Here is a 144,179-nt window from a genome sequence, read left to right as displayed (position 1 = left end):
TCTCGTGTGAAGACGGTATTGTGTAAAGACTTGCAAGTCTACCTGTGCAAGTCCACCGAAGCAAGGACACCGAACAAGGCAAACCTGTCTTGTTTTTGTCACCTCATACACAATGTGCAATTACGACATTTCTGAAATTTCAAGGTCACGCAGAAAGCCTCGTTATAAACGCCGATGCAATCGGGGTCACCTCAGGTCTCTGCAGCAAACATCATCTGCAAAGACCTGCTCTGTTGGCTTGTGGAACTGTTGATCTGCAGTTAAAAAGGCCGACTTTATCTGTGGTTATACTAACCACCTCTCCTTGGAGCTCCTTGCTCTCAGACGGGGATTAAACTTGAAAATAGTGCAACCCCAGCTGCGCTTTCCACAAACTACTCATTCTCCCCCACCTCCTGACCATCTGGCCATGGAGGTGGGACTGGCCTGCTAATTTCCAACACATGGAAATTTAATCCACTGCTGCCTTTAAACAACTTTGTCTCCTTTGAATATCATGCCATCTTGGTGACTGCTCCGGTAAAAGCCTACGTGGTCGTCATCTACCGTCCACCAGGACAACTAGGTGACTTCCTACATGAGCTTGACACCCTGCTGTCATCAATTCCTGATTATGAGTGTCCCATGCTCGTCCTGGGTGACATGAACATCCACTTGGACAGTGCGAGCTCGGTTGACTTCCTGTCTTTGGTTCGCTCATTCGACCTAAGACAGGTCCCGACTCCACCGACTCACGAGGCTGGCAAAGAGCTTGATTTCATTCCTGCTCAGAGCTGCACCACAGACAACCTAATGGTCACCCCTCTCCATCTCTCAGACCACTTCTTCATCCGCTTCAATGTTCAGCTTCCAGAACAACCCTCTACCTCCCCACCCATGGTTTCCATCCGCCACAATCTCCGCAACCTGTCTCCCACCCACTTTTCCTCTGTGCTCTCCTCTTCTCTTCTGCCTCACGGCACTTTCTTCTCTCTACAGTTTAATGATGCCACAGATTCTCTCTGCTCTACTTTGAGCTCATGTCTGGAGAGCCTGTGTCCACTATCCACCAGACCTGCTCGATCAACCCAGTCACACCCGTGGCTGAGTGACACCCTCCAGACATCGCGCACTGACCTCCGATCCTCTCTAACCTCCTTCAAGCCATATCACCGACTGTCACCCTGGCAATTACACATTTGATTAATTCTTCACTCACTTCTGGCACATTCCCCTCTGCTTTCAAAGTGCCTAGGGTAGCACCACTGCTCAAAAAACCTTCACTCGATCCCACTCGAGTGGAAGACTATCAGCCGGTCTCACTCCTCCCATTCATTTCCAAAACCATTGAGAGGGCGGTCTCGAGACAGGTTACAGAATTCCTGTCAAGAAACAACTTTCTTGATCCACTTCAATCTGGCTTGAAAAGCGAACAGTCCACTGAAACAGCCCTGTTGTCTGTGACGGAGGCCTTAAAAACTGCTAGAGCTGCTGCCCAATCCGCGCTTCTCATTCTGCTAGACTTATCAGCTGGTTTTGACACTGTCAATCACAGCATTCTCCTGTCCATACTCTCAAGTATGGGCATCTCTGGCAGTGAACATTCCTGGTTTGAATCTTACCTCGTTCGTCGTTCAGTGTGACATGGCAAGGACAGTTGTCTGTGCCTCACCACCTCACCAGAGGGGTGCCCATCCGCTCGCATGGTTTTTCGTATCACTGCTATGCGGATGATACTCAACTCTTTCTGTCTTTCCTGCGTGATGACCCCCCTGATCTCGGATTGCCTCGCTGACATATCCACATGGATGAAGGATTACCATCTTCAACTAAACCTGGCAAAAACGGAACTGTTGGTCTTCCCGGCCAAACAAGGTATTTATCACAACATTGATATCAAAATTGACTCTTTATCTCTTGCTCCTACCAAGGCTGCAAGGAATCTCGGTGTCATTATCGATGACCAACTGACATTCTCAGACTATGTTCTCGGACTATTCAACATCCGAAAGGTCAGGCTGTACCTGACCCAATATGCCACCCAACCGCTGGTACAAACCTTGGTGATTTCCCGCCTCGACTACTGCAACGCTCTCTTAACAGGCTTGCCGGCTTGTGCGGTGAAGCCACTGCAGATGATATAGAATGCGACGGTGCGACTGGTGCTCAACCAGCCAAAGAGGGCAGACGTTACTCCGCTGCTTATCAAGCTCCACTGGTTACCAGTAGCCGCCCGCATCAAGTTCAAGTCTATGATGCTTGCCTACAGAATGATTGTTGGGAATGCTCCCACTTACTTAAATGCTCTTGTAAGAGCACATGTTACCCCCCGGGTGCTGCGTTCGTCAAATGAGCGTCGCCTGGCTCTGCCGGCTGCACATCCACGGCAATCCAGGCTATTCTCATTTGTAGTTCCAGGTTGGTGGAACGAGCTGCCAAAAACCACCAGAGCAGGGGCCACCCAGCTCTTCAGAGATCACCTCCTCTCCTAACTTACAATTACTTAGCACTACTTAGCAGTATTTATTTATTGTTACACTAATCTTACTGTTGCAATGTAGCTTGAATGTTATTCTCCCTTGTAAGTCGCTTTGGATAAAAGCGTTTGCTAAATGGCTAAATGTAAATGTAAATGTAAACCCAACATGGAGCTGGTGCAAAAAACTTGTTCGAAAAGCAACGAAAGGTTCTACCGTGTAATGGCTTGGCAAGCATTGCCTCATTCCATAATCTAAAAAAAAAATAACCACAACAGCCAAGAAAGGCCATGCCAGGGTGCGACCCTGAGGAGACAAAATTATAATAAAATAAATGTCATGACTCAAATAATGAACGTTCTTTTGTGCCGGCTGGAGTTATAAGGGGGAAAAAAAACTGTAAACATCTTGTTCTAAGTATTTTAGGAATTCCTGTGTTTCTACGACACAAGCGGATCAATAAACTACAATATTCTAATAAGTGTGCTGCCATTGATAAATTCAAAATCAGTCAAAATAGATTTCCATAACGTGGCTGAAGAAAACATTACCGGAGGCTCCACATAACTCCAACAATGAGTTTAGCAACTAGAGAGCGTAAGTAAAAATGTGATTCACATACTAAAACATTTTAATATTTAGCGCTCAATGCTATATTCCTATTTTAATGTATTATTTATTTATTTGTATAATTCTTACTTATACCCTTAAAGGTATAATTAATAACTGCAAACAATAAGCCTGAGATGTCAGCAGTCACCAATCTAATAGAATACTAATATTATCAATCAAATAGGAGCCATTCTGGTGTTGATAACATTTGATCAACTATCGATTATCTCATGGTCAATTTACGTAACTCAACTCCTAAAAATTACACACATTATGTGCTAAGCTTTGAACTGCTAGTCTTACCTTTTGGACAAGGAGTATTAAACTACAAGTCCCATCATTCTGCAGTCTGATTAGAGAAAAATTGAGGTTATTTGGCATTCCAATCAAGTTAACACCTTTTTAAAACAAATATATATGTATAACGACAATAACATAGCCAGAATTCAAACTGAGACCATCTAAAAGCTAGAAGGGCTATTAATAACACCCTTTCAATCAATGAAGCAATCACTTCGACCTAAAATCTGTGCCTAATTCTGTTTCTAATTAATTATTGAATTTACAAACTATTCAAAATCTTTTCCTAAAATTTGGGAAAATTATTGAATTTGAATTTGGCAATATTCTTACTAGAATGTAGTTGTTCTGACAGAACATGACATAATCTGTGTACTATCAGTACAGACAGATTGATAAAACAATGGCTGAGAAAACACAGAAGCACTCCTTATGGTAATCACACAGATATCATTTCCAGCAGGACTTCAGGTGGTTAGTCATTCCACAGCTCTCAGTTGGAGAGGAATTTCCAATTGCAGTCATTCAGTTTCATCTTGTCTGATGCAGGGACATCATCGAATCCAGTTCCAAAGGAGCACAGTTGATAAGGCTCCTCACCTGTGCACAACACCTTTTTCAATTGTGCGTTTGCTCTACTTGGAGGCCAAACACTTCATGTTCGTTGGTGGAGGGAAGGATCCGCAGGAGTCACCGCTTGCATTTGATTTTCCATAATAGAAGCTTTATCGTTGTTCAGAAAATGTCCCAAGTTATTCAGCCAAATTGGCCAAACTGGATCTCGTATACAAGGTTTTCACAGACCTTCTCGAAAATTAAGGAGTAGGCAAGTCTCTCAGCAGGATATCAGGCTTTTGGGCTTGTGTGAAAAAACCCTAAGGTGCTTAATGTATTGTTCTCATACATAATCATAAGATGATAGGAAAGGTATAGCACTGTAAGAAGCAATGTCACAGAGATAATCATTCCAGGGTGTTAACACAGTAATCCTTAACTCAGCTTCTGAAGATTGTTTCAACAACTAGACTAGACAACTAGAATGTCCTATTAAAATAAGAACTAATCAATAATTCTTCTGGTTCTATAATGCACTCAATGATATTTGATGCTTTTATAAATTTTAATGATGGAGCTCAATATGGGATATAGAGCTAAATTCAATCAAGGTCTCTAGGTTTATTTACTTGCATTTAATCTAAATAATTCCAACTGAGCCTATTAAATACAGTTAAATACAAATAGTAATAACATCAATAATTTACAAGGACCTTTGAATGCTGGACATGTTATGGCCTTACTCAATTGTAGATCAGTTCTCTTTGATTTGATCTCTTTGTCAGCCCTCCAAGTCTTCCTAATCAGACGCAGTCACACTGGTCAAAACTGCAGTAAGTGGATTCCTGCTTAAAACTGCGGAAATAAAACACTGAATAGATCGGTTGGTTAATCTACCAATACATAATTACAACATTAATTGAATCACATGATAATTTCAAGTTTAAACTTGAAATTTTTGAATGGCCAACGTATTTCACATTTATTTAAGTGTTTCAGTGTTTTTAGTTAGCAGACGTACACAATCCATTACCTCTCTTGTATACAAAACAAAACAATTATTCCTCTTTGTTAAACTACTTGCTAAATTTTTTACTGTATATCAACATCTACCTTATTCAATGTCAAATTGAGATTATTTCTAGAGTAAGACAAAAATAAAAATTAAGAATATTAATAATGTTGTTTGATTATACCTAAACAATCACCAGCCTTACTGAGAAAAACAAAAAGTAATCGGTAAGGATTCAAAACATACAAGCACAGTTGTACATCACACCAAAACTAACAATTTACTCATGCAATATCATGATTTAATGTATAGTGTTTAATCTATACTATTTAGTTACTAGTTAGTATCATATCCTTTGATTTAGAATTACCAATTTACTAATACTCTGTGCCATTCAATTTGTTACTGCTGTAACACTGCAGACTATCCCCCTGTGGGAGAGATAAATTAGACATAAGGTTTATTACAAAAGAACAGCATCAGACCGGACTTGCCATGGACGTCCGGGAGAGAACAAAGCCGGATGTATTCTCTGCCGGATGCAACTAGGGCGGGTGCTTTTATGCTTGTCCAGAGACAACGCTGACCATCTGATTCCCCTACATAGGTCACAGGTCACATTCCACCTCCCTTATCACCGGGACCCCTGGCAATGTGCTCTCTCACTTGGGACCCCTGGCACCGTCTGTTAGTAATTATCTTTTACAATGGGGGCTTTCTTGGGACGCCACACATTCCAGGACACCTCATATTTCCCCCCTCCGAGACTACACAAAGTCTCGACAGAGAGAGAGTAATTGAACTTATGACGTTAATTGGCTTAATAGAAATCACATACTAACAAACAAAATGATTATAATATACCCTTCTGAACATGCTTAGTCGTAGCAATACAATAAATTTGTGGAGTGTGAGAGCGAAAAACCCATCTGGCAGCTTCCTTTCTTAGTTCTTTCATCAAACAATCAAGACAGGAAAATTCTCTCACGGTCCCTCTGCCCCAGGACACCACCTATTGCACTCCAAATCAATTAACCGCAAAGGAGAAGGGTTTAGAAAACTGTACAGGATGTTACATATAAATGCATACATTAAGAACCTCAGAAATAAATCAAAAATTTGTCCAAAGTCAGGCTGGTCGACCCATCGGACCTTCCAGTGAACCTCTCCCTGCCTATCACCAATGTCCCTCAAAACCCGCAAAAAAAGAAAACACCTGAGGTCCCAATGTATTCATTTCACCCTGTTACAGAAAACTTCAAAGAAAACAATACTAAATCAAAGTAATATGTCTTGCTAAAAATATCTACTGTAGAGTACAGAATTTTCATCCATAATACAGGTTACATTGTAATAAACAAACTCCAATATTATAAAAACATGCATAACACATATTTATGTATTGAACTGTTGCTTTTTAACACCATCAATCTTCAATGCTATTTCACTCGACACCCCTGATCGACCCTGATCGACCCTGTCGTCCATTTTTATCCTCCATTTTTGAATGTCCATGTTTGAGTGTTCAAGTCCATTAGGCTGTTAGGATCTCTGGACACAGCCACCCTCTGACTGGTCCTGAAAGAAAAATTCACCAGCCAGTATCTTGCACACACATTAAATACAGTATAATAATTTCACTTTTGCATTACACTTTAACATTATTCCAATATATGATTAACATTTTCTGTTTCCCCCCTTTGTCCATGCATTTTCCCAGTTAAAAATAGGCTTGAGTATATGACGGAATCAGATATTCAAAATGGATATTTCTCTACTCGTTTTAGCTCCTCCTTTTGTTTTTTCCTGTCAGAGACACATGCGTGTATTCTCTTATGCAGTGCAGCCATATCGTTAACATACACTCGCATTTCCTATTCTAAAAGGGCTAGGCTTGGACCCTTTTCCACTTGTGCGCAAACAAGGTGTTGGCATCCGTCTACCCATAGCCGACTCATGGGGGGTCATGCGCAAATCCCGGAGCCCACTTGAACGACACACCATTAATGCCAATGGAAGTGCCTCTACCCAATTCAGTCATGTGTGCTGACAGGTTAAAACAATGCGATTTTTCAGCACATCATTCGTTTTTTCACAAACACCTTGGCTTTGCGGCTTATAAACAGCTCCTAAACGTTGTTGAATTCCAAATTTTTGCAGAATTAATTTTACTGTTTTATCCACAAACTCTTTCCCATTATCTGAAGATATGCGATCTGGAAGTCCCCACCTGCTTATGACCTCACGACACAAGAACTTGGCAACTGACTGAGCATCTTTACGCTTGGTTGGACATGCTTTAGGCCACTGTGAAAATCTATCCACAATGACTAACATGTATCTTTTACCTCGTACTGGTCTTATCATGTCAACAAAATCCACAACCAACTCATGCATGGGACCTGTCAGAGTTGGAATGTGACCAGGTGGACTCTTCACACCCCTCGGAACATTGTTTTTGAGACAGATTGTACATCTGCCTATGATGTAATCAATTTGCTCAAGCAAGTACGGTGCCCAAAAACCATACTCTTTCGGGATTTTTCTCCTTACCTCCCCCCTTGCAACATGGGCTAACCCATGTGCTTCCTGAATCATCAGACCTAGTAGGTCGGGGGTGCTACAATCAGTCCTTCATAATTTCTCCACAGACCAGTAGAATCTTGAGTGGCCCCTTGGTCCAACCATAATTGTTTATCTATGGCTGACGCCGCTTCTTGCATCGAGATCATATCTCTGAGCGTGATTTTATCTTCCAAGTCCACTTTATGGGTGACAAGAAGAACTTTGCCTGCTTTGTTTGCTCCTGTAACTGCTTTTGCAGCCCCGTCAGCCACTTTGTTGCCTTGTGTGACCCTTGACATGGCCATTTTGTGTGCTGCACACTTAGCTACAGCTATTTCCTTTGGTTTCATCATTGCATGCAACAATTTCATTATCTGAGCATGATGCTGTATCGGACAACCATAGGTTTTCTTAAATCATCGATTTTTCCACACTGATCCAAATAAATGACACACATTATGTGCATATGCAGAATCTGTATATATCGTCACTCGCTTTCCTTCGGCCAATAGACAAGCTTCCGTCAGGCACACAATCTCAGTAAGCTGTGCAGAATGGTATTACTTCTGCTTTCTCAACAACAATTTCAGTTCCTTGGGCTTTGACTATTGTATAACCTGCACTCAATTGTCTCCTATTCGATAGCAGGACCCATCAGTCCAATACTCCACATCTGACGCATGCAGTGGGAAAGCTTGCAAGTCTGATCTGAGCTTTGCATATCTCTTTACTTCCTGAACACAATCATGTGGTTCCCCATCTTCTGGTGTTGGCAAATTCTCAGCTGGATTTACTGTGACGCACCTTACTAAGGTGACATCTTCCTGCTCTAAGAGCCTATGATAGTCTCTTAGCCTAGACATGGTCAATGTATATTTACCAAAGTTCAAAAGATTTCTGGACTATAATTGTCACTGGGTAACCCATAGTTACTGATGATGCTTTATCATACATTAGATAAACTCCCACCATTGCTCTGTAGCAGCATGGTAGCCCCAATTCTACTTCGGAATAGGCAGTAGAATAATACAAAACAGGTTGAGGACTTGTCCCTGTACCTGTGGGCTGACAAAGAACTGCGCATGCATATTTGCCCCCAGTGGATGTAGCCACATACAGCAAAAAGTTCTAACAGTTGTCTGGCAGCACGAGCGCTGGAGCTTCTTGTAACCTCTGTTTGATTGTCTCAAATGCCATATGACCTTCCTGCGTCCAGGTGAGGTTACAATGGAGTTGAGCATTCCCAGTCTCTTTTATCATGGCTCTCAAAGGCCCTGTTAGGCAGGCATAATCTTCTACCCAGGTTGAAGAATATCCAGCAATGCCAGAAATGTCATCATCTCTCTGACTGTTCTGGGCATTGGTGCCATTCGAAAGGCTTCCAAATGACTCTCAGGGATGCTTCTGTGTCCATGGATTATGTTTGACTCAAATAAGCTACTTTTTTCTTGAGAATACTGCAGCTTCTTCCATCATTTCTCCTATATGCTTCTGCTCAAATCCTTCAGCCACTGTTAAAGTCATATTTCGCACACTTTTCTCAATGTCATGCTCTTTATCAAGATAATCATCAGTGTTTATCTTCATAGCTGCTCCTTTACTTCCTCATTCCACCACCAAGAATCCTCTTCTTTCAGCTGCTCCCGTTAGAGGGCGCCGCAGTGCATTATCTACCTACAATACCTTCTGTTCTGCACATCTATAAACCTTCTCTTTGGCCTTCTTCTCCTCATTCTTCTTCTCCACCAACTGTGTTTGGTTGAGTTTTCTGAGAGTCTCCTGGTCCTGTTCCTTCCGGTCATGCTCCTTTTTCCCCCGCTTTAGCCAACATCCGTCTGACTGCTGGGTCATTTCCTCCAATAGCTTCGTCTGAATCACTCACAATCTCTTCTCTTATTTCCAGGCTTATGACTTGTTGTCTGCTTCCCAAATGGTTCATTCTCTTGGTACTGTTGGAGTTCGGATACATCGTTATGGTTGTTTTAGCCTTGCCCATCAATATTATTTGCTCATCCTCATCTTTACAGATGCTGTATGTGAGAAGGGTGCCTTAATCATCTCCATCAATTTTTGTGTTTCCTTTTAATTTTTCTTTATTTCTTGTCTACTTTGTTCTCTTTTTTCTTTTGCAGCTTCGAACCATTTCTGTCCCTCCTTTTCAAACAGCTGCAGAATGCCAAGTTCTATTTGTCTTTTCTCCGTGCATCTCTCCTTTTTTTCCCTTTCTTTTGATTTACTTTATATGTGGACACAAGCACCTGCATTGTTTTAATCACATCTGGGATAAGAGTTCCTTCAGCTGGCCAAGGTTGTTCAATGTTAGGCCACCGCTTGCTCCATTTTACTGATATTTTTGCAATATCTTTAATAAGGGGATTATTCTTTCGCACCACATCAATAGGAGTGATTACTTCTGTAATTTTTCTATCCATTTCTTTTATTGTAAATCAAATTGATTGATTTAAAAATTATTTATAAAGCACCATGTAATCACACTCAACCAAAAACAACTGAATTTACCAACCCCAAAGGAGACCAATAGCTTCCCACTTATGAAAGCAACTTTACTTGTTCATCATCTGATGCATCTGATCACACACATTTATCGTAAATGATCAAAATTATATCAATGTTCAATCGCAAAACAGCCTCATTCAAGGTAAACCATACTCAGATAATGAAACCAATATTCACAGCACTCAACCGTATTTAAATCAAATCAGCTTTTCCGCATGTGATCAATCAAATCAATAATACTCCATTAATTAGGCTTGATTAGTCAGTCCGTTGCAAAGTCTCTTACTAACTAATTGCAAACACAATATAAGAAAAATAACTATTGGATGCCTATTTGTGAAAACAAGCAATCATTTATGTTATAACTAAATGTACGCACATAGAGGTAAATGCAGGTGTCTCTTGAAAAGAGTTTGTGGATAAACTGCACTGGCTTGATTCAGAATTTCTATGCGCTGTCATCCGCAAGCTCCTGGTGTCTGTGAAGAAGTGCCAGATGTCTTGTCATCTGTCCCTTGGATGATCCAATTCAGACTCATTCCATCTTCTCTGTCTTTCCCTCAGCTCTCACTCAGCAAAGTAAAAGAGAGGAAGAAAGAAAAAACAAAAAGAACAACAAAAGGGTTCAGTGTCTTAAGACCTCTCTAAATTCTTATACATACTATAATTCAATGAGACATAAATTATCAGCTTTTTTATTTCTCGCGCATTTTAAATAAAGCATTGTTTACTTTTATTCATACAACGCATTTAAAATTCTAAAGAGTATATTAGTCAATCTAATATCACCTCTAATTAATTATTTTTATTCTATTTTCCTATTTAATTTTATTTTATTTTTATTTATTTTATTTTATTTTATCTTAATATTTATTTATTTATTTATTTTCTTCTATCATACTGAGAGAAAAAAAGAGAGAGAGGAGGGGGCTTCTTCTCTGCCCCTCTTGTCAGGGGGAGTCGACTAAATTCCACTCTGTATGAAGCACCACCGCTTGCTCCACCTCTTAAATTTAGGCACAACTTCCGGTTTACACTGGTCGTCAGCTAGTGAACATCCTGTTTTAGCTCCCCATCAGAACAGCCCAGCCCAATGCAGTTACGCACAGAGTCATAAATCAGAGCTGGTTTCTCTCACTCAGCAGCCGAAACACAAAGCCTCTATTCTTGCATCCAAACCAAGCTTTTCCTTCTATTTCAACAAGACTATCTGCTCTTTTAACCAACAGGACTCACAGCAAGCACCATCACACACACACACCAAGCACAAAAAGACAAAGAAAAAACCCCACACACTAATCAAACAATTCACAAATCCAATTCAGAGCAGGAGATTTTCTTTTCTTTTCTGAATGTGTACATGCATGTGTAGGCAGACTGTTTTTGGTGACAAAATGAGCCTTCTCTCGAGAAGGCTCATTTTGTTATTAAATATATAAAGTCCTGTAAAGGTTCATATCCTTTATCAAATGTACAAAAAATCCTTGAAAGAAAAAGGCTCATATATATTTATCAAACATCCTCAAAGAAAGGCTCATAATCTTTATTATCAACTTTACAAAGTCCGTAAACAGGCTCATCACATATGTATACCTATTTAATAACACATATATTCTATATATCATTTATACATATACACGAACAATACAAAAATCTCTTCACACATCTTTAGCCGCGGCACACACACACACACACACACACACACACACACACACACACACACACACACACACACACACACACACACACACACACACACACACACACACACACACACCAAAAGGAAAAAGACATGTCTGTCCAGCAGCACATCTCATTCTCCAGAAACTTCAACAGCGCTTAACCTTATACTTTAACATCGACTCATTTATACTTTTCTAATTTCATCAAGATTTTCACTTTGGCCAGACTTTCAAATTTTTACTTTGGCCAAACTTTTAACAAATTATCTTTTTAATCAGATTCTTTCAGCATGCATGTTCAGTGTGCACTCATTCTCCTAGGCTGGTTCAGCCCTGCTTTTCCCCATTTTTTTCTTAAACTTTATTTCTTATCTTTTAAGCCTTTAACTTGTAACTCTTTTTACTTCACTTTTTTATCTTTTTCATCTTACTTTAGGCTTTTAAATTGTATCTCTTTTTCACTTTCCTTTCATGTTTTTCATCTTCATTCATATCATTTTTTATTTAGCCAATTCCCCTGGCCAGCGTTATTTCCTTTTTGTTTTTCTTACACAGATTTGACTATATTATATTTTCATACGGCCAACTTTCACACAGCATTTAATGTACACGTCTTACCATTTAAGGAGATACGGGCCCTGTCTTCATTAATCTTGCATGGTTATTTAAATAACTTTTGTTCTACTAGTTCTGCCATTCTACAACTACATTTTACTTCAACTTACTCCACATCTTTTAAGCCTTTAACTTTTACTTTTAACGTCATCTTTTATTTCTCTCGTCTGTATTCGCTATTTCAACTTTCTTCGTTTATTATTCTCTTATTCCCCTTATTTACGTCTTTTACAACTTAATAAACCCCAATTTAGACGGAAACTCACTTCACACATCAACACATCATCTCCATCTCCGCACAAACTGCTGTTGTCAGTGCAGCCTATCTGCACAAAACACTACCGCTTAAAGAACCACACACTGCTCAATTTGCGTGACACTCACCCTGAGGTTTTAAAGTGGTAATTCGCTGGAACAGGCAGCATTGGCAGGTGAGGCCCAACAGATCTTGTTCGTGATGCCAATTTGTAGTTTCTTGATGATTTCGATGTGTTGATGAAGAAGGAGTGACCTTGGACGCATACTTGAGTAAAATAATAGGTTTATTACAAAAGAACAGCATCAGACCAGACTTGCCATGGACGTTCGGGAGAGAACAAAGCCGGAAGTATTCTCTGCCGGATGTAACTAGGGCGGGTGCTTTTATGTTTGTCCAGAGACAACATTGACCATCTGATTCCCCTCCATAGGTCACAGGTCACATTCCACCTCCCTTATCACCGGGACCCCTGGCAATGTGCTCTCTCACTTGGGACCCCTGGCACCGTCTGTTAGTAATTATTTTATACAATGGGGGCTTTCTTGGGACGCCACACATGCCAAGACACCTCAAAATCTATTAACTAAGCAAAACTAAACTATTGTTCTTAAAAAAAAAAAACTCACCATACTCCTAACCTTACCAAAGTCGCATTTAATGAACCAAAGACACTTTCCAGCAACTTAAAACCTGCTTCAACTCACCACAACACTATTATCAACATCACAATCATCTCTCTAAACACAATCCAACAGTTCAAAGCGTGCAATATCTATTCATAATACCACAGCATAGACCTCTGTTGTACACCATTTGACTTTTAGTTAAATTATTCAGTTCTGCAGCTTCCTCTGCTGAACCAATATCCTACTAAAATGACTTGTACACGCACTCTTCTTCAAGTTTCATCCTAAACAAAGAATCCCAAATGCATCATGGGCAAACTTTCCCACTTTCATTGTCATTGTCTTTCACATCTCAACTTCCCTAATCCTTTCAGTCTATTATTACCTTTTCAGCTCTCTCTCGCCTTGTTATATATTAAAGAAAATAGATTTAATTTTTTTCCCAAAATTAATTTGAAACCTTACGGTATCCTTTCTAGCAATCCTACCAGATATTTTAGGTTATAATGCTACTTTTACACCACGGACTCATGTGTGAAACTAGTTTGGCATGTTACGCACAGCACACCTGCCACGCTTATCTTGCGTTTATACAATTATTATTATTGTCTTTGATTTCATTTTTATTCCCTTTTTTTTATAATCAATTTTACTCTAGTTATTAATTAATTTTATTGTATTTCTACAACACCAGAAGTTTCTCACCTTCCCTCAACACTTCTGCTAGGAGGAAAGAAGAGAGAGAAACATTCTGACTATATTTATTAATTAATCTAATGTAATCTTGACAATAAAATAAGTTTCTTACCTATTCCCAAGGCTTTGCTGGGAGGGATCAACAATAATCTATAATATTATGTATTCAATAATGTTGAGTTATTATTGAATAAAAAATATATATAAAAAATAAAGATAAACAAACAAAAACCCAAGATCCCCTTGATCAATTATCCACTACTCCTTCCTAGTTGCGCCGCACACAAACATGCCATACGTCTATGTGAGGGGGGGATTTCTGAGTTAACAAAGAAGTTTTACTCAGAGCAATTTCTTACACAATAGCTTTTCCTTCGACCTTCTCTGATCGGTACAATATCTAAGTTAGTCCTCAGCTTAATTTTTTCAAGATCTTGTGTTGTCTCTTCTGGATCTGCCAGTCATTTCCAGACGACTCCGTCTCAGATGTCTTTACGGTCGGTTCCTGCTTGCCGTTTTGCACACAACCAGGTCAAGAATAGGTCCAACAGAGCCAGGCAGAGATCCTGCTGACTACGCCAAAACTGTGGAAGAAATTCTTCTGCAATGATCGCTGAGGTTAATCTGCCCGCTACAAGAAAACAAAAACTGAGAATATTCAAGATTATTTATTCTGCAGAATGAAGAGAAAGATTCAGTACTGCTCCAAAGCAGTGTTCAAGAACATTTCTCTTTTCATAAAGTTTCCTGGGAAAACAGAGACAATGTTTTAAAAAACTCCCCCTCTGAAGGTAGAGGCCTTTGTCCTCATTCAAAATAAATGATCGTAAGCATTTTTCTCTCACAGTCTCCACTCACTACTCGCTTCCGCTTCTGTCTTCTCGCAAGATCACAGCATGCTCCCGTCTTCCCTGACACACTCCATATTTGTAGTTATTTCTTCAGTTGTTTACTTTATCACATTAAATACCTTTAATTTACTTTCTTCCATCCATTGTGTCCATTCCCGTGTTTGTCCTGGCCTACGAGCTGGGTTCTGACAAATTGGAGGATCGTCCGTCTGTCTTTTTCCCATTTGTGCCGCGAATTCTAAGTGCGTTCTCGTGCTTCAGACTGTAGGATTTGGTGCATGTGTGCGTAAAGTTTGGAGCACTCGCGGTGCTTTGTTCCCTTGTTTACCTGTGCTGGTATCTATTGTTTGCTCTTTCGTGAGCGAGTGTTGGTTTGAGGGAAAGGACATTACATTGGGGATGGCTTTGCAGGGCAAATTGAACAATATTTGCTTGGCTTCAGTTTTGGAGAGTTGTTTCTTACCAGGAATTTTTGGAGAGAATTCTAGTTTGTTCTCTCGTTGTTTATGCTGGTATCAGCTGGTCCAGATGACACTCGTGTGTTGCCTCTGCTTAGTTTTGCAACGTGGTGTGGAGTTTTCTATTGTAGGCTGGAGTGACGATCTGATTTTGAGTTTGTTGAGTTGAATTTGAGCATGGCCCTGGTTCCGGGAGGGTTGCTAACATGTTCATTGCTCTCCTGATCCAGTGGTATTAAGTGCATAAAGGAGCCACATGAAGACTAGAGGGGATCTTAGTTAGTGGGATGGGTGTTTAGATACCAGGGGAAACTCCAAACCGTGTTGAGGATAATTGCTTTTTGTGAGCAGAGGTAAACATCGGGTCTGCCTGATCTGGTTGTGTGCGGAAAGTTTGATTAGCTCAGTTGTTTGTCATTGTAAATTTTCTGAAATGAAGACATTCATTGCCGCCCTATCACAGGAGTGACCCCCTTGATATATTCACAGAAAACCAGTTGCTCCTGATTGCGGAGCATTTTTCAGTGGTGGTTGTAGAAGACAAACGCCTCAAGGAAAATATTAAACCGGCCATAAAAACAAAATTTATCAAAGTAAGCCCAACGCCCGGAGATAAAGAAGAGTTGTCTCCTACTTTTTTATCGCTTCACACGCGCAGATTCACTTTTGATTAACAGTCACTTCTGATGCTGCCATGTCAGCTGATGAGTATCTGTTGCTCCACGAGAGCAGTTCCAGAGAGCGCTCTGTGGCTCACGATGTGTTTGGTGGGTGAGGAAATAGTTTGGATGCTGTTTCGTTCGAGATGAAACGTTCAGTGAAAATTGGATTGAGATCTGAATTTAAAGGAGGCGGTAGCTTTGACATTGGTAATGTTTAACTACTGTCATGAGCACAAAACTTTAATTGCTTTTTTTTGTTTGATTCAATTCTGATGGACTATACTGTGGTTCAAACAGGATACTGACTAGTTCTCCTGTAGACTTGTGAACTTCCGCTCTCTCTCTCACATCCCAGCCTGCATCTGCAGGCTTTTGTTTTCACTTTATAATACCTTACACCCAACTGCTCACTCATGCACATTACTATCACTGTTGTTACTGATTGACACACTCCATATTTGTAGTTATTTCTTCAGTTGTTTACTTTATCACATTGAATACCTTCTTAATTTACCGCATTCCATTGGGTCCATTTCCGTATTTGTCATGGCTTAGGAGCCGGGTCACAACAGTTATGCTCACTGACTCAAAACGGGTGTGAAATCATAAAGACAACACAAAAACAATCACGTAAGAAGTCAAAGTCTACAAGGTTTATTCCAAAACACAGGCAGGGGTCGAAACTAGGAGAGGCAAATTTATCCGGCAGGGAACAGGCAGAGGTTCGGACAGAAGGTACCGGAGACAGGTATTAGTGCGGGAAAGCTCAGTGTAATGAAGAGCCAATCTGGCAGAGAACAAATTGAGTTGGACTGGTATTTTATACCGAGGGACAAACGAGGGAATGAGCTGCAGGAGAAGGGAAGAAATTAACAGCGAAGCAAAAGGGAGTGGGTGGATCTGAAATGACATGGAGGTTATTGACATGAATAAGAAAATAACCATATTCATGACAGAACGATCCCAAACTGAAAGAGAGAATTTGACGAAAATAACCTGTGAGTTGAGGAGATTGGGTTTTTTTTAATCGGTTGTCTCAAACTTTTGTCTAAAACAACTGCTTTTCTGAAATATTTTAATCATTTATTTATAAAAAAAAATGTGGAAAATGCATAATTCAAGTTAATGCTTTGAAGTTTAATAAAGTTAAACTAACATGTGCGAGAGAAAAATGATGATCAATGTTAATGAATGATATACTTCTACCACCAAGTGATATGATAAGGCATATGTTTGTTTGATGACGCCCCGACTCTTACATTCCTGTTTACCACTGTCACAAATGTTTTAGTCGTTATCTCTCTTATCTCTTGTCGTTATCTTTTCTAGATTGTAAAAGGACCATTTGTGTAAACACTCAATATGTGCTTACCCGGCACCGAAAGTGTTTTTCTTTGTTAAAACATGTTCTCAGCTGTTACTGAAGACAACAGCGAATCACATGGCTAGTCTCAGAATGGGACACAACCTCTCATGACTATAAAAGCCTCTTCAAGTAAAGTAGAGGTAGACTGATCAGAACATATAACATATTTGTTCTGCAGAATAAATATCTTTAATACTCCCAGTTTTGTTCTGTAGCAGACAGTTTAACCTCACTGACCACGCAAGGAACACATGACCCCTCTATTATTCTATAACTTCTTAACATTCCCATTTCCTGCATTTATTGTTTTATATCAATGATAGTTTTAAGAAGGTGGACCATTTCAGATCGCGCACATGACAACGTATCGCCAGGGGACAATAATTCCCAGAATCAAATAGTGGGGTCCTCCCAGCCATTTGCATTCTGGAAATTGATGTTTTCTGGGAGCACCTCGCTGCCTCCTGCTGCCAGTTCTGCAATATGATCGAGAGCTTCTGCCAATCCACAACAACACAGAGAAGTGACATTTGTTGCTTCTGGTGTTTATTTGTTGTTGTTTCTTTAAAACATTGTTCACAGAAGTGACGTCAGCTCTTTGTGTCTTTTGAGGGAGTGTCAGTGCAACATTTTTTTATTTATCATGCGAAGAAGACACAGTGTAGTCATTTACGATTCAATGCACTTTATTACCTTATTTTTATCAAAACGGTTTCACATTTGGACTTCACATCACTCAGGATATTGAAGCATAGATAGAAAACAACTTGAGGTACATAAATCTGCTATCATCTCATTTTGGACCAAAAAAGGAATTTTTAATGTTTTTCACAGCCAGGCGTGCAGCGCTGCAAAATGCACCTGGATGGGACATGGTGGGTCACATATTTCACTGATCTATTTCACAAAATTAATACTGCAGTAATCTACAATGCTTTTGGCATTAGTGATGGAAGACTCGCAAACGATTCATCCACATTGAACAAAGATTTTTAGGAGTCATTTGTTCTCTACTCCCGAGCAGAAATATTGACTGAGGATTAAATTAATATAGCAAAAAAGGTGAAGGCATTTGGCATCATTTATATTGAATGTCACTTGTTTACACTTTGCATTCCACCTAAATAAATAATTTTGACAGAATGAAATGATTCTTGTGAGAATTCCATTTACAACTCTTGGCCGAACCAACTCTTCTGACTCTCGTTACACCGACTGAACCGAATCAAGCAAACCAAGAGTTGGAAATATTGAGCAATTTTTTTTAACGAATCACTCGAAAAGAGCTGCGTCGCCCAAAAGAGTGGAACTTTTCATCAATATTTGTCACTGTTTTAAAAACACAAAAAGTGCAATAAGGACTAAAAACCCAATTGGATAAAAATCCATTGAAACAATAACAACTAATTTCCTGTTTTTCCAAAATACTCCAAAAATAATTCTAGACTATTTAAAATGCAAATAGGCCTGAATGATAACAGGAAAACATCTAACTAAGAAAAAAAGTGGACGTATGTGCCTCGCAGTCCTCTCTAAATACACTTGGCAGCCCAGTATTGGACCGGGAGCCATCCGTTGAGAACCACTAATCTAAAAGACGCTGGATACTATCAACATATATTTTCCTATAAATTTGCATATGACAAATATGTGGAGATCCAGGGCTGAGGTAGACAAGATCCTACCCCCAACAGAGAACACACACACACACGCACACACACACACACACACACACACACACACACACACACACACACACACACACACACACACACACACACACGCACACACACACACACACACACACACACACTCCCACTCCCACTCCCACTCCCGGAAGAAGAAAATATTTTGAGAGACAGGATGAGTCATGCTCATATTTGGTTTGAATTAAGACTAAATAGAACACCTTCTTCTCTTTCTCTCTCTCTCACTCTCTCTCTTACCATTTCACCAAAGACAATTAATTGATACCAATTAAAAATTAGGTAGATGTGTCATACGGTATTTATTTTCTTGTTACTCATGAAAACAATTTTAAACTGTCATAATCCGGTTAGTTTCAAGAAAACAATGTTGGCTTGTAGCAATTCTGAGTGGCTGATAAAGTCTACAGTAGATAAGACTAAAAAGTTCATTTCAAGGCCCTATTTGGTCATTGCTGGTAAGACAATCAGCGTTTTTCAAAATTCAGCATGTATTATCTTGTACAGTGGTACCTCGACTTACGACTGCATCTACTTACGACTAATCCAAGATACGAGTAGCGATAGTCACAAAAATTTGTATCAACTTGCGACCGATTCATTAAAATTACTGTAATGTATTATAACTGTTATATTTTATTCAAAAAAGGCAGTGCATGTTGCAATGTAATAAACACCAATATTGCAATATCTGCTCAAGAACATACAGTGCACAGTGCACATACACAACATTCATCTGTGTACAAGGTGTACTTTGACACCTGCAATGCTCACAGTCCGTCTTAATGTTTAACTTTGATTTTATTTATAATACAAAAAATATACATTTATTTAAAAAAATGTATTTCATTATTTTATTAAGATTGTTAATTTATTTAAAAAGGTATTCATTCGTCATACATTTTATTTAGACTGGCATACTCTTGAATCTTGAATCTTGAATCTACTACAAAATAATAATAATTTAAAAAAAATATCTGTCTCAATGTATTCCTTTATTTAGTAGCGATAATGACTGGTTGGCTGTACGTTATCCTTCACTATATTGGGCAGACTAAAAAGGAATGGTATAAAATTTCGTGCGTAGCAAATGCAGCTTGTGTGTGAACAGAAAAGTACTTTCTAAATTATTCAGCAAACCATGCTCAGATTCACTCTTAAAAGAGAATATCAGCTTCTCCGCCTGTAAAATGTCACGTGATAAGTGTCCAAGCAGCTTTTTGTTGTTAAACTATATTTAGGGCGACTACCGAATCACCGTCAGTAGGCCTTATTACAGGTGTATGGTGGCGGACTGGGACGCATATCCATCACAGAGCGACATGAAAATACCCACTCGTCACCCACAGCGACAGGCAATTTACCCGCGTGAAAGGGCTCCGAGACAGGATTCCAACTTAGAGTGAGTACCCACTTCTCCATGGTGTGCAAAAGTAGCACAATGACCATATTCAGGAATGATGTTATTGGTTTATATTTCATGTTATTTCATGGCTCTGTGGAATACTTGATTATGTTTGGTCAATAGGGGTAATCAGCGATTGGTTATTTCAAAATAACAACCTCCGGACTAATTGTTATTGCGGACTCTCAGCGGAAGCTCTTGAACTGGACGTATTAGTTATAAAATCATTTCAAATCAATATTCTGTCTCAATCAGTGGCGTAGCTGTTGCCGGTGCAACCAGTTCAGTTGCACCGTGGCCCAGTGACCGCTATGGGCCCCTAGCGGCCGCTGGGGTCGCTAGGGGCCCAGCTAAACTCCGTGCCAGTGCACCCTTGGCGTGCCAGCGATGCGCTCCGTTGTGTGTCCCCTTGCCCCTTTCCTGCAATAGAAAACAAAAACGGTATGTTGTTTTTTATTTTGGATTTAGGATATTTAATTTTACTCTGTTCCTTATTGAACAAAGCAAAAGTTACAGATTACAGAGAGCGGCAAAATGGCTACAGCCTGGCTGAGTGCGGGTGCACGCAGGGAGGGTCGAAAAGATATTTGCACAGGGGGCCATCAGCACCCATCACCATTATGTTACGCCACTGGAGTCAATGTATTATTTTATATAGTATCTAGCCGTGTAATAAGCACGATAATGTGCAGCCATCAATCATTATCGCTAAATATCCCCCTTCAGGGTGATACAGTGCATTACACTGCTGCCTCACAGCAAGAAGGTCCTGGGTTCGATTGCCGCCTGGGGCGCTGTTGGCACCGTGTTCCCAATTAGGGGCCTTTCTGTGTGAAGTTTGCATGTTCTCCCTGTGCTCACATGGGGTTTCCTCCATCTAACAACAATAAGGACCCCCACCAAAAACATGCTCATCGTCTGACCAGCGATGGACCTATGGAACCAGGCCCACGTGCATGTCGTTGAATGATGCCCACTGCTCCTGGCTGCCCCCCAGGAGGAAGGGATGCCAGGATGGGTTAGATGCAGAGGACCCATTTCCCCGGCCACCATTCAAAGCGTGTGTGTGTATGCATGTGATGTGTCGTGTAGCAAATAAAGATTCTTCTTCTTAGCAACATCAATTTAACACTTGTGCCTTGTATAGCACAAGGCACAAGTGTTAACTCTATGGCCCGTGACCCGGATCTGGCCGAGTTGCCACTGTAATTTAATCTGCTTGATCCCAACGATAGTTTAACATAATTCAACCAAAGTGACGAACTTCAACCGATCCGGCCCAAGACATAAATCCAGGTTGACACCACTGCAATAAAGAGTGAGGGAGAGATATTTATTATGGGGGTTGAAGTGTTTCCCCCGAGCCGAGACGAGAGCAGGTAGAGTAGAGAACGGGTGGGAGGAGGGCAGCGTGTAAGCCCCCCAAAAAGTGTTTTCCGAGAAATCCAACACCACAGATTTAACAGATTTTTGGAAGTCTGCTCTACCACTCATGAGCCAGGGAGGAGAAAATGTGGAGAAAAGCAAGAAAGAAGTGTCAAGAATACAATACAATCAATGGGTAATATCCAAGAATAGCTTATTTCTAAAAACAGTGCAGAACTACAGGCTTTGGACCAGCCTTCATGAATAAAAGAAATATGATTAGATATTTGATTTAAAATCCAACCTTTGATGAAGATTCCTAAACGTATTTAGTGCAATATTGTATAGATTAGCGATTACATGCAATAATTAAAAGCACAATAAATTGCTTTTCAGATGTGCAGGAAGGGATCAAATGATTTATCCTTGTTGCGTAATAGTTATAAATAACACTCTTTTTGTTAAAAACAAGTGCCAGCAATGTGATGCGATGTGATGTTTTGCTTAAATGGTTTAGGTCTTCTTTTTTTTTTTTTTTACTTTTATAGAGCGCTATAAAAGGGCAGAGGGGTTTTGTTTGCACGTGCGTGTACGCCTTAGTAAAAATTCAACGTGTGTACACACATTTTACAGTTTCACAACAACAACAACAGATCACCCACTTGGAGTCCACTCCACACATGAACCCACGAAAAAAAAATAAAACAGCAAGTCGGTCAAGAGGCTGGGTGTTCTGTTTTAAAGCAAATGTGGGGGTCAAGGAATTCGGCAGTGCATTGTGTTTAACTCCATCACTAACTCCACAATTCCTGCACCGTGGGGGTTTACTACGTATGATATGATTTACTGCGCGGCGCGTCTAGTCAGAGAGTAAAGTGGAAACACCTGGAACTCTGTCTTTTTGGCGGCAAAAACAGGGCCAACTGGGAGCAATAACATTAAATAGTTGCACATTGCTACAAGGCTTTCCCATCTGTCATATATACCAAACATGTAATGAATTTTTTTTTAATAAAATAAGGCCTTTCCTAAATCTACAGATGTTTAGGTTGACGGACATGAGCTTTTTCAGGATTCAAAGGAGGGAAACAGAAGTTAAATATTCAGTGTTTCCAGAACCCACCGTGTTCCATCCACCCCGGTCTTACACTTTTTCATGGTCATAGTCACAAAAATGAATCTATTGAATTGTGTTCCGGAGCACGATTGTCTTACATGATGAAAGTTTACCACCGCAAGGAGGTGGGGGGGGGCATGGATGTATTAATATTAAAATGCATGGGTTAAAATTTTGTTCTGACTAGCACAAAATAAAAGCGGGAAAATGGTTTTGCTTTTTCTCTGAATGGTTTATTTAATTCAAGATTGGGTGAGAATAGGGATGTAGGGTCATACCATCAATATGAATTTAATTCATAGATAGATAGATTATAAATGTCAGCCTTTTCACGCCTTTGAAATTCGAATGTACTAATCAGATTTCTCAAATCCGTCATAATGGCCAAGATGGACCAGACGATTTGAGAGAGTTCGTGTTGCATCAGGATTAATGGAAAAACCCAAAGAATATCAGGTGAATTCACTCTTATATGCAATGAGATGAGGAGGACTTCACGTTCTTATGCAAAGTTGATTTACAAACTACAAGGCCTTGGATGGAAAAGGTTTATCTGAATGGGGAAGAATGAAGAGAGAACGCCACATTCTACCTGCAATGATGTCAGATTCAAAAGTCGTCAGAAAACTCGATGCTCGATCTGGATTTTGGCAAATGTCGATAACACCAGTCACGATCCCTCACTACCTTCATCACTCCTTTCGCAAGATACCTCTTCAACCACCTTCCCTTTGGCATTTCATCGGCTCCCGAACATTTTTTAAAGAGGGATGTCGCAGATGTTGCAGGGTTTCGAGGGGGTGGTATGTCATGCAGATGATGTGTTAGTGCATGGACGGAGCAGACATGACTAAAGACTACATTGTGTACTACAGAAGATGCAGGACGAAGGCCTCACTCTGTACGAGAACTGCTAGTTCACTAAGGAGCACATAATCGTCGTCGTCGCAAAGTTTCTGCAAGAGGCATCGAGCGAGATCCAAACAAAGTTAAAGCAATACTACAGATTTCAGAGCCGATATGTGTGGATGACATGCAGCGCCTTATGGGCATGGCAAACTATCTGGCCAAGTAACATACATCTCAAGAGGACTGACATACAGAGAAGTTCTACGTGCAGATTGAGAAAGAAGGGATAGCAGTAATGTGGGCTTATGAAAGACTAACTTCTTACCTGCAGGGTTTGCACTTCACACTACTGACAGACCATGAACCCCTGATCCCACTGTTGAGCTCCAGAGGTTTGGATGATCTGCCATCCAGAGTTATGAGGTTCCATCCAAGACTCTAACATACGAGTATGACATTGCCAATGTCACAGGTAAAAATCTCATCACCGCAGACACATTGTCAAGCGTTCCAATGAGTGACTCTCCATCCTCTGACGACCCACAACTAGAAAAATAGGTCCATGTGTCTGTAAATGCTGTTGTTTCTTCATCCCTACAACCGACACATGGTCGACATTGAACAGTGCCAGAGCCCATGAATCAGTACGGTGGCCGGCTATCCCTGCCCAGATCAGAGAGAAAGTAGACAAATGTAAACTATGCCAGAAACACTGAACACAGCACACACAGAGCTGCACAGAGTGGTCAAAGAAAATATATCTGCTTATTCTGGACAATTTTTCATGTTTTTCAAAAGACATGTATGTTAGGGGTTAATACTCAAGTCGGTGCCCCTGACCGAGGCACTGGCAAAAGAGCTGGAGTTGGTACCCAGGCGCTGTACTGCAGCTGCCCATTGCTCCTCGGTATAGGATGGGCCAAATGCAGAAGACGTTTTTTGTTGAATCCTACTTGTACAATGACTATAAAGAGATATTATATTCTATTCTTTTTTTCAAGGTAGCATTGTGGTAGCCGAGCTCAGGGTCACACAGCTGACACTGGTATTCAAGCTGTGGAGGACGCTTACGCTCATCATGGATATCCAGAGATATACAGAGAACAGGCCACAGTTGGCACAAGAGAGCAGCTTCACACACATCATGAGCACGTCCTCGTTACCCATGGCAAGACTGAAAGTGCTGTTAGGATTCTCAGGAGTCTATGGAAAAAAGGCACTGACAAAATCAGTACTACTGGCATACAGAGCCCCAAAGAGGTGGTGTAGTAGTAGAGACTACAGTGCCCATAATGCAATGTAGAAGACATCCTGGAAACTCAATAAAGTGTTCGCCTAACTCCCTGGCCTCCTGTGTCTATTATACAACTAGGATATAGTAGCCTATGCAAGTAAAACGAAATCTCAGAATCAGACTTAGCCTTTATTGGCCAAATATGCTTACACATGTTAGGAATTTGACTGCAGTTTTTAGTGCCTCCCGTAAAACATACATTAAAAAAAAAAGTTGAGGCAAAATTAAGAAAATACATTTACATAAAATACTAGGTAGGATCTGAATAAATAGTATGAAAGAACATTCACAATGTAATGTAATGAATGACATTCATTAAGAGTTGTTTATATACAGAGCGTGGTTCGTACACATGCTACAACAACAAAACAAACAGGAAAATTTGGATGTCACTGTTATTGGGTGAAAGTTCTGAATTGTGTTTTGTTCATCATTTACCTCTTTTTTTCATGTCTTGAAGCAACCCTGATGAAAACCAGTCAGCGTCGACTCAAGGCGATGTGTGAGTTCCGTGCTGAAGGCTACAGGCAGTCGCTGCCCGGACTGTGCAGATTAGAAAAGAGGGATTTCAGGACGGTTGCTTAGTAACCACACACCTACTTGAACACTTGACAAACAGAAGAGGGACGGGGTTATAATTATTATCAAGAAAAATCAGAGGCGCTTCTTCATTGGATTAGCTTGTCGATGTTGAAAAGAAAGTAATATACAACGTAAGGAGTATACTGTATATACTATATATCTGAGTGACTGATTTAAGTGTAGTAACTAGAAGCACCTAACAGTTCTAAAATAATAATAATAATAATAATAATAAGAAGAAGAAGAAGAAGAAGAAGAAGAAGAAGAAGAAGAAGAAATAAAATAATAATAATAATAATAATAATAATAATAATAATAATAATAATAATAATAATAATAATAAAATAATAATAATAAAATAGGAAAAATAAGTAACTGAGTGACATAATTATATATATATATATATATATATATATATATATATATATATATATATATATAAACCATGGTTACAATGTGTCTTCAAACACCTTAATTAGTCATAAGTAAGGGATAATGTACAGCCAGCTGGTCGTTATTGAAAAATAAGCCCCAACAGCGTGATCAGGATCTTCACTCTGATGTGGGTTATTTTTGATCTGATCCAAACAAATTTAGCATAAAAATCACAAAAATGCTGTTGGGACATTGTTGTTGTGATATAACGTTAAGAGAACTAAGTAGGAGTAGTAGTAACGTGATATGTAGAGGTTCATGTGCAGCCATCCGGTCATTATCGCAAAATAACCCCCGATGATCTGTCTGAAGGGGATTATTTTGCGATTATGTCTGGCTGCATTATCTTCCTTAATACACAGCTACTTACTAAACAAAATAAAAATGTTGCCTAGTGTAAGAAAAATAGTCCCACAACGTAGCTAAACACTATGTGAAACAAGGACAAGAGGTTATTCAGAAACAACTGACCACTGATTGCCGCTATTACGCAATCAGAATTGAGTATTCTACAACGCTGTGTAATTATAGGCTGTAAAATAGTTAACAATAAAAGTAAACAAAATTCAACATATTTCGTTTAAAGCCAAAGAAAATTGGTATTTGAAACAGACAGCATGCATGGAAACTGTGTCAGCCTTTAGTTTTAGGTCACTTTAATCTAGACTTACCCCTTTGACAGGGAATAGGAGGACTTTTGGACATATATAGACGCAAAAGCTGTGATATATACATGGTTGAGCCCAACCACATGGCTCCCTTTATATAATGAGGGAAACTTTATTAACTTTATTAACTATTAAAACTTTAGTATTTTAATTCAATTGGGAGCCTTTGCACTGAGTTTATGGGAGGAAGTGGGACAAAGGTCTGATGTTCTAGTTTTGAGGCCTCTGAGAAGTGTCTTACAGTAGACGATCCATGGCAAAATAAGGGTGAATTATTATTTATAAATAATAAATATATATTAAATAAAAATACAATTTTGGGTGTCATTTTGGTGGGAGTGACAATCGAGCCCGGGGTTGTGTTTCTTTTTTTTTTTAGGGACTTGGATAGTGGTCGTCTTAAAGTAAATCCAAAAAACTAAAAATTTCATTCAAGATAATTATAGAGGCAGATTGTTTTAGCAGTACACAGGACAAAATTAATGTCTGAAATAGTGAATATAGAGTAAAGAATATTAAGGTTATTCCATCAAAATGAGAACGTGTTTCACACTTGTCTCTACAGAGAAGATTAAAAGGGTGCTGAATCTACTGTCTGTCTGTGAGTGAATGTGTTGCTTTTGTGTATTTGTTTCTATATATGTGTATATACTATGTATATATATATGTGTGTATGTGTGTCAATATTATGAATGTTTTTTTTCTTTTTTTGAGTGTCATGTGTTGCTGTGGGCAAAGCAAAAGAAAGCAAACCTCTGCAAAAACCTCACTCATGTATATTAAATGACTCTCAAGTGGCTTGTGTAGAAACAGTATATCTGCTACATGTCTGGCCTGTTTTTCACACTTTTTAATGTCTTAAAGGACTTTCTCTCTATTCTATCGATCAACTCCTATCTATTTCTACAAGTCACTAAATACATATTTCACAGCGCCACCGTCCTTCAAATTAGACTATTTCTGCTGTCGTCTAAAGTTGCTCCAAAAACAGACATAATCCAGGGCTATAAAGAAAGAACCCAATAAAGGCTGGGCCAGAGTTCTCATGCAACCATAACAACCAGATCAGACACCTTTAAGCTCACTTGTAATTTTTTTACATTTACATTTATTCATTAAGCAGATGCCTTTTGTCCAAAGCGACTTACTGTACATAAGGCTAGAAACAATCGTACATCGACCATTGGAGCAACCTCAAATTTAAGTGCCTTAGCACCTGTTTCCATAAATTCAACCAGATACAAGATGCAAGATGCTGTAAGGAATCAGGATAAAATAGTGTTGTTAGTATTTTTTAAGTGCAATATAAGTATTCATATGTTACAGCATTATGTCAATAAAACCACAAAAAAATAGTCAACAACACCAACAACTCTTATGTTGTAAGTGCATCATGTCAATACAACAACTTCAAATCTATAGTCAACATCAACAAAAACAAGAATAGAGTCATAGCTATAGATCAGGTGTTCCTCTGCAGAGCATAACAGGCTGGGGAGCTCCTTCCACCGTCCACGCATGAGAAGAGTCTTGATTGAAAGCTCATTCTACGCAGTGGAGGCACCACCAGCCGCTGCTCATTTGCAGACCTCAGAGATATGCAATGTGTGTGGGTGCAGATCCAACTGAAAGTTTATTATGTTGTTATCATTATCATCACTTATTATTATAAGTGATGATACTAAAACTGTCTATGAGCCATACAAAGTCAGCATACATTGCATGCATGTCGGGGAGCTAGTTTTGTAACTTGAAGTTAAGTTACGTCTTTTAAATGTGAAAAACATGAATTATGAGTTTTGTGTAACAGGAACACAGACACAGTTGACATGATTTTTTGGGATACTGTTACCCCATTCTTACCATACTTGTATTATGGGTCCGTTTAAATCTTTTCAGGATATATTATTATCTTTTGAAGAAAATATCAACCTTTAATATTGATGTGTTTATTTATAAATTTTTAATCTTGCGGTCCGTACAGTATGTAAGGTGTTTATCTAATAGTCATAAAAATATGTATTATGTAATATTTATTTTAAAATGTATTCATTTATTTAATATTCATTTAAAACCTATTTAGAATGTAAAAAAATAAAAAAAATAAACAACTAAAAATAATTCTGCTTGGGAACCCGCTGCAATCCTTTAGAGGACCCCTAGGGCGGCCGCGTATCCCAGGTTGGGAACCCCTGTATATGGGAGTATTTGGAAAGTCTTTGAAAAAAGGTAGTTTGTGTCTGTTAGGAAGAAAGTTCATATGCTCAAAGAGATAGAAAGAAAATACAAAGTAATGGCCTTAGCTGATCGGATTTGGGGATGGTGACAGCGCGCTGCCCATGTGCGCGTCACATGTATGCGTTTAGCGCCGTCTAGTGAGGTTACACGCACTCAGGTCCGCATTCTACAAGCGAAAGCGCACGGAATAAACTTGAAAGAATGCAGTTGTGTGGGTAATTTACCAAACCACTAGAACTCTGCACTGTGGTAGTGAGTCCAATGCGTGCGTAAAATTAGATTAACGCGCAAAATGTTCCCAAAATCCAAGTGATGTCGCTTTCTTGTTCTTTATGTGGTACAACTCCTATAATTTAACGCATGTTTGGGTTTCCTGTGTGAAGTGGCCAAAACAACGCATTTTTAAGTCAATTTCGGTTTTCACACTTTTCTGTTGACGCGGAACAGCTCACATTACACTATTCTACACATGGCTTTCTTGCGATAAATGTGATTGTTTTGGTTGAAGAAAGATAAGGTATACAACACATTACAACCTTGTCTTTTTGTTCACTGTTGCCCCCCTTTCAGCCTCGTTCCAGAGCAACATTCACCTGCCTTTGAAATAATAAATGGCACAAGTCACGCTCTCCCTCCCTGTCCGTCTCCCTCTCAAAATGTCTATAACCCCCCCCCCCCCCCCCCCAACCCTTCCCTCTCCCTGTATCTCTGACCCCCCCTCCCCCTCTGAAGTAGAGTTGACTGGAGGTAAATCCCACCATGTGAGTGGGCGGTGCCGCGGTCCTCCGGAGGCGTGTTTTTTCCTTAGTTATTCAAACGCCGCCGGCCCCCGCTACCTATAAAACGCGCGGCGCGTCACGTCAGATAGTTTTCCCTTCTCCGATGAGTGAGACAGGTGAGTGACACGGCCCACGGTACCACCTCCCCACTCACACAAACACGCAGACACACACACACGCACGCACAGCCTCATCCAGCCCGCCCGCATCCCGGGGAGCGGTGATGCTCGGGTCCGGCGGCGCCCGCATGGCTCGGACCCTGAAGCACGCCGCGCTGTGCGTCCTGCTGCTGCCGCGCTTCCTGCTGGCCGCGCTGCTGCTGTGGCTGCTGGACTTCCTGTGCATCCGGCGCAAAGTGCTGCTGGGGATGGGCTCCGAGCGGCAGGAGGAGGGGGACGGCGACAGCGCGGACGACCCGCCCGTGTGCGTGTCCGACTCCAACAAGATGTTCACCGCGGAGTCGCTGCGCGCCGTGTGGTACGGACAGAAACTGGACTTTTTCAAGTCGGCGCACCTCGGCCACGTCGCGCCCAACACGGAGGTGTTCACGGTGCAGGAGCGACGGCGGGTCCGCCTCCTGGACGGCATGCGCGCCCGGAGACCGCTCATCCTCAACTTCGGCAGCTGCTCCTGACCGCCGTTCATGACGCGCCTGGCGGCCTTCCAGCGGGTGGCCCGCCAGTACGCGGACATCGCGGACTCGCTGATCGTGTACATCGAGGAGGCGCACCCGTCGGACGGGTGGGTGAGCACGGACGCACCGCACCAGATCCCCACGCACCGCTGCATCGAGGACCGGCTGCGCGCCGCGCGCCTGCTGCTGTCCGAGGCGCCGGGCAGCAGCGTGGTCGTGGACAACATGGACAACTCGTCCAACGCGGCGTACGGAGCCTACTTCGAGCGGCTGTACGTCCTGCGGGACGAGCGGGTGGTGTACCAGGGCGGCAGGGGCCCCGAGGGCTACCGGATCTCCGAGCTCAGGAACTGGCTCGAGCTCTACCGGAAGGACGTGTTGAGTTCCAAAACGTCAGTGCTCCATGTGTAGGTTTTTTGTTTGTTTGTTTGTTTGTTGGTTTGTTTGTTTTTGGGATTCAGGACCGGGGTGTCAAACCACTGGTCCGGGCCCCACATCACGGCCCCGTCAGAGAACTTGCGGCCCGCCCCGACGCGTGTTTTGTGGGTTGTCGAATCTGGCCCGCAAGTTGTTTTTGAAGTCACATTACTTGATTAATCCACGCGATTCAACTCAAATGTTTCCAGAATATGAAAGAGAAGAAAACATGGGACTAACAAACTTGTTGTTGTTTTTTTTATAAATCCGTGCCTATTACCGATGTACTTCTCCAATTCTACGGAAGACGCTTAGGGACAGGTGGAAAAAAAAAAAGTCAGATTAAACTCTGATAAAAAAAAGTCAGAATTAATTTATTTTTTTTATGGCTATGTGTTTTGTTTCTTTTCATGTGACCCTAATGCTCTTTCTTCATTCATTCACTCATGCACAGACGTGTCATGTCAAAAATCATGTAAGGAGAAAACACCCTGGCCACTGCTGCTGTCATTTGGGTTTGGTGTATAGCTACCCCTGGGTGGACATCTGTGCGGGACATCCCATAATGTTCCGATGCTGCTACTCATTGTTCTAGACTCATAATTTTGATTTGTCTCATCACCCTTCGTGTGTAAAGGAATCAAACAGATACTGGTCGAGCCGTGCTTGTATTTTGACATAATTCTAATTATTTGTATAGAAAAGAGTAATAATTTGTTTAAAATTGTGCAGAATTTTGAATTTCAGAACTTTTAACAGTGAATCAGAATCCATTCATGACCACTTTATTTTTATACAGTATACCCGTCGGTCAGTGTGTGTGGGTGTGGGTGTGTGTGTGTGTGTGTGTGTGCGTGTGCGTGTGCGTGCGTGCGTGTGTGTGTGATGCCTCTCTCCGGTGTTTGTGTGAAGTTCGGTTTTTCAACGGTAGCACCAGAAAACCGATACTGATGTTGATGACACCAGAGTTGGGCGACGTTGCGATCAGTTGCCAAAATGTCCTGTAAACAATGTATTCTTTATTGAACAAATGTTTAGATTATTATTATTATTATTCTTTTTGTAATAAATGTCAGAACACAGAAATACGACTGTAATCGATTGTGGAGCTTGAGCGCACCTCAAATGTCCTCTTTTTTGGAGGTTGATTTTATTTTTAATGTTTGCTTTCTGGGTACTGCTGAAGATCGTCCCACTAAATCACTGATACAGCAAAATTGTTTTCAATTCTGAGAAATGTCCAAATCCCAAAAAGCTCAAATAAAATAAGCCAATGCTGTTCCATAAAATAATGAAAGATCTCAAAAAACACCATTTATTACAGCATTACGAGGTTAAATTCTAATATTTTCCAACTTCAAACTCACTGATTTCCTCTTATACCGTTTAATGAGTGCTTAAGGCATCTTTTTACCAAATTTACCAGTCAAAAAGCACATAGTATAGTTTGATGATGATTATTATTATTATTATTATTATTAGACTTCAATCACTCACTCAGTCAGTCAATCAATCAATCAATCAATCAATCAATATGATGGCATTTATTCACCGTCAAAAGCAATGTAAATTGATGAGACGTTGAGGTGGCTGTATGATGAATCAGGCGTTTTTGGGATCTCATCATGACCTCTTTTTTTTCTTTTACTGCACTAATCCCAAATGTCAAATTTTCTTCAATGGCACAGTGCGGTTGTATAACTTCATTATCACTCTGTATATTTAGACGCTCCATTTTTAGCCCTAGTTTTAACTCATCCTATCTCTCCCCCCACGCCAACCATCGGCATGCTTCTACATGTGCACTTAAACACACACACACACACACACACAAGCACACACACACAATTCCACAAACTATTAGTAACGGCGGCTGACATGATTAGATCCCAGTCAATCTGTCCAGTTAAACGTGTCATTTCTGTAAACTTCAACCTCTAAACTGTTTGTTTTGTCTCGTCGTCCAGAAAATAAAATAGTTGCAAAATCTTTGCTGAGATGAAACGGCCTTAAAATTCTTCTTTTTTTCTTTCCACTGGTAAACACATTCCCTTGTAAACTTAGCTCCTCTTAAGTAATCCAGTCCCGGAGGCACAAACACTCCAAGTAATGATAAAGGTATGACCTGAGGTCGACTGATATGGACAGAACCTGGGATTGAGAGGCAGGAGATACTTAGTATAGTTAGACTTAGAGTACATAGACTTAAAGTACTTAGACTTAGAGTAGATGGACTTAAAGTACTTAGACTTAAAGTAGATAGACAAAAAATACTTAGACTTAAAGTAGATAGACTTAAAGTAGTTGTATTGAGAGTAGTTGTAGCTGTTGTTTTGTCATAAGAAGACCAAAAAGTAAATACATAGATAAAATTTTATTTATTGAGGCCCATATGCATCTTGTACAGATGTACAAACCTGGCACTTAAACTCCCCCCATAAAACTAAAAGTAAAAAAGACAGTTATGCGGAATTCCAATAGAGCATTCTTATTGTGGAATCCCATCAGGAAGTAGAGACTGTCATGAGGTTGGAGGACGTCAGGTGTATGAAAAAGCCACTTGAGCTCTATTCACACTGAAACCAAAAACGTACTTTTGTGTTGTTTTAGCAAAAACAGAGTTTACAGTTCACAATGTCATGACTTACAAATTACATATATTACATTACATATTACATACATATTTTGTCTTTCAGTTTCTCCAAATCCCATGATCCCAGTATATCAATCACAATGTTATTTCTGCAACACCACAACATAAACAATGCATCCTTTTCTACACATATTTAAATACACAATTTCCGCAGACAGTGTGTGTGTGTGTGTGTGTGTGTGTGTGTGTGTGTGTGTGTGTGTGTGTGTGTGTGTGTGTGTGTGGCCGGGCAGGGGGATCAGGTTGACCAGTTGTATAGTAATAGGTATGAATGCATCATTGCTCCAGACAAGACACCCAGTTGGTGTAACCGGGACATCTGTGTGGCAACAGCCGTCAAAACTGCTGCCCCACACATCCACTACCACCATCCACCTCCACCCATTTTGAATACTCCAGATCGCACACATCTCATCAGCCCGCTCCACATGCAATGCAGCATAATAATACAGTAAATTAGATAGATAGATAGATAGATAGATAGACAGACAGACAGAATGACAGACAGACAGACAGACAGACAGACACAGACAGACAGAATGACAGACAGACAGACAGACAGACAGACACAGACAGACAGACAGACAGACAGACAGACAGACAGACAGACAGACAGACAGACAGACAGACAGATAGATAGATAGATAGATAGATAGATAGATAGATAGATAGATAGACAGACAGACAGACAGACATACATACATACATACATACATACATACATACATAGATGGATGGATAGATTAGATAGAACATACATAAAGCAAAAAATAACAATAAACAATGAAATAAAAATAAACTAGAAGAATTAACCTGAAAATAAAAAAATGAGCAGTAAGCATGCGGTCACGCACAATAATAAACAATAAATCAAACGATAAACCATAAATAAAAAACCTTAAAAATCAACCTAAAAAGGAAACAGTGAACAGGTATTGGGAACCTTTTGGGGGACGTGCCACTAAGAAGGAGTGGGACATTTCAGAACAGCACTTAAAAAAAAACAACAAAAAAATAATGTCCATCAAGGTTTTATCTGAAACCAAAGTTGTATCTGTGAGAGCGTCTCAACACCTTGTTGAGGGCGGCGTGGAATCATCTCTCCAGCCCCGTGACTCCCCCTCTAGCTCCCTGGCCCCGGAATCATGTGACGGTGACGACTGTGAGAAACCTAAAATGAAGCAAAACAAGGGCCGCCATTCACCGAACCGTTTCTGTGTCTTACGTTTTGTCCTTGGGAAAGAAAAGAGGCAACAAGCTCTTTTTGACACAGTTAGAATCAAAAGTCCGTTAAGTCTACAAATACTGAGCCGTGGACTGAGATGGACTTCTCAGTGGACGTCCGGAGTGTGGATGCAGCGTTCTGCTGCTTTTTTATTTTGCTTCTGCATCACCTGACTTGTAGAAGTCAGCTCAATGTCTTTGCTCGTGCAAAAGAACAAATCCCAATAAGTCAAAAATATTGCATATCACTTTATTGGTGGAAACGTCCAGAGGTGGAAAGTCCAGGTTCAGATGATAAAACTCCTGTTTCCATGTTTTTACTCCATCCATGCACTGATCCAGCCAATTTCACTCGCTCAGTCATTGCACCTCTCCTCTGGGTGGTTGCTAATCAGCCCAATCCACATTGTTGACCCAAAAATCCTGGAGTGGAGTTTGGCTTTTCGGAACCGAGACTTTGCTCCTACGTCTGGAAACGTCCCTGCTACACTTCAGGAAACCTCATGAGGTCCAAGGTTTGTAACGACAAAAGAGCAAATCTCATTGGAAGAGACATGGTTTACAATCTACATTTTTCCTTTATTTCATTATTTCCTAATTTATTTGAAAATATACTATCTCTAAAAGGACAATAAGACCCAGTCTAAAGGAAGGAAAGTACACAGCAATGGCATTGAGACTGTCCTTATAGCATGGATCGTACTTGGACAACAGGCAGTTCAATAAAGCTAAATCCAGTAGACCAACCTCATCATCATACTCTATTAACATACTGTATGCTCACTGGCCCGAAGCAGGTGAGTGTCTATGCAAATGGGGCAACATGGCTTGGAGTTAGTGCTCCTGAAAATAATTAGACAGCACCAAGTAAATCCAAAGGGACGTCATTCATAGATACAAACAGAGATACAAATGTGTAGATTTGTGTTGGATTTTACGATAACAGATGAAAAAGGTGAAACCAGTCAGATCCACAGCTATCGGATGGATTGAATCACATTAGTGGTTGCGATACATTCAACCTTTTGTGACAAGAAATGGTTGGAAGTTTATTTGTTTTGATAATCCATAATATCAGTGGATACCTGTGGTGCATTTAGGGAAAAGACTTCTTCAAAGGTTTTTTTTGACCAAGGTGCATTTGGGTGTGTCTTGGAAAGAAAGAAAAATAAATCCAAATTGAGCTTATTTTTGCTGCATATTTCCATCTAATTTACCCGGTAAGAAAATATCTAATTTAGCTATTTCAACAAAAAAACATTTTTTTTTTTGATCTCTTCAAAGCGATTGTGTGGCAGGGCTCAGGCTCAGCTCCTTTCCTACCCACTGAAAGTGTCACTCTGCTTGTGTGTGTGTGTGTGTGTCTGGTTGTGTGTGTGTGTGTGTGTGTGTCTGTGTGTGTGTGTGTCTGTGTGTGTGTGTGTGTGTGTGTGTGTGTGTGTGTGGTGTGTGTGTGTGTGTGCAATTTATTCATTTTTTTAGGATACAGCTAAGCATCCCCAGCTTTTTTGGAGCATCTTTTTGGAGAATCAGAGGGTTCATTAACAAACGTGAGCAATCAAATCAAAATGTCAAAATGTGAAGTGAAGCAATAATCACCCTGTCAACGTACACAGCAAACAAATGATCTCCTATCACCCATTGGTGCTGAGACCAAAGTGAGTCACAGTTTGGTACTGAGAGACAAGTCAGTGGCCAAGCGATTTATGTATATATACACCTCTCCTCTAGTTTCCATTATACAGTATATACATATACAAATATATATATATATTTATATATATATATATATATATATATATATATATGTATATACTGTATAATGGAAACTTGATGAAACCTTCACACTTTTCTTCTTTTCAATGGAATAGAAGAAGAAAAAAAGAAATGAAAAAGCCCGTCTGGCAGCCAGTCACTCAACATCTCACCTCAGCGTGGCATCTGTACCCCTGTTACCATGACGATGCGGTTGCTATGGATCAATTTATCTCAGTGCGATCTCGCAGTTGCAGATGTCACAGGGCGCCGTTCCCAATAACAAAGGGGTGGTTTAATTACAGCTGCTTCATTTTTTGGGCGGGTAAAAGCAGGAGAGAAAGGGTTTGTGGTGATGAGTGGAAAAACTTCGGTGGAAACTGAGAATTGAATCTGACGACTACAAAACATAAATTCCCAATCGTGAACGCTCAGTTTTTAGGAGCACGATGTTCCTTCCATGAAATCAGAGGGAGAGAGCGAGCGGGCAAGAGAGAGCGAGAGAGAGCGAGAGAGAGAGAGAGAGAGAGAGAGAGAAAGAGAGAGAGAGAGAGTCTCTCTCTCTTTCTCTCTCTCTCTCTCTCTCTTTCTCCATCCTCCTCACTCCATCCGGGGCTGGACACTACGCTGATGAAACGAAATCTCCTGCGTGACGCATTTTCCTGAAATTTGTGACGTGTGGGTGGCGAACAGAGTGGTAATACCACCCACTGGCCTCCCACTGACCTCCCACTTTCCCTCAAAATCGTTAAGGCCTCTTACTGGCCTAAGAAAATCATAGACCTCTGTATGAAGTCATATGGGAAGAATACACTTGAAGGAGCTTTTGTTGTTGTTGCTTTTTCCCCTGTGAAACTTGACACGTTGGGTTGCCAGCTCAGCCAGCGGAGTTTTGACGACGGTAACCTACCATCATTCATACCTCGCTTGAATCAGCGGGGTCAATTGATTAAAACATTTAATCGCGATTAATAGAATGATTGTCCATAGTTAATTATGATTAATCGCAAATTAATCACACATATTATATCTGTTCAAAATGTTGTTCAAGTGTTTAATACTCATATCATATCAACATAGGAGTGGACAAATATGTTTGTTTTATACAAATGTATGTTTATTGGAAATCAATTAACAATTCAAAAAAAGAATAAATATTGTCCAGAAACCCTCAAAGGATTAGCATTAAAAATATATGCTCAAATCATAACATGGCAAACTCAAGGCCAACAGGCAATAACAGATGGGCATATTGGCCTGCTAAATTAAATTAGTAATATGAGTACTCACACAATGTAATGTGTCCACTGTTACGCTTATAAAGGTTCACTAAAACATCCTGTGTGGTGTGTGATGTGGTGAGGATGTGGCGAGGAAGAACACCCCCCCCTCCCGACGACCAGGTGCTTTGTCTGACCACAGCTGATGTGAAAAAGACACTGCGCAGAGTCAACCTGCGCAAGGCTGCTGGCCCAGACAATATCCCCGGCACTGTGCTCAAAGGGTGTGCAGACCAACTGGCAGATGTTCTCATGGATATCTTCGACATCTCCTTGAGCAGCGCCACCGTCCCAACGTGCTTCAAGACAATGGCAGTAGTACCACTGTCAATGTGCCCAAGAAGTCACCTGTGTCCTGCGTCAATGACTACTCACACTCACACTCACACTGCTCACACCCCCCGCCCCATCATCATGAAGAGCTTGGAGAGGCTGATCCTGAGGCACATAAAGACCCTCCTCCCTCCTGCCCTAGAACCCCTGCAATTCGCGTATCGAGCCAACAGCTCCAGTGATGACACCACCGCCACCGCCACCGCCACCGCCACCGCCCTTCACCTAGCACTCACCCATCTGGAAAAAAAGGACACATACATCTGAATGTTGTTCATAGACTTCAGTTCTGCATTCAGTATGATCATGCCCCAGCACTTGACCAGGAAGCCGAGCCTGCTGGGCCTGAACACCTCCCTCTGCAATTGGATCCTGGACTTTCTGACGGGGAGACCCTGAATGTAGACAAAACAAAAGATATGGTTGTTGATTTTAGGAGAGCACTAAATTCCCCCCGGCGTCCACCTGGAGGAGAACATAACCTGGTCCCTCAACACCGGCTCCACTGTAAAGAAAGCCCAGCAGAGTCTCTGCCTCCTGAGGAAGCCCACCTCCCGCCACCCATTCCTCACCACATTCTACAGAGGGACTGTAGAGAGCATCTTGAGTAGCTGCATCACTGCCTGGTTCGGTAACTGCACCAACCTGGACCGTAAGAGCCTACAGCGAGTAGTGAGGACAGCTGAAAAGATCATCAGAGTCCCTCTCTCCTCCATCTCAGACATCTACACCACACACTGCATCTGCAAAGCAACCGGCATTGCAGAAGACCCCACCCACACCTAATCTTTTCACCCCCTTCCATCTGGCAGAAGGTACCGAAGCATACGGTCCCTCACATCCAGACTAGGCAATAGCTTCTTCCCCCAGGCCATCCCACTCCTCAACGCTTAGTCACTTTAATTTTCTTCAGCCACTAAACCCGCTAGACCAGGGGTGCCCAACACATCGATTGCGATCGACCGGTAGATCACAAAGGTAGATCGCGCGCCATTCAAAGAAAAAAAAAACGTTTTTAAACCGAACTGATGAACATAGAGCTGCAATGAAAAGACAAAACCGTGGTCAACATGATCAGTTCAGTTAATGCTTTCAAACGAAAAATGCAACTTCTGTCCTCAAAGCTGCAGCGCCATGATTTGGGGAACTTTCAAAACCTTGCATCAGAGCTGGAGATCAAAGGGAAGGCATGTGCGCAACTTGACAGTGCGCGCTTCACAGAGCAGATTGAAAATTGTCTGTCAGACTTGTCAGACAAACGGTTTCAAGACTTTACTTTACTCGAGCCAATCGCTACATTGATGTCCTTCCTATTTAGGGAAGATAGTGAGGTTGATTCACTCCAACCCTGTTCCACCTGAACTGGTCTGTAGTGGAGGATGTGATGTTGACACTACAGGCTGACATTCAGCTGAAGTGCAGGGCTCATGGACAGTTTTGGAACTTACTCACAGAGGAAAAGTACCCAAACATGAGGAAATGTGTGACCTCCTTGACTGCATTATTCAGCTCTACTTATTTATGCGAGTCAGCCTTTTCCCACATGAAGATTATTAAATCCAAATACCGTTCCACTGTGACAGATGATCATTTGGAAGGTGCTTGAGGCTGGCTACCAGCAGCCTCAACCCTGTCCGGACTATGCAACTCCATACAGTGCAAGTCATCAGAGTAAGCTAGTATCCATAAATGTATTTAATTGTATTTTAACAGAAGGGTTCATGCAGTGATGCAAGGTACGCCAAAATATATTGTATATATAAAGTATACTCAGTATATTTATCAATAAATATATTTAGAATTTTTTAATGCAGGTAGATCATTTTGACCTGGTCATTTTAAAAGTAGCTCGCAAGCCGACAAAGTGTGGGCACCCCTGCGCTAGACTATATGTAGCATGTCGTCCAACTGTGTTCTATGTTGCACCGAGGTTCTTGGGAAACGTTATCCTATCGTACTGTGTGCTGTGTGTATGGCTGAAATGACAATAAACCCTCTTGAATCTTGAATCTTGAATCCCCCTTTTTTTTAAAGCCTTAACACAAAAAGATAGACCTCTATGCGTCGCAACAACAGACACATTGTACAACAGGTACATTGTTCAGCTAAATTTTCCATCACTCGAAGATCATTCACTGGATCCCTCGCTCTTCTAAAGCAAATTACACAATGTAATTGTGTCCAACCTCACATGGGGAAAATAAAGGCTCACGAAAACATCCCTTTCTACTATGCAGGATCAAAACAGGACGATACAAAATAGACCAAACGATAAACAAAGTAAGCAGGAAACAGTGGAAAGGGAGTATAATATCGAACTAGGATATTGCAGTTTGGCATTTCTTTGTCTTTCTTGCACCTTCCATTTCTTTGCATCGAGCCAGTTGCAAGACTTTACGCTGTCGGACGACAGGGCATCTCACTTCTTCTGAACAATATGCCCAGACAATGACAATAACCTCGCACATGGTACTCTTGTGGCAGGCGTTGCCAAGTACTTCGTGTTTGAACCACCGCTGCTGGGGACACTCCTCCTTGTCAATATCGGACTGTGCCCTGCAGCGCTCCACATGTTTCTGAAAAGAGTCCTCCTCTTCATCAGAGTCAGACTCCGGGGCAGCCATGAGTTGATATTTTCTGAGGTGGCTCAGACGTCGCTGGCTGCTCCGGCTGTGCAGGCCTCTCCTCCCTGAGCAAGGCACTGATCGAACGCCACTTGAAGTCCTTATACCCAGGATCGAGTGCTGTCAAAATCCCCGGCCATGTGATGTTTTGTTTCTCCACGTCTGTGGTAAAGGTCTGCTTGGATTTAACCGTGTGGGTCAGAGTATCCTCACAGATCTCCCTCGCTTGCGATAGATGGCACCAAGCAGGCAGCGCCGCTGAGGCTGAAGTAATGAAACAATTACTCTTTTCTTGTCAATGCACAGAGTACAAGTACTAATTAGTTGAATCGAAACAATGAGAATGATGTCAAAATACGAGCACGGTTCGATCAGCATCTGTTTGAGTCCTTTACGCATGACGCGTGATGAAACAAAACAAAATGATGTCTCTAGAACAATGAGTGGCAGCATCTGAGCATTATGGGATGTCCACCAAGGAGCTTGATTTTCCTCCAACCCGCTTTCTCTCTTGCTCTCCCTCATCCCCCTCTCTCTCCCTCTCACTCTCTCTCTTTTTCTCTCTCTCTCTCTCTCTCTCACACACACACACACGCATGCACGCACGCACACACGTGCGCCCACACACACACTTCTGACAAAGACACACTTTGATGAAGAAACACACATAATAAAAATGAGCGTACCTTTGCACATCTATCTATCTATCTATCTATCTATCTATCTATCTATCTATCTATCTATCTACAGTACCTATCTATCTAGTCAAAAGAAGAGTTGTCTGAAGTTTACTGTATTTACCACAGCGCTCTCCGTACCAAAGATAATTGCTTCTGTTGTGCATTCCATCAGAGGCCACAAAAATGCCAACTACCTTCAAAAACAGGACATTCCTGTTACTTTTTCTTTGAATTAATGTTTAATTGCATTTATTCCAGTATCATACAATATCACAAACAAATAAACTCTTTACTCACCAGATATTTGGCTTCAAACATCATTTTCTGGAGACCTTTGCACAGTACATAACATGTTTAGTTTTTCACACTGGGGTAACGAGGTCCTTCACGTGGGAGCGGTTGACTCTAACTGTCTGCTAATAAGTGGTGACCTTTACAAACACAAAGAAGCCCAGTTTATGTTCCGAGCAACAATTTCCAATTGGTTAAACTGCAGCCCGGTCACGTTCTTATCCTGAAACGCCCCGGTCTGATTTGTTCAGTCAAAGTAGAAATGGTCATTGTGACTGGAGTCAGAAACCCCGAATTATGCCACACAATTATATCCAAGCTGTGGTAAACCAGTATATTAGTCATAAAGCAGTTATTTAAACATTGTCACATTGTAACTGGCATAACAGTAATAACATAGTAATGACTACTCTTTCATTGTTATCCATGGCTATAAATTACATATTTATTCATCCCGTACAGTATATCCATATATCATCTATTTACATTTGTATTTTATACCCACAGCCGTACTAGAACCATTGGGCCACCTTGCCCCAGTTATAACCTTTCAAATAACTTATCAACTGCATAGAATCACATTTCGCTTATTCTGTATATTTTTGTATATTTGGCTATTTCTGTTTTTCATTAGGCAATTTTTGTATATTTGGCTATATTTCCTCCTATTTTTCCGGACAGTTAAGCTCCTTTTGTGAAAATTATCTGTACAGCAAAAAAAATACAAATTCCTTGTATATGAAAATGCACTTGTCCGAATAGTGTTTCAAAGAAAACAAATTATCCTTGATTCTCTCTATCTTAGATTTTTTTTTTTCTTTAGATGACAATTTCATGTATTGTATAAAAGGTTGTGATGTAAGGGGCTGTTACCAGGATGTTACTTAACCAGTGGAGGTCTAAATTAGATCCACCAGTGGAGTAATAAGATCATCTTTTCATGCTCTATCAAAGCTAGGCATCTATAAAAAGATTGAGTATGTGACTAAATGATTTGTACTGCCTGGATCATATCTGCCTTTGCGTTCGGCCGGTTTAATGATCTGGGAAAAATGCTGCTGTGTGTGTTTATTATGATTAGTTGTTTATTATTACTGACTAATGTTCTGGGAAAATCCTCTGAATTTTGAAATCGAAAACAGAAGAACAACAGAAGCTACGAACACAGTTTAAACAGACGCAGTTCAATGCATTTCACACCAAAATATGTCCAACCTGGCTAAAAGCATCTGGAACACAACACTGACAGAAGCTACAAACACGGTTGAGGCGTCATTTAAATGTATGTCACAAGGATCTTGTTTCATCCAAATCAATCCACATACAGAGGAGATATTAGTGAAAAACTGAACAACTTTGACCCCAAATATTAAGCTGGTCCTGATTGACTGACACTGTTCGTAAACAAAATGTTAATTACTCACAGAAATACCACAACGTTTTTGGTACTTCTTGGTAGAGCTGGGTGATAAAACGATCTAGATCATTTTCACCATAAAATCTTCCACCATAAAATCTTCCACGATAACGATGATCACTTTATGAGATTTATTTTCGATACAGTTCCATACAGAGTCCATTTTTCTCTACCTACAGACACAACACAAACAGCCAATCGTACAGAGCAGAGAAACAACCGCGTGACACAAACAGCCAATCGTACAGCAGGAACGCCGGTGCTTCCTCCGCTCTCCGGTCAGCAGCTGGGATGAGGCCCCGGAGCTGATGCTGCAGGTCTTTCTCAAACAACAACTAGAACTTGACTTCGCCCTCCTCCCAACCCGAGCCCGGCGCCACTCCTGCAATAGGAGAGCGATTAAAGAATCAATCAGCGATTTTTCTGTGACGTCTGGTCTGACACGGTCAGAAAGAATCCCCCGGTCCGCTCCAAACGTCCCGGCATATAATCACAGAGCAGAGCAGAGCAGATTCAACAAATTTCCGGACTGTTCTCAGACGACAAAGACGTTAATAATATAATATATATTTTAGGGCTGCAGTAACGAAATTTGAATATAATTCAAATACTCACAAACTAAACTATACAAATGCTGAAAACGTGTATCTTTTAAATAAATAATTGATTCTACATATAAATTGTCTGGCGTAAGCGAATCAATCCACATGTGATGGTCAATAAAGTTAAATAGAAGTTCATTCAACTGCTGCACAGTAAACGCACATTAGAAAGAAATAATCCGGTAACTGTGCAAAATCCGCGTCGCCGTGTGGCTACAAAAGTGGGAAATAAACCCAACCATCATCGACGGAATGTCCTTTAGTGCAAAGGTCCCCAACAAGCGGCTCGCGGACCGTACCGGGGCATTTGCCAGCAGTGAGACCCCCCCTCCCTCCACTACAAAATCTGAGCATAAAAAATTTGAATACATTTGAAATAAAAAGCATACAAATTCGAATGGGATAATAGAGGAAGATCTGCAGCCCTGATATATTTATTTATTTTCTCTTTTTTTAGTTTACAGACATTTTAGTTTATTTATTCAGTATTTAAAGAAAAGCCATGAGACACTTAAAGCTGTAAATTTATCATTATTATTATTACTATTATTATTATTATTATTCGATATGTATCCTGATAATTATCGACATAGATCAATATAAAAATCATATTGTTATAACATTTTCGGCCATATCATCCGGCCCGATTCTTGGAAACTGAACTTATTGAAAATGTAATTCAAATGTGATTTATCGACCCACACAAGACCCAACATCACCTACTGTCACTGAGACTGCACATGGAATTACATACAACAAAGTAACTTATAACAATGACAAGATTTGGTTTGAACTAAAAAAAGAAATGTTTTTTTTTTAAAGAAACGTCATGTATAAACCGTTTCCTACAGCTAAATGGAGAAGATGTCAATGAAAAGACAAAGTGTTAGGTATCCACAAGTTTTCCATAATAATTCTAATGCCAAATTAATGTTAAAATTCCATAAAAGTTGTTTGCATTACAATATAGACAGGTAATCTGTTAGACTGAATTTTCCAATTGTACGTTATTAACAGAAAAAAAATACTTATAAGAACCAACGTTTATCTATTAAATTTATGAAATAAAATGTATTTATTATTATTGTTATGTAAGGTAATTACAAAGTTTGTTTTTGTTATATTCCAGATGCAGAAAAATAGCAGAAAGTCGACGTTGGTGTGTTTGAGAATACATAACAAGTGGTATAAGGATGTAGAATTGACAATGAATGCAATAATCCTCTTTACAAAATTGAAGAAGATCCAAAAACACAAAAAACAATTATGAATCTATGTGCATTAATAATATTGCAAATGCAGATTTAAGTTCAGAAGATGAAAACATTTATGAAACATTAACTGATAAACAACAACATGGAATGTTTATGGAATGTGTTTCCAACCAGTTGACACTGTAAAGGAAGTTTTAGAGCAGCACTTTGATGACATGTTGTCTGTAGCACCAGTCAGCATCAACCCTGTACCATTATTGGCAGATGAAACCGATCAAGTAAAATGTTTCCCGGTTCTTTTCCCAAACAACAATTGGAATTTTCATACGCATGAAACTTTACAAACTCACCGAAAATTGAAGGACTAATTATAATAATAATAGCAGATTTAGATTTTTTGAAATAGTTATATTATCCATTCATAATATACACTGGAATTGAGAGCCTGATTTGAAACTGATTTAGAAAAGACAGAGAGAGAGAGAGAGAGAGAGAGAGATGTTATATAAAAATTGAAAATTTACAATAAACAATAAAAAAATAATGTGAAGAGAAAATGATTAAATCTAACAAAAAGTACTTTTTTTATCGTTTTGTTACCCTTACGTACATATTACACATGATTCCCATTGCTCTATTTGTCACACACACACACACACACACACACACACACACACCGAACCATTCATCCATGCCTGGTCGTGTCCTCTCATCTGAACATCCCTGTCTGCCTGTCTCTCTCTCTGTGTCCGTCTGCCTCTCTGTCTCTCTCTTTCTATGTCTCTCTGTCTCTCTCTCTCTCTCTCTCTCTCTCTCTGTGTGTCCGTCTGTGTCTGCCTGTGTCTCTGTCTCTCTCTGTGTCTGTCTGTCTCTCTATGTCTCTCTCTGTATCCGACTGTCTCTCTGTCTCTGTGTCCGTCTGTGTCTGTCTCTCTCTGTGTCTGTGTTTCTCTGTCTCTCTGTGCCCGTCTGTCTCTCTCTGTCTCTCTGTGTCTCTCTGTCTCTATGTCTCTCTCAGTATCCGTCTGTCTCCCTGTCTCTGTGTCCATCTGTGTCTCTCTGTGTCTCTGTCTCTCTCTGCGTCTCTCTGTCTCTCTCTGTATCCGTCTGTCTCTCTGTCTCTGTGTCCGTCTGTATCTGTCTCTCTCTGTGTCTGTGTTTCTCTGCCTCTCTGTGCCCGTCTGTGTCTGTCTGTCTCTCTCTGTCTCTCTGTGTCTCTCTGTGTCTCTGTCTCTCTCTGTGTCTGTCTGTCTCTCTATGTCTCTCTCTGTATCCGACTGTCTCTGTCTCTGTGTCCGTCTGTGTCTGTCTCTCTCTGTGTCTGTGTTTCTCTGTCTCTCTGTCTCTGTGTCCGTCTGTCTCTCTCTGTGTCTGTGTTTCTCTGTCTCTCTGTGCCCGTCTGTGTCTGTCTGTCTCTCTCTGTCTCTCTGTGTCCCTCTGTCTCTCTATGTCTCTCTCTGTATCCGTCTGTCTCCCTGTCTCTGTGTCCGTCTGTGTTTCTCTGTGCCCGTCTGTGTCTGTCTGTCTCTCTCTGTCTCTCTGTGTCGCTCTCTCGCGTGGCTCTGACCTGCTCTCCAGGATGCAGACGGTCAGGTGAGGCTGATGCTCTGCTTCATCTGCCCCACATACGACCAGACTGTTACAGAACAACAGGGTTGTCCCCGAACGCCCCAGAAATAAGAAGGTAATAAAGGGCTGGCAGGGCGTCTGTGTGTGTGTGTGTGTGTGTGTGTGTGTTGTCCAGAGGAAGTGTCCTGGTATGGCTCTGTCGTGCCAGCTGGATTATTTTCTGGAGAGGTTGCCACACCACGACGGTTTTATCCCCCCCACCCGCGTGTGCACCCACACCCACACACACACACACACCAGAAATCTAAAGTTTGTTTTTAATATTATTAAGTGTACTGACAGCATTGCACACTTACTATTATTCCACATATTATTGTTATCATGCAGGCCGCATGCTTTGTGTTCAAAACAACCATTTGAATTCCAAAACAAAAGGGCATCAGTCTGTTGTGTTGCTTAAAACAGATTAAAGAACCAGGACCGAGCAGGAGATCTGGCTTGGCCCGACCGTTTGGTTTCACGCAACAGCGCGTGGGGTTCCGGCGTCTTTCTCACTAAATATCCTTGAAAAATGTATCAGCAATGAACTTTGTGGACTTTATCGACAAGCAGTGCAGGGAACAATGTGTAGTATCTTATAGATACTGAGCATTTCTGGTCTCCGGCGGGGGGTTCTCAACATGGGGTCTGGGGCTCTGTAGGATGGCTGGCAGATAATATATGACAAGTAATTATATTATTGACTGGAGGTTTGGTAAGTATCATTTCTGGTTCAGCTTCACGGTCTTCACCGTTGCAAGACGTTTGCTTCGATCAAACGGGCAGAAACAGACTCTCCCGTCTCTTTTGTGAAACAATGCTCGACCATCACTGGGCCTGATCGACAAGAGTTATCCCCTCGTCCCTTAACAACAAGCCCCTTTCTTTCACTTTCTTTGTCCAGCCTGAAAGGAAGAAGAATCGCTGCACATTTCCTTAAACTCCACGCTATAAGTCAAGTCAAAACTCAGCCTTCCATTCCCCGGGCGTCAAACCACAAGCCATGCTCGGCCGCACAACTCAAAAAAAAAAAAAAAAAAAAAAAGACACTTTGACACAGTGAGACGTGTTTCAATAGTCGATTTAATGGTCGATATTTGCTTTGCGTCAGAGAGGATTGGAGTATCCCAGACATTAGTTTAGTTCTCGTTCTATTTTTTTTTTTTTATCAAATTTATTTTATCGTATAGAACAGCATAGAAAGACAGGAAACGGGGGTTGTAAGAGAGAGAGAGAGACATGCAGCAAATGACCGCAGGCTGAATTTGACCCCCGGTCGCCGCAGGCGTTTTGCCTACAGTGTATACGGTGCGCGTGCTCAGCCGGTTGAGCCGCCAGGATGCCGTAGTTTAGTTCTGGTGAGGTCAGCAAAGCACGGAGTTCAGGGGAGATATGAAAGTGCAGACGCAGACCAGATAAGGTTGGTCAAATTCGACGCCCGGGGGGACGGGGGGGGAAGATAATAAGTCCCAGTGGGAGCGGAGAGATGTATGCAGAAAAGGAGGGGGGGCTGGGGGGTACGTGATGAAGAGGAAGGCTTATTGTTACTCCTGGTTTTTTTTTTATTTTTTTATCTCGGCGCTCCAGGTACAACTGATGATGAGTCAGACCCAGGGTGGCTCGGTCCCGTCTCAAAACTGCTCATCCACGAGCTGTTGAGGGCAGATGCTGACTCAGAAGGAGGCGGGGCGGCCCCCGTCTCCCAGCATGCACCTCTTCACACACACACACACACACACACACACACACACACACACACACACACACACACACGCACGCACACACGCACCTCTTCACACACAGACACAGACACACACACCAACATTTCAAACCAGTCGGAAAAAAATAAAAAATAAAATCTAATTTGGACATAGCCACACCAGGGTTCGGGTACTCAACCCCCCCCAGCCCTGTTTCCATGGCAATAGGTTCTGACATCTCCTGCTGTCGTGACAAGATGTTCTTTTTGGATACGAGGGACTTGTTTAACGCTGACAGTGAACCGGCGCATTGGCTGTGACTGCAGGCAAGAAGAGTGAACTTAAATGACCTGAGAGAGAGAGAGAGAGAGAGAGAGACAAACCGTTAGAGCTTCTCACTTTCTACTACAAAAAATCCCTTTGACGTATTTTAATGCCGACCGAAGCATCAAACCCCTCCCCGTCCGATGAACACGTTATTTTGGAGATAATTGGGGAGCGGTGCGTCGAGTGAATTGTCCTCGCCGCGCCCATAAGCACGTGCATCACGCAGACGTTTGAAAAAGGCTCTCATCTCAATCCCGGCTGTGACTGATTTGGTGCGAGGGCTCGGCTCGCTCGCTCCTGCAATCCCACTTGTAAACATTATGAACGCCTCAACAACATGACCAACAAAGCAAAGCGTCTTCTGGAGTGAATCACCGCCATCACGTTGGTGGTGGTGATGATGATGACGCATTCAGTTACACTTGAAATAAAAGTGAGAGCCGTGCTACTTGCTGCTCCCTGTCACAGATCATGGATGATCAGTGTTGAGCACAGATTCCAGTGGGGTTGGGGGCAACAGGTGCCACAGCCCTCCGCCTGGCTAATTACACTCCCGAGGCTAACTCCCAATGGCTGGCGGCCGAGCGCCTGGCCTGAGACTGAGCTTCGCCAGGATCGCATTAATGGTAAAGAGGTTTCACGTCGGTGTCGTATCACCTCACACCCATTTATGGTTTGCAGGGAACCTTCCAGGCGAGTGGCTCCACAGCGGCGTTGGGCCAAGCTTTTTTTCCTGACATGGCACACTTTTTACACTGAAATAATCCCACTACACGGCACCACGGTACTTTTCACCACAAAAAAAAGAAACATAGAATCATGCTAATTATGTCCGACTGATAGTTTGTGATGCAAGACTCGTGAACGATTTGTTCGTCGCAAACAAACCTTTTACATGACTCAAAAGAGTGGGCGATTAAGTGAATCTTTTGACTGTTGAGAACTGAAAATAATTACTGGACTAAAAGACAGAGGCAACAGAGCTCTGCACATTGCTTCCCTCTCTTTACCGAGTGACTCATCAATTACAGAATCTCAAAAAAAAAATAAAAAAAAAAAAAAAAGAGTCAAGCCTTAAGTCACGAATAGTTCTGAGTTTTCGTGTGAAACTTGACCTTGCTGTGATGAATTACTACAGCCTGACAACCACTGATATTGCAATACAAGACCGGGTTTCAATTATTTAAGATATAAAAAGAAAATAACGGTCCGGACGACAGATCGGCCTTGTGATACTCGTCTCCCAATGTTCCTGCGTGCTTATTAGCATTACAAAACACTCGTGGGAAGAGGGGGGGGGGAAAGGGCTTTTCTGAGAACGCTAAACCAGTTCACATCACCAGGCAAAGCCCAAAGCAATGAACCAATGTCTTGTATTTAACTGTAAAGGATGTGTTGTGACGCAAATGGGTTGACGGGAGAAAGAACAAAAGGGAAAAAAAAAAAGTTTTGCAGCTGAATTAATTTTGATTCATCACTTACGTTACTTAATTTGATCTGTGTGCAGCAGGTCACATGGGTTTGGTTTCACTGGTGTCAGCGCCAATCTCATAAAACAAACCAGAATATATTAGCTGCAGTTATCTGCTCCAACTATACAAAGCATTTTATTTCAAATTGCAAGGGACACAGTACAAATGAATCCTTTCTTCCCCCAGATTCCAAATTCATCCCATTAGAACGCCGTGCTAATTCCATCCCTTTACCATGTTTCCACGCTGTGTCGTCATACAACTTGCATTCAAGAGGAATACCCAAGCTACCTTTATGATGGCAACATTTATTATGAATGCAGTTAAACTAGAAATGGTCACCTAAGACTAAATTGCATTACCTGAAGTTCAGAAGAAATATGATTTATTAAACGCAACCATAAAAATGAGAAAATACGGCCATCGCATGATTTCCTAAATGCCATTTAAGGTTTTTAATTGTAAATGTCCTTTCATGCTGATGTTAAGGGTTTGTTGAATGTTTCTCTGCAAACCAACACCAAAGATAAAAACTCAGCGAAGTCGACTAGATAAGCTCCGAAGCTTAAAGATGAAATTGCATTATCTGAAATTTAGGCTGAAAGAAATATTAATAAACTTCAGTTTGTTTCGCAAGTTTAGAATACTTAAAAAAAAATAAGAATAAAAAATTGGATATATGACCAATATGCTCGGTACATTCATTTAACATTTTTGGTTTTCTATTGAAAATTGGGACCAAAGTGTAAGAGAAATGTGAGAATCCTGAATCCTTGGTTGACCTCAAATCGTGTTTCTCCAGAACCGTAAAATAAGACGCACGGTTTTTTTTGTTTTTAGGGTGAAAATATAAAACTCACATGTTCTCTTTATTTACTGTATATAGATAGATGTACATCACTGAAGTCTGAAAAAAGCACACGAAAAAAAGCTAACGTATGTTGGATCTCAACACAAAAATAAGAAACAGACAAGATGAAAGATGTCAAAAATTACAAATTGTTGGGAAAAAAAAAAGCCATCCAAAAATCATGAGTTGGATGTCAAATAGTCACGTGTTGAAGCCTGTGCCACACACCAACTGTCTGCAGTCGCTAATAATCTGTATTCTGTACATCAGGTGCTTTGTACAAAAAATGTAATATAGCATTTATTATTATTATTATTCTTAATAATAATAATAATAATAATAGATGAGAACATAAAATAAAAGTACATTATATGTACATATTAGATGAGGCCTTTTAGTACAAGACGTTATACTAAAGGACACTTGCAATACTCGTTCTTTTCAATGAAAAATGTAAGAAGCTTATTTTCAAATGAAAGACCGCTCCAAAGAAGCCATTATTTAAAGCCTTTCCGTGGAGAACGGTCACCGACTGGATGGCGGGAAATACTGAGGGGACGGAGGGAAAATGCACAGAAAATAAACTTTTGGTGAGTAGCGAGTGTCTTTCTTCAAACAAAACAACAGGGGAAACGCAAACAGACAAGAAAAACCGTCAACAGGCATACAAACACAAAGGCAGTATTTACACTTCACACATTCAGCCGAGAAAACACAGATGGAGAAGCGGAGCAGTTCTGGGGGATGAGAAGGAACTAAGAAGAAACGTAATGACCATAAAATTTAAAATAACGACTCACAAGTATCCAGAAGCCATGTTGAGGAATAGCGCAGTAAAAAGTCTTTTTTTTTTGTTTCCATACAGATAGAGCGACAGCATCACGGATAAGGACTCATGACTCTAAATTTTGCGAGTCATGGTTCTGTGATCTTTATCTTCAAGTTTTACCAGGAAGTTCTTCTTCTTCATCTTCTAAGTGGTTTCGACCGCTGATGGAACGAGAAAAGAAAACAAAAAACCAAACAAACAAAAAAAAAACGCGTGCTGTCAAGGTGTGCTCAGAACCCGAAACACCCCACATTTCCAAACAGTTTGTTGCTTATTTTTATTTATTTATTTTTTATTCTGTCTCTGGTTGCTCTCCTCAGCTCGGCGGCTGCCCCCCTGTGTCTCCAGAAGGCACTGTGAACGGAAAGGCTTGTGCTCCGGTCTCACTTGTTACAAGCCGTTCAGAAAGATCAAAATGGAGGGAGATTTTGCAGAGTAGAAAATACTAAAGCGATGGGCGTAAAAGTACCCCTCCCAACAACAACTCTGCTCATCAACCTTGTAGGAGCCTCTATGTCCGCACGTGAGAAAAGAAACAAAACGACAGCGACGTCAAGGGTAGTATTGGACTAATTTGGGGTGGGGGGGGTTTAATCGGATCCGATTCCAGACGCAGTGCGTGGCTCTCGACAACTCTCCTTTTGTGTGGCAGGCGGCAAACGGTGCCTGAGCCAGACCAATAGACCAATCTGGAATAAGAAAACAAACTGGATCCAAACAACTATTAGAGAGATAAGCCTTCAGAGCATTGTTTCACACACACACACACACACACACACCCCCCCTTAAAAAAAAAAAAAAGGATGGACAAAACCCACTAAAAGTTAAAAAGAGTGACGTTAGCATCACATTTCACTTCCACACAGGAACAGAACAGAGGATGGATGGAAGAACCTGGACCGGTAGCTCTGAATTCTGACTGACGCGGCCGCCAAAAGAAAAAGAAGAAGAAAAAAAAAAAAAAAAAAAAAAGCAGTGTTGATTTTCAGTACGAGACGTCAGCGCTCTCTAGTGGCCAGTCCCAAACAACACAAATACCTATGAATAGGAGAGCCTCCGGAAAACAACTGTCCAGCTCGTACGTACAGAGCGCTTACGCTTGTTCAGCTTTCCGCACCAAGGTTGGGAGAAGGATATTAGGATCGTCAACACCATTTGTGGGGCTCCAAATGATTTTAAGAAATGGCTGAATTGGTAATTTTTTGTAATAAGACTAATGAAATCCTCTGGAGAGGTTACACATTGTGGGCTTATATTGACATCTACAAGCACCTGACATCTATAGAGAGGAGGCAAGAGAAAGAAAGACAGAACAGAACACCTGAGAGAAATGACCAGAAGGAGGCAGCAGGGCACGCCTCAAAAACAAAGACAAAATAAAAAAAAAAGTTTAAAAAGAGGGACGAGAAGGAAGGGGAACTATCTTGGGGCATGGACACAGTGTGTGCTCTGGTCATGCAAGAGGAGTCCAGCAGACTACGACTACAGGGAGGTCCGTCCGGGCACAGCACCGTGCGCCCCCCAACAGAAGTTCCAGGGAAACAGAGCTCAAGACTCCCCTCGGCCGGAGACAATCTGGGGGTCTTATCGTTTCCCTCGTTGTGCTGTCCGAGGGCCCCGTGGTTCCTCGGCTCGGTGGATGCTGCTGGTTCTCTGGTGGTCCAGGGGGTGGGGGCGTCTGGTGGTGTGGTGGGCATGGGTTTAGTGTCCGTCGTGTGTGGTCAACATGTCCTCCGCCCGCCGGTGCGTCTCCAGGGCCTTGACAGTGGAGATGTCCTGGGGAAGCTCCGATTTCCTCCGCATCAACGGACGGTCCCGACGCTGGTCCTTCTGGATCTGAGGGAGATCGGGTTAGAGGTCAGTCAGGCACAGGGCTGGAGATTGGGCAGGATCTCACCATTTGATATCGACTCAATCTGATATGGACGAGATGGGTCACGATCAGGATTCTACATTCATTCATAATAAGAATAGATAACAACCAAACATTTCAGCCGTGAAGAACCCCTGAACCAGCCATTTATTATTAACTATTATTTGGACAATTTGCACATTTTTCTACCCCTCTGGTTGTAGAAATAATCATTTTAGAAATAAACACTTTAGAATCTGTGTCGAAGGTTTGGCGTTAATAAGAGATTAAGCGTGAAAAGAATTGGAAAAAAAATGGACATTGCTCCAGCAAACGCCCACACACACCCACCCACACAGCTTCCAGATCAGGAGGCTGCTGGATTATTTGGACACAGTTGTTGGCATTGTTTTTATTCTTATTCTCAAAATAAGCAAAGCAATGTATATTAAGGAGTTATTGCTTTCCGCTCTGTGTGCAAACTGGACAATCAAATCAGACTTTTGAACGTGCAACCAATTGCCAAATTAGAACAACCAGACACACAAAAGAGATGGGGAAAGAGTTAATTAAAACAAACAAAAAAACAAGCGGTAGTTCAGCTGAAACCCAGTTTCACCATCACCTCAAATCTCAGAATTTCATGTTGTAGTGTTGGTAAAGTTTTATCTTAAATCCAACCACAGAGTGTTTCACCATCAATGTTTGATCAATCTCATCTCAATCTCATCAAGGTTGACACCATAAGGCGTCTTCGCACCCAACAGTTGTGGGGACTCCCTGAGGGGACCTAGGAACTGCGGAGGTCACCGGAATAACTTAATACCATCAAGGGATTTTTTTCTGGTTGTATTTGCACTGCACTGGAACTCTTAGGTGACACTGAAGTGATTTCAGCCAATGGGGTTTAACGTGAGTTCCGTGTTGTATTTACTCCGTAACTTTCATTGATTTCAACTTATCAGTCCACTAAAATCGGTTTCTGAACAGATTTGAGGCAAGAAACAAGCTGGATCTACAAGACGCAATTTAAAAGTTTGTTCCGACTTTCGTAAGGCACGGGCTCGCATCAGAACACTGCACAGGGAATTAAGGGACGTTAATTCATTCAGTTAACATTGTAAAATAAAATAAATGAAATAAAGACTTCCACAAAAAAAAATATATTTTTTTATTGGTTATATTTTACGATGTGTACGTAGGCTGGTCCACACCGAGAGCGAAGCGACTCGACCGGACGGTCCTCAGTCCAAGGGACCAGCAAGGGACTTTGGATTCATGTCTGGACCAATCACCGTTCACTTACGTCACTGATGGTTCCTCTTGTGCCGGTTAGTCCCTGCCCTGGAGTTGGAGCTAATAAAGTCCCTCAAGAACAGAGTTCTAAGAACTATGAACATTTGTAGTCCCTGCAGCGCGGACACAAATAAAAAAGGGGACGGTTCCTCCAAAAAGTTCATAGAACTATGAAAAGGTTCCTGCAGAGCAAAAACACCTATTGACACAGAAACTGAAACCATAGGGTTGACACCAACCAAACCCCCCCCCCCAAAAAAAGTATTAATTATTAAATTGTTTTTAGAAGATATAATTCAAAGATTTTTTTGAAAGATACAAGGGAGCCCATTGGAACTGGAATTATCAAGACAAGTATTATTTTCACTTAAAACTACATGAGAGGAACACAGAATACATTGCAAGTTTAAGGTTATAAGTTACACTTGAAATAGTTCGCATAATTTGTACATTTATAGTTTATATTATACCAAAGGAATAAGGAAGGAATCATATATAGTCATAATTTGTTTCCATTCAAACTTGGTTAGAAATATTGTTACTGTATCGAACCATGAACAGATTATATCGTTACAGCCCTAATGCAGAATAAAAAACCAAAAGTGGAATAAAGGCGATGTTGAAGTAGTTGTATTTAAGAACAGTTTCTCACTGTCATCACATTGTTGAAGTTTATTCTTCATACTAGGTCTGTGAGATAAACTCTGCACAGGTGAAAATATAGAAAGGGGAAAAAAATTCAAATAAATGAGGGGAAAAGGTGAACCTGGGCGACCCTTTTAATGTCCTATACTTTCATAATGTTGTACCCAATAACCCCTTACCTGCGTGGCCTCCTCCTCTACAGTTCTCTTTAACATGTGCACATCGTCCAGCAGTGGACAGTCTGTCTCCATGTCCATGGGACTCCCCCGGCCTGTGGGCTCTAAGTATGACAGGAACTGGGAGGGGACAGTGATGAAAGGAGGGACCACGTTATACGGCGTTAAATGTCTAAACTAATCTACGCTAAGTCTTATTTAAACCTGTACTTGTTGACAATCTGGCTGGGTTTAAAAAAAATAAAATAAAATAAAATTTAAAAAAGGCTAATAAAAATAATAATATATAAAAAAATATATATATTTCTTTTAACGGGTAAATTTCAATAAAAACTGGAAAATGTATGTAAGGCGATTGTGAACGCTAGTGTAGTGAATACTGACAGACTGCGGGAACGAGACAGTGATGGGCAATGAGATGCTTGATGCTGAGACGAACACACACACACCACACACCACACACACCTCTCTGAAGGTGTCTTGTGGTATCTGGCACCAAGACCTTAGCAGCAGATCCTTTAAGTCCTGTAAGTTGTGAGGTGGGGCCCCATGGATCAGACTTGTTCCAGCACATCCCACAGATGCTCCATCGCATTGGAATTTGGAGGCCAAGTCAACATCATCAACTATTTGTCATGTTCCTCAAACCATTCCTGAACAGATTTTTCAGTATGCCAGGGTGCGTTACCCTGCTGAAAGAGGCAACTGCAATCAGGGAATACAGTTGCCATGAAGGGGTATACTTGGTCTGCAACAATGTTAAGGTAGGTGGTACATGTGACACTTGGCCAAGGAACTGTACATAAACGCTGCAAACATTGCCATTATAAACTGTACAATAACTTACGTGTCTATGACCTAAACGGAAAATTGTGTATAAACGCCTGTAAATATAGCTACTATAAACTGTAAAATAAGATTGTGTGCCTGTGATTTGGCTCACACTGGGGACTGTAGTACAGCAGCTGCTGCTTAAAAAAGGGGGGGCCGTATGAGCAGGACACACACATTTTTGCCTGACTAGAATCAGAACGAACACATTTTCTTTTCCTCGTCAAAGGATGAGCACACACACGCACACTATTCGGTTTAAGCATGTACACAGAGACGAGTAAAGCGCGAAGCATGGGCAAAGATCACGGCTCAGAAATCTAAAATCTGGGCAAATACTTCCCAAAACGCTTCCTAGAGGCAGGCATTGCATGACTGAATTAAATAGATAGATAGATAGATAGATAGATAGATAGATAGATAGATAGATAGATAGATAGATAGATAGATAGATAGATAGATAGATAGATAGATAGATAGATAGATAGATAAAATAATAGTACTAAAGGGGATATAGATATATACATCTATAAGTAAATAATTGCTAAGGTTAATAAATAGTTAAAAATAAAATAAGGAGCGACAATCCGAGATTCGACAGCCACTGACATATCGAAAGGGTTTGCTTTAAAGGGCAGCAGCAGGTGGACTCCAAATCCACGGCCAGGTATCACCGTCAGTCCCACACGTATGGGTGGGAGGGAATACATTTAAAAAAACGGAATCACTGAGTCAAAAAAAAAACAAAACAATAGGACAGTAATTGTTTTAATTAAACAGGGAAGCTAAACGAGGAACCAGGAAAACTTAGGTCCATATCAAGCAGCGCACGGCAGAGATATGGGTGCGGGCCAAGGGGGCAGCAAAGAGGGGTCGGCGCACGGCAGGGGGAGAGGGTCCCCAGCAGAACTTATCATAAAGCACCATCCGGATCAAAAAAACCAAAATTCTAAACTGCATGAAATAATGGCATGACAGAATCCCACGGTGGCCAAAAGAGGGCACCTTTGATATGGCGTGTTGTAACAAGATGGAGACTTACATAAAACATCACAAAGCCAAAGACACGGGTGACAAAAGGGCTGGGAAAAGAGCTAAAGAAAGGGAAGTGTTAAGTTGGTTCAGACAAGAGGGAAAGCACCACCAACAAATGATGAGAGCAGCAGGAAAAATAATGATGGAGGATAATGAGAAACCATGGAAAGAAAGGAGTCTAAGTTCCATCTGTCTGATACGGGACACTTGAGGCAGGGATTGCCGTCCGGACCAGCAGCCGGTCCGGACGGCATCCCCGGTGTTCGCCGCCGGGTTCAGCCTCCCCCTGGCGCGATACATTGAGATGCATCAAGAGTCACTGACAATCGTAATCGAATTGTGAGGCCAATCAGGACCCACACCTCTACTAATTATGTTTTTGTGACATCGCTTTGCAATAAATTAATAAATTAAAAAAAAAAAAAAAAAAAAAAAAAAAAACTCTTTTGAAGGAAAATGAGATCTTTCCAGATTCGTGTTCCTTTGTGTTTTTTTTTTATCTCAACAAATTTTCAAAACCAGGTTTGATTTATAAATAGAAGAAAAATGTTAAACCGTGGAGTTAAATATTCCCGTTAGATTACATGGGGAAACACAGTTCACTTCCTGAGACGCAGAAAATCGCTGAACAACGCCGATCGATGGTTTCCTTTAAAGCGAGCATCCAGGTAAAGATCATTCGTCCTTCAATGTGAAACTGTTTTGATAGAATTCAACCTTTAAATCATACAACTTTTACACACACGGAGCCACTGTTGCCAAACGGCGAAGAAGAAGATCCCTTTTGTATCACGCACCTACGTCACTTCCGTAAACAGACAGTTAAAGTGCAGCAGGGGGTGTTTCGGTCTCACTTGTCTGTGAAAACGTTCTTCTCCGTATCGTTATGGTCCACGCGAAGCCGGAAGTCCGTTGAGGTTGGTGGTGGATTTTCAGATTTCCGACTCATATTGATAGATTTTGTTGTATTGTCTGTACTTTTAAACTCCAAATTAATTCCACTTTTATAAAACATGTATATTCTTACTAATAAATAAAAACCTTTTTAAAAACAAAATTAGTTATGTTGTTGAGCTGTTTGTGATTGGCCCATTCAGCAGTATGTTAATTAGCCATGAGGCTTTGCCCACCCTGGTGTGGGTAAAACTTTGGAGGTGATTATCTCAGAAACAGTTTGCCACACTCTTGTCATTAACAAGTCATAGCTTTAAAAATATCTGCTTGATTTGCACAAGTGACACCTTGTTTAGAAGCTCTGATTCTCTAACTAACTATTCTGACTAAATATTCTATGGACATTATCCCCTACATATTAAACATTGTGATAATATAATTCTGTTGTTCCACTAGGGTGCACACATTTACTTTAGGTGCTATGCTTTTTAGCATATCTGTTTGGGAATCACAGAATTATTCCATGCACTCCACTTTTAAATCGTGGACCTAGACCAAACAATGTTGTCATGATGTGTGTCTCTCACCCAAGTGTTTAAGCCCAGGTTAAAGCAACCCCACCCGTCCAACTTGAAGGACACTACACGACCAGAGATGTGATCGATAAGGCAGACGGCTACAACTGCCCCCCCCACCACTACGAGGAGACCACCGTACCCCACGCATGGCCAACTCCCCTCGCCTCTGAAACTCCAGTCCACATGGACTACTCCTCCGACCCATCATCCAGCCCCCATCTGATGCCGCCCCTCCAAACAACTCCCCACAGGAGGACTCAGAAACCACAGTAGACCCGTTCTCTGCTTGACCCGCCACAGTGGCAGCTATGTCTTTGGTAGTTTTCTGGTCCCTTCTGGCCAGGATCACACCAGCTGCAGCCATCCTCCCACGTAAAATACATGTCAGGGGGCAACGGCGGAACCAAGGACTGAGGTCCAGCCTCAGAGCTAGGGCTCGCCTCGAGCAACTGGCATTACACAAAGATCAAGTAGCCAGACTCATGCTTGTCAATGATAATCTGGGCCAGCAGATCTCTACCCTAAATCAATCCCAAACTCAGCGGCTGCATAGGGGAACTTTGTAAACCTCACCGCCAATACTTCATCACAGATAACTGGTTTCTTGTGGACCGATTTTATTGAGGTTGTTGTTATCTGAAAGTTGTCATTTGGTAATCTTTTTATGTTTATGCCATGTAAAAGATTGTTTTGCTTATTTTCTCCATCACAAAATATTATCGCATAGATATTTTTTTCTGATAACCAAATATGACCATTCCATTGTTTATACACAACAAACCCCTCACCAGTGTTTCTCACAAACCTCACTGATCCTCACAGGGGCAGTGTATCAAAGTTGTTTTGCTAACAGATTTTGCTACCTATACTCACCACAGTCGTGTTATGATTTTGTTTCTTATACTCACATTTTGGTTTATGCATTTATACTCACATCGATTGTTGCATTTGATAGTTTTGTATGTTCATACAGTAATTTGATTATAAGCTCACTATGCGTGTTTGCCTACATTATATCCTGCATGTCCATTGCTACCATCTACAATCCTTACGTTATCCAACATAACCATTTTATTTCATTAGAATGTGACTGTAGAAGTCACAAAGGGGGGAACGTTGTCGTTTATTTAGTAACCTTTTATGATTAAATCTAGTCATCCCACATGAAAATCCTCATGTTTTATTTTTTTTTACAAAAATCGATGCAAGAACAACCCAATTTAATACCAAACTTAATATGAAACTATCCTTTAAAAATTAATTTGAAAAATAGTACACTCTGTAAACCACCAGATGGAGCCACAGAGGACACCATCTCCCGAGGTCATGTAAGAGACAAGCCCTAAACTGAACAGTCAGCATATATCAGTCTTTGGCACCCTATAGAAAACTACAAATGAACGCCATCGTCAAAAGAAGGAGGGTTGTAGCTATGAAGGCTGTGATTGGCTAGCTGAGAAGCGACATTAGAGAACAGCTAAACGAAGAAACAAGACTACGATTGGCTCAAAATATATTTCTGATTATTTCTTCACATAAAAAGAGGCGAGATATGTAAACGAGCAAACCCCTCGCCACGACTATAAAAGATATGAGAACAAAGGGATAAATCAGTTCTGGTTTCGCAAAACCAACTCCCGAGTTTCGTTGCTGTGTCTGTACTTATGATACACAATAAAACTTGTCCGCATCAGCTTCTGCTTTGTTCCAGTGATTTTTTTCAAGTTTTGAATGTCGCAGAAGATGAGAACATCCTACCTACACTTGGGCATGTGAGCATAAGAACTGGACCATGGCGCAATGGAAGGCGGCATGGTCTGATGAATCAAGAGTTTTCTTCTATATAATGTGACATTTTAAGACATTTCACTGTATATATGTATGAATGTATAAGTATGATGAAAAAACCTCTTGAATATTGGATGGCCGGGGGTTAGGGTCCGAACCGATGGAGCATTTGTGGGATGTGCTGGAACAACGAGGCCGCTCCATAGAGGCCCCACCTCGCAGTTTACAGGACTTAAAGGATCTGCTGCTAACGTCTTGGTGCCAGATACCACAGGACACCTTCAGAGGTCTTGTGGAGTCCATGCCTCAACGGGTCAGAGCTGTTTTGGCAGCATGAGGGGAACTACACAATATTAGTGGTGGTTTTAATGTTATGGCTTATCCCCTATGCACTCATATAATATTATATATGTATATGATATATAAAAACAAATAAAATATAAATAAAAAAATAATGAAATAATTTCCCACTTAAATCAAATGCACTTCTACTCTTAGGTGTCAGTCACCAATGTATTCATTTAAATTCATTTATTTTTATGTTTATTTGAGATACAAGTTGAATTTGTTTGTATGCGATTCTTTTCTTAAATTCAGTTATTTCATTTTTTTAATTTGATTGATTTGTTTTAATAAAAAGTTACACACAATTTCAGTCCAGTGATGTTTAATAAAAAATATTACATTTCTGAATAAGAGTGAATTTGTTCCATTAAATATTTTTGTCACATATACAAGAAACTGAACTACAGTAGTTTTGATTCTCGTTTTGAATAAAATATCGATATAGATCTGTATCGTGAACCTTTTGTACCAGGATGAATCAAGTCTCGGGAGTGATTTGTGGAGAAGAGCTGTGGACACCTGTTTCATTCATTGAACGGATGTTTGAGGCTGGAAGTGAAAAGCTCTGTGCTCACCTGTGGGTTTGACTTTGCGAGATTCTCAATCTTCAACCACGCCTCTTCCCTCTCTTTCCACTTGGCTTTCTCTCTGACAAAATGACAACAGTGAAATAAAAACAATAAACAAAACGACAATAACGCATAATGTAAGTACTTAGAAACAATGAGTTTCCTTTACGTCATGTTTGTTAGGTCTCTCTTTGTATGCTCCAGAAATAGTTATTAAAGAATAACTTTAAGCTTTGATCGTAAGAGGTGGAAAAAAAACAAAACTTGGTGGTTTATAATCAGCTACTGAGTTAATAAAATATGGTACTGACATCATTGCATTGATAAAATCATATCACGCGAACAAATAACTCGGCCCCAACTTCCTGTTCACTTAACATTATTGTCGCATGTGGCGGAATCGTTTTAAGGTTGTGAGTTGAGGAGGGTTCTCTACTTTGAAAAAATACAATTTATAACAAGTGATTGCTGTATGCACTTAATTTGAAATGGCATACTTTTTGGATTGCAGGATAACAAGCACTTGTCCACAACATTCGTAATACTTAGCAATATCTTTGTAACGTCTTTGTAAAGTCTTTTGTATAACGTTTTGTAATTTTAAACGTGACAATAGAAGGAGTAGTGAGGAAATGAAGTGCTGGAGTATACATTTTGGATTAATTTGAGCCATTTTAAGCTTTGTGACACGTCAGGACTTCTATGCTTTATGACATGCCAGGACTTCTTCTCTGTGAGGTAAGTACTGAAGGTAAGTTAAGGTAAGTTTCATTCAGGAGGATTTAAATGTATATTTAATACAACAATTTATTCCATTATAAAATTATAGAACCTAGAATCGCTCGTGGCGCCACCCCTTGAGCCCGCCTGCATGAGCACCCCGTATCGATTATGCACATTTTAGTATTTTTAGAGCTTAGTCTGTAAACAACAGGTTTTATGATATTTCACTGCATATATGTATGACCATATGTATATGTATGTGACAAATAATCTCTTGAACTTGATCTTGTGTGTTCCACCATTTTACAATAAACTAAGCTAATATACAAAGTGAATAAATAGATACCTAAATTAATATAGTATTTGCGGCGTATTCCCACCAATTATTGTACTGATTTGATCATCAGTCCATATTGGCTCTTACTTGCTTATCTCCGCTCTGAACTGCTGCGTGCAGTCGTCAAACAACTTCTGGTTCATCTCCATGAAGAGCTTCAGAGCGTTGTAGATCAGCCCGTGGATTGTCCTAAAATTAAAGAATAAGAACAATGAGAACAATACTAATAATAATGGATTAGAGCTGCAGGCAGCAATACTTACAATTCCAATATTGCCACCAATTACAAATTTTCAAGTTCCCATGAAACGTAGCATCAGTTTGTGCTGTTGCTGGTCTTTACATGAACATTACGTCTAAAACGAGTTTGCATTGAATGCAGCATCGGCTGATGTAATGACGCAGTGATGCAAGTTTTCCAAGCCCTGGTGACATGTAGAATTACTAATAAAAGCTGATACACTTGTGTGTTATTACTTTATCCTAAAAATGAGAAGGCGGTTGTCCACTACCTGTAGTCCACAGAGTCCTGCCTTACGGTGTCCCAACAAAATGGTTCTATTCAAACGGATTAAACACGATTTGGACCCGTTGCTCTGGGGCTGCAAGTGAAATCCATGTGTGAAGACACAAACACGGAATATATTTTTGTGTGTTCTGTGTACAGACATCTGACTCAATGCATCAATCCAGGTTAATGAGGAAATAGTTTTTCCCAGACAATGGTAACCGGTAATCTTTTTCGCCCTTCTTCTTAACCTGGAAGTATAGAGGTCCTGAAGGGTGGGCAGGTCACAGCCAATGATCCTCCCTGCTCTGAGGACCTGTTGAGTCTGGCCTTATCCTGGACGTTGGCAGGCCCATACTTGAAACACAGTTTTATTGAGTTTTAATATACTTTATTGGTGTTTTTTCCATGATTGAGTGCCATGTGTTCCTTGCTGATGTTCTGGAGCGTAAACTTGGGTACAACTTTGATTTACAGACATTTTATGTAGCTTTAAATTGCTGGGGTCAATTTGACCCCAAACAAAAAGGATGTCTGTTCATTTTAACAGAAAAGCTGGGTTAATTTAGGAGGTTAACAGAGGACGCAATAAAAGTGCTAAAGGTCACGTGTTTCCGTCGACCGCGGACATCTATGGGGGACGTCTGCCATATTTGGTCTGTATCTAGGAACTCGTTTTTTTCAGAGTTCCAATGAACGCATCATCACTTCTGAAACAAATTTGTTTTCCAAGTTTCCTAATGAACGCAGATCGCTTACTCACATCATTCATGGATTACTACAACATTTGGCTGCCTGCTACCAAGCCGTGACAACATGATGATGGAGACTTGCGAGCCGAACCAAAGTACCTTTTTGTTTGCCGATCGCGTTTTAGTTCAAGTTTCAGTGAATGAAAGTGAACAGAAACAAGCCATTCTAGTCATCATGTCTCAAGTAAAGTCACAAGTATTTTACTATCAAGTCCAAGTGGTGTCTCAAGTAATTTATTTCCCGTCATGTCAAGTTGCAAAACACTGACTCAAGTCCACATCTCTGGTAATTGTGACTTTTTTGCATTGACACTCCATGTATTTGGAAGTATCCGCAATATAAACAAAGAGTGGAAAGGAATATAAAGGAAGACATAGATTGGACTTAAATAACTTCAGATGACGATGTCAAAGTGGCACGCTCCTGAAACTAATGAAATTACGACGTGTTTTTCACAAGTTTCTGCTCCAAATTTAGATTGATATTGATCAAACTCAAACTACAAGACATCTGAAACGTCCCAATTCTTACGAGACCTCAAGAATGTCTCTGCGTACTGCCGCTGTCATGTTTCAGATACTTTAGGCCCGAAAGACGTGTAGATTAAAAATAAAAAAAAAACACTGGACAATAACAACAAGCCCAGAGAACCCAGAGAGCCTCACTTGTTCCAGTGCGTCTTGGAGTTACGGTAGAGCGCTGGGAACATGATGGGCAGGATCCTGGCGGCATTGTCGCTGATCAGGCTCATGATGTACTCGTTGTTCCAGTAGTAGAGCGCCCGCTCGGCCACCTGGAAGTGCGGGCTGGACACGCACTTGGCGAGTTGCCGGAATAGAGGCTCCATCACCTTGACAAACTCGGACGGCTCGATGACGTCCAAGATCTCCTCCAGCTCATTGAGGAACATCACCTCCTTGGGACTATGCGTCTTGGGCCAGTACTTCAGCAGTGCTATCACCGTCTGCAGCACACACAGCACACCAGAGTTTATACGAAGAGATTTAGACTCTTACTGAGTTACTCCAATGATTTGGGCTGTTAGATGGCATAAAATAAACTCTTAATTATATTTAAAAAATGCACAACTTAAATATTTTAATCAAAATGTAATTTTCACAATTTAAACAACATTCATATTCCACAGACAATATGTTTCCAAATAATTAGTATATCAAGTCATTCTAAAGTTTGCTCAAATATATTTCTCAATTAAACAGATGATTTTTCTATTTGACTTCCTGCTAAGATCCCATCTTCAGATGGATTTCGGCCTGATTGAATAATGATGGAGTCTTACTGGGCATGAGTTATGCAGTTTAGTACCACCTGCTCTCAGGTATTGTGTGCATTTTGAAAGTTCCATTTTAAATGACATGTTGCATAATTCAAATAAATATAATTAGGATTTCAGGCAGTAACAAGCGCCAAGACATCCAAGCGAGTCACAGCTTAAGGTAGAATGTGAAATTTTATGGGCTGAATATCAACATTATACTTGGATGAGATTGGCAACTTTTACAATACTGTTTCAAATTAAACTCACTAGATTTTAATTACTGACCTAATGTTAAAGGCCAAATACATGAAATGTCTCCTAAAAGTAATTCATTTTCCAAAACTTCAAAAACAACTCGTAACAAGTGCCTAACAATGATTGTGGTGAAACTTTAACTTATTTTAACCATATAAGGAATATGACTTTGGGGAATTTGCAATACAAGAAAGATCGGGAAAAAATGTTAAAATGTCAACGCAGTCACCAAGGGCAATATAAATGGTAAATAATGGAAGGTTTCAAACCCTAAATGACACTGATGTCAAACCAGAATTCCTTTTATGACTGGCCTAACGCTAACACATGCTAGTGCATACAAGAGTCAACACTGTATTCATGGAGGAATTAGTTTGCCGCTACTTAAATCTTACCGGTTCTGTAAGAGTGCTATCCTTTTCAAGAAACTGTACCACACAATAGGCGAGCTGGTGGAGAAACAATGGACATGCGTTCATGAATTTTGTTAAATAACAGCGTGTTATTTGATAGATTTAAAGGGTGCTTGGAAATGAAATTAATATTCACCTGTGGGTGATAGACGCTAAGAGACTTGACTTTGTGCAATGGAAGTAGTACTTTCAACAGGAAAATCTTGTGCTCTTCTTTTAGTGGTAATGCAAATCCATTGATTATGCTGCAAGGGACAAAAGGAAAAGGTGGTCATGATGGAAAATACCAGTGCTATTTGGCCAAAGTAGGTCATCTTCGCCATTTTGTTTTTCCATTGTTCCAAATCAGAAGATATGACTGTACTTGGGAAACAATAACTCAATAACATTTCCTAAATTCCTCTGTTGTTTTGTAACTGTAATGCTTCTAAGACAAGATATGAGACACAGAATACAAAAAATGCCTCAGCTCCATTAACGTTCCTGGTGCCTTTTTATAAAGTTCTGCAAGTCAACACTGGCAATGAGCTTAAAGCCTAATTTGGCACTCTGCTTTAAAGTTCAGTTCACAGAATCCAAATTTAAAAGGAAACGTTCAAGTTCAACCTAGACCTTATTAAAATGTTGTTTCCGTTCATAGCACAACCTCTGTGTACGCTGACGCTATTCTGAAACTTACCACTTACCACTCACTTCTCACATAAATGTAGGCAAATGGGGCAAATGTTTAAGCCTGAAATCTCCTCATGATATTGTCAAAGAGCTAGGGATGCCAGGGTGAGGATATTTTCCCACCAGTTAATAAACTCACCATATATTTTACAAAGGGGGGTTGGGTGCCCCATTATGCACGGTTCTGCCTTTTTCGTTTCAGAGGGAAATAAAAAGTAAAATAAAACAAGAGTCAAATAAAATACATCTAAAATAAAAAACACAATGTTCCTAATGTATTATTGAAAGGGATGGAGAAGAGCAGTGGACGGAGATCACGGCAACAAATTACGCATGGAGAGGGAGACCACTCCCAATCTAGAGTGATCTAAGGTCTTCTAGAGCCTCCTTTCTCTCCCCTCCTACTCCCCTCCTCCTTACTGTGTTCTGAAACTGGAGCGGAGAGGGGAAGAGGAGAGAGGGGGCGGAGGCAGTCCCCCTCTCTGCACAGAGCTGTCAAGTAACCACTGGTGATCGGATTTCACTTCCCCGCTCTACAGTCCAGTACAGAGACTTTGAGGGAAAGGAGCAAAAAAAACAAAACCCCAAAAAAAAAAACAAAAAAAAAACAGCGGAGCAGCTGTGACACATCGCAGGTGCGAGTTTCATGAGGAGATCCTCATGAATATATCTTTCCCAGACAATCTGCTTCCTCGATACCCATTCGGGCTTAAAGAAAACAATCCTGATAAAAAGGGCAGCATGGGGTCCATGGGGCAACACCTGGCACGTTGCCACCCAGTGAACAGCGATTGGAATTTGGAAAAATGGCAATGCTATCCTTTAAGAGCAAGAGCAGCGATATGATATGAAATATGTTCCATGCGGTCTTACCTGCCTAATATTTCCAGTAACTCTGCTATTCCATTATGATGTTCAGTCTCATAAATGAATCTGAAAAACAACACCAAACCACAGCAATAATCACATGGATCTGTCAGAGTGACACTTTCATTCAGGAAGGACTCCATTAGTGTTCACAAAAATAGAAAAAGCAAGTGCCGCTAATGCATCGGCCTCATCTGATGACTCACCTATAAAATATGTTGTTGATCTGCTTCCTGATGTACGCTCGCAGGCCCAGGAACTTTCCATAGATGCGGTGGAGAGTGGTTTTTAAAAAGTCTCTTTCCCTGGGGTCCTCGCTGTCAAACAGTTCTAATAGCTGATTCACCCAACAAGAAAGCAAGATAAAAAAAACCAACTAGGTTAATGCCTTTAGCACAATGTAGACTTTTGGGCTGTATGCACATATATTTGATTGTAAAAACACAATAACAAGCAGCTCACCTGCATGACAAATTTCTGGTCAATATACTTTTTGGCTATATTTGGTTGAAAGTCTGGGGACTCCAGAAACCGAAGAAAGAATTCATATACGAGCTGTGGAAAAAGGGAAGAGAATACATTATATAAAGAAACAGAGAAATTGTGGTGATTCTAACTATCAAGCAAGATATATCATTAGTGTAATAAATTAGGCTCTTAGTTATCTGTACCTGTAGGTGCGGCCATGCGGCCTCGAGCGTGGGCTCGTCTTCCTCTGGGTCGAATTCGGCGCCCGTGGGGTTGGACGATGGCGGCAAAGCCCTGAACATGTTGACAGCAAACTGGGGAAGAAGAGAAAGACAGGTCAGTTCAATGGGCAGAATATTCTAGAAATAAGGCTGGAAATTTATCATTGTTCCACCAATTCCCTTTAGTAAAAGCAAATTTGTCTATTAAGAACGTGATTGTTGAATATACCACTGGTGTCTACTGGTAACTGAATGAAAGAAGATGCAGCATATTCTTAAATTAGAGATAAGTCAAGCAAAAAACAAGTCACTTTTTCATCAGAGTTGTAAAATGGTTTGCGTTAGAAAATCATAATATAAAGATCATAAAATGCCATAATTCCAGTGACTGTGACCCAAAGGCAATAATAATAACGTGTATTTTTATATGATGGTAACCACACAGGAGGAGTCATTTGGAAACAGCAATTTTGACCATATATCCATCCAGCAAAAAAATATCACTTCATATTGGAATCTCCATTTGAAGGAGAGGAAGTTGTGATCTTTCAGAGTTGTAGTGTCAAATACAAACAGTGCTTGAAATTGTGCAAATTCCACCCACCCCATGAACAGTATAGTTACATGAACAATCACAAAGATGTTTTCTCTACATCTTTCACGCCAAGCAGCCAGGTAGTTGCATGCATCGCCGCACCATTTATCAGAACATTCTCATCTTACCTAAGAGATTCTCCTAGAGCCCTAGAGGGTGAGAGACAGTTATAAACAAAATGTTTACCTATCGACTAAAAGCAGTTTCCTCCAACCCTGAGAAAAGAGAAGTGTTTTTCTAATATTCAAGAGGTTTCCAATATAAAAAAGGTAGTCATGATTTTTACTAGGGCTGGGCGACATTGACAAAATGAAATATCACAATATTTTTTGCTGAATACCTCAATATTGATAATTTGAGGATATTCTGGGGATGACTATTGGTTCTTTAATAAGAAATACTTGAGCAACAATCATTAGTTACGTGGATATTATGACCAAGCAACTAGAACAGTCTATGAAGTATATAAAATATCATTACTGTACTGTGAAGCAGACTTAACTATATCACGATAACCAAAATCCCAGAAAATATCAGAATCGTCTTTATTGCCAAATAAGTTTAAACATACAAGGAATTTGTCTTTGTGTACGGTGCATACAAGAAACATAAATGTTAAATAAGTAAAATATACAGTATAAGAATGTAAAATAAGGCTGTTTTATTTATTTATTTTTTAAATAAAGCTGTACAGTTTGTGCAGGAATGTGCCAATGTTTCATCTGAAAGTGTAACAGTATGTGCAATGTTCACGGATAAGAATCCAGAAGAATAAGGAATATGCGTTAATGTAAAGCATTGACATACCCATTCAATTTAGGGTGTACAGGACCGTGTAGTGTCTATGGGGGGGGGGGGTCCAATGCCTTGTTGATGAGGCCAGTTGCAGATGGTAAGAAACTGTTCTTGTGGCGAGAGGTTTTGGCCTTGTTGGACTGCAGCCTCCTGCCAGAGGGAAGTGTTTCAAATAGTTTGTGTCTGGGGTGGGAGGGGTCAGCCACAATCTTACCTGCACGCCTCAGGGTCCTGGAGGCGTACAGGTCCTGGAGAGATGGTAGATTGCAGCCCATCACCTTCTCAGCAGAGCAAATGACATGCTGCAGTCTGCCCTTGTCCTTGGTGGTTGCAGCAGCGTACCAGATGGTGATGGAGGAGGCGAGAATGGACTCAATGATGGAGGTGTTGAAGTGCACCGTCATCGTCTCAGGCAGGTTGAACTTCCTCAGCTGCCAGCAGAAGTACGTCCTCTGCTGGGCTTTCTTGACGATGGAGCTGATGTTCAGCTCCCACTTGAGGTCCTGGGAAATGATGGTTCCCAGGAAGCGGCAGGACTCCACAGAGTCGACTGGGGAGTCACACAGGGTGATGGCGGTGAGTAGGGCCGCGTTCTTCCTGAAGTCCACAACCATCTCCACTGTTTTCACAGCACTGAGCTCCAGGTTGTTGTGGCTGCACCAAGTCACCAGATGGTCAAGCTCCAACCTGTAGGCGGACTCATCCCCACCAGAGATGAGCCCAATGAGGGTGGTGTCGTCCGCAAATTTCAGGAGCTTGACAGACTGGTGACTGAAGGTGCAGCTGTAGGTGTACAGGGAGAAGAGCAGAGGAGAAAGAACGCAGCCTTGAGGGGAACCGGTGCTGATGGTCTGGGAGACAGAGAAATGTTTACCCAGCTTCACGTGCTGCTTCCTGTCAGACAGAAAGTCTGAGATCCACCTGCAGGTGGAGTCAGGCACGCTCAGCTGACAGAGCTTGTCCTGCAGAAGAGCTAGGATTATTGTGTTTAAGGCAGAGGTGTTCAGAGTGGTTGGAGAGTCTGGTCTGACTGCTTTTGCAGGGGTTCTGCCCCTTGAAAAGCCTGTTGACGTCCCTCTCCAGGTTTGAAAGAGTCATCAATGTGGTGGGGGAGGGGTGGGGCCTCTAAGGTAAGGAGTTGTGAATATCTATAATAAGTTAATATCTAGTCTCATATCAATACCAATATTGTAACGCCATATTGCCCAGACAAGAATACACCCTTTATACCTTTATTTTAAAAAAGCAATTTGATGTGTCAACCTCTGCACTTTGAAGATCAAAGCCGTCCGCAGACATCAGAGTGCTTGTCGCTAAGTGGTCAGAAGCGATGAGGGAGTTTATTTGAATGCTGATGCGGCGGCACCCATGCATTTTCTCCTGCGCTGATCAAACGAGGACAAGAATGGGGAGAAATTTGCACCTTGTTCAGCTGCAACGAACCATGTGGCATTGATGCAGGGCTTTGATAAACATCAAAAGGGTTTTTTAATTTGGGGGAGTGAACGCAAACATGGCAGCGTCCATATTACATCTAGGCCTCGACCTAAATGACACCAATTTCAATAAAATACTGATAAATACGCGGTTTAACCAAGGCTGCAGATAGAGCAGTCACGAATCACGATCATGACATTTTAGTTGATTTCATGCCATGTAATAGCGGCATGAAAACTTATAAAAGTGTAACATGTCTTGGCTGGCAACCTACTGCAGAAGGGACATTTATTGGCATTGCAAATTAAAACGTAAAATTCAGGTAGACTGTAGACTTCATTCATGGCAAACATTGGCTTATTCATATGAAAGCCTGATTGTGGAATAGAACGATTTTACAAAAAGTGCGACCCACGCAAATAATTGCAATCAGGCGATTTGTGACAGCTCTAACCAGACTTGCAAAGAAAAAAAAACAAAAAAACAAAAAAAAAACAAGCAGCGGAATTAAAAAATATATACGATTAGGCAGAGTTGCTATGGATGAAAAAATGTTACATACGCTTGTATTTATTTTTCAATTTTAATAAACTTCATAAATTGTACCTTTATCCAAAACGGCAGAAAGGCCTCTGTAACATGAGACCGACATGACAATTGGTATGTCAAAAACAGAAACATACTGTCAATCGTTAGGTTGAAACCGGGGCCATTTCTACATGCGAGTCTCCTGTGACTGTCACAAGCAAAAATGAGACTAACCCCTGGGCCACACTGGAAGCGACATCGTCAGTGACACGCCATCAACGCCAAAGAGGCGCCGTCATTTGACGATTTGTTTATTTCTTCTAGGTCCGTCTTCATCCGTCTAAGACCCGCTAGTCTAAGCAGCATTCGAGACTTTAAACTTCAAATTGTGAAGTTTCTCAACTTTCAATAGGTAAGTGAATCTTTGCTTTAATTTCAACCCGTTACTTTTAATTTCATTCGCATTTGGCGTCTGATTATTAACGTAGTTGGATTCATTCACAATACAATGCGTTTTATCGCTGGAATGAGTAATCTACAAATACTTCGTGGCTATTGACCGGAGGAAGGCGGTGCCGCTTCTTATTCGTGGGTCCGAGGGAGAAGGTGGCAGCGCTGGCAGGTTGGCAGGTTCGTCCCATTAATCAGAGGAGGATGCAGGACATTTCCAATACACATGTATTTATTGAGCTGTTTCTGAAATAAAGTTATCTAATTATTTTTTTAGTTATTTGTGATTTGATTATTAAATGAAGAAAACATGCAATGGATATATACTTGTACATATACACTCACGGCTACTTTATTAGGTACAGCATGCTAGTACCGGGTTGGACCCCCATTAGCCTTCAGAACTGCCTTAATTCTTCATGGCATAGATTCAACAAGGTGTTGGAAATATTCCTCAGAGATTTTGGTCTATATTGACATGATAACATCACGCAGTTGCTGCAGATTTGTCGGCTGCACATCCATGATGCCAATCTCCCATTCCACCGCATCCTAAAAGTGCTCTATTGGATTGAGATCTGGTGACTGTGGAGGCCATTGGAGTACAGTGAACTCATTGTCATGTTCAAGAAACCAGATGATTGAGATGATTTGAGCTTTGTGACATGATGCATTATCCTGCTGGAAGTAGCCATCAGAAGATGGCTGCACTGTGCTCATAAAGGGATGGACATGGTCAGCAACAATACTCAGGTATGCTGTGGTGTTTTAACGATGCTCAATTGGTACTAAGGGGCCCAAAGTGAGCCAAGAAAATATCCCCCACACCATTATACCACCACCACCAGCCTGAAACGTTGATACAAGGCAGGATGGATCCATGCTTTCATGTTTACACCAAATTCTGACCCTACCATTTGAATGTCGCAGCTGAAATAGAGACTCAGACCAGGCAACGTTTTTTTTTTTTGTTTGTTTTTTCAATCTTCTATTGTTTATTTTTGGTGAGCCTGTGCCAATTGTAGCCTCAGTTTCCTGTTCTTAGCTGACAGGAGTGGCACCCGGTGTGGTCTTCTGCTGCTGTAGCCCATCTGCTTCAAGGTTCCACGTGTTGTGCGTTCAGAGATGGTATTCTGCACACCTTGGTTGTAATGGGTGGTTATTTGAGTTACTGTTGCCTTTCTATCGTCTCTCATCAGTCTGCCCATTCTCCTCTGACCTCTGACATTAACAAGGCATTTTCGTCCACACAACTGCCGCTCACTGGGTATTTTCTCTTTTTCGGACCATTCTCTGTAAACCCTTGAGATGGTTGTGCGTGAAAATCCCAGTAGGTCAGCAGTTTCTAAAATACTGAGACCAGCCCGTCTGGCACCAACAACCATGCCACGTTCAAAGTCACTAAAATCCCCTTTGTTCCCCATTCTGATGCTCGGTTTGAACCTCAGCAAGTCATCCTCAGCATGTCTACATGCCTAAATGCAATGAGTTGCTGCCATGTGATTGGCTAATTAGCTATTTGTGTTAAGAAGCAATTGAACAGGTGTACCTAAGTAAGTGGCCAGTGAGTGTATACTTTTACTTGTAAAGTCTATTACATCTGATAAAACATTAATAGCTTAATAATGCCTTATAAATAAACTGACAGATTTCTCTACGGCAAATCTATTGCTTGACAAGTCAGTTTGACAAGAGCCCACACGACTCCAAGCAGCAAGGCCACCACGCCCCTTCCAATGTCCTCCATGTTGCCGACAGGTACGGTATGCCAAACCAATAACATTAATACGACTACTTCCCAAGTCGAAGTAAAATTTAAAGTCTATTCCTGGGTGTGATATTTGTTTTGCTGTTGGAGTGAGGTTAATTTGTTTTGGGAGGAAATGTATTACTTGATCATTTTAAATGTATAACTCAGTAATCCACTTTAGGAACGCGCATCAACGATTTTATGTGTGGTTGATGCATATCAGGCTTGGTAATTAAATATTTTCACTGAATACATCTTTTGAATGGACTTCAATAGGAATTTACACTCCAGTTTACGCTTTGCACCCGGAAAAATAGAGCCGAGGCATAAAAAAACACAAGGGGTTGAGGAGCCACGCGGCATGGGGCTTTTGCTTCTGCTTGGTGTGAACTTTCCATATTGATTAAAATGGCAGCATATCTAAAGCTCTTTTCCAATGCTAACGTGTCGCTTCTGGTGTGGCCCAGGGTTCAAGCTAGTATTATACATGCCCCAAGTGTGAGGGCGTGTGATGCAAATTATGTCTCAGGGGTGGTGCCATGCTGAGTGGGGACCTCCAAGATTTTGTGACTTAGCACGGGAGGCGTTTCCTGGAAACGCATTAGAAGCGTCTTGCTCTTTTATTTATCATATGCCGCAAAATTTTCATTTGAGTGGAAGCTAAGATCTCTTTGGCTATACTTTGGTAATGAACACAAGCAAGTATCCTAGCGTTGTAGTAAACCAGTTTCTTCTATCACCGGCTGCCATGGTGATGCTAATGTTACGCTGTTTTTTCTTTGGATGCAAACTAGAGGTGGGAAAAGCAGAATGGGAAATTGGCCGGAGGTGGCCTTTAATGGTGGCTAGAAGATGTTATTTTCTGAAGACCATCTCACAAAGTAAAAAACGACTACAGTGTTCCCCATAGGATGGAGTTGTAGCAGTGAAATGTATTTTTTGCGCGTGTGATGACATTACTTTAAAGGAATCCCATCGAAATTAGTTTTTGTTCCAAAGTAAAAAAAAAAAAAAAAAAAAAGAAGGAAGAAGATGATAAGAAGGAGAGAGTGGGCGGGTGAGGGAATCTGTCAGTTGTCTTTGAGATTGACAGCTTTCACAAGTCACTGTGGCCCTCCTTCAGGAGGAAGAATGTGGAATACCTACTATCTTTAGGAATACTTTTACAGAAACAAATCAAGAGAATTCTTCCAAAAATTGTTTATGTCACAGATATATCCTTCCTTGCGTATTCCTATCAAATTGCATTTGCTGTAACGCTACTGTGCGATACTCGTGAAATTGCAGGACTCCTGAATCCGTGATCAGCATTGCTTGCTTCATTGTTGACATCTACCCGGTAATTGTGGTTATAATCATTGTGCTGACATTATAAGGCACGCGCAAAGTTTTTCCGTTTATATGCTTTACTCACAGGTGTGTGAATTGAGCTGGATATGAAGCGGCCATAGGGAAAAATAATATAACATAACATAATGATTCCAGCAGGGGCGGTCATATAGGTGCCTATAGGGGAAACATTTTACAACTATGGGACATTATTTTGATATCATGGTGCCAAAATAAGCCCGGTAACGATAAAATCGATGTCTATCTTCTTGTTCTGTATACAGCTGACCGTTATGTTTTTCCAGATTCAATGAAATGATAATCTTTTTGTTATGGAAGAGGTTTAGTATGTAATAACGCTGCCATTCAATTCACAGATTCAACCTTAACCCCAACATAGAACAAAGAAGAGATTACTGCAATCTAAAAACGATAAAAAAAAGGTATTAATCTAGTTGCAGCCAAGTCCAAGAGCTGCACAATAGAAAACATATATCCTGTAAATTGTGATACTGTGCTTAAGGTCGAATGAACACGAACAATGTTTTCATTACAAGAACACTGGAGCTAAAACGCAATACAATGTCGTCATTTTAGTGGATAATATGTTTGATCCATAACCAGAACTCCATTTCAACAACCTAGAAGTGATTTATTTGTTTATTATTATTTTTCTTCTGTGCTCCAACATCCCTTCCCCTCTTCCTTAAAACTACTTGGGCAATTTGTCAGTCCAATCGACATAAAAATACTAAATATTGGGTCTTTTAGGATTATTTCAAGGTTATTTGTATGTTTATTGCATATTGCTGATTTTTTTGTGGTATATTGCCAGATCATTCCTGTCCAGGTTTATTTTAGATTCAAGAGGTTTATTCATCACATACATACTTTCATACATGCAGTGAAATGTTTTATAGTGGTTTTGTGGATTTTGTTTATATTTATTGGTTATCATTAGGCTCATATGTTTGCCACATTTTGTTGTTTGTTCAGGTTTACTATATCTTGCAAATGTTTTTGTCATTTATTGTTTATTTTATTGCTTTTTGGAACTGTTTGTTTATATTTGTTGTTTATCATTAGGTTATTGTAGATTGCAATAGATTTCATTTTTCATTGTTAACATTATTTTTAGATTATTTTTCAGCTAATTCTTGGGTTTATTGCATGTCGTCATTATTTTTCTTTTCTATTCTTAGCATTATTCTGTTTTTTTTATGTGAGCTGCTGTGACACTGCAATTCCCCTCTGGGGATGAATAAAGTATCGATCAATCCATCTATCTTCATGAATCCGATATTTAGTCCATCGATGTCAAACATCAACAGAGCTTAATATGGCTGGATCATCAGGTTTCGTAACGCACATGTCTGGATGTCAGGTCACTCACCACGTGCACCACCTCGGGGTAGATGGGCTCGGTGATGACGTTTCTGTTGTGGGTGATGTATTCCACCATCTCGCTCAGCGCCGCCCGCTTCACCTCCTTCCATTTCAGGTCACTCAGTGGGTCCGAGACGAAGTCGAAGAGGACGCAGCACTGCCGCAGCTTCTGGATGAAGAGTTTCTCCTGCTCCGCGGGGGGGACATCTAGATAGATAGGAAGATGGACAGATAAGATACCTTATTTGTCATCAAAAATAGGCAAAAATAAAGTAATACTTGAAATCTGCATTGACAATATTCACCGATCAGCCACAACATTAAAACCGCCACCAATAACCACTACTGTTGTGTAGCTCTCCCTCGTGCCACCAAAACAGCTCTGACCCGTAGAGGCATGGACTCTACAAGACCTCTAAAGGTGTCCTGTAGTTTCTGGCACCAAGACGTTAGCAGCAGATCCTTTAAGTCCTGGAAGTTGCAAGGTCGGGCCCCCATGGATTGGGTTGTTTTTCCGAGCACAACACACAAATGCTCCATCCGATCGGACCCTAACCCTGGCCATCCACATGATGTAGAAGAAAACATGATTCATCAGACCAGGCCACCCTTCTTCCATTGCTCCATGGTCCAGTTCTGCCGCTCATATGCCCACTGTAGGCGCTTTTTGCAGGGGACAGGGGTCAGTATGGGCACTCTTACTGGTCTGCAGCTACGCAGCCACATACACAGCAAGCTGCAATGCACTGTGTGTTCTGACACCTTTCTATCATAGCAGCATTAACTTTTCTGGAATTTGTGCTACAGTAGCTCTTCTCTGGGATCGGACCAGACAGGCTAGCCTTCGCTCCCAACACGCATAAATGAGCCTTGGGCGCCCCTGGTTCAGCGGTTGTCCTTCCTTGGACAACATTTGGTCGGTACTAACCACTGCTGACGGGAACACCCCACAAGACCTGCTGTTTTGGAGATGCTCTGACCCAGTCGTCTAGCCATCACAATTTGGTCCTTGTCAAAGTCACTCAGATCCTTACTCTTGCCCATTGTTCCTGCTTCCAACACATCAACTTCAAGAACTGACAGTTCACTTGCTGCCTAATATATCCCACCCCTTGACAGGTGCCATGGAACGAGACGAGCAATGTTATTCACTTCCACTGTTAGTGGTTTTAATGTTGTGACTGATCAGCAAATCTCAAATTTAACAATAAACCAAAAAAATTTAATATGAGCTAAACAATAAATACAAACCCCAAAATGAATAAAAACAATAAAATAAACCTACAAATAAACAATACACCGCAAGAAATAAATTGGGAGCATACATAAAAAATAAATAATAATAAACAATACACAATACAATACACAATACACCTCTGTATAAACAATTCACATTCTTGCAGACTACACATCTGCAAGAAGTTGGGAAATCACGAGAGAAGATGGATGCAAAACTTGCTGTCAAACACTGAGGGTTTGGTTTTTCAGGAGAAGGAGAATGGATGGCGGAGAAGAAGGTTTCTAGCCAAACGTTGATCCCATTTAAAGGGGACCTATTATAATACTAACACACAAACTGTGAAATAAGACAACCCAGTCAGTTTTATGTAGGCTGCCTCAGTCAGAAAACTTGTGATTCAACAAGCCATTCAGATTTTCAGCGCCTTCCTACGTAAAGTGGGGCTTGATTCGAATTAGAACCAGCCTTCATCTCCACACATGGCCGGAGAATAACAAGCACCGCTGAGAACTGCCCTGTTATTTCAGACCAGCACAAATCTTTCAAAAGAAAGGGGAATATTTACCAACTATCCACGAAGAAACTGTAGACAAGGGAAATGTAAGTATTTTAAAAATAATTCTGCTGTCTTTCTTTAAAACAAAACAAACAAAAAAAAAATAAAAAAAAAAAAAAATAATTGTGTGTTGTATGTATTAAGTAGGCGGAAGATAAGACCGTAGTCTGCACTGTGCGACTCACTGTGCATTTCTCCAAACAAAAGCAATAAAAATAGTGTGTTTTTATAGTAGTTGTCTTCATTTTATTTTCTGTTGTTTACATGAAACAAAATCCGCACATCCGGTGTCCCGGTGCGATGTTCCCCACAAGCTTGAAGCATGGCAACGAAAGTTGGAACAAACTTTTAAATGAGGACATGTAGATCTAATATGAGCGAAGATTCAGCAACTGGATTGCTTATTTCGCCTCAAATTTGTTCAGAAACAGTTTTTGGTCGACTGATGAGGTAAAATCAGTGAAAGACTAAATACAATGGAACCAGGATGTCAAGCTCAAACCCAGTAGCTCATACCCGGAACTCGTGCTCAAACCGCATTTGCTCACAGAACTAGGGGCCTCAGGAGCTCATCAGAAAAAGTGCATTTATGCCCCATTTCAGCCTGTTAAAAGATAGTAAAACTATATTATGGCATGTGCAATAAGGGAAAAAGCGCTGTTAAATGACCATTGCTGTAATGTGAGATTCCCGTTGTTAGATTCTTGCTCCAATTCAATTAACTGTGCAACTCTGCATTCATGTTGTCTTCATTATCACAATAATTTATAACATTGTTCCTAATATTCACATTGCTAAAAGACCTACGCATACAATATATCATTTGTCTTTAAAAACGGTGATGTTGGATGAATAGCAGCAAATTTTGATGAAGTCTGCATTTTTGCCAAATCGACTTACAGCACTTGTTTTCAACATTTCTGAAAGAACAGAAAATCTCAGCTTCCTATCGCCCTGCACACGGTCTAACAGAGCTAATGCAAGCTACAGAGGAAATCTACACACAGTTTCCCGGCAGCAGCACAGCTGCTTATATATTGGCTCGATTCACCATCTGTCGATTGAGGGTGTCTCAAAATGTCACGTATCATACCAGCGAGGCTGATCAAGCAATTGACCTATATTAATTTACTGCCAGTAGCTCCACATTGCCAGGACCTCTGCCCGCAATGTAGTGTTCTAAATAGCACAATTTGGTCATTATAAATGTACCCTCACAGTCTGTACATAACTAACTGTCTGTATGCCGAGCCAAGCCAAAGCTCATGTCAACTCCTTTATCAACCCTCAAGCCTAAAATCTACAGTCCATCTTCCCACTGCCATAGAGGGGAAACCTGAACCTGTGTTATCTTTTTCCTGTGGACACTCAAGACATTTTGGATAGTTTCCAGTTGATTCTCTGAGCTACCAACTGCCGTCAAAAGTGAGAGATCAGAAGAAAAAAAAAATTTAATAGGAAGAAACTCCACCTCAGTTGTCACAAGAAATGTATCCCATTAATTAGCTAACCTGTTTCCCCAGCATGTTATTCAATCCCAAATACATTGTGAAAAGGCCATGAAAACTTTTTTGTCTCTTTCCACCTCAGAAAGAGATAGAAACTCTTTAGCAATAGCAGAAGCGTGTTACGACACCAATAAGTACGGCCCGCAATAAGTACTACAAAACCAAAACTCATGTCTAATCTGCCAAACAAAGACATAAGGGGTAGTTGCAGCTTCTCAAAAACATTTTTTGTGAACATGTTTCCTTGTTATCTTACTACTTGGTGCCAGTGTTTAAATTTAAACACTGCTTAAGTCACCCATGATGAGTAATGAAATTGAATCAACCCGTTGGAAAATCTGATCACAAGTGATCATACACTCAACATTGCACATTAAAAATGCTGACAAAACACTGTGCTTGACCAAGAAATTATACATTTTCTTTGCTAAATGCTATTGTTGCAGATGAGGGGTCGTGGTTAAACTGGGGTCTCCGGGCTACAGTGCGGGCTTCGTCCCGTACCGGCGCAGCTGTTCTGACTCGGCCCAACAGCTTGTTGCCGCTGATTGGTCGGAGTTGGCTGAAAGAGTTTTCTTACGTGCAGTGAGCATGGTGCAGGAGACCATCCGGACCAGATCGCGACCAAAAAGGACTCTAAACAATTATTTAATACTTTTTGTTCACGTTTTGGCCAGCGAGCCTTTTTATTTGAGTGTTTTATAATAAAATTCCAGCCGTGTCGGCACCTCACTGCCACTCAGTCTCTGTCTCCCTCCCTGAACCTGTGTAGGTGGACGCATTTATCAGTAACACAGTTAAGATGGAGAAAGTATGAATTTGTTGCGTTGCATGTCGATTTCAGTGCTGCCATTTCTTTAGGGGGACGATCCCAGGCCCTCCTCCCAGGGATAAGAGGGGAACGAACGATGGATAACGATGTGAGTATCGCACAGTGACGTTAAAGCAAATGTAATAATTTGATAGGAATACGCAAGAAAACACATCTGTGAAATAAACAATATTTGGAAGATCCATCTTGATACGTTTCAGTAAAAGTATCCCTAAAGATAGTATGAATTCCACATGCACTGATTCTTCTTCCTGGAGGCGGGCCTTACTATGCACAAAGGCCACTGCGCATAGTAATCACGCGCACAAATATATTTTCCACATTTTGCTTCACCTCCGCTGCTACAACTCCATCCTAAGGTTAACACTGGAGCATATCAACAAGTCAAACTCTCACAATATACAACTGTATAATTTAGTACACAATATTCAATAGTATAAAACCCAGCAGACTATATGCCGGAGTACATTTGCACTTGCTAATGTTGAGGACATCAACATTCAGGTAATTACATTCTAGGAGTTAATGTTAAATTTAGGTTTCACAAGAAGTTTTATATAGACCAGGATTAGTTTGGAGGCATGGGGGCTGGATGGGCCAAAACAAACTGCTATATATATATATATATATATATATAATCAATTGCAAACAAAAATGAATGTGATGGAAGAAAAACTATTGAAATTTGTTCCCAACATAACACAAAAGCATAACAACAACAAAGCAAACAGCACTTAGAATATAATAACAGCACAACACTGAGGACATATCCACAGAGAAAGTCAGGTGGTGTTATTTATATTTTGTTGAGGGCATTAATGGCTGGATGACTAAAGTCTTGCCAAAGTTTTTGTATTTCATAGTCTTGTATTTTCGGAAGGATAGGAGGACAGTAAAACAGTCTCTACACTCCCTTTATAGCAGCATCTACAATATATCAAACTATTGCCATCATAATTGCAGGTTTGACCCAGATGTTCTACTGGCCAGGAAGGTTTCTTGTATAATACTTGTATTGACAGGTAGGGACTGATTCAGGTCACTTTAGATTCTGTCATGGCATCTATGTAGGACACATCAGGGACTAAGCTGGATTGTTGCAAATCAAACCAAACAACTCGTCAGGGGCAACATTTTCCAGTACTTCTCATGTGCAGCATCACACCACCACTCTTCTGGGTCACATGCCTTTTACTTACGAGTCTGGGCACGTGTCCACCTCTTTTCTAGTGGCGCGAGCGTTCATTTATCTCTGTTCACCTAGATATCCACCTATAAAAGCCTGTTCCAGTTACACAACAGCACTAGGGTTTCTGAAGAGAACTAAAATATTAAGGAACGTGCTGTGCAAAACTCTGACTTCACACACAGGCCTCGCTGCATGGCTGTGCCTGTGACCTTTCGTCTCCAACAGGCTCCAGCTTGTAGTCAGGTAATAGAGGAGTCTACAGGCCAAGCTCCTTCAGGCAAAGAAAGGGCCTTCATAGACGTGTAGGGAAAATGTGCACAATTACTATTCTATGTGGTAGGAGATCAGTAAAGAAAAACATATATACAACTATGTCAATGTACCCATCAAAGTCACCATAAGCATAATAGTCCTGTTCTTGCAGCAAGAGTCTGGGAATGCATCTTGGATGTTTAAATTCCAGAGGCCACATGTTAAAGCAACAGTTGGAGAGTAGCGACAAGTGATTTTGAGCAGATAGTTTAATACAGTGTGAGAATGTAACAAAAATAAACAAACTGTCTGCCCTAACTAGGGCTGTCAAATGATGGTTCCATATTCAAATGCTATTCGAATTGTAAAAAATAAAAAATAAATGTGATAAAAATGTTGCACGCACACGTCCACATACTGTTTGTGTGCGCAAGTGTGCAATATATATATATTTTTTTTTTAACCACCAGCTGAGCAGGTGCAGGGACAGCTTTATGCTCATTAACTATAAAAAAAAGTAACAAAAAAACACAGCATTCTGGGAGAGGCTTCGTCCAGACTCTACAGGTGTTCAGGGCTCTGCCAGCAGCACACACAGCGCACCGGGAAGGAGCACCGGGTCTCACCGGGGCAGCGCAGGTTCGGTTAAAACAATCGGTTAATTAGGATTTTTTTTTCCCCCCCCTTTCATTTTTTGGGGCCACATTCTCTAATCTTGCCACAAAGGATAAAGGGCGGAGGAGCAAAATAAAAGGACCAAATCGTGTAATTATCTCGGAGAAAGGAGCCGTCCCACCCCCCCGGTCTGGGTCTCTGCTCCCCGGAGGGGGAGGACGAGAAGGGAGGCTGGGGAATTGAATGATTGAAATTTTGCACAATCGCCCAAGCCCAACTCACAATAACACAACTTGATCAAATTATAATATTTTAAAATTGTAATGGATATTCCAATATATTCAGACTTAGGTATTTTTTCAGATGGAATATTAAAACGTGATTTTTGGCCAATGTTGACAGTGCTAGCTCTAACACATTAAATTATGGAAGTACTGTATAGGAACAGCCAATATCCACCCAGATTTTGACTGTATAATTAAAAAGCGACACATATGAAGTACTCAACATGGGGTCAACCCATGATAGCAATTGATCCATAAATCTATAACACACGTTCATACGTAAAACAAGATGCTCAGGCTGACAACAGGATTTTCTGACCTCACTTCCTTTGACATCAGCAGTGTTTGGGGTGGGGGATGGGTGACAGAGGGCTGTAAAACTAGCTCTCTTCCCTCCAACTCTCTCTCTGCCTCGCTAATTTACCAAGTTATGCAGAACACAGCAAATGCCGTTCCTTAGCATACAATCAATCCCCAGTTTCCTCTAAAATTTAATGTTCATTAGAAAAGTAATTTAATGTTGTCCTTTTATCTACAAAATTACATCTTTCAGCAAGCTACAGTTTGTTAATGGCAACAACATTTTTCACCACTTCCCTTCGACACACACAGATTCAGCAGCAAAAGAGGTAGCTCTTATCCTCACCTCTAAAATGCATAAGGGCCATGGATTGGAAAGGCCCGTTGGAGTTGGGTGCGTCCAGAACCATCCCGCCAGTTGCTCTAGTGCATGCCAACATCAGTGAGCTGAGGCAGCAGGGAGGGAAGTGGAGAGCAGTCCAAGCTAAGCCGAGGAGCCAGTCTCCATTTTAGCACAAACACTGAGCAGAAAATGAAGCTCCCCTGCTGCTGGAGGGAACCAGCTAGTTAGTGATGTCATTGCCCACACCAGCCGCCTGGTTGGCCGGCTTTGGTCACACGGGCTGACTGTCAGAATAAATAAACACAGCAGGACGGGATTGGCTGCTAGACCGAGGGGGGGAGGAACGGGACTTCCACTTTGATTGGTGCAGGGATAGGTCTGCCTTTCAGGATTTAAAGCATGCTTCAGTTTACAGACTCGAAACCCATGGAGCCATTCCCCAAAGACTGAACAGTAAACAATAGTTAGGCCATGATAAAGATCAAACTGCATGATGACGGATACCAATCAAAGAGGAAAGATGACACTTTGACAGGCAGAAATCTCAACTCATCAAGAAATCTCACAACTTTAATAACCCCAACCATACCTAATGTAAAGTCTAACCCTAAACAGGTATAAAACTAAATAGGGTTATACACAGAAAGATCATAATCACGGCACCTGCAAGCTACTCGCCAAACAGACATTATGCAAAACATAATATTTACTACAACCTGTAACCTGCAAGCGACAATTAACTGAAGTGTTGTCAAATAACTCTAGTGGGTTATTTGAGACTCTATTGTCAATTATTAGCCTAAATAAGAGTAAGAAGAGTAGGAGTGTGTGTCAAGGTATCAGATGGATCTGCAGTAGGACAGCCCATCCCAGGTGTACTGTATGTGGCAGAGAAACAGGAAGACTGTTGCTACCAACACCGGATGTGTTGCTGCAACAAGTAACAGAAAGGTGCACTGCTCACCCATCTTGAAACAAAACCTTTGCAGAGGGAGTCTTTATAGAAATGAAAGCATTTAGCACGCAATAGGGTGACGCCGAATAACATCTTGTCAACAAGTTATCAGTTCCAAGCAGGTGCACACCTCAAAATGTCAGAGTAGCTGACAAAACTCCTTTCCCAGCGCCTAACCCTTGTAGTCAAACATGTCCACAAATGTTATAATTAACTAACAAATAAATTAATTTGTTCATTAGTTGTTCAAGACATAATGATTATTATGAATGCTTTGATTTTATTCCACAAAAAATAGATTTTCCCATTATATAGGGTTGCATCCCTTGATATTTTCAGTGTTGTCAAATCAAATATTTTTCTGAAAACTTGTATTAAAACTTTCCAAAACAAGGAACCAACAGGAATATAAAGGTTTTCTTTTATGATAGATTGGTGCACGCATTTTAAGTCACAATAAAAAAAAAGGGCATACACAGTAAAGACTGGTCATTGACCAATGAACATGTCATGCACGGATGCAGAAATATTCACTGTTTGTGCAAATTAACTTCACACTGTATGCTTGTAGTTTACATTTGGGTTTCTGGGATGAGGTACCACCGAGCAATATTTCACCTGATTAGACAAGAATTGAGGGTAAATATTGACTTTCTTTCAGGATTACTGCTATCTAAACTCCAGATCTTTGGGTTGCCCATAGTCAGCGTGACTTGGCTCCCTGAAAAGCAAACACAACAGGAACAGAACATCTATTCAGCATTCTCCTATTGAAAAAATAAATAAATAAATATTGTAGTGAAGTTAAGTTGTAGAGATGGATGATCAAGTCAAGGGGAAAAACCCATCAGATGGTCCGGTGTTGACAAAACACAGGCTACACCAAACACGCTCACTAATCATAATTATCCTTTTTGGAACATGCAACCAGAGCAGTAGGATGGGATACAACTTGTGAGGCATCATGAGTCCGGATCTGATGGAATGGAGAGTTTGTTCGTTTCGGGTTGTTACGCAGTAATTGAGTGTTGATGACAGCAGTAAATCGGCCTATAAATAAACGCTTGAATGTTTCATTCCTGGGTCTACTGCTGCTTCCTTCACAATGCCTGGACATGCTGTAAGAAGCGCTTATGGCACTAGTCTATTTGAAGAAACAGACCTATCAACCTAGTTTGGAACACTGGGCCCCTTTTAGACAGTAGCCAATCTTAACTTCCTGCTTAGAGGGCTTCCAAGAAAAAACAGCTAACTTAATCTGGGGTCCAGCTAAACAGGTAGTAAATCACACAACAAATGTTTGCATTTGTTAAGCAATACATGAACTTGATTAATCTGTTTTTTGAATGCAAATAATATGAAAATACTGCAAAGCAGTCATTAAGAAAAAGCATATCTTGCAACATCACAACATAAAAATATAAGACCATCAATGGAGCCTTCAAAGTGCATAGCCAATTTGGAAGGAAACTTTGCATCACATACATACTCGATTATGTATGCATGAAATTAGTTTGTTTTCATAAAACTTGGTAACGTGAGCTTCATTTATTGCACCAATATTACTGAGTCCTTAAAAACTCACCAGCAGGTGGCGCCAAGCTGTTTGGGTCTTCTAGTTGAGTCCAACTAATTGTACAGTTCTGTATCACAGTTACAGTCTCAATTCCTCTTACAAGCTTACATTCTAAGGAGGTCTTGCATCAACTCCTTACTCTAACCGTGAAAAAAAAAAAAAACCCAAATGGAAGAGGAAGAAAACACAAGAGGGATCCAATGTTCTAGGATACCCAGGGAACAGACAACTATTTTTCTGTACCCGTTAACAAGCAACTCTTGAATTGCTAACTTAATAAAATAATAGAACAAAATATAAATTTGTGTGTATAAATTCATATAGGAATAAACAATAATTGTGGTATCTTTGCAGGCTTGTCACATTACCAGTGCTACATTGAGTTGAAATCTTCACTTCAGCAACAACAAGTACAGTCAATTTCTGAGTGAGTCCCTTGTGGTCAAGGTTCTGGTCTTGTTACTTTTATAACTCTCCAGGAAGGGAAAGAATGCCTGGAATGAAAACATCACTAGCTAGGTGCCTATTTGGACAGGACAAACTGATAAAAATCGACCACACTGCAGTTGGGACAATATTTAAACAGAATGTTATCAAAGCTGTCAGATTGCTGGGAGAGAACAGCCTTTATCAGAAATAGGTTGGACTTGTCTTTTATTCTGACACAACTTCCACAGCAAGCCAAGATAAATGACACACGGGTAAAGATCATTGTGGGAATTATTCCCAGAATAGTAAGCTGTTAGCTGAAGCTAACAACACACCGTGGGTTTCAAGGCTCTTGTCACTCAAAATTGAAAATGTCTCAATTTTTTCCCCATTGGACTTAGTTTCAAAAGAGAAATTCAGAATTAATGTCAAATATGTCTTAAAACTTTCAGGACTTTAAACAACAGATTACAACATTATAACACTTATAAGAAGATAAGAACATCAACATGGATGGTTCATGAAACCTCCACTGCTGAGTGCTTGGGGCTGGGCAGCCAACACCAAGCCAGAATACACAGAATAGCAGGTGGTCAAAAAAAATCACTGTGGTGGAGAGAATTGAAAGGTACATGTGCAAAAATGAGAATTCTCCTGAGTGTGAAATCATTAACAAAGAGAAAGTTGTGGACAAGAGAATAGCTGTTAGACACAACCAGCAGCATCCTGCAATGCAAGGACCATGGTATTAAAGCCTTATCTGTGGATTACCCCTAAATATAGATGCTTGGGTTAAACCCAGAGCAAAGTCCATACCATGTACGTCCTCGGTTTCCATGTCTTGGGTAACACTACCTTCAGTTCTCAGATTTACTTAACATGATGCAGCTGGATGTGTGCAGAGAACATTAAATGCAGAGGGAAAACAAGGAAGAACGTGTGCTTGGAAGTGATCACCACTATGTGCACCACTTTCTACTGTACATTAGACATTTCCTGACAGCCTAAAAAGCAGGGCTGGACCAGGCTGAATGTTTTCAGTCCAATCGGATTGGGCTGTCCAATGTGAATATTCGACTGTTAGTCGGGGGGAGCACAGAAGAATGGGGCACAAGCGATCAGGGTTGGGTACCTAGACCCAGTATTAAATGGGCCCTGGGGCTAAATTATTAAAGACAGTAGTATCGATAACCGCCAATGTTACCAGCACTGTTAATGCTGTTGGAGCAATAAAGAAAATTTATTTTCTATTTATTTAGGCTATATAACTTGTTTGTAACTTGCAATAAGATTGAGATATTCGTTTAAGAAGCAGAAGAGACATCTCTCCACTCCCCATGGTCGGAGATAGGGAGATATGCACAAGGGGGCGGGGCCAGCTCCCTCTGCCTGGCTCTTAAACACCCACGAGGAGACCCTGCTCTGAGTAAGTGACAATGGCACGGCGAGCGCAGAATGCGCCCTGATCGCCCCCTCTCCACGTGTAATGCACAGAAAATAAAGCAGTGTAGTCTGCTCTTAATTTGTTTTAGTTTTTCTCTTCAAAAATAATAAAAATAACCAATAAGAGTACCCTTAAAGGCATTGGTAAGAGAAGTAGTAGCATTAAAATATTAACAATACCCTTCCCTACTTGTGCCCTGTTCATCCGTGCCACGGTGGAACTGGGCACGGATGAACCTAAGGTATTGGCCTAAGGTATTCCTGTGCATTTTTTGTAAGCTTCTATGTGTTTCATCCTGTTACTGTAATGCACACAGTGAAAGGAAAACAAATCTTTACATATACTTCCTGATGAGGTGCAAGAACCTGCCATTCAGGCTTCCAAGCGGTTTTCATTGACAATATTTCTTGAATTAATGTAACTTTCCACCGCTGTGCCTGCAACGGTCCAACAAAAATAAAAACAAACAACAACCAAGCCTAAAAGCCCTGACCCACATTCTTACTCCACTTTAATAATAACAAAACTGCCCACGTGACAAAGACACTTTAAAACCAGTCTTCTGAACCGCCGCTTCACGCCGTAACTTGATTAGGTCAAATCAGGATTTTGAGCCGTCCGGGTAATTAAGTACCTTTAAAGGCCGCCAGCTTCTGTAGTTCCCTGTTGTTGCTCAGGCTGAAGCGGGAGGAGCTCTGCCTCTTGTCCTTTTTGACAGGAGTCTGGGAGCAGGGCTGCTTCCCCTTCAGCAGCTGAGTGGTGGGGGGGGCGCTGTTGCTTCCTTTCTTGTTGGAGCCCATCTGAGAGAAATATGAGAGAGAGAGAGAGAGAGAGAGAGAGAGAGAGAGAGAGAGAGAGAGAGTCCATATTAATGATTCTTAAAATTAAATGGAGCGAGACATCAGTTTGGACCACACACACATTGATTATCCAAATGTCACACGTGGCATGGATTAAAAAAAATAAACCCGAAAAATCCACTTGGATTGGCTTTACAGGGAACCTACATCCCAAACTCATAATAGGCTCGTTTTGACCCTATGCAAGAAGGGATGCACACACACACCCCCCCCCCCCCCCCTCCCTTTTGGGTGAAATTTATGAAAAATGTAAAAAGTTCACACTACAGTGATATTATATCATGAAAGTAGGGCATTTAAGCAGAAGCATGCAATGGTAATTTCCTTATGTCAAACAATTGATTGAAACAAAAGCCAACAACAGTGGTGGGTTTACCACAACAAAAAATGTCAAGGTCTCAATAACTTGTCATCTGCCCTTGAGCATCAATTACAGCTTGACAACAACGTCTCATGCTGTTCACAAGTCGACTTATTGTCTGCTGAGGCATGGCCCCCCACTCTTCTTGAAGGGCGGCCCTCAGGTCATTGAGGTTTTGGGGTAAAGAGTTACGAGCCGCTACACAGCGACTCAGCTGATCCCATAGATTTTCTATGGGATTCAGGTCTGGAGAAAGTGCAGGCCACTCCATTTGAGGTGCCCCAGTCTCCAGCAGCCATTCCCTAATGATGCGACCTCCATGAGCTGGAGCATTGTCATCCATGAAGATGAAATGAGGCCTGTGTTGTTCATGCAGGGGCACAATGACTGGATTAATGATGTTATTCAGGTAGTATGGGCTTGTCACTGTACCATTCACAAAGTGTAGGGCAGTTCTGTATTGACTAGACACACCTGCCCACACTGTAACACCACCACCACCACCACCACCACCACCAAAGGCTCGTCTGGTGACAACAGTGGCTGATGCATGGCGCTCTCCTTGACGTCTCCAACATCGTTGGCGGCCATCATTTCTGCTCAACGTGAATCGACTTTCATCATAGAACAGCACTGAGGCCACTGGTCTCTCGTCCAGCGTCAATGCTCCCTGGCCCGTGCAAGATGATGATGCCTGTGCCTGGTGGGTGGTCAGGTACCCTTGCAGGTCGTCTAGCACGCGTCCCACGCTGATGTAAATGGTTTTGAATGGTCTGACGTGACACTTGGATGCCTCTCACCTCCCTTAAATGTGCCTGGAGTTAAGTGGCATTCATCACCCGGTTCCTCAGGGCACTGTTCACAATGAAGCGCTCATCAGTGTGGGATGTGGCCAAAGGACGTCCACTTCTATGCCTTTCTGTGACTCTTCCAGTCTCTCTGTATCTCTGTTGCAACCTGCTGATGACACTCTGTGACACTCTAAGCTCAGTGGCCACTTCCCTCTGAGAACATCCTGTTTGAAGCCTCACAATGGCGAGGTACTGTTGATCAATTGTTAGGTGTCATCTTGGTCTCATGATGTCAAAATGTGAACAGCATGATGAAGAGGACTGTTTAAATACCAATTCTAATTGAACCAGGAAATGTATTGGTCGATTCATGGATCAAACACCTGTTGTGAATTTTGCCGTTCAGCTCCTTGTTAGAGAACAGCAAGTTGTGCAAAAAGTACTGAAACACTGAACAGTTGGACATGTGCATTCAAAAGTTTAGAGAAGGTCAAATTAAATTCACCTGTAAAGGTTATAGTGCATTTTAGGTTCATCCTGAAATTTCACCGGAAAGCCGAATATCCCTAACTTTTTGTGAGTAGTGTGCGCACACACTATTTTTCTATGACTATGACTGATAAATGCGGTCTTTTCTTTCATTTTGCGTTATGACTTTTCATAATCAATTTATCAGTCTTGTAATTCTGCTACATTTAGAAGAAAAGTGTGCATTTGTGTGTCAATTTTATTTTTACATGAACGATTTTGGGAAAATACCGCAATATAATTTACTTGACAGATATTGCGCTTCAACCTTCAGTTCAATATTTACTGTGCAATAGATTTAAAAGATGTGATGAGCATTACCACATGAGATAGTTAAGCTGTTAAACGATGGTTCGATATTCAAATGCTATTTGAATTGAAAAAAATATATAAAAATCTGAAAATTTATATTTGGTGTAAAAAAAAAAAAAAAAAAAAAGCAGTATTTCAGCAGAAATTATTTTTTATAAAAATGTTGCAGGCATACATCCTCATATATCCTCTTTGTGCGTGCAAGTGAATGAGCTTTGTCCGTGCGCTCAAATATATATATATTTTTTAATCCACCAGCTGAGCAGGTGCAGGGACAGCTTTATGCTCAAATTAAAAGAGGGTCAAATAAAAAACCAAACAGACGCAGCGTTCTGCTAGAAGAGACTCTGTCCAGACTCTGCAGGTGTTCTGGGCTCTGCCAGGAGCACACACCCAGCACAGTGCTCTGTGGCATGGGGTGGCGCACTGGCTCCAACTGGGGAGCAGCGCGGAGGTTTAGTTAAAGCTGGAGCCCGAACGACGCCAGATTTTTGAGTCCGATGCCGATCATGATTTTTCAGAGTCCTAGAGAGCATACCAATTATGATGTTTTGACCAATATTGTAAAAAAGTGCAAATTTTTAACTTTTCAGCACACAAAAAAAAAATAAAGAGTTCAAATGAACGCATAACTTATGAAACAAATAACTTTTCCAAGTTCCCCATGAACGCAGCATCGATTTCTGTTTGGAAAGCCATGTCCATGTCTAATTCTGGGATGCCAACTTGCATTAAGAATGTGCGGGAGGGAATCGTATATGTTATATCCAGCATTCAAAGTTCAGAGCTCTGCTACAAACCCATGTTTGTAGCAGTGTTAATAGACAACGTCTGTAGCGAGGTAGAGGAATATGGCGTTCGTTATCTCACGGTTTGTGAGCCCTTTTCATAAGGAGTAACAAATCTCGCAAATAACTCTGAAATGGTAATTTGTTTACTAGACTTGGCTAGAGCATCACTATTTTCACATGACTTTTTGGTCGTACACTCGGCCTGTGGTGCTTTTTCAAGTGTCGATATAGGTTTGTGGTGTTGCCTCGTGATGTCGCGACTATTACATGACAGGCCTTGCACTACCATACAATACCTTCTTTTGTTGCACATCGGTCATCAAAAAAACCCTAAATACTCCCATACCACTGAAGTGCTGCTTTTCTTCAGGACTCAAGGTCCAATTGTCCACTGTTGCTTCTGGCACAGCACAGTCCATTTTTCCACACCACGAATGTAAAGTTTTCCATGGGTTTCATGTGTTTGTTGTTGGTGGGCGTATACGGACATATTGCAGTTGCCTTGGGTCACTTCTGATTGGGTAGCATGACACAGGATGCAACGGTACACAGTCTGTCATCGAACCATTCGAACCGTGGTATGCCGGTAGAAGTCTACCAGACGCATTGGCGCAGAGTACGGGCATGGCACGCAGTTACGGCTTCTTATTGAATCCACTGCTGCAGCTCCACCGGCAACGTCAGTCGTGCGGGGTCCGCCCACCCTTTTCAATAGTAACACGAGATAAAAGTACGTAGAAATGTTTTTATAAAGAGTGCAATCAATCAAACTGTCCGGTCCGGAGAATAACCCACCCTCCACCGTCCGTCTCCCTCTTCAATACTAACTTGTCTTGAAAGTCTTTAAGTTAGATTAAGTTGCCATCTCTTGCTCCTGTTTCCCCCTCTATGTAACACATAGCCTATGCTCATCCCTCACAAGGAGGTGCCCTGGCTGAAAAGGAGTGCACTCACTGTACCATAATGTTCACAAAGTTCACAAATGCACTGGTCTGACTGAGGTTTTATTTCAAGTTATTTTAGTATTATTTGTGTGTGAAAAATACTGTTCATACATGTTCCAGACAAAAATAACTAATATAGTACTGGTTTTATTTATTTTTTATTGTTTAACTTTTTTTTTTTTTTAAATATGTGACCCACTATCTCGCGCATTTCTAAAATCGCCAGGAGCAGCCAAATAAGCTGAAAAAAAAAAACCTTTCCTGAAGGAAAATTTGATTTTTCCAGATTTGTGTTCCTTTGAGTTTTTTTTTTTTTTTTTAATCTCAGCGTATTTTCAAAACAGTGTTTGATTTATAAATAGTAGAAAAATGTTAAACCGTCGAGTTCAATATTCCCGTTAGCTTACATGGTGAAACGCAGTTCACTTACCGAGACGCTGAACAGCGCTGAACAACAACGACCAATCATTTCCTTTAAGGCGACCATCCAGGAGAAGATCATTCCTCCATATTCCATGTGATATGAAGTCACAATGTGAAACTGTTTTGATAGAATTCAACCTTTAAGTCGTACTACTTTTACACACAAACTGAGACATCATTGTGGAGGGGGCATGTACCAACATGTACCATCGAAGAAGAAGTGCTGACATCAATTACGTAAACAAGACGAGCCTCCTTCGGTTTAACTTGTCTGAGAAAACTTTAATCTCCGTGTTGTTATGGATTATGAGAAGCGGGTGGAGGAAGATCTAAATCATATCGTGGACCTAAATCTGACCAGTGCGATAGATCCAAGTCCGTGTTAGCAGCGCGTACTGAACTTCATTTTCCGTGATGATAGTCAGTTCACCAACGGCGACGCGGAATCTGATATCATCCTGGACTTGGAGAACATTTCAAACAGCGTATTTCAACCTGAACGTGACAATGAAACTGAATATTTTCAAGAACCACCGGAGGAGACAGACGATACGCCCGGAAGAAGTTGATGATGTGATAAAGTCCGTTGAGGTTGGTTATTGGCAGATTATGAACAAGTTGTAATGCACAGTTGCAAGATTCTCAAGTTTACCTGCAAATTAAAAGAAAATGAAAAGAGGCCCCAACCAGGCTCTCAGAGTGTAGCTGGGGTAGGGGTTAGCCAAAATAATAACTCCAAGAACTTAAGAAGATATTTGGCATACGCACATTTTTATATTAATGACACACCGAGGATCATTTTCAGAGACTCATATTATTGATAGACTCTACATTTTCTGGTGTTGTCCGGTGTTGTTTTAAACACCTAAATAATTCCACTTTTGTATATTCTTACTGTTAAATAAAAGCTTTTATAAAAACAAAATATGTTGTGTGTCGACGACGCTGTTCAACATTCCCTCAAAACACAAGAACAATGCAAAGATTGCCCCATTCAGCAGGGTGTCAAGTCCCCATTCAGCAGGGTGTTAAGTAGCCATGTGACAACTAGCTTAGGCTCTGTTGGTCCTCTAACTATTTACTTTCTGGGAGCTGGCTGAATGAAGCCAAGTGTGGGGAAAACTTTTGCACAAGTGACATCTTGTTTTGAAGCTCTGATTCTTCACTTTCAAATGATGCGGGGGGGAAGGAAGAAAAAAAAAAAAAGACCCTAAAGTACGCGGTGGGTCACATATTACACACATTACACACATTACACACACACACACACACACACACACACACACACACACACACACACACACACACACACACACACACACACACACACACACACACACACACACACACACACACACACACACACACACACCACTTTACGACTGAGTGACGTTCCTCAGACCAGGTCGTTAAGTGAATTGGTCGATAAGCGAGGACCTGTGTTAGTTCACTGTAAGGGGGCGTGACCATTGGGAACTCTAGGGTAGTGAATACTGACAGACAGCGGGAACGAGACTGAGAACAGGGATGACATGCCTGACAGACGGCGCGCACGCAGCACGCATGTAGCGGCATTGTACGCAGAGTACAATACAGACTGGTCAGAGAGCTGGTAAGTCTGAACAGTCGTTCAACAGGGAGGTCTTTAAGTGATGAGTACCTGTATAAATAAATAATTTACGGAAATTCATATTTTAATTATCCACTGTCCTGGACACCTCTCCTTCATTCAGATGAACTTATGCAAACTATAACAACCCATTAATGAACTTGAATCCTCATCTACCCCCTCAGTCATACACAGAGCGTTACACTAGTTATTTGTGGCAAATTCTTTACACCTTTTAACTTGAAAGAAAAAAAAAAAATCTTAGATATAAAGATGCCAAAACCGTACAGTTACCATGGCCCCAAAACCTTATAACATACCGAACCGTGAGCGCACTGTACCGCTGCATCTCTTGTGCGCATGACTGTCACATGTGGAGGACGGCACTTCTGATTGGTGAGTCTGACTGGTACACGACAGGAGAAGGACAGCATGACGCGCCAGTTAAAACACGCTGCATATCGCAGCTTTTGCAATATGCTAATCGCGTTGTTTCCATTTTCACTATTACCAGAAGAGACATCCCTCCTCTCTCTCGCCATCGCTGGAGATATGTGCGAGGGGGCGGGGCCGGCTCCCTCTGCCTCACACACAGATGAAGGGACGAGAGCGCACATTGCATCCCGATCGCCCCCTCTCCATGCATAATGCGCAGAAAATAAAACACTGCTAATTCTGTTCTTTTTTTTTGTTCTTCTCTTAAAGAATAAAACAAAGAAGTGATAGGAGTACCATTAAAGTACCGAATCAATAAGCAGTATCTGTAAGAGTAGCGGTACCATCTTACAATACTCATCCCTACGAGCCGCGCCGTCCCCACGCTGTTTTTAGTTGTTTTATTTGGAGGAACAGGGCACTGCGATCGGAAAGCACGGAGAGCTGTGGCCAGGGCTGGACGTGGATGATTCATACACAGAAAAATATATTTACGATTCCCCTTATTTATAATTCCTCATTGAAATGTTATCCCTGTGGATTTTGCAAGCTTCTATCTGTTTTATCCTGTAATTGTAATGCACACTGACTGACAAAAAATAAAAGACTGCTAGAGTTGAAGAATCTCAGTTGACTGACAGGTTCCACTCATTGACTTTCAGGGGGCCGCCCTACTGGAAACCCTCATCAGACCAAGAATCCCCATGTAACAATGAGCTCAAAATAAAGAATCAGACCCCTTCATACCGCTTTTGTCTAACGTGGTAGTAGCAGGGGTTTTAGGGCTTTGTCAAAAGTAATTAAAAATTTCACTGAAGGCTCTGCGGTCATGAAGTCATCCTTATTCTTCTCACAGGCCACCAGTTCAGCAAGAAAATATTTGAGAGAACTTGATCTCATCCCGAAATCCATAATTTCACCAGCCAAACGGACTCCTACAGCCTCTGAACAGCGTTGTCCCACTGTGGAATCTAGAGAATGCAAGAAGCACCAGGTCCCCGGTCCCACAACTCTCACCTGCACACTAAAATTCACTCAACCATGTGACAGACAGGACCCTGGACTTATTTCACCAACTTAGTTTTGCTCACAGGGAAAAAGTAACTTCCAACTCAATTTAAATTGATTTTATTCTGTAAAAGTACAGCCCAGAGTTTCCGTTAGAAAAAAAAATTAGTGCCAGTCCATGTATCTTGGAAGACTTCAATGTCCCGGACAAATGGGAGAGATTCCGGTCAAATACGATTTGTGTTTATTGAGCTTAAAAACAATTGATAAGCAGGCTATACAGAGAATGAATTCATGAAGGCATGTAGATTTCATATTTATGATTGAATATTCCAAATAAAAGAAGTCCCTTCAGTTAACGGCGTTTTATAAATAAATATTACGCATATTACAATTTGAAATCAATTCCGTTTGTGAACAATAATGAACAAGTGCAGCTGCTTTAATCAAAATATCACTTAAATACAATTTTGATAAAAATCAAAAACAATATGGCAAGTAGGTCTAAATAAATAAAAGTTTGTGGTGTTGCACGTCCGATTTGGGTCGGAAATTAAATATCCAAAGAAAACGCGAAACTGTGGATGTATGTGTCCCTGTTGTCAACAATACATCGCCTTTCTGTTTCTCCTCAAGAGTTCTGGACGCTGTGCTCTCTCTGCTCTTTGAGTGCGTGTCTGTGTTTACAAGTGCAACATGCCCACAAGGGAGGGGGCGGGTCTTATTTCTATATCGACAAATGTGATTGATTAGAGGTGAAAGGTCAGCATTACATCGTCCAAGGTGATTGGCCAAACTTGGCCAAACTTGCCGAAAGCAGAAATTAACAGAACTGAGGATTTTTTTTTTTTATCTACATGATCGAGTCTATTTTATTTCGACAGAGGAAAAAAAATATGGTGATAATTATTGGATAACAGAAACACTGGTAGAGACCTAAACATTTTAGTAACAAACTAACAAAGAAATATTAATTATAAAGTATTATAGTTTGAAATGCTCTGTTGCCTCTCAAAAAACTTGCGCGAGGACCTCGTGTCTAGTATGCACATTTTTGTATTTTTAGAGCTTATAGAGCTCATTGTGCGTAATCACCGGGTGTCATGACATTGCACTGCATGTACAGTGGGCAAAAAAGTATTTAGTCAGCCACCAATGTGCAAGTTCTCCCGCTTAAAAAGATGAGAGGCCTGTTATTTTCATCATAGGTATACCTCAACTATGAGAGACAAAATGAGAAGAAAAAAAAAATCCAGAAAATCACATTGTCTGATTTTTAAAGAATTTATTTGCAAATTATGGTGGAAAATAAGTATTTGGTCAATAACAAAAGTTCATCTCAATACTTTGTTATATACCCTTTGTTTGCAATGACAGAGGTCAAACATATTCTGTCAGTCTTCACAAGGTTTTCACACACTGTTGCTGGTTTTTGGCCCATTCCTCCTTGCAGATCTCCTCTAGAGCAGTGATGTTTTGGGGCTGTCGCTGGGCAACACGGACTTTCAACTCCCTCCAAAGATTTTCTATGGGGTTGAGATCTGGAGACTGGCTAGGCCACTCCAGGACCTTGAAATGCTTCTTACGAAGCCACTCCTTCGTTGCCCGGGAGGTGTGTTTGGGATCATTGTCATGCTGAAAGACCCAGCCACGTTTCATCTTCAATGCCCTTGCTGATGGAAGGAGGTTTTTACTCAAAATCTCACGATACATGGCCCCATTCATTCTTTCCTTTACACGGATCAGTCGTCCTGGTCCCTTTGCAGAAAAACCGCCCCAAAGCATGATGTTTCCACCCCCATGCTTCACAGTAGGTATGGTGTTCTTTGGATGCAACTCAGCTTTCTTTCTCCTCCAACACACGACAAGTTGAGTTTTTACCAAAAAGTTCTATTTTGGTTTCATCTGACCATATGACATTCTCCCAATCCTCTTCTGGATCATCCAAATGCTCTCTAGCAAACTTCAGACGGGCCTGGACATGTACTGGCTTAAGCAGGGGGACACGTCTGGCACTGCAGGATTTGAGTCCCTGGCGGCGTAGTGTGTTACTGATGGTAGCCTTTGTTACTTTGGTCCCAGCTCTCTGCAGGTCATTCACTAGGTCCCCCCGTGTGGTTCTGGGATGTTTGCTCACCGCTCTTGTGATCATTTTGACCCCACGGGGTGAGATCTTGCGTGGAGCCCCAGATCGAGGGAGATTATCAGTGGTCTTGTATGTCTTCCATTTTCTAATAATTGCTCCCACAGTTGATTTCTTCACAACAAGCTGCTTACCTATTGCAGATTCAGTCTTCCCAGCCTGGTGCAGGTCTACAATTTTGTTTCTGGTGTCCTTTGACAGCTCTTTGGTCTTGGCCTTAGTGGAGTTTGGAGTGTGACTGTTTGAGGTTGTGGACAGGTGTCTTTTATACTGATAACGAGTTCAAACAGGTGCCATTAATACAGGTAAGGAGTGGAGGACAGAGGAGCCTCTTAAAGAAAAAGTTACAGGTCTGTGAAAGCCAGAAATCTTGCTTGTTTGTAGGTGACCAAATACTTATTTTACCGAGGAATTTACCAATTAATTCATTAAAAATCCTACAATGTTTTTTCCTGGATTTTCCCCCCCATTCTGTCTCTCATAGTTGAAGTGTACCTATGATGAAAATTACAGGCCTCTCTCATCTTTTTAAGTGGGAGAACTTGCACAATTGGTGGCTGACTAAATACTTTTTTGCCCCACTGTATGTATGACCGTATGTATATGTGTGTGACAAATAATCTCTTGAACTTGAACAGTGGGTGACCCACACACTAATGGATAATGTGAGAACAATGATGGGCGGTGCTCTTAATTGTCAGTCCATTGGTGTGTCGCTATTTTATTAAATTAAATAAATGCGTAGGCTATCATGTTAAACATTCTACCATGACAGCCATCTTATGCATTAAAAAGTGAGCATGAAAAATGATGTTGCGCTCTTCTTGCTGAATACAAAGTGATTGAAGCAACTTATTTTAGTGCTTCTTATCTCGGGAAAACCAAAAAATGCTTATTGGACTTGCTGTGATATCACCGCACCCCTTGCGAAATTATGAAGAGGTGTGGTTATTGACTAATTTGTCACCGTCAGTGTTTCCGCCAATCCCATAAATAGATGAAGAAGAAAAAATGAAATCTGTGGCGGAATTTGAGGCGAGAAATTAGCAATCCAGTTGCTGAATCTTCACTCATATAAGATCTACAAGACCTAATTTTAAATTTTGTTCCGACTGGTTGGTGTGCTCCAGTATTGGATGGAGTAGATGACCATATAAAGAACTCCGTGACAAGCTGACGTTAGCTTGTGCAGAGTAGAAAAAAAACCTTTGAAAACCGATGTTCAGAGTGGTCAGAAGCGTGTTTTGTTCACAGCGATTACTTTGTCATTCATTTATCTTGTTATGTGACACATTGGCCACATCAAATATGAACATCCCACATTGTAATATTATAAATATGCAGAAGATAAGGAAAAGCATAATAAGCCCTCCGTTAAACTCTTATAGACCGAAGGTTTCTGAAAATTACATGACAATCCCTCTAAAATAAATGTCCCATGAACTTACAGCAGATTTCCGATTGAGGAAGCATGAAGAGGGAAATGTCCCTCTCATCATAGAAAAGGAAACCCTTCCCAGGTAGCCACATAACAAATTTCTTCCAGACTACAAAAAGTGAATGAAAATGTATCAACCCGACCAACCCAGATTATTACAGTACAAAATTAACAGTATAAACTATTTCCTAAATCTGATAGTATAGCAGAGAGGCTGGTTGGGGTGGAGCTTAGAGAAGGTAATTCGGTAACAGCTTGGTGCCGAGGAATTTCAATTTGACACTAGCTTGCCGCATTAGCAGATGTGCTAGCACAGAAGAGGGATCAAACATCAAGGATTACAACAGAGAGATAGAGGTTGGGGTAAAAGATAAATTAATACGGCCTGAACAAAGAGCCTCACTGAATGCTGCAATGAAGTGAATGGAAACTGAATGCTGCAATGAAATAAATGGTTTTGGAAGAACATAAAGCCAGGCCAACAACTAAACCAATATTTTCAAATCCATATTGTGTTCAGACTGGCCAATTGATCCGCTGGACATAGAAAGCTGCCAAGCCAAACTGGCAGTACACATTCAAAGTTTACAGTGTTGTGGTGGAAACAACTGTCGGGCCCAGGGCGACGTGGTCCAACATGACGGGAGAGGGTGTTTTCAGTCGGCCTTACCTCATGCTCTGAATTCTCCTGGCCGCCACATTTGCCCACTTTTCCCGACTTAGAAGCTTCCTGAAAAAAAGTCATGGAGATGCACAGTGTGAAACAATGCAGACAGACCAGCCCAGGCATAGCAAGCCTGATCACACAATAATACACAAACACATTGTTAAGTCCGCTACTTGCTGCATATGATAACACACAAGGTAGCTTTGCCTTTGTTTACTTAAGATCTCTGCAACAAGTCTTCAAGGCAGACAGTAATTTCCATATATGCATGCTTGAAAATATTCTTGATTAATACTGATCAATACATTATAGTGTACCTTTGTAACCATTGTTTTCCACACCATATTTTATATATTTATGCAAACTTGCACAATTGACTATTTTTTGATAGAGAAATGTCATTGTTCATTTTAAGGCGTAGTGTTTATTATTAGCATATTGCAAAACGGTTTTTTTGGGGTTCATTGTATATTGCCAATTTCGTTCCATTTTTTGTTGTTATTGCTTCATTCTTATCGCCTATTGTTCGCACGTGAGGTGCTGTAACACTGCAATTTCCCTCCAGGGATTAATACATTAAGGATAAATCTATCCATCCATCCATCCCTCTATCCATCCGTCCATCCGTCCGTCCGCCCGTCCATCCATCCATCAGATTCACTCTAAGTGGGGCTAGCCCGTTAGCATACTTTGTGCTATTCTAGCTTGTGATTGATGCTCTTTGCTAGGTAATGGGACACTGGGCTAATTTGCCTCGTGTACGGTCTCCGCGTTTACACACATACACTAACACACACTTTTTTGGTTAACTTCATCCAACATAGCAACAACCCTCTCTGCTGTATTCCCTCACCTTCTCTTTCTTCGTTTTATTCGGCATTGCAGATGTCGCCGCCGGGCCTCCTCCTCGGCTGTTCCACAACTAAGCACGGCCAGTGCGGCTCTGCCGGGCAGCTGGGCGGCACACCCCGCCTCCTCTCCGCGCTGATTGCCTGATGCCAGTCAGCTGACACCCAGCGTCAGCGGTGGACGTTCGGCGTCTTATAAAGCGACGAGCGCTCCCTGGCGGCGGGAGGACTTACAGCAGGTGGAAGAAGTGGAGGCGCCTGCGATCTTTCCGTAAGACGTCCCGAACTTTCAGAATATAGACTCAAGAACAATTTGGGTTGACTTTGGAACACAACGACCACAGCAACAATTCTTGTTTTCGTGAGATTGTACACTAATTGTTGATACAGAATGCGGCTGGGGCTCAACCAGCCAAAGAGGGCACACGTTACACGTTAGCCATCCAGGCTGTTCTCACTTGTAGTTCCACGTTGGTGGAACGAGCTGCCAAAAGCCACCAGAGCAGGGGCCTCCCTCCCTGTCTTTAAGAAGCACTTGAAGACCCAGCTCTTCAGGGAGCACCTCCTCTCCTAGCTCACAATTACACAGCACTACTTAGCAGTATTGATTTATTGTTACACTAATGTTTCTGTTGCAATGTAGCTTGAATGTTCTTCTCCCTCGTAAGCCGCTTTGGATAAAAGCGTCTGCTAAATGACTAAATCTAATTATATAATGTTCCATTTCTGCCATGTTGGTTGCGTAGATTGTCCACACTGCACCTTCACAGGCTGCTTTGAACAGTGACTCCAAAGTGACAATGAAATCTAATTATGCAATTGAAATGTAATGTTATTAATTAACATTCCAGCTGGACAATCCTTGGCAGCAGGTTCAAACTAAAAATATTTTCAGTGACCACCGCTCTATGTATCACTAGTAACTACATTTGAATGCTTGGAATTTTTCTTCCCCACATAAAATCAAAGAGAAACAAACAACCGGTTAAGATGGAAAACTTTATTTCTGGGTACCATCATTCCAAATAACAGTATCAATTTTGATATTTACAGCAAGTGAGAACACACAGAGAATGCTGGAATGTCAATAAATAAAAAATGCATTGGTACAACTCAATTTACAAAAAAGATGACTTCAACAACAAAAAAAAAAAAGAAACTTCTCGGGAATGCATTTTATGAATTTCATAGTCAATGCACTGGGACCTTTAGTGTGATGTGGCGTTCCACATCCACAAACAGTAAACTCTTATAGAACAAAACTGCTAAAAACTAGCAGACACAAAAGTCGGGAAAGCTAATCAACCTCCTCCATCCTGGAGGTGTCATCGTCCCCTTCCAGAGGCGGCATGTCCTCAGCGGGAGCCGGCGCAGGCTCGTCTGCCGTGAGGTCGTCCTCATCGATTCCTGAGGAGAGAGGAGTAAGAAAAAAGGCAAAAAAGGGTGAGTATTTCATGCATCATTTTGCAGTCACTACCAGTGCCAGCAACTACACTGGAATAATTAAGGGCCTACAGACACCCTGACCTATCAAGGTGATAGGTCAGGGTGTCTGTACGTATCCCAGAGCTGGATTTATTACTATTTAAGACCTTTATGACACATGTAAATACAATTTAAGACAGATTTTTGGACAAATAATTTATCTTAAATAAGTATTGCAGTTAAGTAGTATATATTTGGCACAGGTATGTATTTGAAACAGTAGGTTATGAACTAGATGAATCTATGAACTGTTACTAGTTTACTTTAGTTCAGATAATAATAATAATATTATAATAATGTAAAAGATGAGGAACTGGAATTAATATAAACATTCCTTTGGGTTCATCTAGAAGAGGCATTTTCCCCAATAGCTAAGTATGAAGATAAATAGAAGGTTCAAACAGTAGGCTTTGAGGTTTTATAACATCAGAAATGTTGACGCTTAAACAGAAGTTGACAAATGTTTTTTAAAAAATATGGAAAAATACAAATCTGACAAAGTGTTTGTGGAAATTTAGGCCTCAAAAAAAAAATTTAAGACAATTGATGACATTTAAAGGTGCAGTGTTAAGTACTTAGAGAACGACTTGGCAGAAGCCACGTCAAGTATGTTTTAATTTGTGTATAATCCCAAGAAAATAACAATCGCATTTTCGTCACCTCAGAATGAGGCGTTTTTAAACTACATAGGGAGTGCGTACGCTTCCACGGAGGCCGCCATGTTTCTACTGCAGCCCAGAATGGATAAAACCAAACACTGGTTCTAGAGAGGGCCTTTCGTGTTTTTCGCGAGTTTCGGCCACCGTCTCTTCCACGGAGGCTGCCATGTAGCACTGCCATGGCCAGGGATATTCAGTTGGTTGTGATATGCAACCACACCGCTAGATGCCACTAAATTCTACACACTGCACCTTTAAGGCTTAATATTTGTAAAACTTGAATATAAAAGAAATTCAAAATTTAAGACTAAGACATTTCAAGGACCTGCAGACCTCCTGGAGATGGTCGGCAGGGCCAGCTCTAGCCATTTTTCTTGAGGCAAACTGTCGGGTGGGGATTGTTTTGTGCTTGTTTTGTTCCATGAGGAAACGGTAAAATAAAATAACCTACTTCTAAAATAAACACTTTTGGATTGGCACCCGAGCGTCCACCGCGTCATAGGCACCATCGGAGGGAGAAAGGTTCACAAATCACTCCCCAATTGCTCCCCCTGCGCGCCGTGCCCCCCTCGGGACGGCACCCTATGTCGCCTATAGGAAGAGCCGGCCCTTATGGTCGCTGTTAACCTTCTTAGACTCAGCTAGGCCCAGCTTGATTATACTGTAGATACCTTTGGAAACTAATGACCTTATTTGTAACACTGGATATGTAATTAATCCAGTCAATTCTAAGATTTATGACTTTTAAGTCCTAATATTGATAAAACTGAATTGCAGACATTTGAAGGAGCTTTCAAGGAGCTACAGACCCCCTGAAGAAGATCGGTGTTAGGACTCACCCAGGCCCAGCTTGATCATCCTGTAGATGCGGTTGGAGTGCGTTTGAGGGTCGTCCAGGGTGAAACCTGAGGACAGCAGGGCCGTCTCAAACAGCAGGATCACCAGGTCCTTCACCGACTTGTCGTTCTTGTCTGCCTCCGCCTTCTGCCGCAGCGTCTCCACAATGGGGTGGTCGGGGTTGATCTCCAGGTGCTTCTTGGCCGCCATGTAGCCCATGGTGGAGTTGTCCCTCAGAGCCTGGGCCTTCATGATCCTCTCCATGTTGGCCGTCCAGCCATAGGTGCTGGTGACGATGCAGCACGGTGAGGAGACCAGACGGTTGGAGACTGTCACCTGTGGAAAAAAAATTAAGATGAAGTAATTTTCCCTCTGCAATATTATGGCATGACCCAAACGTTTTCTTTTCAAAAATATAATTTTCCTGGACATTTTTCATGACCCGCACATTAATTCATGTGTTTCCCATACACAATCTCTCTTTCTCGTGTTGCAAGTCTGTCAACCAAGACACAGCGAGAATTTATGGCACCATGATCTAATCTGACAAAGGGTGAGTATCGTGAGAGACAAAAATATCATTAAGTCTGATCCCGGCACAAAACACCATAATTTTGCATCCAGTTTTTGGGTTTCTGTGAACCGCAGCATGAGTTACAATTTTCCTAGTTTATATTGAACGCGGCATCGGCTCCTCCGAAGTCTGTCGTCGCGAACAAGCTTAAATAACTAGGTCTACACAGCCCAACTCTCTGAATGCGAATGAGCACCCAGAGAACTGGACTTATATAACATGGGATGATACGTCACAAAGCCGCTCCTCAAACCAATCAAGTCAAGGTGAATGTTTGTCAACTTCAGGTAAATGTGCAATGGTTTTTCCACCAATTTCTGCTCCAAATGTACAGCGATATTGATCAAACTTGAACCACGACATTTCTGAAATGTACCAGTTCCAACGAGACCTCAACCATGACTGTGCGTACTGCGGTTACCGCGTTTGATACTTTTGGCCCGAAAATGCCAAGAAGATTAATAATAAAAATCGGCGCAAAAATAGGTTTCCAGTGCAGCGGATGGAACTCCCTAATAAGATACAATAATTGTGGCTCTATTCATTCATCATCCGTCATTCTGATGATGCATTAAAGGCAAAAATAATATGTTGATCAAAATTGCGTGTGTGTCCTCTGAGGGAGAGATTGGGACGCAACCTGTGCCCGTCTCCCTCTCCATGCGTAAAAGACATTGGAGAGAGAGCGATCAGATAAATAACGCAATTAAAAATATTGTGTTTTTATTTCAGATGTATTTATTTTACATCTGGAAAATATAACAGAGTGTCCCTGTCACCGTATGTAACAGGGACACTCTCTCAGACCCGCCCCCCCGGTCAGCTATCACCACAAATATCAAATTCTGTGGGAGAGGCCTTATATACACAGTATATATTATTCATCTCGTTGTAATCTAGTATTATCGCATTTTTTTTCCAATTACTTTTCAAGCACTTCAGCACAAAGGGGACTGTTTTCAAAGTATTCCACCACTTAAATTTCTGAGGACAAAATTCAAGGACTTCAAGCACCTCAAGGACCTGGTAGGAACCCTGTTGATTGATCCCTGTGAAGAAATTCAGACGTTGCAGCAGCTCATTGGGAGATATGAAGTACAGAAAAATATATACATAAAAAATACTAACATGAAAAGTAATAGCTAGTAAACCCCTCAAAGGGTCATTCATATTAAGACCCTGTCCACTCATGTGTTTTTTTATTTATTTATTAGACCTCTTCTAAGTCTGGTTGTGAACAGGCATATTGTTTCACCCGTTAGAACAGGACTACAGTATACCTTGCTGATGTCTACATTTCTGACCTTAGCTCTGGTTATATGGAATATAAACGGTCACTATTCAATATTGTTGTACAAAAACAAAACTTTTGTTGCATGCTGAATACAACTTTTTTCAGGACAAAGCTTGTTTTCCATGACTTTTCCACTGGAAAACTACATCACAAAATTCCAGGCATTCCAGGACATGCAAGAACCCTGCAAGTAATTACAACTGCATATTGATTTCGGATTTCAGAAAGAAAGAAGGTAAAAACAACCTCTCATCTTTATAGAGGGCTGGTAATGGTAGAGATTAAAATAAGGAAGAATCATGCACACTACACTCAGTGTAGCTCCTTACAGTTATTCTCAATAACCGAAACATTTGTTCGTGAAAATAACTAAGGAGCTAGAGAGTCAGCGGTATCCTCTCGATTTAACATTTCAAGCTCTTATTTTAAGACTGTTTGTGAGCTTTAAGGCTCATTCCTCTCACCTTCTCCACTTTCTTCTCCAGGATGTCCTTCATAATCTTGCATAGGCTCTCAAACTGAGACTTCTTCTCCTCCTGCCTCTTCTTCTCGTCTTCATCTTCAGGCAACTCCAGGCCCTCCTTGGTCACGGAAACCAGGTTCTTGCCCTCAAAGTCCTTCAGCTGCTGGACGCAGTACTCATCGATGGGCTCTATCATGTAGATCACCTCCAGGCCGGCCTTGCGTAGGCGCTCCACGAAGGCGGAGTTGGCCACCTGGTCTTTGGTCTCACCTGGAAAAGGTGGGAGAGCAGGCATTTTATATGGGAACTACAACAAAATGCACACACAGTATCTGCAGGTATCAGATAGTTGAATTTAATACTTGTGAGAACTTTTAAGACAGACTTTAAGACAAATGGACAATAATTTTCCGACAAACCATCTCTCTAACTCAAAAAGGTGTGTCAGCTAAGTATGAAGTGAGAAGGATTATTCTACATTTGGTATGAAGGCAGTATTAGGTTCATCTGTAGGCTTATTAATAATAATAATAATAATAATAATAACTGCAGGCAGCAATACACACAGTTTCTGATCATAAAATACGCAAATTGAGCCCCATAGCGGATTGTGAGATGCCTCACCAGTGATGTAGTAGATGTGTTTCTGGGAGTCCTTCATGCGCGTGACGTAATCCTTCAGGGAAACCATCTCGTCTCCAGAGGCAGAGGTGTAGTAGCGCAGCATCTCAGACAGCTTCTTCCTGTTCTGGGAGTCCTCGTGGATGCCCAGCTGGAGAAAATGGGAATGGGAATATTTAAAAAACTGATTTCCAGTTACTTATAATCAGTGGATCGGGGGCCATCATTGACCGTGTCTATGAACTACAATGATTAGCTTATGATCTTCCAAAGAGACACCAATGTATCTGTAATGTTACTCAATTGCAGAAGCTCGTGCTACAGTATTTTAAATTAATTACAACATCTGATACTGATCTTTATTTCTAAACAGCTGAGACACAACAGAAGGTGGCGGTAAGGAGTGCTTAATAAGGCTCAGAGCAGCTTAGCACCAAGACAACATGGCGAGAGGATCAGACAGGTGGCTGCTGAGAAGGTCACAAGGACAAACGACTAATAAGAAAATGGATGACTGGCTTATGGTAGCCTCGAAGATGGGCACCATTTTGATGGCCAAAAAAATACATATTTATTTTTCAGAAAGTCTAAAACCAACCTTGAGGTTCTTGGAGAACTGCTCATAGTACTTCTTGTAGTTCTCCTTGTCCTCGGACAGCTCTGTGAAGAGCTCCAGGCACTTCTTGACCAGGTTCTTGCGGATGACCTTCAGGATCTTGCTTTGCTGCAGCATCTCTCTGGAGATGTTCAGGGGCAGATCCTCGGAGTCCACCACACCCTTGATGAAGTCTAAGAATGGACAAGAAACCGTTCAGTTGTGTTCTACAGCGTATTCCATGAATGAAACTTGAGCACATTCTTTTAATGTAATTACGCAGGTAGGCATATTCTTTACATAAAATTAAGTTCTTGAAGGGGTTTCAGGAAGACTCACTGAGGTACTCTGGAATGAGCTCGTCACAGTTGTCCATGATGAAGACCCTACGAACGTACAGCTTGATGTTGTTTTTCTTCTTCTTGTTCTCAAAGAGGTCGAAGGGCGCACGGCGAGGCACGAACAGCAGCGCACGGAACTCCAGCTGGCCTTCCACTGAGAAGTGCTGCGGGAAACAAAATGATCCGTTCAGTTTCTATGTTGTCTCTGCACAACTCATCTAAGTAGCGCCTCTGAATATCTAAATCATCAGGGTTCAAGATATAGTCTTGAGTTCGTTTTGAAGGATATGATGTAATTGTGGCTGATATATTATCTGCAGATATTTGATGAATATTTTTAACGTGACTATTCACTGGAAGGACTGAACAGTTTAAGTTATGAATTACCATTTAAAAATGGGCCACTCAGCACTATTGTATAAAATGTCTATCACGTTCTTGTTATTGTACTGATGTAAGCCAGGGATTCCCAAACTGGGGACCGTGGCCCCTTCTGGGTCCTCATGAATTGCAGGGCAACCGTAGCAAAGCTTTATTCAAATCTATTATTTATTATATTAAAAATAGAATTAAAACAATTTATAAATACACTCAACCTCACTAACTATGGGAGGGAACTTGATTGTTGTGAGATTTGCATTTTATTTTCTGTAGTGTTTAACTTCAATGTTAAACCATATAACATATATAAGTGTGTTCTTTTAGTTTTCTGTGGGGGTCTACCAAGGGGATCTTATTGTGAAAAAGTTTGTGGTAAAGGCCAAATTCTGTATCAAAAGATCCACAGGGTTCATTCTGGCATTACAAAATGAAATTCAAGGACTTTCACTTACTTTTGCACCATTTTCAAGGACTTCACCCAAGTCAAAGTTAATTTTAATAATATAATCTTAGTCTCATTTTCTATTTTACATACATACGTATATATAATATACTGAGGACACTCAGTGAAATGACTTCACAAAAGACAAAAAGGGCTATTTTCAAGGTATTCCAGTACTTAACATCCTGAGTATGAAATTCAAGCACTTCAAGGACCTGGTGAGAACCCTGCATTCATATTTGATGAAGTAAGGGCTTCCTCACCTTGATGGCCAGATGGTCCTCCCAGTCATTGGTCAGGCTTTTGTAGAACTCTCCGTACTCCTCATTGGTGATATCATCTGGGTTTCGCGTCCACAGCGGCTTGGTTTTGTTCAGCTCCTCCTGGTCGATATACTTCTCCTTGATCTTCTTCTTCTTCTTTTTGTCCGAGCACTTGTCGTGGTCGTGCTCCTCATCAGAGCCAACATCCTCGATTTCGGGCTTGTCCTCTTGCTCCTCCCCCTCCTCTTCAACTTCCTTCTTCTCCTCCACCTCCTCCTCCTCGTCGTCACTCACCTCCTTGTCACGCTCTTTCTCGACCTAAAACGTACAGAGGAGGCGCACTTTCAAAAGTTTGTCTCTTGCGGCTCCCAAGCATATCTTTTAACTATGAAATATTTTGTTTCCATTTATACCACAAAAAACAAAACATTCAAAAAACATTTATAAAGATTTAATGTGGCTGGACTCAATTAACATTCTCTAAAACAAATTACACATATAATATATTATAATGAAAACAAGGGCGAAAAAATTCCATCCTATTGTTTTAAATTAAATGATATATTCCCAATACATTTCTTGCTCCACCGTCTTCTAATGGAGTGAAGAGCATTTCAGTGGTTCAGTTAGATTCTCACTTAGCTTTGTTCATTGGAGAGATCTGTACCTTTTAATAGTTAGTTTACGAGCCAAGATTGTGTTTAGCGAGGTAGATTTCAGGGGGGGGGGATCCAGGTGATAGGTCCCCCTCAATATTTAGAACAAGTGACATATCCACCATAAATGGATGCAGAAAAAACACAAATTGGTGAATAAAGATTCACGAGAATGCAGGAAATTAAGTGTTTGACGCTCAATGTTTCCTGGGGGAGGACCCCCAGACCCCCGCTTAATGTTATCTCTGTGTATTTTGTAAGCTATCCTGTTATTGTAATACACAATGGCTGACAAAAATAAAGAAATAAAACGACTGCAACTGACAGGTCCCCGACTGGTGATTCGACTCATCGACTTTCAGCTATTTGTTATCTATTTTACAACATGAGGTGAATTATTAGGTGTTTTACATATTTTCTGTTATTTACAATATTACATTATCATTGTTTACATTATTATACTTTAACTTTAAAAATGAGATACACTTACAAAGAGTGTGATGGGGTAGCCAATGAACTGCGAGTGCTTCTTGACAATCTCTTTGATCCTTCGCTCCTCTATGTACTCGGCCTGGTCCTCTTTCAGGTGCAGGACAACCTTTGTACCGCGTCCCATAGGCTCAGCTGTGAGGGAAAGAAAATAGAAAGGCAAAGAAAATATGGGGGAAAAAAGTAATAAATATTTACTCCAGTGTTGGAAACCTTTTTCCTGCCACGGCACACCTTATACAATTAAAATATCCCACAGCCCATAATCCCATTAACCACAAAAAATATGATACGCATGTATTACTGTGCTTATTATTATCGCCTTAAAATAATTCTCACTTTCAGTATGAAACAAGCTTATTGTGAGGAACACAGCTGCTATTCTAGCTGAAAATTATGAATTAGCACAGCCTTGCAACGCAAGAGCCAATTTTTATCCTCTATTTATTATAAATAAAATTAAAAAATAATAAAATCACAGCCCACCTGGTGAGCTCTGAAAGCTGACTAGTGTGCCACGACAAAGCGTTTGGAAAACATTGATTTAACCTCCAATGAAGACATATAATAAATTTGAATCCACTGTTGATAAGGCATCACTTACAGTTGTCTACTTTCACAGTGAATGAGCCTCCGGCGGAAGATTCCCAGGCGTACTGCTCGTCATCCAGGTGCTTGGTGATGACAGTTACCTTATCCGCCACCAGGTAGGCGGAGTAGAAACCCACACCAAACTGACCGATCATGGAGATGTCGGCTCCAGCCTGCAGGGCCTCCATGAAGGCCTTGGTGCCCGACTTGGCAATGGTTCCCAGGTTGTTGATCAGGTCGGCCTTGGTCATGCCGATGCCCGTGTCGATCAGGGTCAGTGTACGCTCCTCCTTGTTCGGGATGATCTCAATCTTCAGGTCCTTGCCAGAGTCCAGCTTAGATGGATCCGTGAGACTCTCATAGCGGATTTTATCCAACGCCTATGAAAAACAAAATAAAGTGTTCATTTCAGGTATTAAGTGAAATGTTTTTGTTTATGCTTATAATTTGTATCCAACCAACATTTACGGACATGAAATGTTTTTAGGTTCAAAAATTCAGTGACGAGAAATCATGAATAATGTAGAGCACAAAAGTCCAATGTTCCCAAGTGTCTAGCTTCTGGTTAACGTTATTTTAGAGCAGGGCTGCAAGAATGAAATTCAAATAGTATTTAATTCCAAAAAATAACACTAGTTGAATGCTGAAATTGCCATTCGATTGTGTATTGTGTGTTTATAAATAAATAATTGATTATATTTATTAGCAATTCTGTGATTTTAGCTAACATTCGCGAATCAATTCACACATTATGAGCAAAAAAGTTCAATATAAGTTCATCCAGTTTGTTGCACAGTGAATGCACATTAGAAAGAAATATACCCAGTAACTATGTGTGAAGTCAGTGTCGGCGAAGACGCACTGTGTGTAAAAGGGAGAGTGCCCTTTTGACCATAATGTCCAGTAATTAAGAGATATGGCAATGAAAGTAGGAAATAAACACCACATCACAGACAGAATGTCCTCTAGTGCAGAGTTTTCTAACCACATTTGCCAACAGGCCCCAAAAATACGGTCTGTAAACGGAAGTAAATGAAATACATCCAGAGTTTTGGCTTTGTTTGGAGAAAAGATCCCCCCAGTACTCTATCTGAGCATTAAAAATGTAAATATATTCAAATATTAAAAATAATAAAGCATAGAAATTTGGATGGGATTATAGAGGAATATCTGCAGCCCTATCTTCTCTTGAGCATGACAACATTAAAACTAGATAAGAGTGAATGTGCCATTTTTACTTTGTGGAGATTAATTAAAGATTAAAGATGCACAGAATTTTTCAAAAGTGTATAGCATATGGAAAATACAAAGGCATATTGTTAACGGTAAGAAAGTATAGTAAAGAATAATTGTTAAGGAATGTGTATCAGAGTCAGGATATTGTATCAAAGTTTTTTAAGTGAATTAATTAAAAAACATTTTTTACAATGAATAAATGTAACAAACATTTGTAAATGTTCTGGGAAGGAATATTGAGATTGTACCACTACTTAGTGAAGCTGCAAGTAGCGGCTGCATCTGTGACGGGTACCCAAATATTAAAATCTTAAAAGATGACATTCATAAAAGCTTGATCAACGTACATCTGAGGAGTTGGAAATGAGCTCCCTCAGGAAGATTTCCTTGTTGGAGTAGAAAGTGTTGATGATCAGAGACATGAGCTGAGCAATCTCAGCCTGGAAAGCAAAGGTCTCGGCCTCCTCCTCCATGGGCTGGTCCTGGGGTTCAGGCATCTGAACAGAGGAATGAGTACAAGGGAATTAAAGAAAACAATTATAAACTGTTGACATTTGATCTACTATTTTGGTTAAATAGAGAAATGGTATACGGTGTTTGTTTGCTTTAGGAAGGCAATATGTCCACCAATTACTGCTTCTTCAGATAAACCTAAGTAGCCCTATTGATGATTTGATTCAACTCAAAGACAGACAACTATAACTTACAGAATTGGTCTGTCAAAAGATATTGACAGAGCTACTAATTTGTATTCATACCTACTCAACATTTCCAGAACATTTTTTTTAGATGATTTGTGATAATTAAAAGTTGATATAACTGAAAAGAAACGGATCAATATCATCTTGGATGAATGAAGTCTATACTCAAATTGGTCTGATCCATATCCCTGTTTAGATTGAAATGTAACTGATGGATAAGTGCACTTCAGTAATCATGTGTTCATGACAACAGGCTTATGGTTATTCAGCCATGTGCCTGTCCTGATTGCTGCAGCACTTCCTGTAATCCACCTAGAACCAGGGGAAAAAAAAAAAACACCACACCACAGACTTTCGACTTTAACTCCACTACATTTCAGAGCAAATATCTGTTATTTTGATTCTACTACACTTCTCTCAAAGTCAGGTTACCTCATCTTGGTTTTTTTTAATTTTTATCCAATCAGATTTATATCCTAATATAGCCAAAGAAAGAGGGGGAATAGCAGGCTGTATCTTTCATATTGCTCATCAATTATTACTATTCATGAGTTCCATGTCCTTCAAAATGATGATGACACGATCTATACTATTTTTGTAAATCGTAATCAGGATCTGCATCAGCACCCAGAAAAAAAGCCATTAGTCTTGATATAAGACTTGTAATATTCTACGTACGTTCAAGAGTAGGTACTTGTATACTTTTACCTAGGTATAAATGTGCATGTGGTACTTTTGACAACTTGGTGTCGGGGCATTTAAATAACTCCAGCGGAAAGGTCTGAGCACATGGTCGGCGCTGCCTCGCAGGATCAGCCCAGAAGAGCTCCCCCTGCCGGCTGGACTGGAGAACAGCGGGATTCTAGAAACTACCAGGACCTCCAGCAGAGCGCTGAGACAACACGAGCAGATGCTCATTGAGCTTATTAAATCTAGTATTAGTGCTCTTCCCCTCTGGCCACTTCTGTTCACTCCAATTAAATCAGGTTCAATGCTTCACCGCGCGGTGCGTGTACCATCTCTCTAGTTGTGTTATTAATGTATATATTAAAAAAGAAACGGATAACAAAACTCCACCACAAACGTGACCAAATACTGAAGTCAAAAGTTTAAGGAGGTCAGCGTACATGCAATCCCAATTTACCTGCTGTACATTGCTAAAACCGTTACGTGAAGACATAACAGGAGACGCTTCATCCAATTTGTGCCACAGAATCGCCCCCAAAAGAACACCCTTCTGACGTCATTACACGTATTAAAACAAGTCACCTTCGGGAGGTAGCTAACGCGGGATGAGCGAGCGTTGGCCTATCTTTACAGGATTAGGGAATAAATCGGGATAGACACCTAATTAAAGCAAGAAAACCAAACAAACGATGACAAATAACGACTGTGTTGACTGTGTAACACAGCCCTACGAGCGTCACGCCTGTTCACCTTTAATCCCGGAACGTATTGGAAATTCCTCGGTGATGAGCGGCCGTTGCACTGGCTGCGGCGGTGCGGCGGGACCGGCGGGTGGAGTGGGGATGCTGGGGCGCCGGGCAGCTTTTGTACTCCCACCCCCGCCGACTCTTCCAGAATCGTCTGGAAGCTTCCTCGCCGGGGGCTTTGGTGCCGGGCGGCGATTGGCGCAGCGGGCCGTCAATCGCCCGGATTGGCCCGTTTGGGTCGCGCCCAGCTAGCGTTGAACTGCATGGGGAGGGCGGGGCCGGCGGGGCACGGCTGCGCGATGTGCGTCGAGTCGCAGCGGGAATGGGGAAGCGATTGTGACCGTGGAGGGGTTCTCGGTCTTTCTACGCGAACGCGCGCTGACCCACAGAAAGACCCAGAACAGACATGTATTGAAATATGTATTCATAGAAATAAATGAAAAAAAAAACAAAAAACTACGAGTTGGAATATGTGATTTGTTTTAATCCTTCCAAAAAATGGTTTGTCGGGAAAAATAAATGGTAACGTCCAAAATACAACCCTGCATTACGCTGGGAAAGAAGAAAATAAATTGTAGACCATATTTCCAAATACAATTTTATTAAAAATCTGCATTTCTTTAAATAAAAAACATGTAACAGTTAGAAAAAAACAGATAAGTCAAAATCCTGTTGACTTGTCATTGCTTTTGGATAGTTGTGTTTTTAATTGGATTTGAATAAGATGAATCACATCTGAAATACAATCATGCTGGGATGTAATAATAATAATAGTGTATAATAATAATAATAATAATAATAATAATAATAATAATAATAATAAAAATAATGAATTGATGAAATACTGAGCTTTACCTTGAAAGCCTACTGCTTTCAAGAAATATTACAGTTGTGTGGAATTGAAAACTATTGGGAAGAACAATAACTTCATCATAATAATAATTTTTTAAAAAAAGGTTAAAGCAAGAGGCATGTCATATTAGTTTGTTGGGAATAACTTAGTCAACTTCTTCCATCCTTGATGTGTCATCCTCTCCTTCCAAAACTGGCATATCGTCTTCACTGGGCTGAATGAGGTCCTCTGCTGCTGAGTCATCGTCATCAATGCCTGGGAATCAAAATATTTCCAACATTTTCAACACTTCCCTTGATATTTATTTTTATACGAAACCGATCATGGCTGGCTTCTCTTATCGAAATAATCTCTATTAATTAACATGAGTGAGGGGCTACTCACCCAGACCCAGTTTGATCATTCTGTAGATACGGTTGGCATGTGTCTGAGGGTCCTCCAGTGTGAATCCCGAAGATAGCAGGGCGGTCTCGAACAGAAGGATCACCAGGTCCTTCACAGCTTTGTCGTTCTTGTCGGCCTCCGCCTTCTCTCTCAGGGTCTCAACAATCGGATGCTGAGGGTTGATCTCCAGATGCTTCTTGGCTGTCATATAACCCATGGTGGAGTTGTCCCTGAGTGCTTGAGACTTCATGATCCTCTCCATGTTAGCCGTCCAGCCGTAGGTGCTGGTGACAATGCAGCACGGTGAGGAGACCAGACGGTTGGAGATGGTCACCTGTTGACGATGAATTGTTTGTAATTGTCAAGATTGAAATAGAGAATGGTCTCATATGTATGGATTTGAGACAGTATTTTCAATGATTGAGATATTTTCAACGAGAGTATTACCTTTTCAATCTTCTTGTCCAGGATGTCCTTCATGATCTTGCACAAATTTTCAAACTTAGTTTTCAGCTCCTCCTGCCTATTCTTCTCGTCCTCATCTTCAGGCAACTCCAGGCCCTCCTTGGTCACCGAAACCAGGTTCTTGCCATCATACTCCTTCAGCTGCTGGACACAGTACTCATCGATGGGCTCAATCATGTAGATGACTTCCAGGCCAGCCTTACGAAGGCGCTCCACAAAAGCAGAGTTGGCCACCTGTTCCTTGGTCTCGCCTATGAAATAAAAGTAGTGAATGAATGCAATCACATTCTAAAAAATGTAAAAAGAAATCAGAAAAGTTTGGAGAAATTGAACGGAACAACGAACCAGTGATGTAATAGATGTGTTTTTGGTTGTCCTTCATACGGGAAACGTAGTCCTTCAGGGAAACCATGTCATCGGCTGAGTTTGATGTGTAGTAACGCAGCATCTCAGAAAGCTTCTTCCTGTTCTGAGAGTCCTCGTGGATGCCAAGCTATCAGAGCACAAGGCATTGATTAAAGTCAATCCACTTTCAATTGAAAAGTATAATCCATTTTAAATGAAGGAAATTCGAACAATTTCAGATGTATTGGCTTACCTTGATGTTCTTGGAGAACTGCTCATAGTACTTCTTGTAGTTCTCCTTGTCCTCGGACAGCTCTGTGAAGAGCTCCAGGCACTTCTTGACCAGGTTCTTGCGGATGACCTTCAGGATCTTGCTCTGCTGCAGCATCTCTCTGGAGATGTTCAGGGGCAGATCCTCAGAGTCCACCACACCCTTGATGAAGTCTAATGTGGAGAGACATGGACAAATTCATCAGCCATGCATTCCTGTTGATTTCTCGAAAGTAAGTCGATATATAGAAGGCTTAAAAACATTTAATATGGTTTATTGTGCTTTCATAATTAATGCAATACTCACTGAGGTACTCTGGCATGAGCTCATCACAATTGTCCATGATGAAGACTCTACGCACATACAGCTTGATGTTATTCTTCTTCTTCTTGTTCTCAAAGAGGTCAAACGAAGCCCTTCTGGGCACGAAGAGAAGGGCACGGAATTCAAGTTGGCCTTCCACTGAAAAGTGCTGTAGAAATCAAGAATGAATTAAATCACATAATGCTCATTCTTTTGCCGTTATCATTTTGTTTTACCTATCGACAAACCTACCTTGACAGCCAGGTGGTCCTCCCAGTCGTTGGTGAGGCTCTTGTAGAATTCTCCGTACTCCTCGTTGGTGATGTCATCTGGGTTACGGGTCCAGATAGGCTTGGTCTTGTTCAGCTCCTGAGCATCCATGTACTTTTCCTTGACCTTCTTTTTCCTCTTGTTCTTGCCGTCCTTGGTGTCTTCATCCTCATCAGAGCCGACATCCTCAATTTTGGGTTTGTCCTTGTCCACAGCGGCATCCTTCTCAACCTCCTCTACTGTCTCTCCCTCTTCAAGGTCAACTTCTTTCTCTCTGGACTTCTCAACCTTAAAATATAACAAGGCATAGTGATTTATGACTATTATTTGTTATTTTTGTAAAGACTTGAGGTGTTTTCAGTCTGTTTTTGACTTAAAGCCGCCATGGCCTATTAATGGAACTTACATAAAGAGTGATGGGATAACCAATGAACTGTGAGTGCTTCTTCACGACTTCCTTGATACGCTTTTCCTCACAATATTCAGACTGGTCCTCCTTGAGGTGGAGGATAACCTTGGTGCCACGGCCAATAGACTCACCTTTAAATAACAAATATAACAAAGAGTGAGAACAGTGCAACGCCATGTGTCAAATTAGGCTTATGATGTAAAAAGTTTATCATGATGAATCCTATGAAGAAAATGCCATCTTACCACTATCTATTTTTACTGTGAAAGAGCCTCCTGCTGAAGACTCCCAAATATACTGCTCGTCATCGTTGTGCTTGGTGATGACGGTCACCTTCTCCGCCACCAGGTAGGCGGAGTAGAAACCCACACCAAACTGACCGATCATGGAGATGTCGGCTCCAGCCTGCAGGGCCTCCATGAAGGCCTTGGTGCCCGACTTGGCGATGGTTCCCAGGTTGTTGATCAGGTCGGCCTTGGTCATGCCGATGCCTGTGTCGATCAAGGTCAGGGTGCGAGCGTGCAGGTCAGGGTGGATTTCCATCTTCAGGTCCTTGCAGGACTCCAGTCTGCTGGGGTCTGTCAGGCTTTCGTATCTGATTTTGTCCAAAGCCTGTCGGAAAGGAAAATAAATGTCATAGAATGTTGTTTGGTATCAAAAAATAGAGAATATAGATGGCCTTTTACGTCATTGTTTTATTATAGATACTTAAAGAAATTTGGTGCTTCACTTACATCTGAAGAGTTGGAGATGAGCTCTCTAAGGAAGATCTCTTTGTTGGAATAGAAAGTATTGATGATCAGAGACATCAGCTGAGCAATCTCAGCCTGAAAGGCAAAGGTCTCCATGTCCTCCTCCATTGCATGAGCGACTTTCTCTGGCATCTGTATGAGGACAAATAATGAAAATGTTGCACACGATAGTTTGTTACTGCATCGCTTCAATTTTCCTCAATTTGAGAATCAAGGTTAACAGTCACAGCCATCTAAACATTCTCAAGGAATACAAAGCATTATTTACATAAAATAAATGTGCAGATAGTTTCAGACAGTTTGATGTTAAAAATCTGCGACTGTTGGGAGGACAGCTATGGGCCACTGCTTAAAGAAGATCAGACCCTCCTATGCACATGTTCCATCTGCCACTCAAATTTGCCATTTTGCAAGAGGGCGGAGCCTAATTGTGTCCCCCCCCCACCCCAACAGCTGCAACATGCGTCATATAACATTTATTTGAAAGAGAGATCTAAAGTGATCCATTTCTGGCCAGAAGGAAAGATATTGAGAAATCCGTTAATGTAATGTCTACCAGGAAAACTAAATAACGTAATAATTTGTTGTATAGCCATTAGACTACATAAAATGTGGCCATCAAATTCAAAATGGATAAAAATGTATAATATTGACTTTACTTCTTGGAATTGTCTTCATTGATCATTTTCTCTGTTTTAAGTTCTCTTTGTGCCAAGGAGCTTTTCTGCTCACCCGCCATTGCTCCCTCTTAGGGTCACACTCCAGGCCATGTGGTCCTTAGACAGTTTCAGACAGGCCTCACATTTCAAAGTAGACTGACTATTTTAAATGCAAATCGACCAACTAATCAACTTGATGCAGTATTTCTTTCCAAAGGGTGTATGTGGTAAAGTGTCATGCATTTTCCCAGACTCTTTAAAACACAACTTGCCATAACCTTGTCTGTCCCAGATAACTCAGCAAGCAAAAAATATGCAACTCACTTTGCAAACTCTTACCTTGAATGAAATCCCTCTTAATTTTTTTCTTGGAGATGGTACAGGATAAATTACTGGGCTTGTCTAGGTTACTGTAGATCTCCAATATCTGTGTTTCTCCGCTGCTCCTGTGGGCTGTGAGTCTCTATGTGAATGTCTTCTCCTTCTAGCATGCCTCAGTCTATTTATACTGGAGGGGGGGCTTCTCGAAGCCCCCATTAAGAAGGTTCCAGAAGAACTGTCCACTACAGTATTAGTCTTGGGGGTGGGGGGTGGGGGTGGGGGGGGTGAGGAAACTCTGGAGCCCTAAATTTCATGTTTCCTTATAGGGCCACAGAGTCACAAGGGGTGCTGTCACTCAGGCAGACGGCTTTCATGATAGCCTGTCGTAGGTCTGGCCCACCCGACACCTCCATACCCCCTGTCAGCGTCACAGCTGTGCACGGCCTGTTCAATCACCTGCTGCATGGCGTGGCCCACGCTGGCCAGACACTGCTAGAAAGCTTCTAGAAGATAGCAGGCCCAAAGCCTATTTTTGGCGCTTGGAAGTTAGTTGATTTCACACATTTCACATGTTTGAAGAAGGTGAAATGTAAATCACATCCTGAGTTGAGGTGCTCATGCTACATTTGTCCTTGGCTTGCTGTGGTGCATTTCAAGACTTTAAATCAGATAGAAAAATAAATACCAGAAAGTAACAACTCTGGAAGTCCTACATCCAGGATTCTACTTAACTAAAGGCCATAAAATACTTGATAAAGTAAAGTATTTTTTCATAAAGTACTTGTTCAGCATCATGACTGCATAGGTGTGAAGATTGTATTGCTCTTATGAAAAAACATATATTGAAAATGTAATACTTGTGTTATAAAGGTTCAATAAATGTGATAATTGCTTTGAAATTTAAATTATTAAATATTGCGTTTCCCGGGTAGAATTACTCAATTAAAGCAGAAAAAGCTCATAAGTAATGTATTTGAGAAAAATAAGTTGCTTTTCACCCTTGCATCCAAAAAGGTATCATTCAAACTCATTGTGCATATGAATAATACCATGAGTCAGAAGCAGTGGCTCACTATTATTCTATGACTACATAACTTTTTAGTAAATCATTGGTTTGTCAGCCTGGATGTTCATGACTTGGTCTGACCAGTGGATGGCAGTGGGTTTTTTTCTGCAGTTATATAATCCTACTATTTGCAGTTAGCAGGATGTATTGGAGGGCTGGCTTCATGTCGCAAATGTGGAGAACTGTGGAGACAATCTTTTTAAAGGTGATGGTGTCAAGTGTGACGCAAGCATGGGACATGATCTGCAGTGGTAGTGATGTGTATTGGTATATCTTTATAAATGCTCATTGTATGTTATAGTATGGTGATTTGTGAGGGACCTACTTTTAGCTAAATGTAGTTCTCTAGCACACAATCAAAACCCAAATATTGTAAGTCCCACTGTTATTGCATGGAACACAAGGGATCACTGTGCTCCGATGTTGGGATATCTTCTTCAAAGCCTAATCAATTAGGGGGATTTTAATCCATAAAAAGAAATGTTAGCAGTATCTCGAGCAGTTTACTCCTGAATCAGCTGTATCAGTGACACACAACGTTTTTACATATCAAGGAACCTCGATGTGATGATATTTTGCGTCTACGACCCCTATTCGAGGACATTTTTTATTCTGTGATTTTGTCCAAACATCCATACCTGTCTATAATCAAGTCGGGGAGATAACTGATAAAAACTGTCATTGTTGTACATTCTCTAATTGTGTGTACATCCTGGGAGTGGAATAATGGTGCAGTTTACCTACTAATCATTTTGCAGGGGATCCCCGTCCACTTCTCTTAAAAGGGCCCGTGGGGGTCCCCAGACCCCACATTGAGAACCACTGAACCACATGATAAAGAATAACTGCCGCTTCAGTCACATTTGATAAATTAATCTTATATGCACATAGTGAATGACAAAAAAACGATTAAAAGTTCCAGCGCGTAGCCCATATCTTGTAATAAAAACACATTCACACTATAATGAATTACAGAGGATGGCACATTGCTGCACATTACAGCTTCTCCCATCTCACGTAACTGCATGTCGTGCTGCATTCCTGTGAAGTCGGACGTTTCGATTCCGAGCGCAAAGTGTGCCTGGCTCTGTTCGGTAAACCAAAGACGCCCGCAGCAAATGTGTGTATTTTTTTGTGGAAGCTTTGGAATTATATAAGGATCTGCACATGAGTTAAACTACATAGTAGTTTAGATCGAAGTTTCGATGTGTTGATAAAAACATGCAAAGGGAACTGTGTTCACCGTTCACCAAGTAAATTGCATACGGAATATACGATATGTGCTCTATGCGGCAGATAAAGGTATATTAGAAAAGGCTAAGAGAGTCAGGTCTGTTATCGCGGCAAACTCGGACCGCAGCGATTGGCCCCAAAATTTCGACAAAAACGACCTTTCCTTTGCACTTTCCTCAAGTAGGATATTTGGGTTTTTTTCCCGACTCCAACGGAACGCAGCATAACGCCGGAGCGGCGCTCGCCCGTCAACCCCGGCGCGCATGCGCGGTCGGCAAGATCCGGGTTTTTTTCGGACAGGATGAACGCCAATTTCCAAGATGGCGGCGGAGGGAGGAGGGAAGGAGATGAACGAAATTAAAACTCAGTTCACCACCCGGGAAGGTGTGTACAAACTCCTCGCTCACTCGGAATACAGCCGCCCGAACAGGGTGCCATTCAACTCGCAGGGCTCCAACCCCGTCAGAGTCTCCTTCGTCAATGTGAACGACCAGTCTGGGAACGGCGACAGGATCTGCTTCAATGTGGGCCGGGAGCTCTACTTCTACATCTACAAAGGCGTGAGGAAGGTAAACGGCGTCGTGGTGCTGAGTGTCGGTCTGCGGAGCCCGTCGTGTCCTCCCCGCCGCTGCCCCTACGCCGTCAGTGCGTGTATCCGTTTTAATAAAGTGCGCAGATCGCCAGGACCAGGCCACATAGCCGAGGCAGCTAACTCAGCTAGCACCGTCACAGTTTGTTTTGCTGTGCTCAGGTGTGTGTGTGTGTGTGTGTGTGTGTGTGTGTGTGTGTGTGTGTGTGTGTGTGTGTGTGTGTGTGCGTGCGCGCGCGTGTGCGCGCGCGCTGCACTTTGACATCACGGGGTTTAAATTTGCTGGATCGCAGGTTAGTTAGGTTCATTTATTAGGGAAGGACTATTTTCACACCGAATTGTTGATACAGAGGCTTATTTTATATGTTTTCACGTTTGTGTATTTCCAACTTTCCTATTTATTTTAGTTATTTTTATTACTTTATTATTATTGCCTGTTATTTTGATGTGAGCTGCTGTAATATCTATCCATCTGCTTTAACCTTAGGGGTGACATCGCGGATTCCTGGATCATGTTTTTCTCACATAATCCCTGAAGCCACTGTTAGTCAGCAAATGTCATCTGACATCTCTTTCCTAAAATTGCTTGAACTTTCCACCACTACTGTAGGTCAGTTGTGTGTATTACTCCCCATCCATTCAAGTTGTGTCCATATCATTGAACAACATCAATTTCACAGTTAAAATAGAAATCAAATGTTGTCTCTTAATATCTTTTTAGATATAATAACTTTCGAAGACCAATTGATTGGTTGTACACAGTAGTGATGTCATTGCGGCAAACTGTTTTTGTCCACACTAGCAGTATGTCTTCTGACTGACTACTCACATCAGGGTTGGATTATAAGTTGTGTACTGCTTTAATACAGGCTCCTTACTTACCGGTACTCAAGTCTAATTGAATTGCTTCGTATACATTTTTTTTAAATTTTATTTTTCACAATCAGAAACATACATTTGCATCTACTAGGAATTTGTTCTGGTAAGGTTAGGTGTGTTACGCTGCAGACCATTAGCATAAAAAACTCAACTGTTAGAAAAAACGTAGAAAGGAAATAATAAAATGGAATAAAAAAGTGAAGTTAAAGAAATTACATTGTCAAATATATACAAATGGGCAAAAAAAAATACAAATATAAGAACTTTATTAGGTGCAATGCATAAAATCATGTAGTATGATTGTTTGTGCCAGACGGGCTGGTTTGAGTTGTTCTGTAACTGCTGATCTCCTGGGATTTTAATGCACAGCAGTCTCTAGAGTTAACTCAGAATGGTGCCAAAAACATCCAGTGAGCGGCAGTTCTGTGGACGGAAACGCCTTGTTGATGAGAGAGGTCAACGGAGAATAGCCAGACCAGTCCGAGCTGACAGAAAGGCTTTGGTAACTCAGATAAACACTGTACCATTATGGTGAGAAGAATAGCATCTGAGAATGCAAAACACTTTGAACCCTGAGGTGGATGGGCTCCAACAGCAGAAGACCACGTCTGGTTCCACTTCTGTCAGCCAAAACCAGAAACTTGAGGGTGCAGTGGGCACAGGCTCACCAAAACTGGACAGTTTAAGACTGGAAAAACCTACCCTGGTCTGATGAATCTCGTTTTCTGTTGAGGCACACAGATTGACCACAATTTACACATTTTCTAATGGCTACTTCGAGCGTGATAATGCACCAGGTGACAAAACAAAAGTCGTCTCAAACTGGTTTCAAGAACTTGTGCCCCTTTTCCACTAAGACATTTCGAGGGCCGGTTTGGAGCAGGTGCCTAATCTCAAACCAGTTCTTGTGGTTCTTGTGACCGCCATTTTTGTTACTGCTCAAATTTGGTAGATTTCTCGCAAATATCTGCTCCGTATGTGGATCGATTTAGATGAAACTTCAACCACGAGATATTGTGACATAGCAGTTAAAACAAGATGTCAACCACGTTTGTGTGCTAGGCCGAAGTTGAACTTGGAGGTAGACTTGAAAATTCGGGGAAATTTTCCCGAAACTTTAATAACAGGGCTAATAATAACGTTTTCCTTGTTTTCGGTGCTTACATAGATTTATCATGTTCTGTCTGTCTCATTACCTAACTCAATAAAAAAACAGTCGGCTGACATTAAAAGTTTATATGAAGACCCAAAACAACAATAATAATAATAATTATCATAATTATCATAATAAAAATAAAAAATACAGCATCAGGCAGCAATACAGTGATACAGTCCAGTATCAACACCAACTACAAACTTTCGAGTTCCCATGGAAAGTGGCATCGGTAAAGAGGAGCTACATCAGCATTACTACTTAAATCAGTTTCAATTTTAAGAGTTTCCATTGAACGCAGCATTGGCTGACGTAATGACCCGTGATTTCAGAGTCCTGATGACACGCAGAATTGCTAATAAAGCCAATACACTTGTATTATTTATTTATTTATCCTAAAAATGAGAAGGTGGTTGTCTACTAGTCCACAGAGTCCTGCCTCACAGTGTCTCTGTGGAAGGAAATCACTCTGTATGGAAGTTCCCAACAACACAGTTCCATTCAAACAGATTAAACACTGCATGTCCCTCAGAGACATTCCATCAACTTTTTAAACTTCTGGGACTAAAATCAAACTGACACGATTTGGACCCGTTGCTATAGAGTTGCGAGCGGACTCCATGTGTGAGGACATAAACACGGAATATGTTTTTCAACTCCTACAGTTTGTGTGTTACGACTGGCTTGAATGCTGCAAAATAAGGAGGGACACTGCACCGGGTTTGATGCGTTCAGTATGCGTTCATATTTACAAAAGGGGCAAAATCGATAAAAATATCAAATGAAAAGCCCTGCTGTCACCAGGTAAGGTGATACACATGTGTGCGCACACACACACGCAGTTTGCAACCACTACAGAGTGATGGAGTCTGCACCACGTAGCTCACCTGATGCAAATGTGCTTTCGTAGCCACAACCTGCATAAGGAAATGGATGATGATGTAACAAAGCGTCTTAGACCACAAACTTGGCTCTCTCCACCCCCCAACTGGAAGTTTTAGAATCTTGGTGTGTAGGCGATGCACAAACATTTGGCTACTTCCGGTCAAATTGAATCGGTTTTTCACTAATTGAATGCTGCTCTGAATGTAGATCGATATGGATGAAACTTGAACCACAAGATATCTGTGACATCACTGTTCTAACGTGACTTCAACAGTGTTCGTAGATCCAGCGGTTGTCGGGATCCAGACAACACCGAAAGGGAGAAAGGAGAGGCCAAGGAGAAAAATAATAATAAATAAATAATAATATAAACCCCGTAAATAATAATAAATATCTGAAGGTTTGCAAGTTGAACCAACGGCGAACCAGCACTACTACCAGCCCAAAACAAGAACTATGTTTGAGTCAGTCATCCGATCTGAATCCAAAGAACACCTTTGGGGTGTGATAGAATGGGAGAGTCGCATCATGAATGTGCAGCTGACAAATCTGCAGGAATTGTGTGATTCAATCATGTCAACATGGACCAAAATCTCAAAGGAATGTTTCCAACATCTTGTAATATCCATACCAAGAACATTTGTGGCAGTTTTGAGAGCAAAGGCGCGTGCGCCTGTGTGTGTGTTTCCCTGAAAGTCACTATCAGTCAGACTCGATCGGCCACAACATTATAACTTCCTGTCTAATATTGTGTAGCTCCCCCTCGTGCCGCCAAAACAGCTCTGACCAGTCGAGGCATAGACTCCACAAGACCTCTGAAGGTGTCCTGTGGTATCTGGCACCAAGACGCTAGCAGCAGACTCTTTTGGTCATGTTCCTCAAACCACTCCTGAACAATTTTTGCAGTGTGGCAGGGCACATTTTCCTGCTGAAAGAGGCCACTACCATCACAGAATACCATTGCCATTTAGTGGTGTATTTGGTCTGCAACAAAGTTTAGGTAGGTGGTACGTGTGTCAAAGTAACATCCACATGAATGCCAGGACCTAAGGTTTCCCAGCAGAACATTGCCCAGAGCATCAATCACACTGCCTCCGCCGGCTTGCATTCTTCCCATAGTGAATTCTGGTGCCATCTCTTCCCCAGGTAAACTACGCACACGCATCCCGCCATCCACATGATGTAAAAGAAAATGTGATTCATCAGACCAGGGCACCTTCTTCCATTGCTCCATGGTCCAGTTCTGATGCTAACGCTAATTGCAGGCGCTTTCAGCAGTGGTCTGAGGCTACACAGTCCCATACACAGCAAGCTGCAATGCACTGTGTGTTCTGACACCTTTCTATGATAGCAGCATTATCATTTTCAGCAATTTGTGTTACAGTAGCTCTTCTGTGGGATTGGACCAGATCGGCTAGACTTGGCTCTCTACGCGCATTAATGAGCCTTGGGTGCACATGACCCTGTCACCGGTTCACCGGTTGTTCTTCTTTGGACCATTTTTGGGAGGTATTGACCAGTGTACACCAGAAACACCGCACAAGACCAGATGCTCTAGCCCAGTTGTCTAGCCATCACAATTTGGCCCCTTCATTTGCTGCCTAATACCTCCCACCTCTTGATAGGTGTCATTTGAACAAGATGAGCAATGTTGTTCACTTCACCTGTCAGTGGTTTTAATGATATATATATATATTACTATTACTAGCTTCTTAAAGAATGTACAGTGTTGTTGCACATTTTTTGATTGTTTTTAATGCTAATTGTCTGGAGAGAAACGCACAAGGTGAAAATGTACTCGGTGGAATAAGCTGATTCTGAATATAAACTTCATGGCAACGTAGTTGAAACAAATAGTCTTGTCGGGAATCACTGCTCTGGACGCTGGATTTGATCTGAGTGACGCAGCTGAGCAGAAGAGATCACATCAACCCGTTAAGATGACTGGAAGTTCAGAGGATTCAGGTTTTTAAGGGGGGAAAAAAACAACACCCTGATAGGAATTATCCCGTGATCCAGCTCTCAGATGGAATTTTTATTTATTCATTTCTTTTTCATCAGAGTTGGAAATATTTCTTCGCTGTTTCACAGGCAATGTGGGGTTGGTCGAGGTGAAATTTAATCAAACCGATTCACTTTAATATTCTCTGGCCATGGTGGTCTCCTGGTCTGATTTTGAGTCATGTCAGCAGCAGCAGGTTCCAGGCAAACTTATATTTTAGGAAGAAACTGTCCCAATTAGAGTGTTATAACAGCAAAGATCCAGCTCGGAGAAATGTTTCCTCTGTTATTTTATTATATCAACACAATTATACAAGTCTGTCATTAAGCTTCTGGGTAGAAGATGTGATATGCATGGAATGATAGAAGGGTTCTTGAATTTTTGACAGAAATTAAATTCAGTAGTTATGTATTTTCAGCTGCCTTCATCTGTCACATCCGACAACACAATCTAGTTTGTTCCTATAGGTTTTTTGTTATCCCACTCCACTAACTACTTTCCACTTAATAAAAGATAACAGTGAATAATGAAACAGGTCAATCGTCATGTTAACATCTCTGTCAAAGCCAGGCCTATATCATTATATTTCACATATCTTCTATGGAATGGAGCAATTTCGTTTTCACAAATGGTGTCATTTTATCTCCAGGGTTTGAACAATACATTTTTAAGCAATAATATTGGTTCAGTTTTGGGTAAACGCCAAAGCCTTATAACAAGTATTTAATCTTCTACTGGAAACCATCTTGTTTGTGCTTTGCGTGACAGCAACACACTACAGGCTTAAATCAAGGGAGACTTTGAATGGCAGGTTGACAAATGACTCTTGATTTCTCCGGTTATTCCTGGTATAAATGAAGTACCTTGCCCATAGCCACTGGGACTGCACAGCATGTTTGAGGGAATCATTTTGTGTGTGAATGAGTGTGAGAAATAAAGAAAGAAGAGAAGTGAGTAAGCAGCATTGATGGGACTTCGGTTTCACTTTTCCCATATTGAAAATCTGTAGAGTTGAATTATCCCCGAGGAAAAGCACTGGTGGAGTCAAGTATTACAAGTATTTTCTGCTTCGCCTTGACGCAGAGTGAATCAATAGTGTGACTCACTGGTACTGAGACGATGTATTTTTATAAAAAAAAGAAGAAAATCAATTCAAACCATCCATAAGGGAGACATCTCAGTTTCTATTTCAGATATCAGACGTCTGTGAGAACAAAGTCCAAAATATAAAAGTAAATTAACATACATTTGTCTGTCGCTTCTTTGGAAAAGTCAAGCTTTATGTAAAAATACAAATGTGTTTGTATCCTCATTGCATTTATATGATATTCATTTTAAGGAATAATTGTCCACCCATTGTTTACACTGCTCTTAATTTCTCCTTTTCTACATCTCTGTCTGTCTCTCTTTATACCCTATTTTAGGCAGCGGATCTTAGTAAGCCCATAGACAAGAGGATCTACAAAGGAACGCAACCGACATGTCATGACTTCAACCCACTCACGGCCACAGCTGAGAGCGTCTCGCTGCTTGTGGGGTTTTCAGCCGGACAGGTCCAGCTCATCGACCCCATCAAGAAGGAAACGAGCAAACTGTTCAATGAAGAGGTGCGTTTCTGTCAGACTTTCCCTTCTTTCATAAGTACCGACTCACCACTTTTTTTTGGCAATCAATAACCAACCTCTCCATTTTTTCTTCCTTCTCTCCCTCTACTCCATCAGAGGCTGATCGACAAGTCACGGGTGACATGTGTGCGATGGGTTCCAGGCTCTGAGAGCCTGTTCCTGGTGGCCCACTCCAGCGGGAGCATGTACCTGTACAATGTGGAGCACACGTGCGGCACCACACCGCCGCACTACCAGCTCCTGAAGCAGGGCGACAGCTACGCCGTGCACACTTGCAAGAGCAAGTCAGCCCGCAACCCACTGCTCCGCTGGACAGTGGGCGAGGGCGCGCTCAACGAGTTTGCTTTCTCACCCGATGGCAAGTTTCTTGCATGTGCCAGCCAAGACGGCTTCCTGCGTGTGTTCGGCTTTGACGCGGCCGAGTTGCACGGCACCATGAAGAGCTACTTTGGTGGCCTACTGTGCGTGTGCTGGAGCCCGGACGGACGCTACATTGTGGCGGGCGGCGAGGACGATCTGGTGACCGTCTGGTCCTTCTCGGACTGCAGGGTCATCGCACGCGGCCACGGACACAAGTCATGGGTGAGCGTGGTGGCATTCGACCACTGCACCACCAGCGTGGAGGACGGCGATGCGCCCGCCGAGTTCAGCGGCAGCGATGAGGAGTTCCACGAACAGATCCACTTCTCTGGCGGCGGGCGCGACCGGGCCAACAGCGCCCAGTCGCGGCTCTCCAAGAGGAACTCTACGGACGGGCGGCCCGTCAGCGTGACCTACCGCTTCGGCTCGGTGGGCCAGGACACCCAGCTGTGTCTGTGGGACCTGACCGAGGACATTCTGTTCCCACACCTCCCTCTGTCCCGCACTAGGACTCACACTAATGTTATGAGCGCCACCAGCCCGCCGCCCTCCACCGGCGCGGCTGCTCCCACCACAGTGACCCCTGCCGCCACTAACAACAGCGGCATGAACAGCAACAACAGCGTAAGCAGCAGTAATAACAGTGGCAACCCTGCCAACTCCCTTCCCAGCACGCTGCCACGCTCCAACAGCCTGCCACACTCCTCCAACCCAGCAGGGGGCTCCACGCCCAACAGCAACACGAGCAGCGGCACCGGCGGCACTAAGGGCAGCATCATAGACAGCACCTTCATAACCACCGGTGTGAGCAAGTTCGCCACGCTGTCTTTGCATGACTCGCGCAAGGAGCGCCACGAGAAGGACCACAAGCGCAACCACAGCATGGGCCACATAAGCAGCAAGAGCAGCGACAAGCTCAACCAGCTGAGCTCGTCCCGCACTACCAAGGCCGACGCCGCCAAGACGCTGGGCACGGCGCTATGCCCGCGCATGGAGGATGTGCCGCTGCTGGAGCCGCTGGTCTGCAAGAAGATCGCCCACGAGAGACTCACTGTACTGATCTTCCTGGAGGACTGTCTGGTCACAGCATGCCAGGAAGGCTTTGTGTGCACGTGGGCCCGGCCCGGGAAAGTGGTGAGTGACGGCCCGTCATGGACACCCTGATGTGACGCACCCCCCCAAAACCCCCAAAAAAACCATCCAGTCGGTCACAGCAGGTTTCCTCACTAGAAGTCCTCTCCTCACGTCATTCAGAAACTCCCATTCTCAGTTTGAGAGCAAATCCTGCGTTAATGGATGTAGAAGAGTGTTTTCATTTGGATGGTCCCTCAACCCCTGACACCCCTCCAGCCCTCACACCACTCATGTCCCAACCACCCCGTCACCTTTATCCTGTTGGAAATGCTGCTTGGCTGCTTTGGTTATCACTGTGTCTCCTCCTGTCTCGTCTCTCCACAGGGGTTGCTATCGTCTCAGAACAACCCGGCCAACTCTCCCAGTGGGACGGTGGTATAGCCCCGGTGCTGGCGCTGCTAACCCCAGCCTCACGCCACCCAGACGGTCACCACGGCCCTGCAGCGCTGCTCCAACCCCCCCCCCCCCCCCCCCCCCACAACACACACACACACACACACACACACACACACACACACACACACACACACACACACCATCATCACCTTCTTCTTTGTCTTCGTTGTCATTGTCATGACCGCTGGGACGCTCGTGTTTGTTTTTTATTTGTTAGATAGCCGACGACGGCCAAACGATATAGAAGCAGTTCCCTGGGGATTAAAAAAAAAATTAAGACGTGTTTTTAGTCATTTAATGGCAAGCTTAAAAACGCCTGGGGGAGGGGGGGGAGGGGTTGTGTGTGTGTGCGTGTGTGTGTGTGTGTGTGTGTGTGTGTGTGTGTGTGTGTGTGTGTGTGTGTGTGTGTGTGTGTGTGTGTGTGTGTGTGTGTGTGTGTGTGTGTGTGTGTGTGTACAGCTGTTGTGGAAATGTCCAATCCTCTGTGCCTGTAGATGTTTAGACTAGGCAAGGTGTGTGTGTTGGGGATAATTGCGACATAGTTAAAACAACTACTTTGTCCTTTTTCTAACCAATCTGCACATAACAAGGCAATACAAACAAGGGGTGGTTTTAAGGGCCGAGGTCCCCTCCCCCCCTCCCCGTGTTTTTCCACCTTAACATAATTAAAAAAAAAAAAAAGAAAAGAGAAAAAAAAAGCTTTTAATTCTAATCGGATATCACTGCTTGGGTATGTTTTGCACTGAGTTCTGTTGCTGTTTTATTACGTTTCGTATGTTTGCCCCCCCCCCCGCCGCCGCCGCCCCCCATTCATTTGGATTCCATGACGATGGTAAAACACGAGAGAAATAGATATCAGACGCTTTGGAAGCACTTGGGAAATGACTTCTGACCCCTCGACTCTCGAACTTAACTCTGGATGCTGCAATCATAATTATTATTTTAATTTTTTTTTTAATTAGAAAATGGTTTGCACTTAATAGTTTGTTAGGGAAGAATGGCTTTACAATTCTGAAGTGTGTGAGAAGTCCTACAAGGTTGTTGAAATATAGAATTAAAACAACAAAAACCTTTGTATCTATTGAACATTTATTTTAATATTGTTTCAGATTAAACAGGCTCTGTATTATTTATGTAAATACTGTAAATTGATGATTTATGGGTGAAATGGTCATGACAGTTTGGAGGGGGAAAAATTAATTTCAGAATAGAGTGATATTTCTAATACAGAAAATATATACATAATATAAAAAAATCTTGAATATGCAGGTTATTGTATCTTTTATTTCTTCTGTTGTACATAAAAGAGAATTCAGGTGTATTTTTCTTAATGAAATGTTTGTTATAGGAGATGTTTATGAAATCCTCTTATTTAGCGGGCTGTGCTATAGCCTGTCACTGCAGGTTCTCTAAGGACGTAGAGCTGCGACGAGGAGAATCCACAGTAATTCAGCCATCACTCAGAGCTCAGGTATTCCACAGAAAGACTAAAAGGCACCCACATAGCCCCTCTCACCAAATTGCACCCGTTCCATTCAACATCTAAGTGACTTCACCTTAACGCGATAACAAGATTGATATGTGTGGACTGTGGATCCCTCTTTATTTGTTTAGTAATAACGGACGCTGAACTTGTGAACAGACGATTGACACTGTGTTCATTTACTGTGTGTGTGTGTGTGTGTGTGTGTGTGTGTGTGTGTGTGTGTGTGTGTGTGTGTGTGTGTGTGTGTGTGTGTGTGTGTGTGTGTGTGTGTGTGTGTGTGTGTGGTAATCAAAACACCCACGTATAGGAATAATGAGGACTCTTTACCGGTGGGAGCTTTTACCTCCATGTGACACCTATTAAAGCAGCTTTGACAGACGAGTTCTCTCACTTCTGTTCCTTTGTAACAAGATGCATGCATTAAAGTGGTAATCCGTGAGATTGTTGTGGTCAGAAAGAATGACGTATTTGATACTTTATTTAGCTGCCACTTTATAAGAAACAGCCATTCAACACACGTATTTGTGTTATATGCATGTGCTGTAGATGCTGTTTCCATTAAAAGTGGCTGGCTCTGCCTTTTCCAGCAGGAATACCGATTGGTCTGTCACACACTCAAGGAGAAAGTTAGTGGACCTATTATGCTCCTTTTTATGCAAGTTAATTCAGTTCTCTAAGGTCCCCAAAACAATTTTTTTGCTGAAAATACCACTCAGATTATGCATTATGCCATTCTTGCCTGCGTCCAATCCACCCTGTCTGAAAACGGTTTCAGTCGGTGGAGTCGCCATCCTGAGGCCACGGGTTTTGTGAGCAAATTGGATTTGTGCACAAGTTCTGGCTTCTGTCAGCCAATGGCATTTGAGCATGGCTTCTGGGTTTCGTCGTATTTACTCCGTGAATGTTCACTGATTTCACCTTATCGGTCCACCAAAATGTGTTTCTGAACAAATTTGAGGGAAGAAATAAGCAATCCAGTTGCTGGACCTTCACTCGTATTAGATCTTCAAGGCCTCATTTAAAAGTTTGTTCCGACTTTGGTTGCTGTGCTTCAAGTTTGAGAGAGACAAGGACGCCGCACTGGGACTCTAGCGCGCAAGAATTTTTTATTTCATGTTAACGTCGGAAAATGAATACATCTACAATAAAAACACAATTTTTAGTTTTCCTTTGAGAAATGCACAGCGGATCGGGTGCAGCAGATGGCCGTATAAAGAAATGCGTTACAAGCTGACGTCGTGTAGAGTAGAAAAATCCGTAGGAAACTGAGCGTTCAGAGTGGTCGGAAGCCTGAGTGTTTTGTTCACAGCCATTACTTTGGCATTAGTATATGTCGTTATTTGACACATGGCCACATCTTATATGAACATCCCACATTGTAATTATATATGACAGAAAATAAGAACGCATAATAGGTCCCCTTTAAATGATTACATGTAACATAATTTAAGTGGGAATAACGCTACAATAATATGTAACTAAATTATTTTAGGCAGAAAACATTGTATAAATGATGCCAGGTGAAAAAACAGTGACATCCATAACAAATCAATAAATCATAATGGAACAAGGAAAACAAAGCAAAAACAAAACAAGCAAACAAGGTTTATCAGAAAATCCAAATAAACCCATCTGCCTGCCCACCCAAATAGCCTTTATGTTCAATTAGGTAAAACATTCTATAGTACAGTAATTTTACTATAAAACAACAGTATGGTATCAATTAGACAGACAGGGGAGGGAGAGAGGACCAGGCAAATGAATACAATTGTCCAGACAGGTGAGTCTCTTTCAGGGGGCAACACAGACAGGTTGTCAATATATAAGGTGAAATGGTCATTACATCTTCTAAGTCAGGGGTCGGGAACATGTTTGGCTGGTAGAGCCATAAAAGCCAAATATTTCTAAATGTATTTCCTTGTGAGCCTTGTAGCCTTGTAGTCTGGTTCCTACGCAGTGAGGTTAAGCTTCATGCAGACGTTGAGGCTTCCATCAGTTCAACGTGAGCGTAGGTTGCTCTTAATGTTTCTCAGATGCGAGAAAGACTGCTCACATGCGTATGTAGAGCCAAACATGGTCAATACGGCAATACTCACACGCTGCATTGTGTGCTATGTGACGGGAAGCTCGTTCCAAGTTTTAAGAATCAGTTGGTCTTCAGGTTCAAGTTTAAATTCAAGAGATTATTTGTCACAAACAGATTGAAGTTTTTTCCATTTCTGTCCACTTGCGTTCAGCTGATTGGTCCGACTCGAGGCAGGGAGTTTTTTTAATGTTTGTCTGTCTTAAAGAGGGGATCGGCGCACGGGCTCGTAAGCGGCCCAGCAGTGGAACGCCATTCCTCCTGCGCCCAAGAGGATCATTATTATCCACAATTATTATAATAATCCTCAGTGATATATATGATCGTGGCCTGTGTGCCGCATATTGAAATGAACAATAAACGGCCAGGAAGGCTCCGTCTCCCTCCCTAAACCCTTACCTGTGGGCAGAGACTCCCACAAGTGGCGCCTGAGCAGAGAGTAAAAGGCGCCCCGGAGTCTTTCTGTGGTCCGCAGCCGGTGCTTGACTACGCCCCTTTGTCCACCACATTTATATTTAGAATTTTATTTTCAAAATTGTAATTTCTCTTACCTGTTTTACATTCACATGACACAGAATAGTTATTTATTACTTCTTTATTCTGATGAAACATTTTAGCTCAAAATTGTCTGAGAACCATATACCGTCATCGAAACACCCATAGGTTAGACCCATAGGCCGACCCCTGCTCTAAGTGTATATTTAATTTTTTCAAGGCTCAAGAAAAGCGTCGCATCCTTTAGCCAGGAAGACCGAGATGGGGGCTGGCACTCCAAAAATTGCCAGAAGAGGGCGTGGTTCTACCTTGATCTCTAGGACTTTAGCCAGTATCCACAACATAGCACCAAAAATCTCTAAGGTTGGGACGGCCCCAAAAACATGTGTACTCAGTCTGCTTGTGGATGATCACAGCAATCGCACCTTGAGTCCTGATCTGGTAATTTATCTGGTATTTTATCTGATGTGTGTCGTTTCTGGATGATTTTGATGTGTTGATGAGGAAGGAGCGTCTCCGCTGACACTGACTTGATTAAAATAATAGTTTTATTACACAAATCAGCATCAAACCAAACTTGCCATGGAACGTCCAGGAGAGAACAAAGCGGGAAGTATTCTCTCCCGAAAGAAGTAAAAGACTTGTCCTTTATACTAGTACGGAGATCATGTAGCCCATCTGGTCACAATGCATAGGTCACAGTTCAGCACTTGTCCGACGTAAATCTACACATTTCCTCCTCTGGCCAGGCTGGAGGCATCAACACATTTCCTCTGCTGACTTGGCTGAATGCATCAAAACATTTCCTCTCCCATAGGGCCTCTGAATAGACATGTTTTTATTTTCGTTCTCCGTATGACATGTAAGCAATAAATTAAAAGTAACAAACGTTAGTAATTATACCATACAATCACTATACCACGGGCTCTGATTCTTGAGAACCCAGGGCCCTCATTCAGACACCTCATGTGCTTTTACTAAAGTGAATACTCTGGACAACTTTGACCTGAATAAGACTAAGTCTGGCACAAGATGTAGAGGTATAGACCTTATTCAGCCAGCAATCTTCTGTTGAATTAATCTCCAATTCACTTTCCCATTTAGTTTTGATAATAGGAAAATGATCAATGGCGGTCATAATCTGATAGTAAATAGTAGAGATCAGTCCCTTCTGAGTTGGATGTGTTTCTGGAAGTCTTATAAAGTATGTCTTACATGGGAGGTTGGGGTATGAAGGGAACTGCTTCACCATAAAGTAACGGATCCAAAGGTATCTGAAGAGATTTGAACGGGCCAGATCGTATTTCTTACATAAAGTGTCAAAGCTGGAGAAGTAGTCGCCGCCATAGAGATCTACGAAACCCTTCAGTCCCCTTCTTCTCCACTGTGAGAAGGTCACGTCCACTGTAGAGGGTGGCGATAAGTAATTATTACGTATAGGACCGAGAGAGGAAGCTGTACAAAACTTTAAGTGAATGTGGAAATGAATCCAAATTCTCAGAGTAGCAACGACAAATTGGGTTAGAAAAATGGCAGGGCGGACTTATTGGAAGAGAAGATGAATGGCATGACTGAGCTTCTAAGATACACCAATCTGTCTCAGAAGCATTTACCCAGAATGATCTTTTTTGAATGGTAGTTGCCCAGTCATAATAAATACATCAATGAAGGGCTAGGCCACCCACGTCCCGGGGGCATTGGAGAAAGACTTCGCTAACTCTAGGAATATTACCTGCCCGAATAAAGTTGAAAAAAAAGTTGGCTGTATGGAGAGATGCCAGACTACGGGACACCGGGGTGCCTGAAACCTGAGCTGGCTATACAGAAGGGTACCGAAGTCTGTTGAATTTGACGTGCCAAAACATTTATTGGGTACAGTTCACTCTTTTGAAAGTTACATTTGTATCCTGAGAATGAGCCAAATTCCATTAGAAACAATGAAATCATAGGAAAGGATGCCACTGGATCATTCGGATATAACAAAAGGTTATCTGCATACAGTGGCACAGGACGTTCTATCCCACCTCGACGTATTCCCTGTGAAAGTAGAGATGTTTTCAACGTGATGGATAGTGGTTCTATTGCAATTGGAAAGAGTAAGGGCGACAGTGGGCATCCTTGGCGTGTGCCTCATGTTAATGAAAAATATGGAGAATGTAGTGAATTGGTACTAACACATGCTTGCAGAGATGAGTATAAGAGTCCAATCCAGGAGCTATATTTATCACCAAGGCCAAATTTCTGGAGGGCCGCAAATAAATACTCCCACTCAATCCTGTCAAAGGCCTTCTCTGCATCGAATGAGATGACCACCTCAGGGACCAGTGTCGAGAGTGTGAAGTGTGAATTACATCGAGGAGCCTGGGAATGTTGGAAAATGAGTGACGTTCTTTTATAAAAACCAGTTGGGTCTTCAGAAATGATTAAAGGCACGATGTTCTCAACTCGGCGAGACAACACCTTTGCGGCGATTTTCGCATCTACGTTAAAAAGTGAGATCAGCCAGTAGGATTCACAATCAGTGGGGTCTTTGTCCTTCTTGAGCAAAAGCGTAATGGTTGCTTGTGAAAGAGTAGGGGGGACGGTACCCTTCGTCAGCGACTCCTGGGCGTTCCTGGAAGAATTGGGGAAAGCTCATCCTTCAATTTTTTTTTTAAAACCTGCCGTAAAGCCATCGGGCCCCGGTGTCTTGCCACTCTGCATAGATGTAGTTGCTGCGTTGATCTCTACGAGTTCTATCATCCCATTTGGTCCGGCAATTTTGTCTGATTCAAGACGGGAAATATAGGTCGTCTAAAAATGTTGTCGTTAGGCCTTAAGTCTACTTGAAATGTCTTCTTTTTTCTTTTTAATCTGTGTAATTCAGCATCCTGTATTCTTTAGTTTAAATCCCTACGGACAAATCGTTTGCTGTGAACAAATCGTCTGCATCAATATCTTATTCAGTATTTTCCCTTTAAATAATAAAGTAACGTGTTTTCAATACCTGATTTCCTTTTAAACTAACAGTAGGAGGACGACTTACAATTCCTAAATATTCAAACGGTATTGTGAACAACAATACCGTACATTTTTGCATATTTTCAGAATCACTTATTTACACGGAAATAGTGGTGGTGTGATAGTGTAGAGGGTTGATAAAAAAAAAAGGTGTGGGTGTCTCTGTATCACCCAGACAGAGCTGCAGCGCCTCCCCTCAGGCACTGTCCCACCACCGGACAGCATGGGGGCTGCGACCCGCTTGGTTTCCGACCTGGGCCGGTTCACCCCTCCTCAGGCAACCTGCTGGTTCGAGGCTCCCCCCAGAGCCTCCATATTGATACTGAACGAACTGTAGCATGGACACCTGGTCTACACAGTCCACTGCGGCTCACGGCTCCCAGGCTCATTGGGTGCTGCAGGTATAATTTTTTTTGCACTTCCGGTTCCCTCGTCTGAAAGTTAATGGATTTTTTTAATGGGTTTTTGGTTAGATGTCTGAAATAGGGTTTGTGGTTGACACAAGCTTATAGATGTAGTGTGTAGAATTTAGTGGTGGGGGTTGAGGATCGCAACCAACTGAATCTTCACTCGTCTACTCACTACATACTACTCACACACTACACTACATGCCTTTACATACGATGACCAGACGTCCCACTTTTTCCTGGATTGTCCCGGTTTAAGCTGTGTGTCCTGAGTCCTGACGTAAAACACTAACATGTCCCGCCACAAAAAAATTTAAAAAATAATAATAATAAAATAATAATAAATATAGCTGCAGGCAGCAATACACAGGGTCCAGCATATTAATTTAATTCTTATTACAGATTCCTTGATAATTTTGTGCAATGCATTACAATTTACTTAACGTATAAACATCAATAATCGCAGAGTTATGTCGCGTAATTACATACATGGAATATATTTTTTTAATTTTGTAACTGACCTTCAGACTTATCTGTACATGTAAACATAATCATAATGTGTGTGACCTCCATGTTATTCAATGACTCTAACGTTGATGGAATTAAGTATGAAATGAGACGTCAAACATTGATTTTAATTTATGATTTTCACATAGACATACCAGAAAGGTCAGTTATAAATAATTGTTCCAAATTGCTGAGTTTGTAGTTTTTATTTTGTTTGTAATTTAAAAATTGATTAATTAGATAATTAGTACAACAAATGAAAAAACAAGTAATTGTTTTATTAAACAGTTGTCCAAAACAGCTGGACAAAATAAGTAAAAAAAATAAATAAATCACAGTATTTATAAAGATCACATGTCAAATAGTCAATAAATGTTATTAAAATGGCAATATGAATATAATAAAATAAATGAGAAATAGACAAATTGCATATAATTGTCAAAGTAAACAGTGTTTATCTACATTGTGTTATGTGTTTTTAACTAAAGTTTAGAAAGTGAATTTTTATAACAGTTATAGGACAATGTTTATCCATGATGTTTATAACCAAAAAAAATATTTTTTTATTTGAAAATATATGTTGTCTTTGTTATAATTTACCTTGTTGCATACGTCAATAATATTTGTTGTAGATGTCAATTATGACGTATTTACGTCGATTTGCGATAGCAGCGTAATTTAGGTATTTCTTACTGTAAATCTCATCTCATTGATTTTAGAACGAGAAGTGTGACGTGTCACTTAACCAAGACCAGCGGAAATTTCAGGTCAAAGTTGTTCGGTTTATCGCTTACATCTGCTCTGTATGTTTATCGAGTTGGGTGAAACTTCAACCACGTCTTTGTGACAGCGCGGTTCAAATAAGATGTCAACCATGTTCGTGTGTTATGGCGAAGTTGGTTTTCCAGATAGTTTTAGGCTATAAAATTCTGAGACTTTTCCCTAATTTTTCCTCTGACAATAACAATAGAGTGCTGCCGTACAATTAAAATAGGGTATTATTATTAACACTATGCCCTATGGGCTTGACCCCTAATAATAATAGTTCCCCATCCTGATACCTAAGTGCATACCTAAGCGCATACATGAACGTGAGGTACACTTAAGAAAGAAAATGTGCTCACTCTACCTTTACAGCCTCTACACCGCGTTCCAAATTATTATGCAAATTGGATTTAAGTGTCATAAACATTACATTTTTTGTTTTTCAATTAAACTCATGGTTGGTATTGTCTCAGGGCTCTTTGCATCACTGAAATCAAACTCAGACACCTGTGATAATTAGTTTGCAAGATGAGCCCAATTTAAGGAAAACTACTTAAGAAGGACGTTCCACATTATTAAGCAGGCCACAGGTTTCAAGCAATATGGGAAAGAAAAAGGATCTCTGTACTGCCGAAAAGCGTCAAATAGTGCAATGCCTTGGACAAGGTATGGAAACATTCGATATTTCACGAAAACTTAAGCGTGATCATCGTGCTGTGAAGAGATTTGTGGCTGATTCAAAGCACAGACAGGTTTGTGCAGATAAAGGCATAATGACGAAGGCTTCTGCCAGACAAATTCATGGGATTAAGAGAGCAGCTGCTAAAATGCCAAAGCAGCAAACAGGTATTTGAAGCTGCTGGTGCCTCTGGAGTCCCGTGAACCTCAAGGTGTAGGATCCGCCAGAGACTTGCAGTTGTGCATAAACCTACTATTGGGCCACCCTTAACCAATGCTCACAAGCAGAAACGGTTGCAGTGGGCCCAGAAATACATGAAGACTCATTTTCAAACAGTCTTGTTTACTGATGAGTGCCGTGCAACCCTGGATGGTCCAGATGGATGGAGTAGTGGATGGTTGGTGAATGGCCACCATGTCCCAACAAGGCTGCGACGTCAGCAAGGAGGGGGCAGAGTCATGTTTTGGTCCGGAATCATGGGGAGAGAGCTGGTCGGCCCCTTTAGGGTCTCTGAAGGTGTGAAAATGACCTTGGCAAAGTATAGAGAGTTTCTGACTGACCACTTTCTTCCGTGGTACAACAAGAAGAACCGTGCCTTCTGTAGCAAAATCATCTTCATGCCTGACAATGCACCATCTCATGCTGCAAAGAAAACCTCTGTGTCATTGGCTGCTATGGGCATAAAAGAAGAGAAACTCATGGTGTGGCCCCCATCCTCCCCTGACCTCAACCCTATTGAGAACCTTTGGAGCATCCTCAAGCAAAAGATCTATGAGGGTGGGAGGCAGTTCGCATCAAAACAGAAGCTCTGGGAGGCTATTCTGACATCCTGCAAAGAAATTCAAGCAGAAACTCTCCAAAAACTCACAAGTTCAATGGCTGCAAGAACTGTGAAGGTGTTATCAAAGAAGGGTCCTATGTTAACATGTTATTTGGCCTGTTAAGATGTTGTGGATTGAAATAGCTTTTGATTTCAGTAAATATGACCTCCTAATGCTGCAAATTCAACAAATGACCATTTTCAGTTCTTTACAACCTAGAAAATGTTTTGAAACTCTGTTGTGCATAATAATTTGGAACAGTGCATTTTGAGTTTTTTATTTTTGAAAAAAATTCTGTTATCATTGGGAGGTTTGCTCAGTAACATTGGAATTATAGCCTAACGGTTGACGACTTGAAAATTATACTGTCATTTGCATAGACTATCTAGGAAAATCCGAGAAAAATATCATTTGCATAATAATTTGGAACGCGGTGTAGTTGTGTTTGTACTCATGCTCTTGCAAATTATTGTAACTCTAACATTCCAGGCTTTTGTAGAAGAGGTCAGCGCGCGATATTACACAAAATCAAATCACAAGTTGACGTTGAAGTCATGCGACTGTGGTATAGTTGGTGAATTGCCTAATGTCAGCTTTTCACTTCTGCCAATTGCATTTACCCTTTAAAAATCACAAAACTGGTGTTCATTTGTGAAGATTTTCTTGCTGAACAAACCATGTAAGTATCATTAACTTTTTTTGCTGGAGATTATTTTCTGCAGTAATCCAAAATCCAATGGAAAGATCCCATTGGCTTTTGGTTGAGGGAACCAAGGCAATGCTAACTACCGGGATGATGAACCACTAAACTCAGCCTCCCAGTGACTTGAATCACAGGGAGGCTGTACCGTGCCTGGTGAGAGGCAGAGTCACCAGGAATAATCTTATTGAATTTAAGAAACTGATCATTTTATTAGTTCATAGAGATCGATAGGTCAATTGGTTAAAGTGATCATCCAATTGTTTTTCCACATGATTTATTTAACTGCAATCACTAAGTCATGTGATTTCAGAGAGATTTATTTAGAACATATCCAAATGTGTTGCCTGTGCATAACAAAGTTTTTTTTTTTACATAAAATACTAACCTCTTACAATAACTGAGTGTTGATTTGTTATTTGTATAATAGCTATGAACATTTAAAGAGATAAATAATAATAAATAATAATAATGAAATAAACTTCAAATCTTTTCCTAGTTCTCACTGCATGCAGTACACATATTAACCACCGGAAGGCGCTCCATGCACACCGTTTGAGAATGTGCTCCAGAGACAGAAGGCTCCAAGGTGCAGTTCCACCGCTGGCCACTGGGTGGCTACTACCCCGGCACAATCCCTTTTCATATGAACATGGGCATCGTTCCTGTAGGACCCAAACATTCAAAGAGCATTTTCAGCAGAATATTTAAAAAAATGTTGTCAGAAGGAGGCAACACAGACCCATCCAATAGTCACATAACTCTAATGATGATGAATAAGTCTCTACATTCACTAAATGTTTGTTAAATTTCATACAAAACACATTCAACTTGAATTTGCATTTTACCACATTTTTAATGAGCTTTCCGTCCTGCCAAGGTTGAATCCCATTGTTAACATTGTGTATTTACATTATTTTGTTGAATTCAAACCACCTGTCCCCCTATTCCCTCAGTTTGAACGGTTATTCGGGTCCTTTTCAGGCTGCAAATCCTTGTGCATCCCCTCAGGGAGGAACTTATCACAGTAAGTGGGCTCACATGCTCCCAGAGTCCTGCAGATCTCCCCTGGGCGGTTCCAATCGATGCTGCATCTGGATGAGGCAGTGTGTTCCCCGATCGGTGGCGGTGTAGCCATCTCATGTGAAGTCAACAAGTACACCGTCGCTCTCACATGAGGGCAATCCGGCCAAGTAGATCTCGCCAACCTTTATCCCTGTTCTTCATGTGTAAGTGTAGAGCCATGTTCCAAAACATCACCTCCATTTCATTGCCAAGCTTTTCCTCTCACCTGCAGGTTTACAGCGTTCATTTGAACATAAGCATTTAGCAGCATTCAAGTACTGTATGAATGAATTTAAATCTAAACCTGGCACGCATAACCATCTGTTCTCTGCATTTGGGGAACTAGCTCCCATTTAAAAGGAATCCGATAGATAGAGGGAGAGAGAGAGAGAGAGACCTGATTGTTCCTGCACGGCTCTGCATTACTCATCTTCTTAGGGTGTGATGGGATTTACCCGTGGGCTCTATGTCTCTATTGAACCTCCACTGAGTTCTGTTGACTTTAACAATAGGCAATAAACAATTCAAATTGGCTTTCTAGAGGCCAAACATTTCACTGCCTTTACTGATAATGTATTGTCAGCGGCTGGAGAATGGGTATTGTCCTGTAAAAATAAAGATGGCCTTCGCTGGTGTGATATATCGAGTGGGTAAGTGACACCAGGAGACCAAGGCCAGAGAGGTCAGGGTGTCCATGAGTTGGGTCAAGGCAGATTGATAAATAACCCAATATGTATAAGGAATTACCTTGGTGGTGGGTTTTGTCACGTGATATCCGACCTTTAAAATTAATTTTGTTGTATTCAGGCTATTACTGAATTTATCTGATTAAATTTGAAATGACCTTAAACCAAAAATAGGTACTTTTGTACGCTGGTGCTACAATAGACAGTGATAAATTAAACGGAGAAGCATCCAGTAAAGGAGAAAGAACACAAATGAACCACACACTTGCGGTGAAGCCTTTCAAAAACCCTTCGGCAAAGTATTACTTTTATAACAGCTTTAAAAATGGACCAACCTCAATTTAAAAAAATCCATGCTATTTGAAGTATTCCCTGAATAACACCTCCATCTTGTCTATTAGCTTATATAGAAGACGCTCCCTGTTGTAAATGTTGCTTGGAAGAAATGTTGAATAGAGTTTGGGGATCATTTTTAAATCATATATACAGAATTTTGGAAGGAAACGTTAAACTTTCCAAATGGATGAATTGCAGCCATTGTTAATGGTGCGGGGCTGCAGTAAATAATGTGCTTTCCGGGCGTGGTGAGCGATGTAGCACTCCTACGTCCCTTCTATTCTCGGCCATCTTCCCCCTCGAGGTGCTGGCCCAATTGCTGCAGCCGCTCTCTGTAGGAGAAGCTGCAACATTCCTCCGTCACACGACCAGGACGCAGGACTCCACGGTCAGACGCACACACCAGAAATTCAAGGTCACAGCTCGAAAACGAAGCTGGGCCTATTAATCGGCGGAGATCCTTGAAAAGTCTCCAGAGAAATTAGCTCCAACGTATAGTTTTCGCTGTGAGGGTTCAACTGATGCAACCCATTTCCTGATGAATCACTCTACCACTGATGTAAGCACTTTTAAAAGTACACAACTTCACATAAAGCATCATCATATCAAATTAATATTTGGGCAAGTTGCTTCTTGAGATCCGGGTCTATGGAAGGCCTACAGCATGGCATGCCGGAGGGAAGTCTTTTTTTAAATAT

At 41.3% G+C, this 144,179-nt stretch overlaps 5 protein-coding genes across 8 annotated transcripts; 2 read left to right on the top strand and 3 right to left on the bottom strand.

Moving 5' to 3' along the window:
* Positions 1-29,893: 29,893 nt before the first annotated feature.
* On the top strand, positions 29,894-30,715 carry LOC307247913 (thyroxine 5-deiodinase-like; the record flags this gene model as incomplete). The annotated part of the gene is made up of 1 exon (XM_080024056.1): positions 29,894-30,715. The coding sequence occupies one exon, from the start codon at positions 29,894-29,896 to the stop codon at positions 30,713-30,715; it is 822 nt and encodes a 273-aa protein (XP_079880182.1).
* A 22,120-nt stretch (positions 30,716-52,835) lies between these two features.
* Positions 52,836-101,068, bottom strand: ppp2r5cb (protein phosphatase 2, regulatory subunit B', gamma b; the record flags this gene model as incomplete). Of its 4 annotated transcripts, none has more annotated exons than XM_079996967.1 (15): positions 52,836-53,416; positions 55,553-55,669; positions 61,596-61,668; positions 62,737-62,838; positions 64,576-64,874; positions 65,840-65,893; positions 65,994-66,102; positions 67,403-67,462; positions 67,603-67,733; positions 67,859-67,951; positions 68,068-68,178; positions 76,363-76,562; positions 88,513-88,678; positions 100,192-100,251; positions 101,042-101,068. In XM_079996967.1, 15 exons carry the CDS (start codon positions 101,066-101,068, stop codon positions 53,282-53,284), a joined length of 1,737 nt encoding a protein of 578 aa, XP_079853093.1. In that variant the 3' UTR covers positions 52,836-53,281. The 4 variants fall into 4 exon arrangements, with proteins under 4 accessions (XP_079853093.1, XP_079853094.1, XP_079853095.1 ...); XM_079996968.1 differs by having other exon boundaries at positions 88,513-88,675; XM_079996969.1 differs by lacking the exons at positions 88,513-88,678; positions 100,192-100,251; positions 101,042-101,068 and adding an exon at positions 83,478-83,573.
* Positions 101,069-102,326: 1,258 nt separating this feature from the next.
* On the bottom strand, positions 102,327-114,214 carry LOC307247975 (heat shock protein HSP 90-alpha). Its single transcript, XM_080024152.1, has 11 exons — positions 114,102-114,214; positions 112,311-112,460; positions 110,741-111,107; positions 110,138-110,271; positions 108,992-109,309; positions 107,904-108,069; positions 107,568-107,758; positions 106,973-107,120; positions 106,350-106,618; positions 104,020-104,353; positions 102,327-102,443 (listed from the first exon to the last, which is right to left on the bottom strand). The coding sequence occupies exons 2-11, from the start codon at positions 112,458-112,460 to the stop codon at positions 102,334-102,336; spliced, it is 2,187 nt and encodes a 728-aa protein (XP_079880278.1). The 5' UTR covers positions 114,102-114,214; the 3' UTR covers positions 102,327-102,333.
* Positions 114,215-114,560: 346 nt separating this feature from the next.
* Positions 114,561-119,305, bottom strand: hsp90aa1.1 (heat shock protein 90, alpha (cytosolic), class A member 1, tandem duplicate 1). The gene is made up of 11 exons (XM_080024151.1): positions 119,148-119,305; positions 118,132-118,281; positions 117,643-118,009; positions 117,395-117,528; positions 116,971-117,276; positions 116,722-116,887; positions 116,398-116,588; positions 116,145-116,292; positions 115,782-116,050; positions 115,335-115,668; positions 114,561-115,205 (listed from the first exon to the last, which is right to left on the bottom strand). The coding sequence occupies exons 2-11, from the start codon at positions 118,279-118,281 to the stop codon at positions 115,096-115,098; spliced, it is 2,175 nt and encodes a 724-aa protein (XP_079880277.1). The 5' UTR covers positions 119,148-119,305; the 3' UTR covers positions 114,561-115,095.
* A 2,437-nt stretch (positions 119,306-121,742) lies between these two features.
* Positions 121,743-132,299, top strand: wdr20b (WD repeat domain 20b). The gene is made up of 4 exons (XM_079996925.1): positions 121,743-121,997; positions 128,361-128,543; positions 128,658-130,055; positions 130,380-132,299. Exons 1-4 carry the CDS (start codon positions 121,749-121,751, stop codon positions 130,434-130,436), a joined length of 1,887 nt encoding a protein of 628 aa, XP_079853051.1. The 5' UTR covers positions 121,743-121,748; the 3' UTR covers positions 130,437-132,299.
* The last annotated feature ends 11,880 nt before the right edge of the window (positions 132,300-144,179 follow it).

The sequence above is a fragment of the Zeus faber genome (genome assembly GCF_960531495.2).
Source record: "Zeus faber genome assembly, chromosome: 2".
NCBI classification, from domain to species: Eukaryota; Metazoa; Chordata; class Actinopteri; order Zeiformes; family Zeidae; genus Zeus; species Zeus faber.
The sequence above is the reverse complement of the archived record's forward strand: the minus strand, read 5'-3'. Positions and strand labels throughout refer to the sequence as shown.

Coding starts and splice junctions, on each gene's coding strand:
- hsp90aa1.1 (XM_080024151.1), bottom strand. CDS start 118,281: ATGCCAGAGAAAGTCGCTCATGCAATGGAGGAGGACATGGAGACCTTT. Junction 118,010..118,131: donor TCATCTCCAACTCTTCAGAT/GTAAGTGAAGCA, acceptor CCTTTCCGACAG/GCTTTGGACAAAATCAGATA. Junction 116,589..116,721: donor GCTCATGCCAGAGTACCTCA/GTGAGTATTGCA, acceptor TCTCCACATTAG/ACTTCATCAAGGGTGTGGTG.
- wdr20b (XM_079996925.1), top strand. CDS start 121,749: ATGGCGGCGGAGGGAGGAGGGAAGGAGATGAACGAAATTAAAACTCAG. Junction 121,998..128,360: donor TCTACAAAGGCGTGAGGAAG/GTAAACGGCGTC, acceptor ACCCTATTTTAG/GCAGCGGATCTTAGTAAGCC. Junction 128,544..128,657: donor GCAAACTGTTCAATGAAGAG/GTGCGTTTCTGT, acceptor CTACTCCATCAG/AGGCTGATCGACAAGTCACG.
- LOC307247975 (XM_080024152.1), bottom strand. CDS start 112,460: ATGCCTGAACCCCAGGACCAGCCCATGGAGGAGGAGGCCGAGACCTTT. Junction 110,272..110,740: donor CACTGTGAAAGTAGACAACT/GTAAGTGATGCC, acceptor TTTCCCTCACAG/CTGAGCCTATGGGACGCGGT. Junction 108,070..108,991: donor AGGACCATCTGGCCATCAAG/GTGAGGAAGCCC, acceptor TGTTTCCCGCAG/CACTTCTCAGTGGAAGGCCA.